Source organism: Anopheles coluzzii, chromosome X, assembly GCF_943734685.1.
Source record: "Anopheles coluzzii chromosome X, AcolN3, whole genome shotgun sequence".
Taxonomy (NCBI): domain Eukaryota; kingdom Metazoa; phylum Arthropoda; class Insecta; order Diptera; family Culicidae; genus Anopheles; species Anopheles coluzzii.
In genome coordinates, this window is record NC_064669.1 from 1,738,279 (window position 1) to 1,866,533 (window position 128,255).

General features: G+C 49.2%; 11 protein-coding genes and 1 long non-coding RNA gene across 25 annotated transcripts in view; 5 read left to right on the forward strand and 7 right to left on the reverse strand.

Moving 5' to 3' along the window:
* The first annotated feature begins 14,924 nt into the window (after window positions 1–14,924).
* On the forward strand, window positions 14,925–18,581 carry LOC120949342 (probable Dol-P-Man:Man(7)GlcNAc(2)-PP-Dol alpha-1,6-mannosyltransferase). Of its 4 annotated transcripts, XM_040366591.2 has the most exons (8): window positions 14,925–15,126; window positions 15,233–15,565; window positions 15,686–16,068; window positions 16,162–16,294; window positions 16,374–17,073; window positions 17,146–17,286; window positions 17,373–17,477; window positions 17,558–18,581. In XM_040366591.2, the coding sequence occupies exons 3-8, from the start codon at window positions 15,943–15,945 to the stop codon at window positions 18,513–18,515; spliced, it is 2,163 nt and encodes a 720-aa protein (XP_040222525.2). In that variant the 5' UTR covers window positions 14,925–15,126; window positions 15,233–15,565; window positions 15,686–15,942; the 3' UTR covers window positions 18,516–18,581. The 4 variants fall into 4 exon arrangements, with proteins under 4 accessions (XP_040222525.2, XP_040222535.2, XP_049461044.1 ...); XM_040366601.2 differs by having other exon boundaries at window positions 15,191–16,068; XM_049605087.1 differs by having other exon boundaries at window positions 15,233–16,068.
* LOC120949356 (uncharacterized) lies at window positions 18,537–27,368 on the reverse strand. 4 transcript variants are annotated; one of them, XM_040366628.2, is made up of 3 exons: window positions 26,723–27,368; window positions 20,372–20,659; window positions 18,537–20,270 (listed from the first exon to the last, which is right to left on the reverse strand). In XM_040366628.2, the coding sequence occupies exons 2-3, from the start codon at window positions 20,583–20,585 to the stop codon at window positions 19,846–19,848; spliced, it is 639 nt and encodes a 212-aa protein (XP_040222562.1). In that variant the 5' UTR covers window positions 20,586–20,659; window positions 26,723–27,368; the 3' UTR covers window positions 18,537–19,845. The 4 variants fall into 4 exon arrangements, with proteins under 4 accessions (XP_040222562.1, XP_040222569.1, XP_040222555.1 ...); XM_040366635.2 differs by lacking the exon at window positions 26,723–27,368 and adding an exon at window positions 24,290–25,137; XM_040366621.2 differs by lacking the exon at window positions 26,723–27,368 and adding an exon at window positions 23,804–24,279.
* A 1,889-nt stretch (window positions 27,369–29,257) lies between these two features.
* On the reverse strand, window positions 29,258–32,087 carry LOC120955680 (uncharacterized). Its single transcript, XM_040376764.2, has 4 exons — window positions 31,597–32,087; window positions 31,104–31,524; window positions 30,714–31,015; window positions 29,258–30,630 (listed from the first exon to the last, which is right to left on the reverse strand). The coding sequence occupies exons 1-4, from the start codon at window positions 31,874–31,876 to the stop codon at window positions 29,420–29,422; spliced, it is 2,214 nt and encodes a 737-aa protein (XP_040232698.2). The 5' UTR covers window positions 31,877–32,087; the 3' UTR covers window positions 29,258–29,419.
* Window positions 32,088–33,126: 1,039 nt separating this feature from the next.
* LOC120952377 (ubiquinone biosynthesis monooxygenase COQ6, mitochondrial) lies at window positions 33,127–44,950 on the forward strand. Its single transcript, XM_040371682.2, has 6 exons — window positions 33,127–33,392; window positions 33,477–33,907; window positions 43,764–44,045; window positions 44,119–44,312; window positions 44,386–44,668; window positions 44,749–44,950. The coding sequence occupies exons 1-6, from the start codon at window positions 33,185–33,187 to the stop codon at window positions 44,776–44,778; spliced, it is 1,428 nt and encodes a 475-aa protein (XP_040227616.2). The 5' UTR covers window positions 33,127–33,184; the 3' UTR covers window positions 44,779–44,950.
* On the reverse strand, window positions 34,708–43,683 carry LOC120952368 (transient receptor potential channel pyrexia). The gene is made up of 7 exons (XM_040371663.2): window positions 42,092–43,683; window positions 39,202–39,327; window positions 38,569–39,122; window positions 37,290–38,496; window positions 35,770–35,914; window positions 35,196–35,689; window positions 34,708–35,115 (listed from the first exon to the last, which is right to left on the reverse strand). The coding sequence occupies exons 2-7, from the start codon at window positions 39,226–39,228 to the stop codon at window positions 34,735–34,737; spliced, it is 2,808 nt and encodes a 935-aa protein (XP_040227597.1). The 5' UTR covers window positions 39,229–39,327; window positions 42,092–43,683; the 3' UTR covers window positions 34,708–34,734.
* A 2,316-nt stretch (window positions 44,951–47,266) lies between the features above and the next one.
* On the forward strand, window positions 47,267–62,052 carry LOC120960944 (uncharacterized). Of its 2 annotated transcripts, none has more exons than XR_005752666.2 (2): window positions 47,267–47,683; window positions 51,680–62,052. It is a non-coding gene; the product is annotated as an uncharacterized LOC120960944 (long non-coding RNA). The 2 variants fall into 2 exon arrangements; XR_005752665.2 differs by lacking the exon at window positions 47,267–47,683 and adding an exon at window positions 47,690–49,097.
* Window positions 62,053–71,179: 9,127 nt separating this feature from the next.
* On the reverse strand, window positions 71,180–73,313 carry LOC120952033 (uncharacterized). The gene is made up of 3 exons (XM_040371124.2): window positions 72,481–73,313; window positions 72,263–72,368; window positions 71,180–72,187 (listed from the first exon to the last, which is right to left on the reverse strand). The coding sequence occupies exons 1-3, from the start codon at window positions 72,549–72,551 to the stop codon at window positions 71,954–71,956; spliced, it is 411 nt and encodes a 136-aa protein (XP_040227058.2). The 5' UTR covers window positions 72,552–73,313; the 3' UTR covers window positions 71,180–71,953.
* A 2,676-nt stretch (window positions 73,314–75,989) lies between these two features.
* LOC120952041 (cytochrome c oxidase subunit 7A, mitochondrial-like) lies at window positions 75,990–77,141 on the reverse strand. The gene is made up of 3 exons (XM_040371136.2): window positions 76,998–77,141; window positions 76,701–76,817; window positions 75,990–76,612 (listed from the first exon to the last, which is right to left on the reverse strand). Exons 1-3 carry the CDS (start codon window positions 77,007–77,009, stop codon window positions 76,469–76,471), a joined length of 273 nt encoding a protein of 90 aa, XP_040227070.1. The 5' UTR covers window positions 77,010–77,141; the 3' UTR covers window positions 75,990–76,468.
* Window positions 77,142–77,505: 364 nt separating this feature from the next.
* LOC120952032 (39S ribosomal protein L40, mitochondrial) lies at window positions 77,506–78,562 on the forward strand. The gene is made up of 3 exons (XM_040371109.2): window positions 77,506–77,627; window positions 77,703–77,957; window positions 78,057–78,562. Exons 1-3 carry the CDS (start codon window positions 77,602–77,604, stop codon window positions 78,367–78,369), a joined length of 594 nt encoding a protein of 197 aa, XP_040227043.1. The 5' UTR covers window positions 77,506–77,601; the 3' UTR covers window positions 78,370–78,562.
* Window positions 78,563–81,987: 3,425 nt separating this feature from the next.
* LOC120959055 (glutamine-dependent NAD(+) synthetase) lies at window positions 81,988–121,524 on the forward strand. 4 transcript variants are annotated; one of them, XM_049605643.1, is made up of 4 exons: window positions 81,988–82,183; window positions 101,378–101,415; window positions 116,398–116,567; window positions 116,647–121,524. In XM_049605643.1, exons 1-4 carry the CDS (start codon window positions 81,997–81,999, stop codon window positions 118,982–118,984), a joined length of 2,733 nt encoding a protein of 910 aa, XP_049461600.1. In that variant the 5' UTR covers window positions 81,988–81,996; the 3' UTR covers window positions 118,985–121,524. The 4 variants fall into 4 exon arrangements, with proteins under 4 accessions (XP_049461600.1, XP_040238151.2, XP_040238143.2 ...); XM_040382217.2 differs by having other exon boundaries at window positions 82,069–82,551; window positions 101,378–101,419; XM_040382209.2 differs by having other exon boundaries at window positions 82,069–82,551.
* Window positions 82,560–115,362, reverse strand: LOC120959045 (cytosolic carboxypeptidase Nna1-like). Of its 2 annotated transcripts, none has more exons than XM_049605638.1 (16): window positions 113,845–115,362; window positions 99,587–99,768; window positions 94,803–94,955; window positions 93,137–93,369; window positions 91,131–91,280; window positions 90,678–90,984; window positions 90,501–90,605; window positions 90,266–90,441; window positions 90,034–90,196; window positions 89,808–89,966; window positions 89,669–89,737; window positions 85,914–86,147; window positions 85,316–85,734; window positions 84,051–84,239; window positions 83,636–83,959; window positions 82,560–83,480 (listed from the first exon to the last, which is right to left on the reverse strand). In XM_049605638.1, the coding sequence occupies exons 1-16, from the start codon at window positions 113,873–113,875 to the stop codon at window positions 82,985–82,987; spliced, it is 3,390 nt and encodes a 1,129-aa protein (XP_049461595.1). In that variant the 5' UTR covers window positions 113,876–115,362; the 3' UTR covers window positions 82,560–82,984. The 2 variants fall into 2 exon arrangements, with proteins under 2 accessions (XP_049461595.1, XP_049461593.1); XM_049605636.1 differs by having other exon boundaries at window positions 93,137–93,963.
* Window positions 121,525–124,245: 2,721 nt separating the features above from the next.
* The window catches only part of LOC120959026 (transcriptional regulator ovo-like), a 32,915-nt gene continuing 28,905 nt past the window's right edge, over window positions 124,246–128,255 (reverse strand). For all 3 annotated transcript variants that reach the window (XM_040382157.2, XM_040382167.2, XM_040382151.2), the window contains exon 5: window positions 124,246–128,255. This exon is cut by the window's right edge and continues 1,226 nt beyond it. The gene's annotated coding sequence lies outside the window, so the exon portion shown is untranslated.

A 128,255-nucleotide genomic window follows, 5' to 3' on the forward strand; every position in this document is an offset into this window, starting at 1 on the left:
GTATTTGAAGTGTCCTAGAATATTGGTTTGGGAATTTTGATTCGAAAACGTAAGTTAATTGACGGCATCGTGACTGAGTGTTAGTGTGAACATGGAGAAGACACAACGGATGAACTCTGATGCAATGTGCTACATTACCGATGGATCCTTACCGATGTATTTGGTACTATTCAGTAAGGGTTTTCTGTAATGCAGTACGTTTCATTGATGCGCCAACCGTGTAGTAAGACATTGCAGTGTCTCAGTATTCGAAGTGTCCTAGAATATTGGTTTGGGAATGGTGATCGTGACGGAGTGTTAGTGTGAACTTGAAGAAGACACGGCGGATCAACTCTGATGGCATGTGCCACATCATAGAAAGTTTTAATACGATTTATGTATTTCAACTCGTAAAGAGCTTTCTATGATGTAGTACCGTTCAGTAAGGCATCGCAGTGTCTCAGTATTTGAAGTGTCCTACAATATTGGTTTTGAAATGTTGCTGTGGAAATAAAACTGAATTTTTTGTGTTATTGTAGCTCAGTGCTAAAGTGAGCTTTACGAAGAAACAATGAATACAATGTACCACATTGTAGAAAGGGTCAAAATGATATAATTTCTGCATTTCATTGGGCGCTATCTACAATGTAGTATCTTGCATTGATGCGCCAACTGCCTACTAGAAGCTTCCAGCATTGAAGTTGGCCGAGATGTGTGTATTGCTGAAATATGTTTGTTTAGTTCATTGGTGATAGACACGACGTACACAAAAGTGACTAAATCTGTTGAATTGAACACGATAAGAGGAAAGTTTACGTTTCAATCGGATGTTCGTAAATGGTCTTTTTATCGTGTACAATCGATCAGTAAGGCATCGAAGTGTCTCAGTATTTGTAGTGTCGTAGATTTTTGGTTTGGGGATTCTGATTCGATTGATGCGCCAACCGTGTAGTAAGACATTGCAATGTCTCAGTATTGGAAGTGTCCTAGAATATTGGTTTGGGAATTTTGATTCGAAAACGTAAGTTAATTGACGGCATCGTGACTGAGTGTTCGTGTGAACTTGGAGAAGACACGACGGATGAACTCTGATGCAATGTGCTACATTACCGATGGATCCTTACCGATGTATTTGGTACTATTCAGTAAGGGTTTTCTGTAATGCAGTACGTTTCATTGATGCGCCAACCGTGTAGTAAGACATTGCAGTGTCTCAGTATTTGAAGTGTCCTAGAATATTAGTTTGGGAATGGTGATCGTGACGGAGTGTTAGTGTGAACTTGAAGAAGACACGGCGGATCCACTCTGAAGGCATGTGCCACATCATAGAAAGTTTTAATACGATTTATGTATTTCAACTCGTACTGAGCTTTCTATGATGCAGTACCGTTCAGTAAAACATCAAAGTGTCTCAGTATTTGAAGTGTCCTAGAATATTGGTTTGGGAATTTTGATTCGAAAACGTAAGTTAATTGACGGCATCGTGACTGAGTGTTAGTGTGAACATGGAGAAGACACGACGGATGAACTCTGATGCAATGTGCTACATTACCGATGGATCCTTACCGATGTATTTGGTACTATTCAGTAAGGGTTTTCTGTAATGCAGTACGTTTCATTGATGCGCCAACCGTGTAGTAAGACATTGCAGTGTCTCAGTATTCGAAGTGTCCTAGAATATTGGTTTGGGAATGGTGATCGTGACGGAGTGTTAGTGTGAACTTGAAGAAGACACGGCGGATCAACTCTGATGGCATGTGCCACATCATAGAAAGGGTTAATGCAATTTATATGTTTCTGCTCGTAAAGCGCTTTCTATGATGCAGTACCGTTCAGTAAAACATCAAAGTGTCTCAGTATTTGAAGTGTCCTAGAATATTGGTTTGGGAATTTTGATTCGAAAACGTAAGTTAATTGACGGCATCGTGACTGAGTGTTAGTGTGAACTTGAAGAAGACACGGCGGATCAACTCTGATGGCATGTGCCACATCATAGAAAGGGTTAATACGATTTATGTATTTCAACTCGTAAATCGCTTTCTATGATGCAGTACCGTTCAGTAAAACATCAAAGTGTCTCAGTATTTGAAGTGTCCTAGAATATTGGTTTGGGAATTTTGATTCGAAAACGTAAGTTAATTGACGGCATCGTGACTGAGTGTTAGTGTGAACATGGAGAAGACACGACGGATGAACTCTGATGCAATGTGCTACATTACCGATGGATCCTTACCGATGTATTTGGTACTATTCAGTAAGGGTTTTCTGTAATGCAGCACGTTTCATTGATGCGCCAACCGTGTAGTAAGACATTGCAGTGTCTCAGTATTTGAAGTGTCCTAGAATATTGGTTTGGGAATGGTGATCGTGACGGAGTGTTAGTGTGAACTTGAAGAAGACACGGCGGATCAACTCTGATGGCATGTGCCACATCATAGAAAGTTTTAATACGATTTATGTATTTCAACTCGTACTGAGCTTTCTATGATGCAGTACCGTTCAGTAAAACATCAAAGTGTCTCAGTATTTGAAGTGTCCTAGAATATTGGTTTGGGAATTTTGATTCGAAAACGTAAGTTAATTGACGGCATCGTGACTGAGTGTTAGTGTGAACTTGAAGAAGACACGGCGGATCAACTCTGATGGCATGTGCCACATCATAGAAAGGGTTAATACGATTTATGTATTTCAACTCGTACCGCGCTTTCTATGATGCAGTACCGTTCAGTAAAACATCAAAGTGTCTCAGTATTTGAAGTGTCCTAGAATATTGGTTTGGGAATTTTGATTCGAAAACGTAAGTTAATTGACGGCATCGTGACTGAGTGTTAGTGTGAACATGGAGAAGACACGACGGATGAACTCTGATGCAATGTGCTACATTACCGATGGATCCTTACCGATGTATTTGGTACTATTCAGTAAGGGTTTTCTGTAATGCAGTACGTTTCATTGATGCGCCAACCGTGTAGTAAGACATTGCAGTGTCTCAGTATTCGAAGTGTCCTAGAATATTGGTTTGGGAATGGTGATCGTGACGGAGTGTTAGTGTGAACTTGAAGAAGACACGGCGGATCAACTCTGATGGCATGTGCCACATCATAGAAAGGGTTAATACGATTTATATGTTTCTGCTCGTAAATCGCTTTCTATGATGTAGTACCGTTCAGTTAAACATCAAAGTGTCTCAGTATTTGAAGTGTCCTAGAATATTGGTTTGGGAATTTTGATTCGAAAACGTAAGTTAATTGACGGCATCGTGACTGAGTGTTAGTGTGAACTTGGAGAAGACACGACGGATGAACTCTGATGCAATGTGCTACATTACCGATGGATCCTTACCGATGTATTTGGTACTATTCAGTAAGGGTTTTCTGTAATGCAGCACGTTTCATTGATGCGCCAACCGTGTAGTAAGACATTGCAGTGTCTCAGTATTTGAAGTGTCCTAGAATATTGGTTTGGGAATGGTGATCGTGACGGAGTGTTAGTGTGAACTTGAAGAAGACACGGCGGATCAACTCTGATGGCATGTGCCACATCATAGAAAGGGTTAATACGATTTATATGTTTCTGCTCGTAAATCGCTTTCTATGATGTAGTACCGTTCAGTTAAACATCAAAGTGTCTCAGTATTTGAAGTGTCCTAGAATATTGGTTTGGGAATTTTGATTCGAAAACGTAAGTTAATTGACGGCATCGTGACTGAGTGTTAGTGTGAACTTGGAGAAGACACGACGGATGAACTCTGATGCAATGTGCTACATTACCGATGGATCCTTACCGATGTATTTGGTACTATTCAGTAAGGGTTTTCTGTAATGCAGCACGTTTCATTGATGCGCCAACCGTGTAGTAAGACATTGCAGTGTCTCAGTATTTGAAGTGTCCTAGAATATTGGTTTGGGAATGGTGATCGTGACGGAGTGTTAGTGTGAACTTGAAGAAGACACGGCGGATCAACTCTGATGGCATGTGCCACATCATAGAAAGGGTTAATACGATTTATATGTTTCTGCTCGTAAATCGCTTTCTATGATGTAGTACCGTTCAGTTAAACATCAAAGTGTCTCAGTATTTGAAGTGTCCTAGAATATTGGTTTGGGAAATTTGATTCGAAAACGTAAGTTAATTGACGGCATCGTGACTGAGTGTTAGTGTGAACATGGAGAAGACACGACGGATGAACTCTGATGCAATGTGCTACATTACCGATGGATCCTTACCGATGTATTTGGTACTATTCAGTAAGGGTTTTCTGTAATGCAGCACGTTTCATTGATGCGCCAACCGTGTAGTAAGACATTGCAGTGTCTCAGTATTTGAAGTGTCCTAGAATATTGGTTTGGGAATGGTGATCGTGACGGAGTGTTAGTGTGAACTTGAAGAAGACACGGCGGATCAACTCTGATGGCATGTGCCACATCATAGAAAGGGTTAATACGATTTATATGTTTCTGCTCGTAATGCGCTTTCTATGATGTAGTACCGTTCAGTAAGGCATCGCAGTGTCTCAGTATTTGAAGTGTCCTACAATATTGGTTTTGAAATGTTGCTATGGAAATAAAACTGAATTCATGTTATTGTAGCTCAGTGCTAAAGTGAGCTTTACGAAGAAACAATGAATACAATGTACCACATTGTAGAAAGGGTCAAAATGATATAATTTCTGCATTTCATTGGGCGCTTTCTACAATGTAGTATCTTGCATTGATGCACCAACTGCCTACTAGAAGCTTCCAGCATTGAAGTTGGCCGAGATGTGTGTATTGCTGAAATATGTTTGTTTAGTTCATTGGTGATAGACACGACGTACACAAAAGTGACTAAATCTGTTGAATTGAACACGATAAGAGGAAAGTTTACGTTTCAATCGGATGTTCGTAAATGATCCTTTTATCGTGTACAATCGATCAGTAAGGCATCGAAGTGTCACAGTATTTGTAGTGTCGTAGATTTTTGGTTTGGGGATTTTGATTCGATTGATGCGCCAACCGTGTAGTAAGACATTGCAGTGTCTCAGTATTGGAAGTGTCCTAGAATATTGGTTTGGGAAATTTGATTCGAAAACGTAAGTTAATTGACGGCATCGTGACTGAGTGTTAGTGTGAACTTGGAGAAGACACGACGGATGAACTCTGATGCAATGTGCTACATTACCGATGGATCCTTACCGATGTATTTGGTACTATTCAGTAAGGGTTTTCTGTAATGCAGTACGTTTCATTGATGCGCCAACCGTGTAGTAAGACATTGCAGTGTCTCAGTATTTGAAGCGTCCTAGAATATTGGTTTGGGAATGATGATCGTGACGGAGTGTTAGTGTGAACTTGGTAAAGACACAACGGATGAACTCTAATTAAATGTGCTACAGTACAGATAGATCCTTAACGATGTAATTGGCACTATTCATTAAGGACTTTCTGTAATGTAGTACCCTTCAATGATTCACCTTAGATCAGAACTAGTTGATGTAACATTACGGTATGCGTAGAAGAGTATTTTCATAAGATTTTGTTTATAACAGGTTTGGAAATGGAAACCTCTTTAGGGTGCTGTAAAAATTTTCAGGTTGGTACAATTGAATGTTGGTTACTTGCATAATATTTTATTTAGTATAATATTTGTTCTAATATGTTTGATTACCATACAACCCCCGACGCAGACAGTGCTCCCACAGCTCTGTCTGATCTTGTTTGGTTTATGGGTTCAGATTGTTGTAACACAGGGTAACAAGTTCGCCGGTTATCCAGCTCTTGTTTTGTCTTCCGATTCTTCCGCTTGCCACCTTCATTCGAAGCAGGCGTCAGGCGTGCCGGCATGATGTTTACAAAGGTGGCGGATGTTGCAAACTGATTCGGGTCGGTACACCACCAGCTACCGTTGACGGCTACAAATCATTAAGTAATTAATTTGCCTCACTTTTAGAGTCACCTTGGTGTGGCTTGATTTCTGTGTCTACTTTGTTTTATCGCTTTTAGGGTTTCGTTGCGGTCACGAGATTGTTATTCTTAAACAGTTTGCGATGAGTTCTTCATCTAAACAAACTGTTGAATTAAAGTAAATGTTTAGAAAATGATCTTTTTCCTATGTTCTTTAATACTTTCCAATCCCTTACTGCTTAACTGTAAGATAGAAGCATGTGCACCTACTGTAAGAGCAGTCGTTTAATCAATCTTGAATCCGCAACCTGTCAGATCTCTTTGATACGTTTAATCTGTAACAACTTAACCATATTTTGAGCCATCGTGCTTGCATAGCTCCCTCAACATGGCACCTTGTTATCATCCGTCAATATATCTGCACGGAAGATAAGGATGCTCTCAGAACCGGCAAGTAGCAACACAGCCAAAACGCGCTCGTTTGCGATTGTTCTTGAAGGAAACTGGCTGCTTGGCAAACTTCCCCTGGCGACGAAGACGTTGACGACGTGGGCGATTTGTCACAAGCGCTCTTCCTGTGCACCGAAATCCTTTCGGGCTAGTCCTCCGCCACGGCTCTCGGCCAACCGTACAGACTGGGGCGCCCATTTTCAGCGCAGATCAAACGGAAAATTACATTCCACCACGCTTTTCTCGCTGCTCCACCACCACGATGATGTGGTTTTGTTTTTCCTGTACGCTCCCCATTGCGGTGCTTAAAAGCGGTGCGCAACCGAAGGAGCTCGCTCTACTCGATTAGCTCGACCCTCTCGCGTTGGCCACCCGCCCCCGGAGATGAGTGTGGTGTTGTGTGTGTGTGTCGTGCCCATTAAAAACCCCCGAGTGGAAAGCCGTTTCGCCGTTCGAGCGGAAAACGCGAATGAAGACGTTATTCGCGGTTCGACGATCGATTTGCGAGGTTTCTCCCCGCCGTTCCGCACACACGTGACCGCCGCCCGAACCGTTCTCCGTCAATGGGTTGCTGCAGCGCAGCAGTGTCTCCGGGCCGGGCTCGGGACGATTTTCCAACCGTGCCGGGAAAACGCTGCCGGTGGCCAAACCCGGACCCCGAGCGCTTGCCGTTGTTGCGCTTCGGCTCGCCCGACTGCTCGCCCTCGCTACGGGTACGCGTGCGACGTTGGGCTAAGACAAGGGCAAACGATTTAGCAGGTTTGAGGGGATGCGGGAGAGAGAAGCAAGAGAGTAACCACCAAACAAAAAAAAAAAAAAAAAAAGAACAAGTAGAAAGGGTTTCGCGTTGGAGTTGGGGGGGCCTTTTTTGTTCTTGTTTTTGGTCGCAACTGGTGCAGCACTCGAGCGGGCGCAATTGGGATGTGTGTAACGCGTCCGTGCTCGCCTTAGCTCTTGCGGCTCATTAACTTCGGATTTTCCACCGCCGAAACAAAACGCCCCGCCCGGTGCCCCCCGCCCCCATCCCGATCCCACCGCGTACGCGTGAGCCCGTGAGTGACTTCCAGCGGGGTGCGCTACTGTGTAGCCGTCGGTCTGTCAGGTTGCCGAACCCGCAACAGTGTGTGTGCTTCTGCGGCGGATGCCAAAATATCTTTTTTACTCGCAAGAGGTACGGTGCGCTTAGGGCAGTGTGGCAGAGTTGCATTGCCCCTCGGTACGGGCTAAGTGCAGGGGTTTTAGACAGACAAGTAAAGCGGGGTTTGCGTAACGTTTTAAATCCAGAGCCTAAGCTACCTTTATTATTTTTAATGTTGCCTTCTTTGGAGGAATTCCTGGAACTAGGCTGAAGCAGTTTGATGATATCTAGAGCTGACAACTAGCTCAAAACTCTATAGTTTGAATGAATCCATCTTTCGTCTGATTCTTCAAGGCAAAATCAAGCAGGTTAGATGCACCTTTATTGCTGAGATATAGTTTATATCGGTTCAGGCCTGGAGTGTTGAAGGGGTATGAGTGAAAAACATGCTATCACGAAGACACTCCTACTAGTTCCAGTAGGCATGGCCAGTGCTGCAAAATGTCATGAGCATCACGAGATTTTCACCAACGAGCATAATGAACATATCCGTGGTAGCTTGATGGTCATTGATGATACTCAATGAAAGTGCGTCATGACTAGCCGACCGCGACGTACGGGTGCTTTGATTCAAACCCGATACTCTGTCACCAACGTCACCCAGTCATATAAATGACATACTGACTGACCAAGCGATGATCGCAAAAATGTCATGAAGCCTGTATTGGTCACACCAACCGTTTTGAGCATCACCTCTGATTATCACAATAGAGTACGTGACGCTGATATGGATTTTGTTTCAGTCAGATTTTTTTATGACATTGACAGTGACATTTGTCAGCACTGGACATGGCTCTGATTCGACCGAACTACAAACAATACTCTCTAACGTTGTACGAAATGTTAGACGATATCGTGCTCTAGGAACAAGAAGACATCAGACATATCAACGTGCGTTTGGCACTGGTAGGACACACGATACGAGAGGATCGATTGGATTCCAGAATTGAAGTCACTTGTCTGAAACGCTTAAAAAACCATTAAAAGTAACTTTGAATCCCCAATTGCGTTAGTCGGCCTATAGCAGGTGACTTGCAAAACATTTGAAGTTTCTGTGACAGTTAAGGTCTACATTCTACATTAAAGAGGCACAATCGGCACATCTCAATGTAGGTTTAGCACTGCAACGTGGGATTTGAATATCTTGGTGTGACTTTCAGCTCCAGAAATTGACAACTTCCAAAAACATCACCACTGACATCTCGCCAATTCCTGACGCCACATTTAGCAAAGTAACGAAGGACTCTATCAACAGCAGGAGCGTAGTATCTGACAGTATTAAAACCAAACCCCGAAGGAAAACCCTGCAACGGCCATTTAACCGTAGCTTTAGCAACAAGCAAGACCTGAGCGTACCGGACGGACGAAGTTCCCACCGCCAACTAGTTCGCTATTAAGATCCTTTTCCCATACCCTCTTTCTCTCTCACGCTCTCTCTCTCTCCAAGTCGCCAAGCGCGCACGTTCGGGACGTTTGCCTGCGTCCGCGAATGTTTGCACCGCATGCCATTACGGTTATTTTAATCTCGTCTCGACCTCAACGGCTAGATATCCTGCCCGCGGCCACGTCGCCGGACCCGCCGCTTGTCCAGCTAGTCCAACCAACCATAGATCATGGTGCGTGCCTGCCCCGATGCGCCCCGAACGTTTCATCCATCCATCGCGGGCTGGCGGGGTGGAAGACCGGCGGCAACGGGGCGCGGACGCTGCAGCGTTACGGTAGTTTGGCGCAACACAACGATCCTGATGACAGTTGATGGTACGCTGTCAACTTGTTGCAAAAGATAAATATAATATGCCCCATTAGTAGCACCGTTCGAGCGGTCGTGATGGTTTCGATTTCTCCCATTTTCACGCCGTTCCTCACTCTCTCTCTCTCTCTCTCGCCTGCTTTCTCGCTGCTGTTGGAGTAGTAGCAAGGTAAGACAAACAAAAAAAAGGTAACGCAAATGCTCATCCGCTGAAATTGAGCGGAAACGCCACACACACACACGGCACGAGCGCACGGGGCAGCTCGAAATGGTGCTCTGCCCGCAAAACTTATCAATCCGCCGAATAAAAGTCCTTCACACCGGGCGGGCCCCACCCGGCAGCCGGCCAAGGAGATAATTAATTCGAGTGCGACACCCAGTGCCCAGCGGGGTTGCAGTGGCTGTTGGGCCATCAAGTCATGGGTGCATAATAATCAAATCATTTCATCCTCGGTGCATCGCACCGGGGACGGAGCGACAGGACGGCGCAAATGGCCGGCCAAATTGGAAGCACACACACGCACACGCGTACGTGTAGGAGCAAGGGTGACGGAGCAAAAGATTGGATGGACCACCCAATCGTTGGAGTATGGCCGCCGTACCACCCGCTAATAGCAGCATCAAGAGCGCATCAAAGGGAAAGTTCTAACACAAAAACGCGCGCGCGCGCACAACCAAAGGGTGAGGGAGCAAAGGGAGGTAAAGAAAATGTTGGCCCCCGAAATGCTGCAATGATGATGCCTGCGACGCCTCTAGATGATATGCGTGCGTGATGCTGCTGTGAAGTGTGTACGAATGCGCTGCCCGTTTGTACTTTTGTGTCGTTCGTTTTTTTCTTGTTTTTTTTTTTTTCGTTCGAACCCACCCATCCATGTTGGGGTTCGGTCCAAGCCACCCGGCAGGTCCAGCCAACGCTCGGGGAGCGAAGCGGGAAGGTCCCGAAACGGCCCTCTGCAACGTTTCGCTGCAAACGTGGTTACGGTTGGTTTTTTGCGTCTCTGAAGAGTGAAACACTTTACGCTTCCCTACATAATTTAGCATGAAAATTGTGTCCCCAGCAGCATCCGCCTTCACTTCTTCTCGGCGCGGATGAAGGGGTTGCGCTTTCGACCCCCTTTTGAAGTGGACACACACACACACACACACACATCGAAAACAAGGTAGAAAAGAAGGGAGAATAATAAAGGATGTTATTAGTGACTGTGTGCACCAAGCCAAAAACCCGACAGCACACACTCACAAGCGATGAAACGAAACAATGGCGCGTTGCGTGCTGCGTTTGAAGCGATGCCGAGGTGGAGAGCGGCAGAGGTGACAAAAAACGAGGCGGAAAGGAGAGAGGCGGGAGGACAGGATAAAAAGATAAAAGGGCCGAGGGTCGTGGAGGTGTTTTAAAGGCAAACGTTCCTATCGCCACAACGCGACGCTCGAGTTAAAAAGGTACGTCATTGTCATGCAAAGAGCAAACATTTAGGCGCACTTTTTGAAGCAATTTGCACACGTTGGGGCAAATTTGTTGCAAGCGGTGGAGGTGCTTGTATGTGTCGTTTTTGCGGCAAAGGTGAATAAAATATTTCGAGAAAAAGTACACGAACAATGTAACTGTTGGCTAAATGGGAACTACTGCATCGCCCATTGGACGCGAGTTTTAGAGGACGGATTACGTCATTTTTCGGACGCCTTCTGTGTACCTCTATGTTTAGGGCAGCTATTGCTTGACAGGAACAAAATAAAAACCCTTTCAGCGGCTTTTGGCGCCTAAACTTATGCAACCTACTTAGCAAAAACTCCTTCCAACGGCATAATTGGTAGCTTGTTAAACACAAGCTTTAATCCCGAATTGTTGGAACGTGTTTGAGCGCTGGAAGTAAAATGACGCTTTATTCTCGCTTTTTTCTTAGACTTGTACCTTCAAGATGGAACGCTGCCTCAAATCATAAGCATAACCGGAAGTTCAAATAAAGCGACATAGCCCTGCACACTCGTATCTGGAGATCTTAAAGAATCCTTCCACACAGCCTTCTAGTGTGCTGGCGGTAGTGCTGCTGCGAAACACACACACACACACACACACACACACACACACACACACACACACACACACACACACACACACACACACACACAAAATCCCCTAGCATCTAGTAGCTGCCGGCGTGCGTTCCTACCTTCACTAGGAGTGGACTAACGAGCGGCACGGCAAAAAAAGGGGTTAAAAAAGAAGAAGGCACAAATTTTGGTGAGCAATACCAAACAAAAAAAGGACCATCCATGTAAGGAAACGGCAATATGTGGGGGGGGGGCGAGGGGGGGTTGGGAGGGAAACAAATCAAAGGCAATTTCTCACCATACCGAGCTCGGTAAAAAACATTGGAAGAAAATATTTAAACGAACGCACACACACACACACACACACACACACACACACACACACACACACACACACAACCAACCGAACTGAGGGGAAGGGGGGAGTGCTACACGCACGCACGCACGCACGCACGTGTCAATTTGCAGGCATGAAAGGATGCATTGCCTGCCGCCCCCTCCTTCCCCCCTCCGAGCAAGTCGTTGCCTCAGCCCACCGCTTGTCGGCCATCAAACGTGCGGGAAAAACGGAAAGCGAAAGCGTTTTGTAGCGCAGCTGAAAGAGATTATGTCCTCTCCAGTGATCATTACGCTTCACTGCCTTCCTACATGTGTGTGTGTGTGTGCATCCTTAAACAGGCAGTCAGGATATACACTTCGCAAAGGGGGTTGTGAAAGGGAGGGGGGGGAGACCATGGAGGGCAGGGGGAAGGCTCGGAAAAATGAAATATCCTTACCTTTCCTTCCTGGTTCCTGGGGGTGGGGGGGGGGGGAGAACGCCACGAAACCACTGGGATAGCCGATGATGACGACGTAAGCAGGACGTAAGGAGAGAGTAAAGCGAGGAAGATTTTATAACCACACACACACACAAACACACACATACGTAGCTACCCTAAAGGAAATGGGAAAAATCGTAACCGTCTTCTGGGCTGATAAAAAATGAGTTACAACGAGGGTGACATTTTCTCCGGCCGGTTGAGCGAGGCCCCGGGAATGGTAAATTTTATTACACACCATCTCTCACCCTCTCACCACCCACCCCCAACACCAGCCTCATGGCCCCCTGTATCAGCTCTGGCAGGCAGGCTCATTTTAGTAGTGCAAACGCTGAGCCGCTACGATATGATTGCCGCAGCGATTGGATTGCCAGGCATGGTTGAAAGGCAAATTTTTGAAAAAAAAAACGAAAACGACTTTTCCTTTGGTGGGGAAGCAGCGATTCGTTCTTTTTTTTTCGTTTGCTATGTGTTCTTGCACTCTTTGGGTCGCTGCTGTTAATTAGACGGAATGTTTCAAACCTTACACGGGTTTTCCAGGGGTTCTCGTAGTTGTGGGACACTTCCTAATCTCTTTCCTATTGGAAGTTTTGGACAGGCTCCTTAGAAATTCCTATTGGATTTGTCCAACAAGGGTGCTATAGAGTCCAATTCCCATTACAATAAGTTCATTTCACGTAAGAAAGAGTCAGTAAAGTTTCCCACAGCTACGAGAACTCCTGGAAAACCCTGTAAGATTGTGCCTTGAGTTTGCATGCCAATGCTGACTACAAAAGATACGTTTTCCTCCCGGCCGAACTTCCAGCGCACCCACGTGTGGGCAGGTGTGGATGGCGCGAAGCGTACCACCAGCCAGCAGAGCAGGAAATTACAATTCCCTTCCCGCCACCACTGTGCTCTGCTGACCGTTTTTTTTTTTTTTTTGTTCGGCCTCCTTCCCTCCCTCTCCCTATTTCCGGTGTCAACTCCGAAACACACACGCGCGCGCGCACGCCGGAAGTATTAGAAAATTTGAATTTTTCAATTACCGCTCCCGATGCGCTTTTTATCCGGCGTGTGATTGAGTGACCAGCGTCACCAGCGAACGGGCGACGGGTGGGCGCGTGTGTCATGAGGCTGTGGAGGTGAGGGGAAGGGAAGGTGAGTTGTTTCCGGGAGCTGCTGCTGCTGCAAGAAACACACCAAGCCCGCGGCACGGATGCGATTCCAAATTCGCTCAACGGCAATAATTCATTCTGCACCACGGCCGCCTCCACCGTCATCGTCACTGGTGCATTCAGATAAATGCATCGGTTTGAAAATTACATTCCTTGCCGTTCCTGTTCGGGTCCGGTACTGGTTCTGGAGGCCGTCCGGGAGCTGAGGGAGGAAGTCCCGTGGACATGAGTTATTATCTTACGTGCCGAACAGTGTAAATCGACTGGTTTGGGGTGTGAAATTGCGATGGAATGAGTGTGTCCCCGGCGGTTGAAACTCTACCTCCATGTCCCAGTTCATCTAATCCATTGCGGGCTTATGATGTATTTACTGAAATGAGCTTTTTTTTATTTGATGTCGGTTATTGATTCATTAGATTGGATATTTTATTGCATCATTTTATTAGAAAAATATAAAATTATAGATATATTTTATGGCAAACTAATCTAAAATGCTTTAGACTATATTGTACACAGCATTGCATGCAAATCTGCATAGGAACCGACGTAACCGTAGGCAGTGTTGTTAACTGTTGACATTTTTCATGACAGTCACCGTAAACAGCCGGTCAAAATAATTTTTGGCTGATGACATTCAATGCTTCCACGACACGACTGTCATTAAACGAAATTCATTCGTGTCGCTACCGTCAGGGCTGATGCAATGACATGAAATGTAAACAATGTAGTCTGAATGTCATTTGACATTTTTTGAACAACACAAATCGATACGATCGGAGGATTATGAAGTGTATCGTCGCTGAATTCTAGTGAAATAGCAAAAACTAGTGAAATGAAAGCCTTTGCACCGCACGCTCTGTTGTAGTTTGACATGAATACGGCCGTTTGCAATACGACACAGTTCACGATTCATACAGGTTGGCGAATGTCAAATGAATGTATCTTGAAAATGTCTTCATGTCAAATGACATTTTTTGACGGGAATGTCAAATGACAGAGAGAGATGGGAATGGGAAGCTTCAAATCGAATGAATGTTTACAATTTTATGTCGATGAACGTCACCGTTCGCAACACTGACCGTAGGTCGACATAACATTTGCACGTTTGGAAGAGTTGATGGTAAAAACATAAAATTTGATAGCAGCTTGAAGGTTCCATCTAGTGTTATGCTACATGAATATTTCGTCGAGATTCATTCACATCTCGAATCGAATCTGCAAAAATTTACGAATCTTGCATGCATTGATCTTCAAAAATTCATGAATCCAGAGTAGTGGTGGGAGCACAGAATCGGACCTACTCGAAGCAGGACATCGGCAATGGTGAATGTATACGTTTACCGTTTTTTTAAGTGGGTCAATACATTTGGGACCCTGAAAAAATTAATAACTTGCTAAGATTAATAAAACAGTTCAATATATCCTGCAGGCGTTACGGAACTAATGAATAATGCCGTCTGAACTGTAAACACCATCGCTGCTTGACAAATTGCAGACATTTAGGCGCTCCCAAGAAACGCTGCCTGAGAAATGTTTTTATTTTATTTCCTAATCACAATAGTAAGGCATTTCACAAGCTAATGGAAAGTTCCAAGCCAAACCAACAGTTTGTTGGCTGACTTTTACTCCGCATACCTAAATCGAGCCGATTTTGGGGGACGCCCGGTCGGGCCCACTGTGCTGGTCGATTTCAAAACAAACCAAAGGAAGCGAAAACGTCATCTTTGTCGATGCCAACAGCGCGCTGTTGGTGGGAAGCGGCCACCACTGACGTTAGCAGCAGTTGACAGCGGGCGCACGATCCGCGGACGAGGATCAGCCGGTCCCGGTGGACGTTTGTTGTGATATTTATTTTGAGCTTTGCCCTCGCCCTAGAGAAGCTGTGGAGCTGCCCGCCGGCCAGGTGAGTCGTTTGGCCCCGGTTGCCTCGCAAGTGCTTTCGATGCGTTGCTGTCGCCATCCCCCAGGCGACACAATGCCCGTTTGAACGTGTCGTTCTGTTGTTTCAGCTCTGCAAACACTGCAAACACACAACACAACCGCACGGTGACTGAAAATACGGGGCCGTCCTGTTGTTTCAGCTCTGCAAACACTGCAAAAACACAACACAACCGTCCGGTGACTGAAAATACGGGGCGAGTCCAGAGTCGTCGCTACGATCCTGCCTTTTCTTCGTGCCGGGAGCGGTGAGAGAGCCGCTTTGCAAGTTGGCCTAATACGAAAACAATCGCTGCCGCTGCTGCTGCTGCTGCTGCTGCTACAACGATTGAAGCTGTGCCAAAAACCTTTTGCCCGAACCGCCAACCAATAAGCGATGACGTGAATTTTTTTGCATAGATGATGTGAGTTATGCCTCTCTTGCCCCCTGTCCGGCCGATACCGATCTGGTCCGTCCGTCCGGCCCTGCCCACAGACCACAGCCGGCCCGTTGCGTTGATGCGCCTGTTGCGGTTTTATTTTAGATCTACTCGACGCTAGTAAAAATAGCCGACCGACACAATTCGCTGTACGCGCGACGTACGTGGGAGCGCACACACACATACACAGTGCCAACAAAGTGTCAGCCGCAAAGCGACTGGCCAGCAGAAGCCATTCAAGCAGCAGCCGTTCGAAAGGACCCCTTTTTCCGGCGAAACGACGTGGCCACGGATTAGTGCGCTCTATGTTTGGGGCTCGGTAGCAGCAGTAACACACACATACACACTGTGGGGAGGACGCGATGTCGGTGCTGGTGTTCCTGATTGCAGCCGCCCACTGCGTGTACACGCCGTTCACCAAGGTGGAGGAAAGCTTCAACCTGCAGGCGATCCACGATCTGCTCTACCACCGGACGAACCTTACCGAGGTGAGTGGACTGGGAGGGTGGAGCGCCATTTTACGCCAACTGTTGCAAAATTTCTCTCTCCTTTTTTTTTTTTTTGGTTTACTCTGCTTGCAGTACGATCACCATGAGTTCCCGGGCGTGGTGCCACGCACCTTTCTGGCCCCGCTGTTCATCACGCTGCTGGTGACGCCAATCGCGACGCTGCTCGAGCTGTTCGAGATCAACAAGTTTTGGATGCAGTATGCAGGTAGGAGATGGTGTGCGCCATGCTGCGCCAGGCTTACCCCCCACCAGACCTTGACGGTTCTGTCTGTCCTTCCCCACAGTTCGGTTTGCGCTCGCCGGCACGGTCGTGTTCGCCTGGAGCCGGCTGAAGAAAACGATCCTGCACCGGTTCGGCGTGACGGTCGGCGTCTGGTTCATGCTGATCACCGCCACCCAGTTCCACTTTATGTTCTACATGAGCCGCCCGCTGCCGAACATTATGGCGCTGCCGCTCGTGCTGCTCGCGATCGACTACTGGCTGAACCGGTGCGTCAAGCGGTTCGTCGTCTGCTCCGGCGCGGCCATCATCATCTTCCGGGCGGAGCTGGCCATGCTGCTCGGCCTGTACCTGCTGTACGATCTGTACTACCAGCGCATCTCGCTGCCCGCCCTGCTGCGCATCGCCATCCCGGCAGGTGTGCTGCTGGTCGCGCTCACCGTCACCGTGGACAGCTACTTCTGGCGCCGCCTCCTGTGGCCGGAGGCGGAGGTGTTCTGGTTCAACACGGTGCAGAACAAGAGCTCCGAGTGGGGCACCTCGCCGTTCCTGTGGTACGTCTACTCCGCGCTGCCGCGCGCGATGGGCCTCTCGATCGTGTTCGTACCGCTCGGCCTCTACCTGGAGACGCGCATCCGGTCGCTGGTGGTGCCGGCGGTCGTGTTCGTGCTGCTGTTCTCCTTCCTGCCCCACAAGGAGCTGCGCTTCATCATCTACGTCTTTCCGCTGTTTAACGTGGCGGCAGCCTGCGCGTGCAATCGACTGTGAGTCGCCGGGGGTGGGTGTGTGTGACTGAGCACGTGTTTGAGTACCGGTTTCCCCCTCTGTTTTTTCAGATGGTTAAACAGACAGAAAAGTCTGTGGAACAAGTTTCTTTCGTTCGTGTGCATCGGCCATCTGTTCGGGAACACGCTGCTGACAATGTTTCTGCTGCTGGTCGCTGGCACCAACTATCCCGGCGGAGTGGCCATCTCTCGGTAAGTCGGTCACAGCCCATAAGCTGCCTCAGAATGTTAGGCAACACTACACCGTATAATACGCGCGCGCTTTTCCCACTTCTCAGCTTCCATCGACTTGCGGCGGGAGAAATGAACGTGTCCGTCCACATCGACAACCTGTCTGCGCAGAGCGGCGTTTCGCGGTTCGCTCAGATCAACTCCGACTGGACGTAAGCACAAATCCCTTGGCCCGCTCGAATCTCGACTAACACAAACCATTCCTCTCTGTTTTTCCTTTTCTTTTTTGCAGCTACAGCAAGCTCGAGAACCTGCGGCCGGACGATGAGATGCTGCACCGGTTCGACTATCTGCTGACCGAGGCGCAGGACAAATACTCGGACAAGATGCGGCTGCTGTCGCAGACGCACGAGATCGTCGAGTTTGTCGAGTGCTTCAGCAGCATCGGGCTGCAGTACCGGTCGGTGCTGCCGGTGAAGATCAAAACCAGACCGTGCATCTTCATCATGCGCCGCCGGTACGATCTGGCCGGTGACCGGCTGCGGTGGTCGGCGGTGCTGGACGGTAGCGGCGCGGGTACGGCGATCGAGCCCGAGCCAACCGGTTCCGTGTCGCTACACAGCGAAGAGGAAGAGGAAGAAGAGGAGGAGGAAGAGGAGGAGGAAAACGATGCAGCTGAAACGATCGAGAAGGAGCCGCCCGGGCGAGGCAGCAACGGGCAAGACGACGACCCCGATGCTGCCGAAGTGGAAAGTGCGCAGGAAGAAAAGCGACCGGAAAGGCGGAAGCGAAGCCTGTTCACCAAAGTGCCGCACCGGACGCATTCGAGAAAGGCGGCCGGCACCGTCCCCCCGCTGCCCAAGCTGCGGCGGGTGGGCGGAAGGTTGCAGCCCTCGCTGCAGGACGCTGACGACGACGATGACGACGACCGTAGCACCACCAATCAACCAAGCACAGTAAAAGACGCCGAAACGGAGGAGGTGGAGGAGCAGCAGGACGATGGTGGCGCGGGAGCCTCCCGACCGGCAGGCGGCAAGCACACCGGCAAGCAGAAGCTGGAGGCGCGCAAGCTGATCAAGGAGGAGAAGATGCGCCGGATGGCGAGCAAGCTTACCCGGGCGAGCTTCAGCGAGGTGTGCAACCTCGACCGGATGTCGATGAAGGAGTGCCTCAAGAAGCTGATCGACGACAGCGGCACGCTGGCGGACGAGCTGGACGACGAGCAAGGGGAAGGCGACGGCGGGCGCTAGCGCTCAGCTGCTACTGTGTGGTGCAGAGTAAAACGAAAAACTCTTTATTGTTTCATACAAGTCAAATGTTGAGTACGGTTTTTGTTCGGTTTCATTGTTGGGTTTCATGCTGCTGTTGCTGGGTTGTGATACCTATGGGTATGTGTGTGTGTGTGTCTGTGGGTGTGTGTGTGTATAGGCTAAATAGAAATACAATCATGCCGAAGTGCTGTTGCTGCTGCTGATGTCGAACGAGCTCCTCAATCAATCAAGTGTGCCTCCATTGGTAAATGTGTGCTACCTTCAACAAAGCTCCCTAAAGCATTCTTCTTTGGTGTAATGGTCTGCTGCTGCTGGTGCTGCAATCGCTCTACGCTCGAACCGGATGACAGGCAGCGGATGCAGAAAAGACCTGTTGTTCCGGTGGTGTCTACTATCTAACCACGTGCTCCTAGAGGGCTCTACAATCAAACAGGAGAACAACTATACTCTCTCTCTCTCCACACACACACACACCCTCTCTCTTTCTCTCTCTCGCTCGCTATAAACTTGCCAGCTCGTCCAAAAGGTACTAAAACGCTATCCGTTAATATAGTTAAATATCTTCACGTTTAAAACATTCGCGGGAGAGCAAAACGCCCAAAGGGCGCGGAGGGGGGGGGGAAGGTACAACCGATAGCTGCTGTCTTTGTAATGGTGCCCCCTTCCCTACCTGCCCCGTACATCCTGGGTGTGCAGTTTATTGCAAGAGTTGCCCGCCCAACTCATCTTCCGCCGCGCGGCCTTGGCACGGTCCGCTCGGATGGGTTGGGAAAGTGTGTCTGTTTTGGAGATTTGATTTTTGTTTTGCGTTCCCCACATTTGGTTGGGCTAGTGACACACACACGCACGCACGTTAATTCGGTTTTAGGCCACAAAGTTACACTCTACTCCACTGGTAGCACGCGTTTTCCTTCCTCCCCAGGCGTGCGCAACAAACCTTGCGCCGGATACGCGCCCGCGCTAGTCTGTCCCTCATGCCACCTCTCGCAGCGCATACCTTCCCTGTACTGCTGTCGGTGCCGTGTATATATGTATATATTTATATAGGTATATAATAATTGTTTCCTCTTCCTCAGTTTGTAGCAGTTACGTGCGGGGGGCGTGTGGTGTTTGGTGCATTAAAATCGTACGAAAACGTGTGCGCGCAATTCCTGTATGTATAGTTCCGCACCGAGATGCGTGTGTGTGTGTGAGAGAGATAGTCGTGACTAATCCTGTACTGTAATCCGCTGTGTGTGTGTGTGTGTGTGCAGCACACTAAGCCGGGGGTGCGTCTGCGGGCTCCAAGCAATGCAGCGAGAATGACCTCTCATTGCGGCCCGGTTTCATCGGCATCGAGCTGGATGGTGGTGTGGTTGGAGTACAGCTCGTAGTTGCCGCTCTGCTCGTAATCGTCGCTACCGTCGTCCTCGTCCGTGTGCAGCCTGGGCCCATCGCTAGCGGCCGAGCCTGGCTGCTGTTCCGCCTGCACCTGGTAGGAGAGTGGACCGTCGGGCGGCGACTGCTTGCCCGGACGGTGCTGCTGCTGCTGCTGCTGCTGCTGCTGCTGCTGCTGATGGTACAGCTCGATCAGTTTGGTGAGATTGGTCGACTCCGAGATCTGCACCTCCTTCCGGATCTTGACGACGCGATCCTGCACCAGGTGCTGGTAGAAGGTGTGGAAAAAGCGGCTCGCCGGCACCTCGCTGCGGTTCGCCAGCCGGATCGCCAGATGGTCCGGTATGATAAGGGTATCTGGAGGGTGCAAAGGGGCGATAGAAAAAGAGGGAAGCACAAATTAGAGATACACTCCGGTGAAAATCGCCGGCGGCTGTCGCAAGCGCCCCGAAACCGACCGATCGTTTGCGTTTTCTGCTGCATCGGGTTCGTGCTCGGATCCCAGAAGAAGATGTAGTAGAGCGACAGCATGATGGCGACCAGCGACACGCACAGCACGTACGCCGCCACCGTCAGGATGCGTATCGCCTTCTGGTTCTGTTTCGCCTCGTACAGCCGGTCCTTCGAGTCTTCGCCCGCGAGCTTTATCTTCTCCTCGGCCGTGTAGCTCATGCTGCTGCTGCTGTGCCGTTCCCCCGTTGGCCGCCTATCGCATCGGAACCCCCGCTCGGTGTGTCAGTGTGTCTCTGCATGTATTGGGAGGGGGGGGGGGGGGGGTGAATGGGTGAAATTAGACAACTGTTACATTTTTGTTTACTGTTCAGCTGCTCAACACGGCTCGCTGAGGCGACGGGCGTGCTAATATGTGTTCAAGTGTACAGAATCGTTCTGTAGCGCAGGTTTTCGAGCAAAAGGGTACATTTTTTGTTATTGGATACATTACTTCATGTTTGATATGGTTACTTCTTTGTGGAAGATGGTTTTGTGCAACGAAAGCTTTTAGCGCCAATTGGCTGAGATGGCAAACTTGAAGATCTAAAAGAATAAGTCTGGTGGTAATGGGAAACGGCCAAACGAAAGACTTGGCAACAAAACATGCAATATCAATTTTTGAATTTTCGATTGCAAGTTTTATTTATGAACCAAACGATTGAAAAATGTCACAAATGTATTATGACATCGGCTTATTTTATCATCGTAATCGAGATACCTCGAATTCCAGTTGAAAAAGCGAAGGAAAAAATGATTATATCCTGGCAGTCAACCTTTTTTTTTTGTTTTGCTAAGTGACTTCAAGGTTTCCACAACATTTTGTCAAACAGTCTTCTTTTCTCTGCCGTTATCGGACAAATAACAAGAAGCGAATCATCAGCATTAGTGCTCGGTATCAGAACCCTGGCGGGAAAAGAAATCATGAGCGATGTTTTGCCTGTGTTGAAGTGGAATTTGGAATTCAAACTCCTAGATCAAATACAAAAACGACAGCAAACAGACAAAAAGCATGATAGAAAAAAGGACAAAAATTAGCAGGAGATGCATTTTAAATAATTCCTTTCAGACAGTTTAGCCTAATCTCACTGGAAGTGTTTGTCCAACAAATGACATAAAATGGTAGCTTTCTTTCTTGCTTTCAAATGAAAACTATTGGTTGGAAAGTCGACCACTGTTCAGATCTTCACTATACGGCAGATCTTGGAGAAGGTGGCTGAATACATACCCGACACGTACCATCTCTTCATTGACTTCAAAGCTGCAGATGATAGCATAGCCAGAGTAAAACTGTACGACGCTACGAGCTCTTTTGGAATACCGGCCAAACTTACAAGGCTAGTTAGAATGACTATGGCCAACGTCACCTGCCATGGGTTTCTTGGTGCTAGAGAGAGCCATCCGCGACTCGAGGGTGGAGACTTCGGGAACCATCTTCTATAAGTCAACCCAGACCCTGGCATGCGCTGATGATATAGACATCATTGGTCTGCGGCTCTCCTATGTAGCAGAAGCACATAAAGGGATCGAGCAGGCGGCAGAGAACCTCGGATTGCAGATACACGAGGCAAAGACCAAACTGATAGTGGCAACATCAGCGACCCTAACAACAACAAATCTAAACTTACGTAAGCGTGACGTACGGATATTAAAGATCATCTCGGGTCAAAGGTCAGCAACGACAATAGCATTGTAGTTGAGTTGCGCACAAGGACGCTGGCTGTCAACCGGTCTTTCTACAGCCTGCAAAATCAGTTCACCTCAAGGAACCTGTCGCGACGGACGAAGCTGGGACTATATAGTACCGGTACTCACATACGCCTCTGAGACATGGACGTCTGACGAAACCCTCTAAGCCGCGTTCGAGAGCAAGATGCTCAGACGGATTGTTGGCCCCGTATGTGTGGAAGGACAATGGAGGAGCCGCTATAATGACGAGCTATACGAGATGTACGGCGACCTCACTGACGACCCAGCTCGCACAGTCATTTTAGGCCGTCCACAAGGATAGAGGCCCAAGTTCAGGTGGCAAGGACTGGCAGTTGAACGGCGCGAGACCGTGAGCGGTTTCGGACACTCCTGAGACAGACTAGAACCTAAACGAGTCTAGTGCAGAACAGCTGATAGCGCTTTTTTTTTTTCAAGAAATGTTGGGCATCTGGCAACATATCCTTGGAGCCAAAAATGCTTCCCACCGCCACAATAACAACGCAATTTTGCTAGTCTACCATCAGCCACTTGTGTTTTAAGTGCGATAAACTCCGAATTCGGTTGCTTGCGATTGCCCCGGCCACTGCTGCCCTGCCGGGACAAAACACGCCGTTCGTGTCGGCTAAATGTAAACACACGCGTGCGGGCGTGCGAGCGCTCGGGCAAACGCAGAGCTGAGCACAAACATCTCTGTGTGTGCTATTTTCCCTCCAAACGGCAGCATGAGGGCGCACAGGACGGGCGGCTAATTACGTACGCGTGGAAACAAATATTGATTTTTCCCAAACAACCGCTCGCTGAGCGCGGGATGGTAGCGCAAAGCTGGATAAAGGCAATACATGTGGCCTGCAGTGGGTTTCGTGCGCTTCATTCCTTCGGATCGTGTGTTTTTCTTTTTTTCTTTTTCATCCTGCCTGTCTCTTGATTCAAGATAAGCAGCCACCAAACATAGCTTATCTCTCTCGCCATGCTTTTGCTTCATTTATTTCCTTTTTCTTCCTTCCTTTTGTATGTCGCAATAACGCAAATTGATAGATAGCGTTGATTCGATTTGTCGCTCCCTAAATGGATTACGGCAATTAAACGGCGCACAAATACAAGTAGATACACACACACACACACACACACACTGGCACCCAGTCCTTCCCATATGCCGTAGGTCAGTGTGCTGCCTGGTGGTGGGGGGGGGGGCAACAAAATTAGGTTAAGCATTTCCCGCGGCATCCAGCGCGATGAAAGCAAGTTAATTATTTTCCAACCAGCCTTTCAACACACACACACACACACACACACACACACGGGGCCACACTGCTCCATTTGCCAGAAATGGATTTTATTACCACTCACTCATAAATACCTGACGGGATGAGGGTCGTGGTTTGTGGGTGAGGAAAAACACAAACACAGAGCGACGGGAAACACGGGGGGGGGGGGGGGGGAAACATACACAAATTTATAGTCTCGGAATGTCTGTCATGACCTGAGACGGCTCTGATGCACGCTTTGATCGGAAAATGCATTTGCCTGCCCCGCCACATACACACGGCGGACTGGATTTACGAGCTCGCTTTTATTGAGGAAACCGAAGCAAACACCCTCAGAATACACACACACACACACACAAACACACACACGCCCTCTCATCACGCGCTATCTGTTTTATGTTTTGCGCCTAATGGTAATAAATTTACATTTTACGTTTTGTGCGCGCTTTGAACAAAGGGCATACGGGGGTTGGTGCCGTTTTTTCCCTTCGGCAGGTCTTGTACTGCCCCTTTTCCAGCGTGTCACCGATGGAGAAGCACAAGTGGTTGATGGTGCCGAGTTTTCCGAGGTCGCTTTCCACCGCACCGTGGCGTGTTACATTACTTTGCCGGGATGGCCGCCGCCGCCGCCTGGCACGAATTGCCGCTTTTGCCGCAGCGATGGATTTTTGTTTTGTTTTGCAAGCGATTTCAGTGTGGAAAATAAAACACACACACACACACGCGCGGTCACACGCGCACGAAACCCAGCGTCAGCGTGCGCTCGATTTGCACCTTTTGCTGTTTTCTGCTAGTCCACTGCTGTGCGGGTAAACAAAAAGCAAAACGCCACTCGCTCGGGCACGTCCATCGGAACTAAACGGTGGCCAATGGTGGAAATCATGGCTAGGATATGCCAGTTGTTTGCCCTACCTTCCATCCACGCACTTTTAGCGAACGTCCGCTCCATTGCTCGGGTACGTGCGCGCTCTCGCTCTTGGGGCCCGAGCCTGCACGAGCGCGCGGGAGCGATTTGAGCATTGGCGTCGGGAAAATCTCCCTCCCAATCAATGCAGCACGTACACACACACACACACACACACACACGCACAGAGCACTACAATGTTGGCTCCTTCCTTTGTTGGGGCGGATGGAGAGTGTCCCGAGATTGGAGTCACGGCGCGTTCACGGGACAACAACAAAACTGGAGCGGAAAATCAAGGCACACGCGGTAGCGGTTTCTTTCCCCCGTTTTTGGCTCATGGGGATTAATGCTACCTGTAACGACCTAACCGAATCGGGTATGTGTGTGTGTATGGTACTGTTTTAAATGAAATTATAAAACTATTATAGGAAGACATGCACAAAAGGTCAAAAAGGTCGTTAAAAGAGCGGATACGACGGAGAGTCGATGGCGCGCTCCAAAAGACAGGGTTAGTGGGTTTCTGTTTAGCGACAGATTTCCCATTGGGTTGTCGATATTGATTGGTTATGATGCTGTTGTTTGCCGAGTTGTTTTTCCCGAGCATCTTGTTCCCAGAAACTCCCAAATGCACATTGAAACTATGCATTTGTGTGCATTGATCGCAACTACAGGGTCTATTCGTATCTGGTGTACCAGACTATTCGGCTGCGTGACACTGATACAGGGGCGAACCCAAAAAGATATGGGAAGAATAAAAAAAAGGAAAATAACTAAAACAGCATTAAAAAAAAAGTCTCGGAAGTCTATATAGGCCGCGCATTACCGCGTAAGTTGGTAAGCCAGGAAGAAGAAGAAGAACAAGAAGAAGAAGAACAAGAAGAAGAAGAAGAAGCTTTTATATTTCCAGGGTTTTCCGCGTAAGTTGGTAAGCCAGGAAGAAGAAGAAGAAAAAGAAGAAGAAGAAGAACAAGAAGAAGAAGCTTTTATATTTCCAGGGTTTTCCGCGTAAGTTGGTAAGCCAGGAAGAAGAAGAAGAAGAAGAAGAAGAAGAAAAAGAACAAGAAGAAGAAGAAGAAGAAGAAGAAGAAGAAGAAGAAGAAGAAGAAAAAGAACAAGAAGAGCAAGAAGAAGAAGAAGAACAAGAAGAAGAAGAAGAAGAAGAAGAAGAAGAAGAAGAAGAAGCTTTTATATTTCCAGGGTTTTCCTTACCTGGATTTCGAATGCTTCTCAACATTCTGTTGAACTCGTGCCTCGATTTATTGAGCGTTTTCCATAAATGTTTTGTTTCAATTTGTTTGTCAAATTTGTTTCAAAAATGCCTGAACAATGCAACTAAATTGTAAGTGCGGTGAAACAAAATATGTAGAAAATGACGAAAAAATCATGGGACGAAAGAAAAAAATACAATCCAGAAGAAATAAAAAACGTGTAAATACTGTCAGAACCGACCGAGCTGTTAGTTCTCAAACATCTTAAGGATGGTTCCTAGTATCCTAGTACTGAAGCTTTTTCCTCATACTCATTTTTTCCTCAATAAACAAACCTACTTGAGTAGTATTTCCCTTCCTAGAAATTTATCAGTATCAACCGAAAATAAAAACAAAACTATGTATGTTCAAAATACGAACATCGAACCATACACTTGCACGAACCAAATTATTCCAAAAATAGAAAAAAAGAACAATTGTTGAAATACATAAGGTTTAAAAAAAAATAAAATTAATCCACAAAACCCCTGCAGCGTAGTTGTCAGTGCAAACGCAAGCAAACGCATTTAGCGCTGCTCCGATATCCATTGTTCGCCTGGCACTTAATCCCGACCGTTAAATGGGCTGCGATTTTCCTTGATGCCATTAAACCTAGCCTTACCCCCATGCCGCCCGAACCCCGCTCCTCCCGTTGGACATTCAAAGTAAGCAATGATTAATAATCTAAATAAATGTCTGCGCCATCATGTGACTTTTGCATGGGAGGTTTAGCCAATTGGGACGGTTTCCAATCCCATTGGAAAACATCTCCATATTTGTTTTCGAATGTGAAAAGCTACTTCAGAGAGAGAGAGAGAGGAATAAAAACACTCCGCATCGTACGCAAACCATTCAAAAGAAAGCACTGGACCGTAATGAACCGTGATCGGCTCGACGTTTGGAATGTTGTTTGCAAAGCAATTTTTCAATAATCCACTGCATTGATGGACTGCCGACCTCGGTAATGTGTCCTTTGCCGGTCCACTACTTAGCCACTACCGAGGGGCCGGGGAGGACTGGTGTTTTATGTAACGTTGTGCCGCCGTTAATCCTATTACGGGCCATGGATTCTTCAAATTCTACCAAACAAGCACACACACGCTGCATAGAATTGCATAATTCCCACTTCTTACTTGTTACTTAAACAACCTAAAAAGAGCTTTGAAGTAGTCCCCCTCCAACCAGCCAGCTTACCTTAAAGCTAGGTAACTGCTCTGCTGCATCCGCAACCGGGAAAGGATTGATTGGTGGGGAGTGTGACTGCGCCGACTCCCGCGCTAATCGTCCTGATCGCACCCCGTTAACCGCTCGGGGCTGTCGTCCTCGTACGGCTCAATCTTCGGCGTCCAGAAGAAGATGTAGTAGAGCGAGAGGAGCAGCGCGGCAAACGACACCGTAAACAGATAGATGCACACCACGATCACGCGGACCCACTTGGGTTCCTCCTTTTTCTTCGCGAACATGCCACCGTCGGCCGTCTCGGCATCGCGGGCGTACAGCGGCTCGGCCGCCTTCTGGTCACCACCACCGTCCATCTTTGGAGAACTGCTGCTGCTGCTGCTACTTGCTGCTACTACTGGCCTAGACTAGTCTAGATGGTTGTGTTGCGTCCTGCTGGACGGTTTGCACTGCACTAAGCCTGTGAGCTGTGGTTGGCCGTGTGGATCGTCCGCCTGCGTGAAACTCGCCGACGCCAACGACTGCCTGCGTATATGTGTGTGTGTGTGGGGGGGGTGTATTTTCCGGACGACCAACGACCGGACACGTTTGCCAAACGCGCCCCAAGTGAAAGTGATGCGACTGAGCGTCTCAATGTGCGACCTGTTACGCCACCGTGTGTCGTAATGCTCCCGACTTCAACCTGCTGGTGTGTGCGCAGATATTTCCCACGGGAGGCGGGTTTTTCGTCCTGCACTGCTTCGCAATCAATTAGGGAGAACTGTGGGTAGACAGGAAGATCTGAGGGAAGTGGGTAGAAGACCTTCACTGTCCAGGCTTCCTCACACAACACCGGAAGAATCCGGCGTTCCTGTGGTTATGGGTTTAATCGGCTTTGCGACACGTTATGGCATCGGGCTCTCGAGTTCGCTTGCTGGACCGGAGACGGCAACGAAGCTTTAAACGTGCGTCATATGGCTCCCCGCCATATGTATGTGTGTTGTGTGTGTCTTTCATTCTATGGCGCATGGTCGAAGTTTTCCTCCTTATTGGTTTATATCTCTCTCCGGTGGCATTACGGTAGGCTTTTCCCCGCGCACACCCTTCAGAAGGTATTAGATGGTGGCCTTCCGTCTGCCTGTCGAGTGTGTGGAGTTGTTTAAAATTGTGTAACGGTCAGAAGACGATTGGATGTTTTTTTGAGAACAAGAGAGAGAGAGAGATACAGTAACAGAGAGAAGTCAACGATGTGCGCCGAGAGAGATCGAATTTTGAGAATTACGTTTTCTGCGCAGTATAGAGAGCAACGTAGATCAAGCATCGGGGTCCAACATCCAACCCAGACTGGAAGTAATTGCGCATCTTGAAGGCTCCAAACACGTGGATGGTAATTTTGAAAAGAAGTTTGAGCGTATTCAGACAATAAATATAGAATACATGTATTACTTTCTCAAATAATACTAAAAAAGGAATAAATTCAGGACACATATAAGCTTGGGATCAGTTTCAGGAATGGCATGGGATCGGTATTAGTTTCAAGAATGGTGTGGGTTCAGAATATGTTTCAGGAATGCTCTGGATTTAGAATAAATTCGTGGATTTAGACAGAATAAATTTAGAATGATCAGTTCCAGTACCACGCTATCGATTAAGTATTAATTCCAGAAGAGTATGGGTTTCTGAAAGTTTCCAGCTACGTTATGTACTAGAACCAATTGAAGGAAGGCTACGGGTTAAGCATCAGTTTAAGGCCCCGTATGGGTTTGGGATTAGTTCCAACGGTAGAAAACCGGGATCAATTTCAGGACCGGTATAAGTTAAGGATCAGTTACAGGCCTGGAATGGTTCTGAGATATGCTCCAGAATCGGAATGGGTTGAAGATCCGTTTTAGGAATGGCATTGGTTCCTAAAACACAACTAGTTTCAGACCAGGTACGGGTTCAATATCAATTCCAACTCTGGAATGGACCATGGAAACATGGACAGGATTCAGGATCAGCTCTAGGACCAAGTTGACCAAGTGGTATGAGGTAAGAATAAGTTCCAGGATTGATCGATCGAGGAATCTGGATCATCTTAGGTCCAGTAGCGCAGTGGTCTCAGAAATGTTGAAAGGTATGGGTTTCGGATCAGTTTTAGTTCCAAAAACAAATGTGGGTGTATTCTACTCGGATCATCTCCGAATGCTGTCAATCGTCATAACTGCTCTGTCCACGCTAGCAAGCTTCAACAGGTTCATCTGGAAACCAGCAATTAAATGGATGCGAGGGTTGATCGAAGATTTGATGCGACTGAGGACGATTTCTACGAGCCTGGATAGCATGCGCTGAAGCTATAAAAAATCGGCTATAAAAAATAGGACTTCATACTGAAGTAGAGCCATATAGACTCAAGGTTTTCTACATAACTGACCTTTGGAGTATTCAATGAAGATCTTCACGTGATTAGTTTCGATCGATTCCGGTTTCCATCAAACGGAGGATGTTGAGAATGTCCTTGTTCAAATGCCAATGCATTTTGCCTTTTTTCATCGTTTTTTTGCGAACGACAAATAACTGTTCCCTAGCGAGTTGCAGTTGAAAAAAGTTTAAAATAGTTTTATTATATTGGAATCCGTTCCAAGTGTGAAATAATGCACGAATGATATATAATACGTAAAATCTTAAATCAAATATCTCATGTTCTGCATAACGCAAATAAGTAATGCTTGAAATTCGTACGAACGCCTTCTACTAAACCGCTTCATTGCACGCCAGGTAGGTACCGGGCACAGGCACAAATATGTATTCATTGCTGAATTCGGTTTGCACCGCCGCAACCTTGCACAACAGCATGCTGGTGGGAAAAGCGCGCAGCACATGCTGCTCCAAGCTGCTCATGACGGCAGAGTAAATGTGCACTTCGGTCGAACAAAACGGATCGGCGAACGCCGGCACCTGTCTGGTGAAGGTGTACCCATGGACAACCAGACCAAAGTCCTCGAAGTTGGTGGCCCCTTCGTACATCACCACCGCGCCAGTGTTGGTCAAGGCAAACTGGTCGCGGAAGTTCCGACGCAGCTGGAACCCGCGCCGAATGGTCGCGATCGTGTCGAGGCCGACCGTCCGCACCGACGGCACATCCTCGTCGGTCGTATCCCAGCGCCGGTTCAGCTCGACCTGCTGCAGCTCCAGCAGCCGTTGGACCGTCTGCGACAGACTGTACCCGGCGGAGTGCATCAACCGTCTAGCGTCGCGCTGTCGGGGCACGAACGGGTAGGCCGAGATGGAGTGCAGCTCGCCGAACCGGCACGTCTCCTCGTACATGTGCAGCAGATGGTGCACGTTCAGGTTGACCAGCCGCGGGCTGTACACGGTCGCGTAGTCGGCCACGAAGTTGTCCAGCAGTGCGGCCGCCATCTGCCACCTCGCTTTGTAGTACGAGGTCGACAGCATCGTTACCGCCACAAACAGCAGCATAAAATGGCTGTACACTGCATCGGGCATGCGGCCGCGCAGCACGGCAAACCCGGCAAACTGCAGAAACGCCAGATGCTCCTCTGCCGTCCACACCGCCACGCAGCGCAGGTCGCGCAGCGTTCGTTCGTACCCGGTGGGCAGCTGCAGCCGCTCGAGATGGCCCGAGATTGCCCGCTTTTGCGACGGCAGCAGCTTACAGTCGATGTCTTGGTAACCGTTGACCCACAACTGCAATAGTTGGGCCAGCACGCCCAGCTCCGTCAGCTGCCGGCGTTCGGTCACCACGATGTCCAGGACGAGGTCGCAGTTTTTCAGATCGCGCAGCGGCGTCCACTTGCTCACATGCCCCGGGTAGTGCTTGCCACGAAACAGCTTGTCCGTGCGTGGTTCGCACGCCGTCTCTTGCGTGTAGTACACCAGCTTACCGTCCGTTTCCGGCACGATGGTGCACTTGTGGCAGCAGTCGATCTCGTTGTCACCGACACCTGAAAAGAGCAAAAGAAGCACAGTGCACCATTAGGTACGTGCTTGCGCATTGTACCTCCAAACGCCAGTTGCTCCAACCTACCCTTGATAAAGGCACGGGCCGGTGGGTTAGCAATAATTGCCCGCAGATATACCCAGTACGTCTGGCCGCCTATGGTAAGGCCCTGCCTCTGCAGCTTGTTCAGCTCGTCCACGAACTGGTGCAGATATTCCTTGGCGCTGCCCGGCGCGGTGGCGCCACTGTAAAGCGAAACCGTCATCACGGGCGTGCCGGGCACGTTGTGCACCTTCATGTGCATCGTCCAGAAGTGGGTGCCATCGCGCAGTCGCTGACCGTTTACGCAAAAGTCCAGGATGAGACCATCTTCGTTCGGCTGGACCAAGCTGCAACAGGCAAACAAACGACGTGTACGCAGTGCAGGAGGGGCCAACAAACTGTGGCGCTCGGTGTGCCAGTTGCCAGTATGCTTACCAATAGTGCGCTTGCAGGCTTTTGCCGATGCTCTGGTACCACATGCGGCCTCCACTGATGGACACGATCTTGGACCGGACGAAAGGCGACACCATCGTGGCACCGAACGACCGTGCATTGCGCGGCAATGCGAGCTGCGGAGCACACTGCCGTAAGTGACCCAGCAGCCGGTCTACCGTGCGATCGGGCACGCCATTTTCCACCACCCACAGCCGTAAGCCATCCTCGAGCGAAGCGTCACCGTACGGGCGATCGGTCTCGGACGCCTCGGACGGCCCCGCATCATCATCCGGCTCGCTGTCCCGCTCCACACTGCTGTACGGTGCGACCCACTCCTCTTCCTCCTCTTCCACCGCTTCTGCTGCTGCTTCCTGCTGCTCTTCCATCGCATCCTCGTTCTCAGCCGGCTGGAGAAGGTTGGCTACAAAATGAAAACAGCATGCTTTACGGAACGGCGCATTGGCGGCGTTATCCCCCCCACTAAACCCATTACCTGCCGCTTCCATTTGCTCCGGTTCTGGAGCGATCTCGGGTGGGAAGGGGCGGCGCGGTGCTCGTACCCTGCCACGGTGGGGTGTACAATTATACAATTTACGAATACGCCGCTCGTAAGCTTGCGATCCACGGATATACACCAGTCCATTTCGCTTGACGGGTTCTTTCATCTGTCGAATATATGCCTCCAAACGTTCCCTCACTCTCGCTACCGATCTCGCTAACGCACTGGCTTGATCTGGCCTTAGCATCCCCAGGAACGTTTCGTTGTCGCCCATTTTCGAATGTTTACAGTTTTATGATGCACTTTCAACTGCTCGCACAGCATCGACGGGCGAGTATGGGCACACGAAACGGCAGGTGACACCGGATGCATCCGTCTGACAGATTGGGCTACCAGAAGAGCCAGCAAATATGGAGGCTTTTAAATTTTGAACGCGTAGTCCGCTATCAACGCAATATTCTGATTAAAAAAAAATGACGCCTTTTCGTTTGCTAGCGGTAAATATGTTTCCTTTATTTTTAGTTTTTTTTTCTATGTTTGTGCGTTCAAGCTGATGCCATTTCTTAAATGAAAAAAAAAACCGCAAACACTTTCTATGTTTTGCGCATTGTTTACACCGAAATGCATCTTATGACAGTGACAGCTTGTTTACACCTGCAAAACCTGCAAAATTGTATGGAGTTATTAGTTCGATCGAAACTATTTTGCTGATTTGATGTTGCCGCTTGTGATTTTATTTGAATCGTCGTACGATTAACATCAAATAAGTCAAACGATTACCCTTATCTAGAAACAACAACATCACATAAAAATACCTCAAAAAGGTAGAAAATTAAGAAAACTCATTTCTTGCCGCATGCGGCGAATCACTCACCGAGTCCACTCCGATCCGACTCTGATAATTTTGGAACCGACTCCGGAAGGTAGGTCCGCCCAGCAATATCCGGAGTCGTCCGGAGTCGTTCGAAGTCGTTGGGAGTCGGAGTCATCCCGAGTCGTTCGTAATCGTTCGGAGTCGTCTGGGATCGGTCGAAGGCCTGTAGATGCAGTGCATGCGCAAAGTAAAAGTCAAAAACACAACGAAATGAAATGCCTGATCACAAGCACATTGCACCGCACGGCTCCTGTTGACTCCGACCGGCTCCGATTCTGCTCTACCCTGGACGACTTCGAATACCTCTGATTCCGGTCGACTCTGGACGACTCCGATCGGCTCTGGACGACTCCGAATAACTCTGATTCCAGTTGACTCTGCTCTACTCCGGACGACTCCGCTCTACTCTGGACGACATCGAATACCTCTGATTCCGGTCGACTCTGGACGACTCTGGACGACTCTGGACGACTCCGGAGTCGGAATCGGACTAGTAATGGCCGGAGTTGGATCGGAGTCGTGTGTGCGCTCCAAAGAGCACATCACTAGTACAGACTGTAAATTCGGTGTTATGTGCACGCTACACTGCCGATCTGGCTTATCGTGCTGTCAGTTGGTGCTATAAAACCCCCGAGAGCTGTCAAACGCCTCCCGATCTGTCAGCGCGCTGCAGCCTTTTGTTTTGTTATTGTGCAGTTCGAAACGAAAATGAACCGGCTGTTCTGTACAACTCTGGTGAAATACTCTCCCCGCAATGCGATTCTACCGAGCCGGGCCGTCCAGTGGCCTCGCACCCTGGCGACAACGGCCAGCAACCGGCATGCAAATACGGAATCGACCACCTCGGACGCCCAGCACTACGACATCATCATCGTCGGCGGTGGGATGGTCGGCACTGCATTAGCCTGTGCATTGGGTAAGCTAGGCAAAACGGGCGGAAAAGAACCATCAAAACCACGCTAACCACCCATTCGATGGGGGGGATGGATGTCTCCCGCAGGCAAAAACTCCCGGCTGCAGAACAAAAACATCCTGCTGCTGGAGGCAGCGGCCGGGTTTAAGCAACCCTCCACCGAGCAGTACAGCAACCGGGTGTCGGCGATCAGCAAGGGCACCTACCGGCTGATGCGGACGATTGGCGCGTGGGAGGAGATCGAGCGCACCCGGGTCAAGCCGGTGCTGAAGATGCAGGTGTGGGACGCCTGCTCGGACGCGCTGATCACGTTCAACTATGACGACTTTGCCGAAAACATCTCCTGGATCGTGGAGAACGATATGCTGCTGGCCAGCATCTACCGCCAGCTGGAGGGCGTCCCGAACGTGCGCGTGCGCTACTCCTCGAAGCTTGCCAGCTGCGAGCTGATACGGGACGGAGCGGACCGCAGCACCGTACGGCTGGCCGACGGCGAAACGCTCAAATGCGACCTGCTGGTAAGTGACATACCACTTACACACTCATGTATTTGTGCATTTGTTATCCCGCTTATCCCTTTATAAAATGAAAAAGACATCGCAAGACCGGAGGTTCCAGAGAAGCCCACAAAAAAATCTGACAAGCAGGACGATCTTCCGCACAGATAGGACTTAAACCATGACAGTAACCGACCTCCGATGCCGAGTCTTTCGAGTTTGGCAATCAGAAGGTCAAGCGGTAAACTGTCGAAGGCAGCCTTAAAGTCCGTGTTCACGACATCAGTTTGGCGTCCATATATCGTATTTGAGAGAACAGAGGAACCAAGACAAAAATATTGATGTATATTGATGTCATCCCACGTCCGTCAGGACAAAAACTGCGGGGTTTTTGTAGACGACGGGTTGAAGTTTCAGGCTCACATAAACTGGCTCACTAAAGTGCCAAAAAAGTGTGGGTCTGCGGTTATTCTTCATTTGCTATTCAGTAGAGCAGCGGATTGTGTGACAAATCATGATGTTTCTATTTTTAAACTGTTTAAAGCCCTGTTGCCATGATATCCGGACGAAGGCAGAAGTCATCATGATCATAATGTTGATGATAAGCTTTTCGTTAGCTTTTTTAGTTCAACCTGGGAGTTCACAGCGAGATCATTGGTGATTATCATTGGCCATTTCCAGATACATTGAATTCTCCTGCTTTGGAAGATAGCACCCTGGAACCACCCGGAGGTACCAATGGCCTGACCAGTGGTGCTTGGCCCCACCAGCATCCAGTTATAACTCTTACCTAAACCCTTATCTTACAGAGCAACACACGCTTATTTCGCACTGTATGCTGTAGTGCCCTAAGGCTTTTTTATTCTACCCTTAAGAATGTCCAGGTCCTTGCCCAGCTCGTCTAACCGCTTCAGGATGGCTTTCTGGTTGTCCTCGAGCGTTTTGAGCGCCCCGGCGTTAGTGTTAGAAATGCGCGCCCCCGGCATGACCGGCGGCATCGTGTCGGGCCGCATCCCACCGTGCGGGTGCTCCGAGATGGTGCGCTTTTTGTTGACCGTTTTGAAGTGCTTCCGGCGCAGCGTGACGGCCCCATCGTCGTCCGCATCGTCCAGCAGGAAGCGGTTAAAAGTCTGCATGTTTCGGTAGGTGCGCCTGCGCTTGATCGATTGGTTGCGTTCGCGCCGCTCCGCCACCAGCTTGTAGATCGAGGTGATGAGCTCCCGCGGAATCTGAGTGCGGAATGGGGGAGAGAAGAGAGAGGGGTTAAATTTGTTCCGCGCTACATTCGCACTGCCAGCACTATTCGTACCCGCTTCTCGCGCGGATCGTTCGGCTTGACGCGAAAGTGTAACCGGCAGCGGGACGTCTTCAGCAGCGCGATCTTCTGAAAGATGGCCCAGATGCGGATCGGCGCTTTGCGCAGCAGGCGCGAAAACATGAGACTCTCCAGCCGGGAAATCAGCTCCGCCTGGCGGGACAGCCGGTCGAGCCCGGCCGACTGCTGCAGCCCCTGGATGTCGCTGACGGCCAGACCGACCAGCAGATTGGTCAGGATGACCGTCACCAGCAGGACGAACGCGAGAAACATGCCGTGCGCGGTGGCAGGGTACTCGATCTTCAGATTCTCGCCGTAGAAGATGTCCTCGAACTCGAGCTCGCCCGCCATCATGACGATCGTTTTCAGCAGCGAGCGCGGTATCTCCTTGAACGCGATGTAGTTCGGGAACAGCACGCAGAAGCTGAGCCCGAACGCGACCAGCAGGCAGCAGTAGGCCATCAGAAATTTGGAAAAGTTTACCGCCACTGCAAAAAAAGAGACACGTTTATAAGACGGTAGTTCGATTCTTGGGCGCTCGAAGCTCGAACGGCGACCGCACGCTTACCGGTGGTAAACATCTGCACGTACAGGCCGAATATGGGAAACCGGCCCACCAACATCATCAGCTCGAGCCAGGCCAGAAAGATGACGACGGCCGCCACATGGTGCTGCCAGTTCATGATGGCGTTCGATTCGTTCAGTGTGTTGTGCTAGGAGGATGCGTAAGGTAAAGAGAAACAATTGTATTAAAGGTACTTGAAGACGGTTAAACAACTTTTAAACAGATACTTTAGTCAGAAGGATAATGAAAAATGTCAGTAAAGGCTGCCCCACAGGCAAAACTCAGAGCAAAGTCAAGGATTCAATGACACAGATTAGTGAAGAATCAATACAAGAGCTCAACACCAATTAACAAACGTTTATGCAAATGTGGAAGATTGCCATCGCCATACTCAGTGCTGCAAAATGTCACGAGCGTCACGAGATATTCACCAACGAAAACAATGAACATATCCGTGCTAGCTTGATGCTCATTGCTGATACTCAATGAAAGTGCGTTATCACATGCCAAACACGACATGCGAGTGATTAAGTCAACCGCGATACTAAGCTAAATGCCGTCACAAGCATGATCATGACTTTTTTGTCACCAACACTCATGACTGAAACGAAGCTCAAATCCGCCCACGTACACAACTGAGATGATCAGAAGTGAGACTCAAACAGTTGATGGATCAATCACATGCTTGGTGACAATGTGTTAAGCATCCAACTCTTGGTCACTCACTTGGTCAAGCTTGGGACCACACGTCAAGTATTATTCCAAGAATGTCGTGATGATCATTGACAGAAAATGTCACGACCAAGTGACTGACAAAGAGTTGCTTGCACACAATGTCACCAATCACGTGATGATCGCACCAATTGAGTCTCACCTCTGATCATCACAGTAGAGCTCGCAACGCTGACATGATTTTTTATCAGCCGGAATTTGTCATGACTATGTCAGTGACATTTTGCAGAACTGATCACAGTAAAGAAAAAAGTCATGACATAATGACTGCCCAAGCGTTGATCGCAGAAATGTCACGAAGCATGGGTTGATCACACCAATAGTTTTGAGTATCACCTTTGATTATCACAGTTGAGTACGTGACGCTGACATGGATTTTGTTTTAGATTTTTTTTACAACATTGTCAGTGACATTTTGCAGTACTGGTCAGGAGTAGTTTAGAGTCATCCGGGGTCGTTTGAAGTCGTTAGGATACCGTAATAGGCCTCCAAAACAAAGGCCTGTATCCAAAGTGCACTCGCAAAGTGAAAGCAAAACAAAACACAATCAAATGCCTGATCACAAGCATATTGCACCGGGTGACTCCGATTCCGGTCGACTCTTTTCGACTCTGGACGTGTCCTCGGATAGCTCCATATGACTCCGGGCGGAACTAGTGCTTCGGATTTTGCCGGAGTAGGAATCGGACTAACAACAGCCACTTCTTGGAGTCAAACTCGACACTAAGTTGAGATTTGAGCGACAAATGAAAGAGATGATGTAATCATCATGACCATTCACCAGTACTCACCGTGCAGAGAAAAATGCCGATCACGATGCTCCACTGCAGCCAGTTCTCCCAGTACCGGACGTAGCTGACGAAGCCGTGCATCATCTGGAAGATCTCCTTCGTCAGCAGCACCAGGTTGAACAGGATGATGACGTACCCGACCGCCGGTATGTAGGCGGGCAGCGGGCACGGCTCCGCCCGGCAGTCGCGCACGTACACCCCGAGCACGTACGCGGTAAACAGCAGCACAAACAGCCCGTGGTAGAACAGGCTGAAGATGAAAAACTTCCGTATCCGGCGCCACTTGAGCAGCAGGAACGTTTCGCAGAGCGGATGCTTCAGGATGCGCTTCTGGCCCACCTCGATGAACGCGAGCAGCAGCTCCGTCTCGCCGCGGTCGTTGTTCGGCACCAGCAGCCGAAAGTCCAGCCGTATCTCGCAGTCCACGTCGCCGATCTCGTGTATGCTGTTCACGCTGATGGCCGCATCGAGCTTGTCCACGTAGCGCGGTATTATCTCCGGCGTGCGGCGTATGATGAACGACAGCGCCGATACGCCGCCGTTCGTGCGTGCCGTTATGTCCGCACCGTACTCGATCAGCATGTACACGCACGTGCTGAACTCGTTCAGTGCGGCAATGTGCAGCGGCGTGTAGCCGAAGTTGTCCGCCCGGTTCACGTCCACCTTCGCCTTCAGCAGGCTGAGCGTGCAGTCCCAAAACCGGGACTCCTTCACGATCGAGGCGTGCAGGGCGGTGCGCCCGTCCCGGTAGACCGCGTGCACGTCGGCCCGCTGGGCGATCAGGTACGTGACGGTTTCGTGGCACTGGGACAGGCAGGCCAGGTGCAGGGGCGTCTGCTGGTCCCGGTTGCGGGCGTCGATGTTGGCGCCCGCCGCCACCAGCAGCCGCACGCAGTCGAGATAGTTCTCCGAGGCGGCCAGATGCAGGGCGGTGATCTTCTTCTGCCCGTACTGGGAGCGGGCGTCGGCCCCGTGCGCCAGCAGCAGCTCCATACACTCGCCGTACCCGAGGGCGGCGGCCACGTGCAGCGGCGTCTGCGTGTAGACCTGCGGCGTGTTCGGGTTGGCACCGTGCGCGAGCAGATACTCGACGCAGCGCTTGCTGTTGCGCATGACCGCGTAGTGCAGCGCGGAGTGCTTCTCGATGCCGGCGTTGATGTCCACGCTCTGGGCGAGCAGGAGCGTTACGCACTCGAGGCTGCCGCAGCTGTCAAACAACAGCAAAAGAAGCGATAAACAATTCATGCGAAAATGCACCCACACACACGCACACATTTACCTGGCCGCACAGTGCAGCGGTGTGGCGGTTTTCTCCCGATCCCAGCACTGTGCCTTGGCGCCGTGCTGCAGCAGCACCTCCGTCGCCTTGTAGTCGCCGATGTAGCAGGCCAGATGGAGCGCGGTCCGGCCGGCCGCATCGCACACGCCCGCACTGACGCCGTCGAGCGCCAGCAGCTTGCGCAGCAGGTCGTGCTTGCTGTACCACACCGCCAGCAGTACGACCGTGTCGCGCTGGTCGGGGCCCGTGTCCTGCAGAATGTCGCCGGCCGGTACCACACTGCAGCCGAGCAGCTCGGCCACCCGATCACCGCCGGGCAGCTCCTTCAGGCCCGCCTCGATGTCGGCGTACGCCCAGATCTCTTCCTGCCCTTCGCGCCCGCTGCCAAAATCGTGCGGCTGGTTCGGGGACGAAATCTCGACGCCACCGACGTCGCTCTCGCTCGAGATGCTCAGCCGGAAGCGGCCGGCACTGTCCGTCGGCTCGCTGCCCTCGTCCGCCTGCTCCTCCTGGTAGTACATCCGGTACTCATCCTCCCAGCGCATCTCATTTTCCTGCGGCAAACACAACAAAAAAAAAAAGCAGCCGGATGTGAGCCAAATCAACCAGGCGTAGAACGGTCAGGCGACGTACTATGATTGAAAAGCGCACCGTATCCATGCCGTGTGCCCCGGCGGGCACATTGACCAGCGCAGCGTCCGTGTGGAGTGCTCTCTGGTTCGGTGTGCCGCGCGTACCATCCGCAAACGCTTTGCCGGGCTAGAACGAGCAGCAAAAGAACGCGTGAAAGATACAATGTAGCGAAGAGCGCTCGGCTCGCCGGGGAAGATGGGAATGCTATCAAGGTTAATTAAGCCAAGTCAGTATCGATAAAAGACGATGCGAAGGGTCCGTCGTGTCCGGCGTGCCTGGAAGGTGTGCTTAGGTAGCATCACGAACAACGTTCGAAGGTGTTTTCGGTGTTAATCCTGTTGGCCGCCACACCACACGCCGGCATTAAGTAAACAACTCCCGGCCGGCAACCCCCGGGGTGGAATGGAAAGCATAAAAATAAGTGAGCGGAAATGGGCTGCCAAAGCGCGGGCACGCGTGTGGAGCGTGCGCGGTGAGTAGGACCGGATGGGGGTACGGTATTGAAGCAAACGTGGCCCCAAAATTAAGCAAAACACACACACACAAAAAAAACAGGCAGCAACATCGTTTCGAAGGCGAGTGGTTTTTCTTGCCCATGTCTTCCCGCCACTCCAAACCGTGCTCGAAAAGGCAGGGGGTTTTCGGTTGAAATCGTTGAAATTGGGTTATACTTTGTTTGAATTTTCGCAAATTTTGCACATATTTTCGTCGATCCTGTTTGGGATGTATAAATTTTTTAGAGCAGATCTGAAATCAAGATCTCGATCGGGTTAAATTGAGCATTTCTTTAATTTTGATTATCGCTCAGGTAAATGAGAAAAAGCTTCTTGATCTAGTAGGAATGTTAGTAGATGAGTCTAGTAGGAAATGTTTAACAGTAGAACAACAAACTTTTCCTAGTGAGAAAACGATAATAGATCATGTTGAAAACGATCTAATGGGGAAATATTAAAGAAAACACTAAATCAATCGATCAGTTTTTTTAAGAAAATTTACCAATTATTTCACTTTTCATACTTTATAGGGAAAAGTCTCCCCCGTAGAACGAGTTTTTCGTACTGCAACGAATAAAACTCGTTATGCGGGGCTCCATTTCGGTGAGATTTTGCATCAAGGGTGTGGTCTGTTATTTACTTTAGCCACTTAATCAATTGTTTAACAGTATTCATGCAAAATATTTTTTATTCCAAAGCTGTGGGAAAACCCTGCAACCGGACTGGCGCAGGAGCTGATCGTCAGGCCACGCGTCAGCTTGCACGCATTCGCCGGCGCAACCGGCACAACGCTTCGGTGGAAATCCATGGGCCCCGCTGGTCCCTTGCTTTGGGACCGTTTCAGTGGCCTGGGACCACTTCCCTCTCGGGGGCGAGAGGAATTGTTTCGCGCGCGAATGTTTATGTAAACGCTGCCACCAAACATCAACGACGCAGCACTCCCGCCCCCCTTACATGGTCTGGCGGTGGATGCGGATTTTGGAGTGGGCCTATCCCCACACTTTGACCACTGGCCCACTAGAACAACAAAAAAAGCGCAGCACACAGCCACGCTGCAATGCAGCCGAAACGCACAAAAAATCGATCTAATGGGACCCCGCGCTGGCAGTGGCTGCATGTTGATCCCGCGTGTAACAGTGTGTTAGGTTCCTTGAAACACAATATATGGTCACTCCTCCCCTTCTTGCCGGGGGAGGGAGAGCGGCAAGATCGTTGCGACCGGAGACCGGGGGGGGCGAACTATATCCATTCAACACGGCCCCACAAGGGAGCCGAGATTAGCGTGGGTAGAGCGTTATTTAAGCAGGCAACGAATGATTTGTTTAGTGTATCACACGCTCCTAGCCAATTTCACCGCAGGTTCGCCGACACTTGGAGTTTGGCCATAATCTTGGATCCACTGCCAAGGTACTCGAGCGACCTGGATGATGGACCCGGGGATGGGACACGGGCAACGAGAGCAGATACCTACTCAATCTAAAATGGGTTTAATTTGCAAGAAAACGAACAACAACATCATCCAACGCCAACTGATGTCTTGCTGACGATCTCATTACCGTCTGGATCTAATCAATGCTTCCCCATCGGATACGCCCAAGTACGTCGAACAACAACAACAAAAAAACACACAAAAATCCACATAAGAAAAAAAAATCACTACTCTCTTGAGTGGCGTATTCTACCAGGCGGCACACTTGCCCTACACGGCAACCCACCAGGCAAGAACCCGAGCGGGGGGGAAGACAAGATCTACTGGCTGCGGTGGTTGGAATTTGTAAACAAAATATTCAGCTTTTCGGCATCCGGCTAAATGAGGTTTTGAGTGCGTGTGCCGCGCCCCTCCGTTCGCAGGGACGTGTGCTACCGGGCGTATGGGCGCGAGGTGCTGAATTCTGATGCAATTTTAATTAGCAATATTTATGGTGTCCGATAATGGTCCCGCGGTATTCATAAATCTTGTAACCGATACCGTTCGTTCGTGATGGTTGTTGCAAAACGGTTGTTTTAAGAGAAGAAATGTGTAAACCTCTTTTTTTTCTGGAGCGAGTGTCTGGAAAGAGATCCTCAATCTACCCCGTCGGAACGTTGTGTGAATCACGATTGCAAGTGTGCGGCTTTTTTTTCCCAATTTTTGAATATCTTTTACCATCATCTCTCAAGCGTTTGATGGCGCACTGTTCTGGAATTCATTGGGACCTTGTCACTTGTCGTGGCAGATGTCAGTGGCAGGTTTTTGCTGGTTTGAATTGTTTGAGCGTTTGATGACGTGCGTCGTCGGGATTTGCGCTCTTTCGGGTAGCGGGAAGATATTTCCTGGAGCTCCACAAAAAACAAAACTGAGGTTGATTGAAGCGAACCCGTGCCAGAAATGTTTGAAGCTTATGTTGAAGCCTCACCTGATGTACACGCTGTCAACGTCGCAAAGTGTTGTGTCTGTTAGCTGCGCGGGATTGATCTGGCTGATTAACCCGGCGCACAGCGGTTCACAAAGCGGCTGCCACACGGTTAACCTATATATGCACGACACGATGTTGCCTGTGTAGCCGCTCCAGGTGCACTGTTAATACAATTGCAACAACAACAACAACAACAAAAACAATAACAACACAAACTACAACAAAAAGATTGGAAAGCTGATGCCTCTCTTCTGAACCGTTGGAACACCACGCGCCGACTGAACGTCAACTTGGACGCCGGTGAAACCCAACCGACACCCAAGGACGACCGCCGATCCTACCTTCCCTTCTACCCAGCATTGCCGGCGCTTTCCTTCGCCCCCTCCCCCCTGGCGTCTCCGGGTTTCTCCACCTTCCGAGAACAGCGACGATCGAGCGTTTTCCCCGCGCCGGTTTTCTAAGCCCCGGTGGGATTGAAATGGTGAGAAAAATCCATGTTGTACGAACCACGGAGAACAGCACGGTGCGAGAGATGCAGAGAGATAAAGAGAGAGAGACTGAAAGAGAGCAGCAAACGTAAGATCACAGCCGCGCGAACCGGATGGGCGGAAAACTGCGTGTTGCATTCGATCGCGGGATAAAGGGGAGGGCGGGCGCCGGCTGACTGCGCAAAACACACATCTCATTTCTTCGGCGCGAATCTCAGCAAGGTGCGAACAAGCATGCCAGGGACAGGCGTGTGTGTGTGTGTGTGTGTTTGTGCACAGGCGGCATGTTCTTTTTTTGTGTTGTTGCGTCCACCCTCACGAACAACCCCTAGAGTGGTTTGAGGGGGGAAGTGATGGGTCGGAAAATAAGCACCAAATGGAGTGTGTACCCTTGTCCAATTAGAGTGGGAAAGAGCAAGCAAGAGCAACCCCCTCCCCTCACCTCCGAAATCGTGGTGGAACACACTGAGAGGGAAAATCCAATTCGAAACGGAAAATCTCTGACACCATCGCCGAAGAACATGGCGGAATGGTGAAATTGAGATGGAAACTCGTCGCCCGCCATTAAGGCACAGAGGGGGAGCGTGGTACGAAAGGCCGTTTGCGGCCTAGAGGAAGGATATGATCCTCCACTTGCTTAGAGAGTGAGCGATAGAAAGGTTACGAATGGGGCGCAACATTTGAGCGTGGAGCGTATTCTTCTGCCTCGTGGGGAACGTACTCCAAAACACCAAATGGGAGGAATGGCGGATGAAGAGCGAGATGTGTGTGTGTATGTGTTAGGCAGTGTTGCTAATTAGCACTCGTCATTTCTTCGCCTCGCCTCGCGAGGATGAGTGATTCGCCGCGAATCCCGGGAACTTAGCGACACCCAGCGGATTCTAACGAGCCTGTGTTGATTGGTTTCGTCGCTGCAGAGTGCCGCGCGCGCGAGAGACAACAAGCGTACATCCGGTACACCTCCCTGGCTTTGGGAGATCTTGTCTGTGGGGGAAGGCAGTGTGCTAGCTGGGGCAAGCGGCAAGAAACATCACATTTGTCAAGCTGTTATAATTAAGACACGTTCCATTCCTCTGTCCACCGTCGATGACACCGTCGAGATGAGTAATGGTCTCGTTCTCTGTCACATCTGTCTCTTACTCACTCTATCAATCTCTCTCTCTCTCTCTCTCCGTATATTTCAGGTCGGTGCTGACGGTTACAACTCCCTGGTGCGCCGGCAGATGGGCGTCCAAAACTTTGCCCTCGCCTACAACCAGATGGGTGTGGTGGCAACGCTTCGACTGGCCAACGCGCCAAGCGACAACGTGACCGCCTGGCAGCGCTTCCTGCCGACCGGCCCGATCGCTCTACTGCCCCTCAGCGACGACACCAGCTCGCTCGTGTGGTCCACCGGTGTGGCGGAGGCGAAGCGACTGCTTCAGCTGGACGGCGACTCCTTCATTGCGGCCGTCAATGCCGCCTTCGTAAGTCCTGTCGCACCCGGCACAGATCTGTCAACGCGTTTTCACACACACTCCTCTCTCCTCTTCCGTACAGCACAAACCGATGCCACGGAACACGCTGGTCGACGATGTGATGAAGGGTGTCCACTCGCTGATCAAACAAACGACCGGACAGCGCCTGGAGGCGGCACCAGTTGTCGAGGCGGAAGTGGCCAGTTCGCGGGCCGCCTTCCCGCTCGGACTCGGCCACACGAGCACCTACGTTGGGCAGGGCGTCTGTCTGATTGGGTAACTGCAGCGAATGCGTCGCACCGGAGCGACAACGAGTAACTGACGACCGTTTTACCCTTCTCATTTGTAGTGACGCAGCGCACCGGGTCCATCCACTGGCCGGGCAGGGCGTTAATCTGGGCTTCGGCGACGTGCAGACGCTGGTGGACGTGCTGGCCGACGCTAACTATGCCGGGCTCGGCATCAGCAACGTCAGCGAGCTGCTCAAGTACGAGCAGCAGCGGCTGAAGCACAACGTGCCCGTCCTGCTCACCACGCACAGCCTGCAGCGGCTTTACACCACCGACTTCGTGCCGACCGTCGCCCTGCGCAGCATCGGGCTAACGCTAACCAACGCGTTGCCACCGGTCAAGGTATTGATTCTGGGTTCAAATATCTTTCCAAAAAGTGGTGCTCATTTTTTCAACTAAATGGGTTTGGTTTTATTTTGCAGAAATTCTTGATGAACTACGCCATGTCCTAGAAGCTGCGCAACTCTGGAAGCGACGGTACCAAAGAGGCAGCTGGAGGATTGTGTAGCTGTGTTTTTTTTTTTCTTCTATGTATGCGTTACACGTATGATCGAAACAAATCGAAATTTATATTGTAGTACTGATTATGAACTGAAATGAACACGAGAGACGTTGATAAGAGCGTTTATTAGCGTTTGTATTACTTTATGAAGCTGATAACGTTGTACCGTAGAGTTGTTTGGGTGTGAAGGTTGTTTTACTTACCTAACTTCATAGCGTAACTGATAGAACGAATCGCTTTTATTCGTGCAGTTATGCATTAACGAGGTTTCATAAATATAGTCATGTTCGTAAATCAACTTATTCATGGCATTTTTATCTGACATTTGAAAATATTCTTTGAATGTTTGTTTGTGGAAATTTAAAGCGTTATTGGAGAGTAATTTCTGTATGCAATGTTGATCTCCTGCTCCATCGTTATTTAGTCGTTAATCACAGAAAATCATTTGTTATTAATAGCATTCGAGTCTAAACATTTGACAAAAAAAACTCACTCAGCGTTTGCTCTAAAATTTCAAACATTTATAATACTAAGGTTTAGTTTTCTTCCTAGATGTTGGTTGACTCCAACCCTAAACGTCTCATCACTGCCCAGGACTCTAATCATGGACATTAATCTGAACAGCTAAAAAATGATGCTACCAACAATGCCGGTTTCTCAGTCCAAGGTCAGGGCAATCACTCGTATTTGGTCATAAACTAACCAGAACAGGACAGTAAAAGAGTAGATGAAAAGTGATTTCCATTAGAACCGGGATCACATCAAAATGGGATGGGTAGGACTCTAAAACACACACAAACACACACAAATACCCATACCAGTACTCCGAACAGTGCAAAGGATCAAGGGATAAGAGAAAACTACCCTTGCAATCAATAGAAACCAGCAGTAGGTAATAAAAATGCATCCCAACCAGGATAGTGCGCATCAACGACGAACTTTGAGCGCTCTTGATGTGCGCTTTGGATTTTACGAGCTCTTTCCAGCAGGAGTGTGCAAACTTTTCAAGAAGATGGCCAAGGAACTCGTGAGTCGATGGGACAACGCTGTAACAAAAGCTTTTTATATTCTTTTCTTTTACTCGTAAATGTCATGTTTTACTTCTTAATGTCTATGGATGGAGCATGTGCAACGAAAACTCGCTAAAAAAAAAAGAACTTAAATCCATAAGTGTATGAACATCTAAATCCTAGCCAGATGCAATTTCTGATCTTTCTTCAAACAATTGTTCAAAAATTGTGCCAATAACTGGAAAACGACCATATTATTAGTGAAGGTCGTTTATTATTAGTTTACAGACGTTATGATTGTTCTGTACGTACATGAATGACCTAAGGCTACTCAGAAAGATACAGTTTCTGCTATGGTGATACCTAGTACAAGAGAGCATGTTATCTATTGTGTGAATTTGGACGTTGAGTTGGAGCGATTCCTGAACTGGATCAGGTACACATTAGCAATGTGCCGTAGTATTCAGTAGTTCCTATTTTTCAACTTCAGCTTGCAGAGAGCATTTGATAGGGACCTTTTCCAATTTTGTGGATGAGAATAAGCAGGAATACGTCAATGGAAAATCATGAAAAGGTAACAGCGTCAAGATCTGAGTTGCCGTAAGAATTGGAAGTATCCTCTTCAAGCATTGGGAAGTATCTTCTTCAAGCATTGGAAGGGGTAATAGATAATCAACAACTCGCCTTGCACGCTGTGATTTTAACTCTTAATCAGCTATAGAAAAAAAGACAAATGTTGCACGACTTCAAAGCATTGATGCGTACGTGGAGCAGAATTTGTTGGAAGTCACCATCAGTTAAGGTTTTGCCCTGGCTAGTCTGCCAACTGAGCTTGGCAGTTGCCGCCGCGCGTACGAGCCCAGTACGTGATCGCTGACAACTCCATTTCTTGGAACCAAAATAGGAAGACACCGCCATTCCGCATTGCAAAGCCTGCCAATTGTGTGGTCTCAAAACAGTCTCAAGCGTAAACACAACTTTTCAGCAACGCACGTGAACCTGGACTGGACAGAACCCATTCCACTTGATCTTTACCGTCCAAGACCGTTGGCAAACTTGACCCCACCAAAGTGGTGTTGTAGTGCCACCTTCTAGATGATGTGCCATGGCGGAAAATGGATAAAATAAACATCTTTGTCCTAAACAAAGCGAACAGCCGCCAGAATGATGGTACGTGCGCAGACGACGGAATGCATGGAAGTTGAACGAAAAATATTTTTCAAAAAAAAATAATATCAACACACAAAATAAGTAAAACATGTTATCGAAGTCTTCCTCTACCCCCCCCCCCCCCCCCCCCCCCCAGAAGTTGAATAAAACATATTTTTCAAAAAATAATAATATCAACATACAAAATAAGTAAAACATGTTATCGAAGTCTTCCTCTACCTCTCTCACTCCCCCCCCCGAATAGAAGCTGGAATAGAAAACCCCTGCCAAGCCCCAGGGTTGCTTCGGTTGCACGGGAAACCGATCGCGACCGATGCATTTTCGGCTTGCCACGTTTGGCCTCCCGCCGTGTGGCACACGCACACACATGCACATCGGGGCAGTATGCACTATTGTTAGTGCGTGCACATACACACAGACGCTGCGCCCGCGCACTGAATAACGGTGGGGCCGGGATGGGGGGAGCTAGACTCTGCTAGAAGACGGCCCATCGAACGGAGTTCAGCGTCAGAAAGGTGCCAGCCGTCGACCGAGACTGGTGCTGCTTTGCCATCGCTCCAACACGCCATTACTTGTTGTATCTGTATGAGTGTGTGTGTGTGTTTGTGAGTGAGTGTGAGTGAGTTGAGGTGTTGAGGTGAAAGTGTCTAACTACGAAGATGCACGGAAAAGCAGGTACGTGTATGGGTATACATTTATATACAAATATTAGTTCCTTTGCCAAACAAAAGGTCTCTAGAAAGACCCATTTCATTGAAAAGGTACACACACACACACACACGTACACGTTTTAATTATGCCAAATTGTTGCCCAAAATTCGATCGTCGATGACTTCCTGCTTCAATCAAACCACCCAGTTAACCCCCGTGGCGTTTCGTTTCCCAGACCCCCAACTCTGGCCACTGTGTGACGTTGTAAATCACAGTGGACAAAGACGCAATACATAATGTCCATCGCTCAAAAAAAAAGGATGTGCGACGTGCGCAGCAATTAAATATCGACTTCAGCAATCTCGCACGGAGACGAATAATAAGGTACTCGGTCCTGTGAGACGTACGAGGAAATCAATTTAATATATTTAGAAAAAAAAACACAAAAAGCACACACATAGAGCTGCTACCTTGTCGAGACATGTTTCGAAACGTTTGCTCAGTGTGTGTGTGTGTGTGCGTTTGTTGGTGGTAGAGTTGCTCTGGTATTTCGCTTTGTGGTGTGCGTCTGTACGGCCGTTGAAGGCCAGCTGATGATAAACCAACACCAATCCCAGCTCCGTTTCCACATGGCCTTGCTGCGCTTCGTTTGTGTTGCAATCAACCCGTTTTTTTTTTAAATGTGTCACACCGAAAATGTGTTGAGCGAAAAAATGAACCTAGCACGGGGGAATGAGCAAGTTGAGCTCTTTTAAAAATGTATGATTAAATGTACAATTTAAGCAGTTTTTATTGATTGCACTGCAAATGTAATGCCCGTTTGCTCCTCACACAGTATCCGTGTAAAAACGTGCGAAGCGAAGCGTTTGCTCTGTATGGGAAAATAGCCATCCATCCATCCATTCTCACACGCTCGCTGTAGTGGTGTAAGCGCTGTGAGCAAAATCAAAGGTCTCTTTTTTTTTTGTACCATTACCTCCAACCTCGAGCAACCGTTTTTTTTTCTGTTGCATTACCATCTACTATTCCCGTTTCCCCAATCACCACCATACATTTACATTCATTTGACCGTTGCAGTGCATCCGCATGCACCCTACCAACGCATACACACGCGCTCGCTCGCTCGTACGCACACACATACCCGTAGCGTGTATCGTCGTCGCTGGCGCAAGGGGTTAGTTCGTCGAAAGCGACGACCGTTACGTTCAGAAAGGTGCGAGCCGTCGGCCGAGACTGGTGCTGTTTTTTTTTGTGCCTTGTGCTTCCTCTGTCTGCTGAGCGCCGTGGCGTACGTGACGTGTCGTTGTATTTGAAAGCGAGACAGCAAGCTAGTCGAGCAATAGTGCTTGTGTGTGCGTTTGTGTGAATGCAGAATGAACGAGATTTTGTTTCCTTTTTCATTGTGAAAGTAGCAGCTTCACGATGCACGGAAAACCAGGTGCGTTGGCGTTTCTATATGAGTGTGCGTTTGTGTGTGTGTATGTAGTAGGCATTGTGATATAATGGAAATGTATTTAGCTTAAAATCATTGCATTTTATAAAGGAAAGGGATAGCAAAGGCAAAAAAAAAACCTAGTTACAAAGGCAACAGACGCGCGGTTGAGGTTAGAAAACTAAAACAAAGACGCAATAGGAAATGGCGTCGCAAAACTGTAGGCTTGTAGGCTGTCGTGCAGCGTATTAGAAAGAGGCTATAGGTAGGGGTGAGGGAATAAGGTCAGCCCAAAGCCTCGTCGTGGCCTGATTGTGGCCTGACTTGACTGCCTGACGCTCAAAATGCAGGAAACAATTGACTTCTGTCGCCATGATGGAAAGGGCAAAACGGCCCAGAAAACGAGTCGGGCGACTGGGCACGGGATTGCTTTACAGATGTTGGTAGGAAAGAGATATCGAAAAAGAGTGAGAACAAGTGAGAAAGAGAGAGAGGCTATGCGATGATGAATCCGTTGTCTTGATCAAACCGCCGTTGTTGTTTTAATCGTCTATCTCGCTACCAACCGCATGTTGCTTATCGTTAAGGTTTGGGGATAACTAAAAATAGCCTTTTCAGAAAAATAGACACAGACCAACGCTGTTTGGCTTCCGCGACTCCAACCGCCTGGTAGATCGTAACGTCTAGAAGGATTGAGGTTTTTCTCCAACGGTTTTCGTGTTGCGCTGTCACGTTCGCTGCTCCCCCTTACCAGCACCGCTTACGGTACAATCCGTTTTTCCATTCGTCGGGGTCGAACATTCAGCAGATGCAGACGTGTATGACGCGTCGCTGGAGAGAAGAAAAAAAACAATGAAAAGACAAATGACCATGAAGCTGCGACGCAACACGTCACAAAATGGTTGCTACGCCGTTTGCGAGAACAGTCGACGGGCGTCTAATGGCGACGACCGATACCTGTTGGTTCGTACGGCGCCATTGTGACCGCGTCGTGTGTGCAGCGCTATTCTTCTACCGTATTGCGTCATTGCACAGCTTGCTTTTGGGTACGGGTACCCTCACTGCTATTCGCCTACTAAGGCAAAGACACGATACGACGTGTACTGGTGATGATCAAATCCACACCCCCCCCCCCCCCTCCCTCTCACCTCCTGATGTGCTCATTATGGTGGAGAAATGAAGGAAACGAAGAGGGGGAAAAGGGAGTGAGCTGAAATATTAGCTGGTCGCTCACCACCGCCTTCAAGCGATGAGCTGTTCCAATTTCAAATTTCAATGTCTGAGATGACATCTGCGGGAGTGATCGTGCGATGACAAGGTCCCAATTATAATCTGGAGTAGAGATATACATGGCATACGAAAACCAGGAATGCAGGCTACTTCAAGCAATATAGCTAGGGAACTTATTACCCATTCAGGCAATGTAATGCCCCTAAGCCTCGAAGCAATGGGAGTGTTTTGCAATTGTTCAAACAAAATTATCTGTTTTGTGTGGTAAACACACCACGAAAGACCTCCCACCACTAACTGCATAGGTATTGGAACGGCCAATAACCTCGTCTCCCTTTCCCCGAAGCGATTGGAAACCTTACCGTTCCCTCCCACCAGGGTGCCGACTTACTGATCGACAGTTTCTGCCATCTTGCCGAGTGGCTTGCCTTGCCACTGCTTCCGTGGTACTGGTGGTGACGGTCCTCTACCCCTAGAGTAGGAGCGATCGTGGCGCATAAAGTGAAAGTGGGCGGTTTTATTTTTAGAGCTCATGCGTTCCAGACTGCGGAATAGCAAACTGCTTTGAAACGAGGCAAAAGGAAAATGAAGGGGAAAATAAACTCTGCAAGGGAGCAACCAATTTTCCATCGATTTCCAGAGTCACGACTGGCGTGTCACGTCTGCTCTGCGCTTAGACGTATGTCGCATTGCTTTGCTCCGGTTGCTACTTCATTTCTTCGCCATACCACAAGCAGTTTTGCTGATGCTTCAGCAAAGCAAAGCCGTAAGGTTTTCCTTTTTTTAGTTGGTTAGGTTTCTCTGCAGCAACAAAAACATTTTTGAAAACTTAGCTCATACTATAAGTATTTGAAATCATATCGGATAGAGACGGGTAGCTGTTATGGCTTGAACGGAATTATACATGATTTATACATATTTGCGTGTAATTTCTAGTGTTGAGTGTGTGTAGCTCGTATGAGTCACCGGATCTCCATCTTATAATCAAATTTATTTGTTTGCGCCGTAACAAAAAAATGTTTGTTACTCACCCATGATTCGATGACTCATAGGTAGTGTTCATCGGAAGTGAGAGCAATGTTATATTTCGATCAATTAGCTTTATTCTTTCTTTTCATACAGGTTTTATGAGGAAGGTTTATAATCGCTCCTCTTTGTCAATAACTAGCAACCAAAAGAGACCCTACCATACATTATATACCTTCTTTTTGTCCTCGATTGTAAGCTTTGACCTTCTCTACTGACTGTTATCTTTTGTTCGATATCATTGTTAGATTATCTAGATTCGATTTTCCCATTCCAACCCTGTCTTCTGTATGTTGTATGTAATTTCGTTGCATTTTCTCTTCTACTTTCAGCACCGGTCGAGACAGCTACGCATCTTTCTCCTATCCTAACTCTGCTTTTCCTTGCCAGAATTTTTTATGGGACCTGACTTGCATTACTATAGAGTGTGGCCAATTGATGTACATCCTTCACTAAAGGGCGAAAGAAGCCTACGGTACTGGAGATCACTTTTCTATTTGACGGTTCTGGCGGCGGCGTTTTGCATTCCTGCTTCGAGCAAAAGCAAAGGAGGCGAACGAAAAAAAAAAACAGAGAGTGAGAGAGACATACGAGGAAAGCGAATGGCACTGATGGAAAATCTTTCAAGGAAGGCCACATCTTCTACCCAAGCTTCCAGGCGGGTATAAAATGGGTGTACTTTTGTTTTTTTTTTCTCTCTCTATCATATGGAAAGTATTTTCGTGGCAAAATCGGGCAAATTTTAGCTTTCTTTGACAGCCGTACCTCCTCTCGACTGCCCCCATCCGTCTTTCGACCATTATGAGAACCGCCGGCACTACCACTGTATACACTTAAGGGCCAGCAGCTGCGCTTTCACGGCAACGGGCAACCCCTTTTGTGCACCCAGATCTGACGAATATTTAGCCCACGCGCTGCCCACGTGTGACATTCGTGGCTTTGGGACCAATTTCCACCTTTCTACACTAAGTATCAAATGTAAATGGGTTTGAGTGTTGGGCCAATCCTCGGTGAGAAGTGAGTTACTTGTTTTGTGACAGGAAAAAAAAGATGTCGTATTACACCTCACCTCGGTGGGGAGGAAAAACAGTGGGGAACAGGCCCGTCATACCGTGTCCCAATGATGGAGAAGCTTCCGGCTAGCCGGCGTGCCAGAGCAGTCTTCCGAAGAAGAAAGGTATCTTTTGTAATCGTACTTAATTTCAACGACATTTTTTTGTTTTTCCTCTTAGCAAAACCTGCCATGTGGTGCAGCAATAGAGCGCATACAAAAATACGTAACACTTTTTCCTTCACTTACGTTTCTCACATCTCACCGAGTGATGCCTCATGGCGTTTTAGTAAACGGCCAGAAGAGTAGATTTGCGAAACCATTTCGAGTCGTGCTGACTCGCTTAATGCACACCGAGCTGTTTAGCTTCGCCCCCTTTTTTTAGGATGCAGCGTCGTATTGAGATGGGATACAATCGTAGAATTATAAGGACGCACAATCACATGTGTAAGAGACATGTAAGAGAGAGCGAGAGAGAGAGAGAGCTCGGCGAAACCTCAAGGGACGTCCGTTCGGCTAAAAAGCGGTGGCGACCCGCTGTGAAGACGACTTGATCCCGACCAAAGACAGCGAGCAGGTGCAACTGGTAGTGTGGTGTAGATTTGCTTATCACCTCCCTATTCTCAGGTTGCGCTCCTCCATTGCCTGGACTACCACTGCCTTCACACTTCAGAATACGCGCAGTTGCGAAGGATGGGGAACGAATTGGGCTCACACTGTACTGGAATTGCTACGTCTGTAGGAAAAGGGATTGCTCCAGCTCATTCCAATCGGTTCATTATGACATCCAATACCCGGGCCCCTCATCATAAAATTGTATCTCCTCATCATAGAATTGTGCAACGCGCCGAAGACATCTCCTGGCTCGCGCTTAGGCGTACCTGCGCACGGGAATGATATGGAAGCTGTTTCCAGTTTTGCAAGTTACTAGCGACCGTTTTCAAAGATGCCTATCGTCTTCGTACCATTGCGTCCAGACGATTGGTCAGTTTCATCCAGCTGCACTACTACCCCAACTGGGCCACTGGTTGGCAATAAGTGGCTGTGGATTAAAGTATCTGATGGCGGAGAATGGAGTTGGTCTACAACCGCGCGAGTGTGTCTACTGCATTCTTCTAAGGCGTGTGGTCGCTGCGTGATGGCGGGTTTTGGAGACGTCAGCGATGGTGCAACCTGCCCATCGCTTCGTTGCAGCTTGCTGTCTGGCCAATTTTTCTCTTCACTCATTTTTTTTTGTCTCCTCGGAAGACGGGCATCAGACATGCAATAGAAGCTACGACGTGTATAGAAGAACGTCTTCACGCTGTTCCAGTTGGAAGAAGCTGGTGGAGACCTAACTCGACGAGCGCCCAGCTTTTGTGTCTACTTCATCCCTCCTGGCAACGTTTAGAATGTTGCTATGTTTCACCGAAGGAGATGTCTCGTCGATGTGCCATGGCATGTGTGCCATAGGAGTTTGCGCGGTCCATCCAGAGACCTGTGGATGCGCACTTGGGCGCTAGTTCCCCTCACGTTGGCTCTGACTGTAGCTTGGACCAGCGTTTCGCAAAAAGTTTCTCTCGAAAGCCCAGGCAAGCGTGAAGAGGAAGCAGACAGTCGCGAGAAGATGGGCCCATCATCGGTTAGGGTTTTCGGTTCCGGAGCGGCGGGATGGCGGGTTCCTGTGGTGGTGGTTGCGGCGGCGGCTTCCGGGTTCCGGAGGAGACGGTTTTGCTCGGCAAGCGCGAAGAGCCCCTGGACACGGACAGTGTGCCAGCAGGTGGCCAGCGAGAAGAGAGCAAAATCCAACGACGGCTTTTATTCTAGAAGATGGCAGACTACGGCAGAATCTCTTGAAAGGTGACGTCATTTTTGCGTGACTGCCCTTTTGATGCAAGTGCGCGGTCCAATGTCACCGAATGGTCGCCAATGATTTGAATGGGATATTTCTGAGCACTATCCTATGGCTATGGCGTAGAGCGTACGGAGCGCAAAGAAATTGAACATTAGATCCAGCGTCGGATGGAAGAGATTTAACCAGTGACATATCAAGATTTAAGGAACTAATTGGATAAAGCTTTAATGTAAAGATGGATCATCTACAAAGAAGTGCTTTCTGACACATGCGAATGTTTCCTGTTTCGCTTGTGTCAACACGACACCAGCGTTTGGTTGATGTGTACCCCAGCACACTAGACGAACACAATTGCAGAGATACAAGCTAGCTTCAGCTACGATACACATTCTAGCAACCACATTTCCAAGCGTTGCAAAATGTTGCACCATCTTCAAACGCTTCCCTGATGATGTTGATGATCCTAGTTTGTTGCGATGTTACGACACCGAAGATGTACTGCGATGCACACATTGCCCCTGATATTCGACTGGAATGTATTCTCTACCCCTGATATGACATCACACATATAGACGACCAAGTTGGTTACCTGCACAATCGTGTCTGCAGTACATGCGAGTGCTCCAAACCTGTAGGAAGAATTCTGCGAATGCGGCCTACAGATTGGGGCAGCTCTGATGCCACACGACGTTACGTTTTCTAAACTCTCCGAGGCTTTCATTTCTGCTCATCGAAGTTCCAAACCTTATCAGCATATGCTTCTCACAAGTTTCGTGCAAACATACACCTTGAAGATCGGAAGCTCTGGAAGAGCAAATCAGTTACTAGCTGCTGGAAACACGCAAGAGTACTGGAGAGAGGCTAATAATACACTCAGGTGTACAGAATGGGTTCCACATTCCTCTGAGATTCACGTACGTGAGGGAGATCTTCTACAACAACTTCAGAACACGGTTCCACGCGCGCTTAGGTGTTTCTGCATCTGCGTAAGTGGATACTTGATCATACATTTATAGGACAGGCGATATCGTTCACCAAGAAGTTCGAAACATTGTGCTGCCAAATATCATCCAGCAATCAAGAATCAATTGGATACAAGATTGACGTCGGCTTCTCAACCTGACTAGTGACCGTCCGCTGCTATGCAGATGGTGTAGTTTTGTTTTGTTGCAAGGCGCTTCAAGTTCAATCAACCCGTGTGCTCAAAAGTAGTTGTCCTAGCTCGATCGTTTCGTGCTAGACAACAGGACCGTGTGTGTGCGTATGCGTGTGGGCTTTTTTCCTCCTTGGAAGATCTCGCAAGTGATCGGATGTTCCCGCCCAAGGGCTCACAGAATGGAGATCGGATCATAACGAGTTCAAAGCTGCTGGTACGCTTGCCACACTTTGGTCGTCCTCGTTGGAAGGAGAAGTCACATCAGCATCTTTGATGTCCATGTGGTACCCTTCAACCCACCACGGCCGCACACAGATGATGCTTTGTTCCCGAGTTTGTACGGTCGATTGCGCAGAGCCTTGCGATGCACTTCGGTCTTGTTTCCATGTGCATCTGGATGCTGTTGATATGGAGGCGGCAGAAAGGCAGTATTTGTTCTCGAAAGCCCAGGCAAGCGTGAAGAGGATGCAGAAAGTCGCGAGAAGATGGGCTCATCGGTTAGGGTTTTCGGTTCCAGAGCGACGGGATGGCGGGTTCCTGTGGTGGTGACGGCGGCGGCGGCGGCGGCGGCGGAGGCGGAGGCGGAGGCTCCAGGGTTCCAGCGGCGACGGTTTTGCTCGGCAAGCGCGAAGAACCCCTGGACACGGACCGTGTGCCAGCTGGTGGCAAAGCGAGAAGAGAGCAAAATCCAACGATGGCTTTGATTCCAGACGGCGCGGAGTACGTTTCGAACCGTTTTGACGAGAGTGTTCGAACGCGAATGGTGACGTCATTTTTGTGCGAATGCGTTTTAAGACATAAGCGCGCCACTAGTGTCACCGGAATGGGTTGGAAATGATTTGAATGCGGCATTTCTGGGCATTATCTTTGAAATGGTTGACAGTATCATTGCTACGATCTAGAAAGTATAGCGAAAGCGAGGAAGTTGAACATTACTCCAATTCATTCTTGAAAGGCGTACCACGGCTTATCACAACTTTGAACTGATTGTTACGACCCATATCGAATATCTTGCGAACCTTGTACTGTTGTTTACGTTGCAATAATTTCAACCGAAGCACTTTAGAGATGGATAGAGATGTTTCGATTGTCGGCTTTTGTATTATCTTATCGATACATGACTATTCTTTCCTGACATAATCAAAATCAAACATGCGAGAGGAAGATGCGTATTATTATTTTATGTATATCTACTCACACAAAACCAAACCATAAGATAGAGTTGCCATCATGTAGATGTTCCCAAAGTCTCCGAAGGCTATAAACAAAAACACGATCCTATACTGTAATCTAGACATGGACACGTGCAAGATTGATAGTGCAATGCCTAAGCATACGCATCTCGTTGCTGCAAATTCTTTGAAGAATCGTGCACTATAACAGAAAACATTGATTGCAAAGTGATTACGATGATGAAGCAATTAGTAACCTTTTCCGCGATTAGGTGCCGCCTCAGGGTGACCTAGAAAAACCAGTCTACCTCTAGAAATGCTTTCAAACTTGAAGAGGAATTTATTCCCATGGCAAAACAAAAACAAAAAAAGACTACATTGAAGGTTGCCGAGACGACTAGAAAAATGCTTTGTTGTACTGTGTTAGCAGGCATTGAGTAAAGCAGGACGGTTGGAGGTATAGATCGAATGTTGAACTATCTATACGAACTCTACCAAAACCGCGAGGCAAGATATGTGAACACAAAAATAAGCAATTCTGAAGCTCTCGTACCAAACTGAAGCAAAAACGTGAAGTGAACACAGTGGAATCAAAACACAATCAAACAAACAAGGACAGGACCTGTGGGAATGCGGGCGGGCAAACGAAAAAAAAAGCGGATTGAGTTTTTATTTTATTTTAAGAAAACGTACTTACCAAAGATTCAGTGAAAATAAGGATAAAAGAACGCCATTACGATTCAACTGGTGACAGATGCATTATCTCTGACGTGTGCGAGAATCAAACATTCTGGGAGCTTAAGCTCAAAACGATCGTTTTTTATGTACGAAAACACCCCCTACGGACACATTGTTTATCGACGGCAAAGAATAAATTGCAATCGCTTTGCAGGATCTCCGCACCCCCCCTCTCCCGGGGTCGTGGAGATTTTGGGCAATGCTGAGCCTAGTTGAGTTGTTGTAAAAAAGAAGGACAGAATCAAGAAAAGAGGAAAAGATTATTTAAAAAAGCAGCCGTTTTTGTGTGTTAAACATTTTCTGCTTTAACTTGTTTGTGCAAACTGTTTGATGGTGCCCCGTATCCTCCCGTTCATATCCGTCACGGAAAACACCCCCGTGCCCCAACACACCCGGGCCATGGGGGTGGTGCAAACCAGAACCAATTACTCTACCGGGCGGTGGGAGGATCTCAACCGAAGGGGCAGAACTGAAACAAACCAATTACTAAAGAAAAAAAAAAAAGGACTCGAATAAAACTACAAATTCCATTTTCAAACGAAACCGATTCTTTTTTGTTGAAGAAATTTTTTGCCCAACACAATTGGACAGTAGTGTGTCGTGTATTTGCCGTGTATTGCGTTTGGTAAAATCTTTTCGTTTGCTTTCGTTTTTTGTTTTGTTTTTCATTTATTCGCAAAAAATTGTTCGTTTTTTTTAAACTGATTTTTAACCCTATACCAAAAACAAGTGCACGCGGCGCTCTAGCATTGACATTTCGATGTGTACTATTCACCAACCCACCAACACGCTGGTTGTATTGGCGGCGCCTTTTCCATCATTTTTCTCTCTGGCTCGCGGGCACCGCCCAAGGTATGGCCTTTCGATCGCTCGAGACGGCTTGATGCGTGTGTGTGTGTTGCATGTGCTCGCTAAGGAGAGAGGTGATAGGCAACGATCGTGTAGTCGCCCCACTAACTCTTAAAGAAAGAAGAAAAGAGGAAAAGTTTGCTGTCCAAAACTGGCTAAATCACGGTTCCGAAACGCAATGTGTGAGTGCGTGTGCGAACAGACCCGGTCCCAAGCGGAACAGGAAGAGAGAGAGAGAGAGAAAGAGAGAGAGAGGAAACAGGCAAACACTAGTTTTGCACGAAATGCTCGAAAAGTAAACCGCCCGCAGTTTTGACGCAAGGGTGTGTCCTGTGTGACTGCTGCACGAACGAAGCGCAGGTAACGTGTCCCATTAGTGGGCGCACAAAACCCTCGAAAAAGACCGCACCGAATGGTAAACTTACACTCTGTTACCAATTTTGTTTCGATTTTAGTATCTGGCGCTTAATTATAATGCGTAGTGCGTGCGCACGTTTGCCCCACGTTTGGTCAATTAGTGTTGATTATTGTGAAGATCACACGTTTGCGGACAGGAACAGCGAACAGCACAGATGCTATACACCGTCAGGGAGTTCGTTACATGCGTGTGAAAAGTAGTCCGAGCGAAGCGCGATTTCGAATCCGCCAACAACTTAAAGACGTACGAAGAAATGAAGGAGAAAACGACGGTGTAGAAGGAACAGAAACTAGACCAAGCGTGCGCACGAATGCGTAAGCAGGAAGGAGTTGCGCGGAGTGAGACTGTAAGTGGAAGATACAGGATGTAAGATGAAGGATGAAGATTACTCCACTAGATGTGTCGATGATCGATACAATCGAGAAGGAATCGAGCTGTTTATATGCAGCTATTGCGCGTTATAGTTCCGAGTGCTCCGTAGTCTGTTCTCTAGACGCGTCGGCTTCTACAAGGCCGGATGGGATAGATTCCCTCTCGAACTGTGGCCGGAAAAGGACCTTTTTTTTATCTTCTTTATCCACCTGCGTGGAACTTTTACCAAGTGTAGGAGGGCCTTATCTCTAGAATGGCCCGGATGTACTTTTGTGGTTCCAAATAATGAATAATGGTTTCCAAAAAAACAAAACCCCCCACAAAGGTCACATGCTCCACCGCGCATGATATAAGGGTCACGTGAACCACCAAATGCGTCTCTTTCTCTCTTCATAGTCACTCCCACACCAATTGTCAAATATCCTGTGCTGTCGTCTCCCCCCTCCCTCCCCCCTCTAACGAAGCGGGCCCTAGGAAAGTGTGTGCATGTGTATAATAAGTGTTGTACTCCTTGAAACGCTCAATCGCGTTCGCGCGGGCATACATTCACTTTCTTTTCGATTTTCCTGCCCCGTATCGTCAGAACCTTCGCGATCCGTGTGGCAATGAGTGTGTGTGTGCTGCCGTGTGTGTCGAGGCGTTGGAGAGACCATCACCACCATCCTTGCGCGGGTATGCCGTCACACGGCGGCCGCCAGTAACTTCAAACACATCTTTTCTGTACTTTGCTCTTCCTTTTTTTTTTCTTTTTTCCCTCTCTTTCTCTCTCTCTCTCTCTCTCTCTTTCTCTTTTTCTCTCTATCCAAACGTTGCAGCTTGTGTCTGGCCCGGATGGTTCCGGCAGCAACAGCAACATCAGCAGCACAACTGCCAGCTTCCCACGCCGCCACCCCAACAACCGAGTGTGCGCCAAGTTTGTGGAGCTTTGTGTGTGTGTGTGTGTGTGTGTGAGTGTGCAAGTATGCGCGTGATCCTTCATGCGAATATCAATATCTACATGTATGTAAGAAATTAGCAAAAACATCAGCAACAACTACTCTTGCAAATCATCATGCCGTCATGGTTCAGTGACACACCCGCTCGGGGAGGGGCTGGAGAAGCTGGGGGCTTTCGGTTGGGAGTGGCCCCTCGGGGCGGAAGACGTCGCCGGGTAGTTCCGTCCTATCCTTGTGTGGTGGTGGTGGTGGTGGTGTGTGACCGAGTGGTTGTGAGCGTTCCAAACGCTCCCGTCGCCTCGCCCGTGGTAGTGTCCAGACGTGTCCCGTGTCGTGTGTACGTGCCTTCTGCACCCCCCCGCCATGCGTCCCATAGCGCCGACTCGCACGCGTTACGCCGCGCCCTCGAATCTCCGGCAACGAGAAGCGTCCTCCGCTGGCCCTGCCGTCCCTTTTCCGCGGTGGGTGCTGGTGTGCGGGCGCGTACATTTAGCTTACATAGACTAAGTTTCTTACTCTTCCTTTTCGCGGCTAGATCCGTGTCTGTCGCCTGCGGGCGAGAGACGGGGCGCTTCCACGAGTGGCTGTGCGGTGCTGGCGCGGCCGGCCCATGTCCGCGACGATCCCTCCGGCGGCGCTGTCCTGCGCCTGGGGTGTGCTCTGGCCTGCCGGCCTGGCCTGTAAGTGCGCCTGTCGCTATGTGCGTGTGAGTGTGTCCATGTGTGCGTGCCCCCCTTAGTGTTGTGAGTGTGCGTGTGTGCGCGTGTTCCACGATCGCCACATTTCGACCGACGCCAGCCGGTCCGCAGTGCCGGAGCATAGTGTGTCCCCCCCCCCCCCCTGGCGGGAAGCACCGCCGCGAGACCGCCCGGCCGTGGGTCTCCGGGCAGGCCGGGTAATCTCGCACAGTCGCGGCGCCCCTTTCCGCAATGGATCTAACAACCTTCCAGTGTGCAGTTAAATAGCGTATAATGTTACGAGACCCCCACAGCCACAGAGAACAGTACGAAACGAAACCACAATTTGCACGCGCTCGCCGAACGCCCGCTCCAAAAAACGGCGATCAACCGAGATCACGAGTCGACGTTAGCTGCGCGTTCACGAGAGCGGACACTTTGGAGCGGGCCAGGGGGGGCGCCCTAACACCTACGATAGATATATATAAATTAAAAAAAAAACAAACGCCCCAACCCAGCGCGCGTTCTCTCAGCGACTCAGAAGCGAGCGATCAAACGGTTAAACGGTTTCTTTTTTTCTTTTCGCTCACTTTTCTACGATCCGGTCCGTGCCGCTGCTGCATTCGGGCGCGGCCGCTGCGAGCTGGCTCGCGCGGCAGCAAACGGTAGTGTGTTTGCGCGTGCGTGTACGTGTGTGTCGGTGTGTTTAGGTGCGCGTACGCAACACGCGGACCGTTACGATCCTGGTCACGGCACCAGTTAAAAACTAAAAGAAAACAGGTGTGACTTAACAAACGGGTGCACTACCACGGTCAAGCATGGGGCACGGTTGAGCGCCGACGGGTATTTGGTCGGTGGTCGATGATTACGCTGACCTTGTTACTTTAAACGTTACGATGATGGTCCTTTGCCAAGAAGGTTTATCATTTCTCCTGGACTGTTTCTCCCTTTTCCACGAGGATTTTTCTCCTTTTCTCATAATTTCTTTTTTTTTTGCCATATTACAACACGTTACGTTACGTTACAATGCGTTACGTAGCGTTACGTTACCATGCGTTACTATGCGTTACATTGCGTTATGTTGATAAAAATCGTTTCCCCCTTTTCTCTTTCCCCTCCTTCCCCCTCCCCTCCCTCTCGTCTCAACAGTGGCTAGATGCGCACGTGCGTTCTTCTGATCGACAGAATTTCAACGGCTCGGCAAGATGGCGGTACCATTTCGCCCGGTGGGCTGCGTCTGCGATCTACCATCGCGCTAATGACGTGTACGTGCGCTACGCGAGTGTGTGTATGTGTGTGTGTGGGAAGCAAAGGATCTCCCTCTGAAACAGCGAGGAGACGGATCGAGCCCAGGTTCGGGACGGTACTGTTCGCCCGGGGAGCGGCAAGCGTTACCCATGCTTGCTCTCGCTGGTTTGTTTTTTTTTGCAACGGTCCGCGCCCCCACCTAGTCCCGACCCGTTCCAGGATCCGTAGTGCAAATGAAAATGCAAAAAAAAACAAAACAATTAAAAAAACATAACTCTACTCTATGCTCCACAATGTGTGCCGTGACGGTATCTTTCGCTACTTTACGCAACAAGAACGAACCACGCATACCGGACTCTCTTTACTCACCTCCTATCTTTAAGCTCTAATCCTACTGTCGGCGCAACTATAGCGTATATACATTAAGCTGCCTGCTGCAAACCGCCATATTCTTCGCCAGCGTCGTAACCTTCCTACCGCTAGAACGTAAGACCGTGCCAGCCAGCCAACAAAACAACGACAAAAAACAACAACAACAACAAACAACTTTCGGTTTCATTTTTCCTAGTGCATATTCTTATTTCCGTTTTTTTTTTTAAATTTGGCAATGCGATCGGTACGGCCGGCAGCCCAGCCCGGTGTGTCTGGTTTTGCCCGGGTGGAGCCTTTTGCGGGTGGGCACACGTACGTGACCCACCTCTCCACTTCTCGCCAGCCTTCTGCGCGCGAGCATCGGCCGTTGTTCCCGCGCGAATTCTGTCGATCCCTCGGAAGGGGGCACCTTGTCCGCTTGCGGGCTGCACTCTAAGCAAGGTTAGACGTGTGGAGGACTCCCAAATCCCGTTCAAAACTATCCCAAACTCCCTCCCCCGACACTCCCATTCATTCCAATTCCCGGGACGCTTCCGGGCGCCTAGCTCGAACGTAAACTCGCCGCCAAAAGCATCCAACCGCCCAGTTGTTGAACGCTCCGGAGCACTTTCCAACCGCGAACCAGCACCGGTCGCCGCCTGTCGTCCCGTCCCGGTGCCCTAACCGCACTCCTACCATTTGGGGTCAAACCACCTTCTTTTTTTTTGTTCGATTTTACCAATTTTTTTCGATCGTTTTTTTTTTCTATTTTCCAAAACATTGAAAACCTTTCACTTCTGCACGGAATGCGCTCTCTCGCTGTGCGCGTGCGTGTACTCTCCTCCGAGTGCGAGTTCCTGTTTTCCTCCTCTGTCGGTGTGTGCCTCCTGCAGCAGCAGCTTCCGGTTCCGTTTTGCCGTGCCGCGCGCGCGTGGGCAGGGTGACGACGGTCGACACGGGGGCATGGTGTACATTGCACGGCCAACGGCCACAGGTACACCGAGCGTTACGTTAACAAAAAAAAACGAACAACAAACAATCCGCAACATAATTTTGCACGAGACTGCGACCCGCTTTCTGCTGCTCCTTCCCCTCCTCCCTGCCCACGGCCTTCAATCACGTCGCGTACTATCCGCCACGACCGGGTTCGGGAGGCGGTACGGGTGCACCGCGGGACGGCGTACGGTCACGCCGGCCGGTTGTTGGGCAGCACCGGTCAACGCTCGGTGGCTTCGGGAAGCTTTTTGGACATTGAGAAATTCGTTCGAGCATGGTTGCCCTCACCCACACCACACGTTTTTCTATTCTCGACCCGATTGTTTTGGAAGCTTTCTGTTTACCCTTTTCCCGGTTTTTGGCTTGTGGAGCACCAACGGACCTCTCCTCCCGCTCTTGGTCTCTGCCCTCCCTTACATTTCTCTCACCTCCGATCGCTCCCCATTCCTGTGTGGCTCCGTGAGGCACTACGCGGGTCCGATCGTTATTCGCAAAGCGAACAGTAAACGAAACGCGTGCTGACGATGATACACAAAACCGCATTCGAAACACGCGCTCGTGGTTCCACCTCGAACCCCCGGGTAAAGATGAAAACAAAGTCTGCGGATGTTGCGTAAAGCAAGCGGGGTAACACCAGCGAAAACGCATAAAATCGCGCTGACACGCAGTGCGAGTAAGACGTCTAATACATTGCGATCCGTACGAAGTAGAAGCGAGTATTCTAGCGAACAAGGAAAGCGAAACAGAAGAGGAAAAGAAATGCGTACATATACATTTAAAAAAGAATAAAACGAAAAAAACAAAACACAACTGCCAACTTAAAACAATCCACCCGATAAAGCTAAACCCGATAAAAGAAAACACAAAAAAAAACCACTCGGAAAGGGCGACAGCACTCTTGCTAGCCGCTCGGACAAAAAATAAAACAAAACAAAACCCGATAAAAGGACAAGTGGGAAGAGGGCGGGTAAATAAAAAAATAATAATCTCTAAATCATATATCGGCCTATTCTGCCATTATTTACCTTCGATCGTCGGGCTTAAAGGTTAAATAAAGGATTTTGTTTACGTTCTAAGCAAAACTCAAACGGGCAAGCACAGTTATGGTTGTGTTGTTTATTTTTGGCCGATGACAACCCACCAGGGATAGGTTGGCTTCTATGCGGTAACGTAAGGTAAGTTATCGGACGTTGTTGAACATTGATGCCACGCTTAGTGTTTTCCTTCTGGAGCTTAGTTTTTTTGGATCTTTTATGAATGTAGATCCATACCTTTTCTGGCATTCTGGCCACCTACAATGATAATACGCTTTATCAACTACGCCTTATAACACCTTCTGGGTGGGGCATGCGTGCGGCATCCTCATGACATACCCCAGCCTTCGTCACCGGAAGGATGTCCGGTTCGCCGTACAGCTCGACAAGCTCGTGGTTTATCCTTCTCCTCCACGCTCCATGCTCGAACACACCAAAGGACCATCTTTGGAGGATGCGTCGCTCAAACACGCCTAGAGCGTTTGCATCCTCCGCTGGAATGGTCCAAGAATCGTGTCCATATAGGACCACTGATATCGCTGTCCAAAGTAACGACCGTCCCAAGATATCCACAAGATAGAACTCAAGATAGCAGAAGAACAGGTGATGCGTAGCCTCCAACAAATCCAGCAGCAAGTCTGCAGAGCAAGATCTGGAACAGGATCTTGTAGGAGGCATTGAGGACTGTGATGGCTCCGACCCCATCTTGAAGAGCTTGGCACATTGCGGTTTTAGGAGCAAACCCGTTCCGTGGCTCCTTCAATTTCCTGTAAAACAAGTGAGTTTCCCCTACTGGGCTAGCTGCTCCAACAGCTGCTCATCGAACTCTTCAAAACGGCACTACCTGTTCTGGAAGAGCAGGGCTTGCTGATTCCTCAGTCGTCTGTAGCTCTCGACGTTCCGACTGGCGTCATGCAGTAGCATGCGGGCAAGCGCTGCATTCTTCTCGCATAGTGCGCGTCTGCACTCTGCCTCGAGCCATTCCTTCTCTCTACAGTGCTAATGGCTCGTTCCACCCTACGCCAGTGGTCTGTGAGGGGCATCGCGTACCCCTCCGCCACATCAGCACACTTCAACCGGTCCAGATTGAGGCTTGGGGCGGGCAGACTTCGTTGGTTGTTAATCACGGAGAGTTTCTAGCGTTGCTTTACCATAACCAGGAAATGGTCCGAGTCGACGTTTGCGCCTCTATAGGCGTTGACGTCGATAATATCCAAGAAGTGCCTTCCGTCAATCAGAATGTGGACGATTTGGGACATTGAACCACCACTAGGGTTTCTCCAGGTACAACTAAGGCGGCGTGCAAGCTGGAAGAAGGTACTATGGATGTTCACGTGCTTGAAGGAGGCAAAGTTGATCAACATGAGGCCGTTGTCGTTTGTGTCAGCTGGTGGACGCTGAAACTTCCGATCGTTGGTTTATACATCTCCTCCTGTCCGATCTGAGCATTAAGGTCTCCCACATTATGCTTTGGGCAGCGGTCGTACTCCTTCTCCAGCTGCGTATAGACCAAATTAAAAGGCTTCCGAGTGGACCGTGTGTTTGACAAGCCTGTCTCAAAAAAAGCACATAAAGTACTGGGCGTCTCCATGTTTCTTTTTGAAATGGTTTTTTTTTTTTAGTTCTAGCAGCTTGTAGCGGTCAATCATGTTCAACGTGCTTAAATCATTACCAATAAAAGCACAGATAAGATATAGGGTAAAAGTAAGGCTCAGCCCTCTACGTTACATTGGAGAAGCGTTACATCCGTTAAAATATTCCCAAGCAGCATTTTTAAAACTGTTTAAAACTGATCCACGTGACTGACCAGTGCATATTATTTGAATGAATTGAAATTGCAATGACAAACTTTTTAAAGGGACTTTATTAAACTTTTTAAAGGGATTTTTAAACTTCAAGTAAATAACAGGTTTAATATTTTTCATTGCTGCTCTATGGTTTATGAAAAATAGTCTAAAGGAGGATGTTCATAAACACCCTAAAAGCTTTCAATTGGAGTAACATTTCCTATGAGTAGAAAATATAAAATATTTAAAATATTTATAAATGAGTTTATTAAATATAACAAATATAATTATTACCTTTTCAATCTATATTTCCAATCCATTTTGAATAAATATTTATTTAGGTGCGAGGGCTCTTTTTTTAAGTGAGGTTAGTGTGGTTAATAAACACTTGTATGTATTACATTATCCTGATTTATCAATAGCTGGGTGAATAAATAAATAATCATTTTTATTATTAATTATTTTTATGTATTAATAAATAGTTAACTCTGATTGCTGTTAAAATGATAGCTTAATAGTAATATTATAGTTTATTTATAACGCCATTTACACTCATTAGAGAGAGAGTTGGCCACTGAAGCGTTTGGACGTGTTTCTGCGTTGCTCCTGTGTACTGTCTGTTTTTGGTGTGATTTTGGTTTGAAATCGTTCGTTTTTGAGTTTGTGAAGCTGTTCCTATCGCAAGTTTTGCTGTGTTGCTGTGTTGAAGCATTTTGTTCCTGCATCGTACGAGAGTTTCTACGAGAACGCGTGCCTGAATTAGTATTTTCTGCGTGATTTGTGTTTCATCGGCGACAGCGGTTCAGTGTTATTGACCCTGCTTAATACACTCAGAGAGTAATTCGCACCAGCTCATCAATAAGTGTCCTCTCCGTTCACTCTCACTGCTCACCTAAGTGATCGATACTATCTCTCATAATGGACTGTGCAATCTGCTCTACTACTATCAACAAAGATCCGGTTGTTTGTATTGGCAATCTTCCTTTTTCGGAGTGCAATTCTGCCTTTCATCCGGAATGCATTAAACTTGCCGCCACTTGTGTTAAGGAGGTGGCACGCAATCGTGGTCTCTGCTGGATGTGCGAGAAATGCCGTGACTCGAGATCAGATTTATTCTCATCAATTTCGTGCTTGATGAATACACTGAAAGATGAGTTGAAAAATGCAATACGGAGTGAGCTTGATCAAAGGTTATCTCAGCTGGATCCAAATAGAGTGATGCCGCAAGAGCGTGAGAAAATCGCTCCGACTGTGAGTACTATCTCTCTCACCGATAAAACATCCCACACATCCACCGATACTCCTATGTCACCAACACCAACTCCCGTCAAACAGAACTCACTACCACACTCTCAATCGCGTATGCTCTCTGATAATGAACACATAAATCCAACACAAGCAATTCTTCACACCGGCACTGCCAATGATCACATCAACACAGACACCATACAATTCATTCCTGCACCTGAGCCAAAAGTTTGGATGTTTGTAACTAGGATTGCACCCACTGTAACTGAGGAGAATATGAAAATGTTCATTCTAGGAAGGTTAAAATGCACTGACTGTTCGGTGAAGTGTGTCATACCAAGAGGTCGCGTTACAAGCTCACTAAAGTATGTGTCCTTTAAGATCGGCATTCCATCGGAGTTTGGCGAGCTCGCTTTCTCTCCTTCAACTTGGCCATGCGGATTTGTTTACCGCCAGTTTGAATTTCACCAACGTACACAGAAACAATTCACACCAACACTCCCGGTATCTTGCTTTCCTGCTTCAAACAATTCAACTGCCAGAAGTTTCTCAACTACTAATTTTATGCATAATGATGTCAACTGCATAAATGTGATCCCACCAACACACACAACACAACATAGTCCATCACCGAGCCATCATCTTAAAAATGCAAACTCACCTGAAACTCACCTGACTCAAAACAATTCCTCCGGTTCGACTTTTTTAAGCCAACATTAAGTCATTCAACTGTACCTATGGAGCCAGTTCTAAACACATTCAATATATTTTATCAAAACGTGAGAGGCTTACGTACTAAAACCTCTGAATGTTTTGCTAATACTGCAATCGCCGACTGGGATGTTATCGTTCTTACGGAAACGTGGCTAGATGACAGCTTTCCATCTGAGCTTTTGTTTGATAACAACCGCTTTAATACATTCCGTACGGATCGTTCTGCAGCAAACAGTAACAAATGTAGAGGTGGTGGTGTCCTCGTTGCGATCAATCCAAATTATGCTTCCTCTCTGTGCTCGACAAACACATCTACAATTGAATGCCTTTGGGTTCGAGTAAAAGTTCTTAATGTTTCGCTAATCATCGGATCATTTTATTTGCCTCCTGATCAATCAGCCAACATGGACACCATAAATGCATTCTGTAATTCATTGCACTTAACGAGAGAGAAATATAAGAATGACTTTTTTATTCTGTTCGGGGACTTCAATCAACCTAATCTTAAGTGGGATATCAACGGCAAATTTCCGACACTGAATCTTATGCTTACCCGACTATCCCCTACCAGTCAAGCTCTACTCGATGAACTAAGCTTTGAAGGTCTTCGCCAACTTAACACTGTTCTAAACCACAATAACAACATGTTAGATCTAGTGTTTGCGAACGACAAAGTTACTGATTACATGAGGCCAATCGAATTATGCATCGAAAGTATTGTTGAACCTGATGGACATCATCCAGCTTTACTTACATACTTCACGCTCCCGCAATACAGTGTGCCGTCATCTCAACCCCCACGTCAAGCAGATTTCAATTTTAGACGAACTAATTTCACTGATCTCGTTTCTGCACTTAACCAAATCAACTGGGACTCTATCGCTGACTATGACGACATCAACGACAGTGTGGCTGAATTTTCTTCTCAAATGAATGAACTGTATGAACAATTCATCCCACGGTTTAATGTTCGTGCTCATCCACCATGGACCAATTCTGCACTACGTTTGGCTAAACGTCGAAGATCACGGGCCCTTAAAAAACTGCATCGACTAAAAAACAGCACTAATCAAATACATTTTGCTCGCGCCTCAAAAATATATAAGCAGCTGAACCGAACCGCCTACGCCAACTACGTCAGGAAAATTGAAATCAATATCAAAAGACATCCCACATCATTCTGGAAATTTGCTAAAGATAAGGAATCCTGTGGACGACTTCCTTCCTCGATGCAGTTTGAGGGAAACACCATTACCGGAGATGAAGAGTTTTGCAATGCATTTGCCTCATATTTCTCTTCTGTGTACACCAACAATTCCTCGGTTCCGTCTAACTCAACATCGGCTTTATCCTTCATAAATGATGAGGTTAATTTATGCACACCACTAATCAACGATGATGAGGTGGAATCTGCTATTTCGTTGTTGAAGCTTTCTTACGCACCTGGGCCTGACAATATTCCCAGCGCAATTCTCATTAATTGCAAGGCTGCTCTCATTCCCATACTGACCAAACTATTCAACAAATCCTTGCAATCGAAATGCTTCCCGCGTCTTTGGAAATCATCGTGGATGTTTCCTGTTTATAAAAAATCTGACAAAAGTAATGTGTGCAATTATAGAGGAATTTCTATGTTATGTGCGTGCAGTAAACTGTTTGAAAAGATAATGTCTCGTCATATGCTCCAAGCCTTTTAACCATTAATTTCTAATGTTCAACATGGCTTTATGCCGAAACGATCGATTGAGACCAATCTAATATACTTACTTAACTTTTGCCACTCCTATATTGACAAGGGCTTACAGGTTGACGTCATTTATACTGACTTCTGCGCTGCTTTTGACAAGGTCAACCACTTTCTATTGCTATCTAAATTATCAAAGTATGGTGTTCACACAAATGTTGTTGAGTGGTTAAGAAGTTATTTAACTGATCGTTGCATTAACGTTAAGATAGGAACTAGTTTTTCTGCCACATTCCATAATTTATCTGGTGTTCCTCAAGGGAGTATATTAGGACCTTTACTATTTATTATATTTATTAACGATGTCGTGTTTGCTATTCCTCATGTTAAATTGTTATTATATGCTGACGATCTAAAAATGTTCCTACCTGTTAAATATTCTGACGACTGTGAAATGTTACAAGACTCGTTAAACTATTTTTCTGCATGGTGTTTTAATAATGAAATGTTACTTAATGTTAGCAAATGTAGTTGTATAACATTCTCAAAGAAAAAAAATCCTATTATTTATAACTACAAAATCAATGAAGACAGCGTTCCACGTTTTTCTCAGGTTCGGGACTTAGGAGTTATTTTAGACAGTAAGCTTAGTTTATCTAGCCATTATCAAACTATCGTCACTAAAGCTCTTAAACTGTTAGGATTTGTCTTACGTGTCTCGGCCGACTTTAAAGATCCTTTCAGTTTAAAAACATTATACTGTTCTCTAGTCCGTCCCATCCTGGAATTTGCCAGTGTAGTTTGGTGTCCCCATCAAATCACATACATAGATAAAATTGAAAAAATTCAGAAAAAAATCACACGTGTTATGTTTCATCGTCTTCCCTGGTCAAACCAAATTCCACGTCCTTCGTATAATGTTCGGTGTTTACTATTTGGCTTAGAGACTTTACAGCATAGGAGAACTACGGCTCAGATAACTTTCATGCATAAATTATTAATTGGAGATTTTGATGCACCTGACATTTTAAATTTTATTTGCTTTTCTACTCCCTCTAGAGGTCTTAGAAGTAGAGAGCTACTAAGAAGCCCTTTTAGATCGACTGGTTTTGGTGCCAATGATCCACTGCTCAAAATGATTGATGTGTATAATAGGTTAGGGTTATCAGCAGATTTCAATCAATCCGTTAGTCAGCTGTGTCAGCATATTCAAGTTAGTTCTAGAGCCATAATTTAAACTTGTACACTGTAAGCATTAAGTTATTTAGGCATACTGCCCGATAACTTTGATTTAAATAAATAAATAAATAAATAAATAAATAAATAAATTAATTATCAATGAATTTTATCCTTAGTAGCGATTACTTTACTTTATATTTGTTCAAAAATTGTTGCTTTTTTAAATTATCATATAAAAATAATCAATATTAAGACATGATTAGCTATTAATTTGCTCATCCACGGCAGTTAAAACATGCGTTCAAAAATGCTGCTTGGGTTTGCGATAAACAGGCGTTACGCGTAACGGGCTGAGCCTTACTTTTACCCGTTCTGGAAAGATCTGGCATTGGCCTGACTCACTTATCGAGTGATAATTGATTTACCGATAACAGGATAGTTCGTGTTACTTATTAGCAGCTCAGTCGATGACGGGCATGTGCACTAGACGATTCTTGTTTGTGAAGAGTCCACTCATAGTGGTTGCTGAAACGGATAAAGTGCCCATACTGGTACAGAAACAGATACTAAACCATTACACCATTATTCCGGACCTGGAACCATTATAGTTCCTAGTACCTCCCGCTGGTCAACAAACAATACTCGGCAGGATCTGTGCAGTATAGGAAATAGTGTAGGAGTGTATTTAATTGGTATTCCAGGTTGTGGTTTTGTTTGAACCCCCAATAGAAGTTTAAACCCAAAAGAGCTGTCCATCAATTCTAGATGTTTCGGATGACGTCAACACTCTCATCGAAACGTTCAGCGTGCTTTCACTGGGTTCATGTAGATGTTACATTACTTTTTTTTCTGCTTTATTGAAGGGCTATACGTGTTCTTATCTAAGTAGAAGCAAACTGTCTAGAGGGGCTGCGGATGGTGGAATGTTCCCAGGATCTCCGGACAGCGGACAGGAGAGCGGAGATCGTTGCGCGGAATGGCAAAGCTCACTGGCATCGTTTGAAGTGGCTACCATTGCGACACGTTGTGTTGCGAAGCGTTTATTTATCTTTTTTTCTTCTTCTTCTTCTTCTTTTGCTCGATCGGCGTAAGTATCGGGGTAGTGCGGGTGACTGTGTGACTGTGGTGATCGGGTTGATCGGCGGAGTGTGACTGCAGCCGCCTTACTCGTTGCTGTAGTAGTCGAAGAACCGGTAGAGCGGGCTCAGGTGGCGCTCCTCCACCATGTACGGATCGGAGCGATGCTGGAAGCTGTGCAGCTTGGACGGGTGGCAGGAGTCGCTGCACACCCCGTTCAGGCAGCCGGTGCACCGGCCGTTGCAGCACCGCAGCCCGGACTTGCACTTGCCGTACAGCATGTTGTTGCTCAGCTCGCCGCCGCACGGTTCGTTCGGGCCCTAAAGGGGGGGGAGGAAGAGGCGATTCGGAACGGTGAACGATTGTACGAGAGCGCACTGAAATCGAGGACCTACCTTCCAACAGGCAAACGTTTTGCAGGTGGTCATGTAGAAGCCGTATTTACACGTGCTGATGTCTTCGTCGCGCTGCATCTTGCACCGGATCTCGATCAGGTTCGTTCTGCAGTATCGAGCGGGGGAGAAAAATTTTAGCAGGCACAGAGTTAGCAGAGTTTGCGATAGGAAAAGGGGACAAAAGCCAGACAGTGCAGGTAGGTGCCCGAAATACTAACGGTTGGGCTAAGCTCCAGTAGGAATATCCCACGAGCAGTGCGGTTAGCAGCAGAACGTTTCCGCACGACATTGCAATTTTTGTTAGAACTATCTTACTACACACAGAGACACTCAAAAGAACACTTAATCACAGCAGGACCGTGGACAAGCAACTGGCTCCAAGGACGCGCACACGGTAAAACGAACGCAGGCACACAGGTACGATCCTGGCGAAAGGTTACTGATACATTCAGGTTGATGGTGATGGTGAAAACGGCCCACTTCCTATCTACACACTAATTACACTAAGGAGCGGTCCCGGGATGCCGGAATCGTACTGCTCGAGGCGGTTTGCAGGCTGTGTCTGGATGCCTTGACCGACCCGGCCGAAGCTTTTTATAGTGCCTTGGGAACGTCCCTTTTTTGCCTGGCACCGCCTCGGTGTGCGAGGGCGTCCCAGACTAGACCTGCCGTCCATTGGCCCGCGCCTTCGCCCTCGTCCTGGCTGCGTCCTGGGGCCGAGTGACCCAAACGGTTCATTAACATCATCTCGCATGCATGCAATCGTTCGAGGCCACGCGCGATTCCTCGGACATCCTTGGCTGGCCGGCTAGCGAGTCTCGGATGGCACTCATTAGCATCTTTTGGTGCCATCCAGCGCTAGAACGGGCCGCGTGGATCTCGCGTCTCACCGTCGATGCGCACGAATCAAAGTGACAGCTCGCTCTGGTCTGGTGGACGTCTTCTTTCTTCTCCAACCCTGGCAGAGCAGGGAGCGAGAATGGCATAAATATGTTATTTTAATCAGCAGTTTATCATCAATAGCTTGCATTAATTATTCACTTCGCTTTTCTTTTTTTTGCTGGTGCGCGTGGACATTGAAAAATAGACGACCGACCGGAAGCAGCGTTGGTTTGGCTAGTTAGGATCGGGCCCTACGTTGGGGTTAGGTTTTGCAGAAGTCGTTAGGTGCGTGCGGTTTATTCTGGGTGCTTACACTCGCGCAGCCGAACGCGCTGAATCTAATAGCTACTGACGTATTCGATGAGAAATTTCCTAATAACTGGAGACGGACCGTCAAATTCGGGTCAAGCAGACGCGTTAAACGGGTAATGCTCCTGATGCATTAGTGCTCAGTTATCCAGTCGAACCTTAAACCAATTTTTGAGAATGATTCGAAAGAGAGTTGCGATACGTGGTACAGCAATCAAATTCTTTTCGTCGTGTCAAACTACACCATCAGCAAACAAAGCATCGTCGTGTCAAATCGTTCAGCGAATCAGTGTTAAAGTGATGTTCCTAGCAGAGCTCTGTGCAAGCTCTTGCACTGTCCTGTTGCTGACGTTAGCATTGGAGCGTTGACAAACCGCAGTTTTCCAGAAAGCATGTTAATTTCCCACAGTCCATGAATTCTTGGGACCTCATTTTGCATTCAGTATGATATTCATATTGGAAATTGGTAAAGTGTCTTAGATTTTTTTTTGTGTTTGGGTACATTCCTGCAAAGTTTGAATTTTTGGCATAATACATAAGTTCACGTGGTTTACTAGCAAAAATAGCTGCATTGCTTAGACAATTTGCTAAAATATTTAATGGTCAACGTAATTTTCGTCTTAAGTTATTTCTTTTGCCCACCTTTTTGGCAATCTACGGATTCCAATCGTAAATCGAAACGTTCTGACCAGCCAGATCATGCTCCATCGACTGGAGCAAACATTAAATACATGCCTAGGCTGAACAGTGGGTGGGACAAACTTCTAATTTCAGTACTTTGTTATAGATGTCGCATTGTGCAGGGGAATCGTGCATACTATGGGCTTCACCGACTGCTGAGATCCAGAGGACTTCGAGACCGCACGAAATGTGAGATCTTCTTCTTCTATTTGGCGTCCTACGCGGACGTGCCGGCCTATACAGGCTTTCGAGACTTAATTCATTACCACGCAGCCGGATAGTCAATCCTTGCCACGGGGGGACGGTCCATACTAGGCTTGAACCCATGACGAGCTTGAACCCATTGTGAGATATATCGCACATTGATTTGCTCAGTGGTCCTCTATGGACACGAGTCCTGGACCATCCGAGCGAAGGATGCAACGCTCTGGGCGTGTATGAGCGACGCATCCTCCCGACCATCTTTGGCGTTGTGTGACCACGAGCTTGTCGAGCTGTACGGCGAACCGTACATCCTTCCGGTGACGAAGGCTGACAGGATATGATGGCTGGGGCATGTTATGAGGATGCCGGATGACTCAAGCTCCACCAAGAAGATGTTCGACAGCGATCCCCAGTTCGGCATAAGGCGTAGGGGAGCACTGCGAACTCGATGTCTGTATCAGGGGAAGCGAAACCTGTCGGAGATCGGGTATCTACATGGATGGGAGGCTACAGCCAGGGACCGAGCATCCTGGAGAATTGTTGTTGACCGAGCCATGTCACTTCGACGTGCTCTATCGAGTGCAGGCCAACAAGAGAGAGAGAGAGAGAGAGAGAGAGAGAGAGAGAGAGAGAGAGAGAGAGAGAGAGAGAGAGAGAGAGAGAGAGACAAACGGTGTTTGTCGTCTCGTACAGCTTCAGTTGAAATGGGACTCAATACCCCGTCATACGGATCATTGCCATTGCTTTTCGCAGATGACTGAGGTATCTGCAGAAATCCTTGATTTTTTTTTGTCCAGGATCCTGGAATATCGCTCGAGTATTGCTTCCAGTTCTTTACCTTAAGAGTTAAAATCAAATTTTAGGGACCCTCTGGCACTATCTTCGCCTTCGTCTTGCCAGATTCCTGCAGAAGTAGCATCCATTATTGATGACCCTTGTACTGATCTCGCAATAACTTCTATTAACATAATATTCTTCTGCTTGGTTTTCGAGACTCATTAAATGCACGCAGTCGAACAGTCAATCCTTGCTACGGGGGGACGATCCGTGTGCGGCTTGAACCTACGACGGGCATGATGTTAAGTTGTGCGAGTTGACGATGTTTTTGCTACAACGTCAGTGATTGAAGGTAACTCAACACCAATGATAAGTCTTTTTTCCCACTCCAATTAAATGACGTCATTGCCATTGCCAGCGTGATTTTTGTGCATTTGTTTATTCGGCACTACAGCCGCTTTACGGTCTCGGCCTATTGCAGGAGTGTTCGAGTCCGCTCAGTTGCTCAATAGGCCACCGAGCCCACTTTCCGTTAAATCCGAAACAACACTGTCGGGTGTTGGGCAGAATTTCCCAGAACTATATGTCTCCCAACTAGGTTGCGCTCGTTCAACTGACCTCTTCCTATCCCAAAAAAGGCCCGCCATCAATGTGACACAAAGCATGCCAGCTGGTCCCATTTCATGCTCAGAACCTCCCGCAAGCAGATATCGCTCAGAGTCCAGCAATATCTTAATCAAAGTTTCGTATTCCTGTCAGTCGTCTCAGTTGTCTCCTTCCCAGCAAGGAGCTACAAGCAAAATCCACCACATTTCCACCGCTGGATGCTTTTCGGACATCGGATAACTCCTCACGCTGCCCAAATTCTCTCGCCTACTGCTCAAAACACATATTTATTTGCTGATAAATGCAAGAGAGTAAATGTGTAACGTCGGGATCCGGGTTAATGGAATCGTTTCGTTCAGTTTCCGCACAATTTGGAGCATCCCGTATATCGAACCATAGGAGACACACGCATGAAAAACAGGGTTAATCACAAATACACACTTTCGGGGAGGAGGGAAGTTAGTTTTTTTTTTTTAATGGGTGGGGGTTTCTACACGCTACGCAGCAAACCACCACCACCACCACCGCCGCCACCGACTGCTACTCCCTTATCCATTTGCCGCGCAGATAAATATTGGTTTCGAGGCCAGAAAAGTTTGAACTACGGCTGCCGCTGCTTGCTCGTTGGTGTCACACGGGTTGTTTTTGGTGTGGCGGGAGATGTTATGACACGGGGTGTGTAATGGGCACACGGCAACTCTGGTCACTTTAGTTTTCGTTTTTGGGGGGTAAAGACCTTTATCCTATCTAGTCGTCCTTCTTCGGGTAGCTCAGCTCGTAGAACAGCTTGCCGATACCGGCCAGCCCGGCCACACTGAGCACCATCGTCAGCGAGAAGAGCACGTTGTCCATCGGGCCACCCTTCAGGAACACGGGCTTGCCATCCGGTTTCTAAGACAGAAAGAGAACCAGTGCAGTGTAGACGATGCTGACCGCGTACGGGAGGTCTACGTGCGGGTTAAGACCACCTTCCACCTACCTGGAACTTTTCCTGGATGTGCTTCAGCTGCTTGTAGCCCTCGGCGACCTCACTGGACGAGGCGGGCGCAGTGCGGGAGAACTGGCGGTTCTGCTGCAGCACCAGCCGGGCGACGTTCTGCCAAATCGAGAGTTGAACGAAAATTGAGCATTGCGATGAACTTACGTAATTGTGATTGCCACCGAACGCGCACCACACCACACCAAACAGTCAGCGGGGCTCAGCGGGTTTTCCCCGTTTCCCCGTCGGTAGGTTTGTGCCCTGGATTCGATCGTTTTTCTCCCTTGCTTTGCTTACCTTGTAGCTCATGGTTGATGGGTGAGATCTGCTGGGATTCTCGAGCTGCGAAAAGGTGAAGTTATTTGCGTAACCTGCGTCCGAGTTTGCCTCGCAGAACAGAATGGCGTTTTGCAGTGCAAGTGGGGGTTTTGGAGAGCAAAAAAAAAAAATAATAAGAAAATATGACGGCCCCGAAAAGGTGACAGCTGACCTGTTGTGTTGCGCTAGCCGCACATGGAAAGCCGCGGCTGTCAAGCGTTTATAGCACGCCGCATTGCTGCGGCATTTTTATGGAAAAATTAATAACCGCATTCGCATATTCGAATCCCACCCGCCATGTTTATGCCACTGTGAAGTGAAAAATAACTATTCTTCTACAGCGGGCGCCGGTCCAAAGCACGTGAAAAAATTGTTGTGCTTGGATTTTCTTCTCAATAAATTTATTAATAATCGTGCCATATGCACATTCCATCAGGGTTACATAAACCGATTCGAGCACCGTTTGACAGCCAGCGCGAGCCAGCAGCTGTCAGTTGCGTCTGTTATGAAACAGCTGTCATTGTGGTGCCGCTCTGTTTATGTAAAATTTAGTCCCGCAAATTAAGTTTTCCCGTGCGAAAGAATGTCGCTGCTTCCCGTGCTGAGCCGGTAAGGCGTTTAGCCCGATCATGGCTGTCCCGTCCCATGCCGCCCCCCCGGTACCTAACCTCTCTGCGCTTTTAGGTTGCTCCCGCTCGTGGGCCAATCGGCGGCGAGATCCGTCCACAGCGGGACCGGCCTGCTGTTCCGCAGCACACCGGTGCTGTGTGCCGAACCGCTCAAGAAGAAGAAAAAGCTCGACCCACAGATCGTGAAGCAGCGGGAGGAGCGCAAACGGAAGCGGCTGGAGAAGCAAATTCGCCGGCTGGAGAAGAACGCCCGCCAGCTCAAACCGATCGAAGAGCTCGAGGTGCCGATGGAGCTGATCGACGAGCAAAGGTAGCGTCCTGGACAGTTCCCACTGCCCCCGCCCCCACACATACACACATTCTAAAGTGTTTGTTTTTCCTTCCTTTTCTTGTACTGTCTTACCACCAGCAAACGGAAGCGAAACGTGCCGAAACCGACGGCCGAGCTGCTCGAAAGCCGCGCCCTGCTCGAGAAGCAGTGGGCCAAGTACCGCATGCAGGAGAAGCTGGCCGACTACCAGCTGTTCGATCGGATCGTGGCGGCCCAGGCGAAAGCGCTGGGCGAGCTGCAGCTCGCGTCGGACGAGCTGTACCAGCGGGCGATACAGCCCGACCCGGCCCTGCTACCGTTCGTGGCGCAGGGTCCCGTCTCTACCCCGCCGATCAAAGACTACGAGCAACCGGACGGCGAGTACATCGACGTGTCGCGGAAGTGGGAATAGTGTGGCCTGGGGTTTGGGTTTTTGGGAGTGTTGCGTGTCTAGCTACGAAACTGTCGCGGCGATTATTATTTTACCTTACCACTAGTGTGCGAACTTTCTATTAGGGGCCGGCGAGGGTGAACGTTCGTTTGCATCTCGCAATAAACGGAACAAACAAATGTGCGTCTATTACCAAAAAAAGGATTTAAATCAATCGTTTGCATGAGGTCATTCCTTGGTCATTGAGAATTTGGAGCAATATTCCATTCTTGGGGTAGGTTTAACGACTTTGTGTGAGATTGTATGTCCCCTTTAACTTGATTTAAAACATTTCTATCGATTTGAAGGTCGTATTAAGTTAAAATTTGTTATAGAGAACGGGTGAAACTTTATAAACCCCATAACTGTTAAACATGTAACAATTTAAATGTTAACTTAAAGACTTTAAGAGACATCGAGCTTTGAATGTTTGTGTCTTGAAGATACATATGAATGAATCTTCGTTACAAGATTCATCATCGCTTGACAATCTTACATATTTCAACTCGAAAAAAAAACAAATGGTACGTTAGAAAGCGATTTAAAAACGTTTTACGTCCCTGAGGTTTCCATGGTTATCGAGAAGTATGCTTTAATTATTTTTATTTTCGGTATAAATGTACAAGCTCCATTGAAATGTTCTTTAAAGATACCGTTAAAGGTTTTTTTTAAAATTAACATTATGCTCAACATAATACAAAATCATCCATGTGTACTTTGAAACTATGTAGTTACAAAATGCACTTTGCTTCGCTCCATCCCGCCCATCTCGGTTAGCAGCGTGCGTGTCGTACTGCATTGTACACTAATGATGGGTAAAGCTCGCGAAAATCCGCTGTCGACTACGATCCAACTCCGAAATTTTCGGATCCGATTCCGGAAGATAGGTCCATCCAGCATTGTTCGGAGCTATTGGGAATCGTCTGGAGCCGTCCGGAGTCATCCGGAGTTGGCCGGAGTGATCCAGAGTCGTCTGGAGTGGGCCGGAGTTTGAGTCGTCTGAAGTCATCAGGATCAGGGTCGTTCGTAGGTGGGCTATGTTTTTGTGGTCAGGCATTTCATCTCCAACTCCGTCTCCTTTCTGCTGACTTCGATCAACTCAAAGCCACTAGTCTTAGAGAAAATAGATCATATTTAAAACTCAGAACAACGGCGACTTCAGCCAACTCCGGACGATTCCGATTACAGCCGACACCTCCAAATGATGACCTCTCCGGATGACTCCGAATAATTCCGGACAACTCCGATTCTGGGTTTCTGAAGCTCCGTACCTCCGCCCGTTCGACGATGAGCAGCTCGATGCTCTGCAAGAGTCTCCTCAGCTACGACTCCTGCAAGAGGGTCTTCCTTCTCCAGCTACTCCTCGTGCACGCTTCCGACCTCAATATCATCACGTCCGCACTGTCAACGACGGTCCGGCCCAGCTGGGCGTTAAACTCTACCGCCAGATCCTCGAGTGCGGTTCCATCCTCACCGTCTGCTCGCCCCTCCTCCTCTGAGTCGCTCGAGCTGCTCCATCTTCAGCCACTTTTTCATGTCCTTGCTCATGTAATCCTGCTGCTGCTAGCCATCCTTGCCCAGCGGTTTCTTGAATATCGAGCGACACGGACCAATGGTGCCATGGTTGCTTACTTTTTTGGCTAAAACACTTGGCTACTGACTTCGCTAGAGGGAAGAGAAACATAGCTGCACCTTGCACACCGTAAGCGGCATTGGTTTGTTGACAAATTTCTGCTCGATTGGGGTCAGACGGAGTGCTCGAATGCGGGACCGAATGGGGTTTTAAACTCAAACTGGCCGTTGGGAGTATGCTTACCTAAGCTTGTGGTAAAGAATATATTATATATTATATTAAGAATATAATATATACAATTTGTACAGCCATTTATTTATGTAACGTGTTCGAAGTTTATTAAAATGGAAAATCTGTTAAAATCTACACCCACGTCGTTCTACAATGTTGGGTTAAGGCACGCTGGTAACGCAGCATAACAAAGTTATGAACGAGTTAGAATAATGAATAAGATAATGCTCTATATAATATGTAACAAGTAACGACCTTCGCCTACGCAGTGGTGCCCTGGTGCATGTGCTGTTCCTCCATCTTCATCCGTTTTGCAACACTTTGTTGGATCGTTTTCCTCGCCACTTTGCGCGAAGTTGGACTAGACGAAAAGGAGAAGGGCGAGAAATGGGGCGTACCCTTTCCCGTCTCCATTAACGCCAGCAAATTTGTCAAATAGTGCACATCCTGCGCGAGCGACGTTATCTTCAGATTCAGCGAAAGGAGCCAAATTCTATGGAAATGAAACGAGACGAAACAAAAACAAACATCTGATCATGCTGGAGCCAAACCAAACGCTCAGCACTTACCGTGTCTTCCCTTTGACGGTCGAATGGACATTCCCGGCGGGCTGCGCGGCCTGCCCCACCGCTGCCCCGCCATCGCCGGCATCATCCGAATCGTCGTCGGTGGATGCCGGGTCGTTGTTCATCACATTGTATAGCTCTATCATATCGTAGCGCAGCTGCTCGAATAGCTGCCGACGGTAGCAAACTTCCCGCAGCACGCGGGCCACTCGCACAAACTGGCCCCGCTTGATGCCCTGCAGCAGTTCCGGCCGCTCGCCGGCCCGCTGGATCGTCGGCCTTAGGTCGTACTCCATTGCGTCGAAGTCGTTCATAACGGCGTGCGCCCTTTCGCACAGTACAAACACCTCCAGGAAGTCCGACGGCACCTTCGTGTTGTGCAGCGCTGCCAGAAAATCGGCGAACGAGTCGAACACTTCCGGCTGCACTGCATCATCAGCACCGATTTCGTACGGCACATCCACCGGCCAGTGGTCGTCCGATCCGTGCCACAGGTAGTCGCCGCAAACTGCCAGAAATGCAAGGTTCGCTTTGCGAGATGCGCGCAACCGGTTGCCCACCCGCTTTAAGGCCGCCTTTTGGTCCATCGCTACGTATTATCGGCACAAACGACACAAAATCACCATCAAATCACGAGCAAAACTGTACTTGGCAGTAGTCCTAACAGTGAACTAACACCTCCGGTTGGTCGTTGGAAAATGCAAGTGTTGCGAGTGTATGACAGCATGGTTGGCGAAAAGAACGCAAGTGGCTACTATGATCGCAGCATTGTCCCGCCGCTGTCGTCATGGGTAACCCTTCGATAGTGATGGGCGTTTCGGAGCGCACCAACGGCTCCGGAGCCGGCTCTGCTCCGACGGCTCCGGAGCCGACTCCGCACCCACGGCTCCGCACCAACGGCTCCGGAGCCGGTTTTAATACAAAGGACCAAAAGAACTTTTTCAATGAAGTTTCAATCGAGAAAATCCGTAAATAACGGAGTAGGTCATGTTTAAAAGAATTTATCAAAAAAATATCGATTTATCAAAGAATATCGGAATGTCCCTCCCCCCCCCCCTCCCCCCCCCCCACCTGCCCACCCACTTTGTATGTATGTACCCATCACTAAAGCGTTGCATTCGATTTGAAACCGCCCCATCAACCCTGATTTCACGATACGCACACACTGCTCGAACTGTTGCTCGAACTGCTGCTCGAACATCTGTTGCCAGCGACGTACGTTTGACGTTTTGCCCTCCCATGCGCTGTGTGTATGTGCGTGTGTGTTTTTTTGTTGTTGTGGCCGCGCTTGCTCGGTTTCCGTTGTTGTTGTTCTTGTTGCTGCCCGTACCGCCCGCCCGCAAATCGTTATCCGCTTTGGCTCGCTCTCGGCGGCGAAGGGAGAAGCGCCAGCCAGCAATTACCCACCCCCCATCCGAAAACAATTGTAAAAACCAGTTTTGTTTGTCCAGAAAGTGTAGTGTATTGTTTTTCGCCAGCCGTTTCTTCTCTTTTTTTTCATTCCCATTTTCTTGCCCCTCAATGTATGATGCTTGATGTAACCGAACGGTAAGGCACACGGCCGTGTTGTTCCGTTGGGTTGCGCGCGTAGCAAGTCGCTGTGTGTGTTGTGTGTGCGTTTGCGTGTGTGCGTGTGTGTGTGCTTTTGGCAGGAAAACCGAAAGAAAATCCGGAGCCCCCCTCCGCCACGGGTAGCCACAATCAATCGCCCGCACCGTCCTCAAGCCGCTCCTGTTGCTCGTCCGGACCGCCACCTGCCCCATCCGCCTGCCAGCGGCCTTTCCTGACGCGTGGGTAAGTTTTACGTAATGTAAACCATCCAACACAACCACCAAGAGAGCGAGAAAGAGAGAGAGAGAGAAGTGGAGAAGCTGTGTCGCGAAAAAAGTACCCCCTTGCCTCCCCCTAATGCTTTCCCCATCATTGCTGTATGTTTGTTTTATTTCAGCTTTATTTCATCACTACGTGTGTCGTTCTTGAGAATGGTTTATAAATCATTTCGCTTATCTTGGTACGGCTTGCGTGTGCCCTCCACCTTCCCCACCACCCGGCTGCTGCTTAGCTTACAAAACTGAACTTCCGTTCGCGCTCCGGGCAAAGGGAACGGAGCACGCCTGAACGCGTCAAAGAAACGCTTGAAATACAACGCTATGTACACACACACGCACGCATACTCACACACAAACACACACACACACTTGAGGGGGGGAGTGCAATGAACCAGCCCCTAGCAGGGCAGCTTATCCTTTTTCTCCTTGGCGGTGCGCTTCTTCTTGTGCTTCTTGCCCGTAATCACCTTCACGTTCCGCTCGGACTCCGTCTCGGAGCAGAGGGTGGTCAGCTGGATGTCGATGCTGGTCGTCGGCAGCTTGATCGGCGAGGCCGTACTTTTGCCCCGCGGGCCGGCGTACGCTTTGCGCATCTTGGGCAGTGGCTGGGCGGCGGTGACAACGATCCCGCCCGTCCGGAACTTGCTGCCCGGCTTGACGCCAGGGGACGGGACGCCATTGGGGCGGTCCGGGGCGCCCCCGTTCCCGGTGCCGTTGGGCCCGGCGGACAGCGGGCCGGCCGTCGACGGGACGCTCAGCAGCGCCTTGCGGGGCGAGCCGGCCGTCGAGAGGGAGCTGCTGGTGGTGAGCAGCCGGCGCGACTGCCCGACCCGGGCCGACCGCGACAGGTGCGTGATGATTTCCGCCTTCTCCACAATCTTGCTCAGCGTCGAGCTGGTGTCGGTGTCCGCGCGGAAATGAGAGAGAGAGAGAGAGAGAGAGAGAGAGAGAGAGAGAGAGAAAAAAGGGAGAAGAGCAGACGGAAATGGAAATGAAACAAAAGCGCCCTTGCGGGGGAAATCCTTTCCGGGTGGAAAGGCCAATCGTACCGCGTTTTTCGCTTGACGCGCGATATGCTGCTGCCTCCTCCGCCACCGCCCGCCGGCCCACCGTCCGGCGTTTGGTCGGGTGCTTTCTTGTCGCCGGGCAGCTTGTGTTTGCCGCCGGGGGTGCCATTAGCGGCGGCCGCCGCCGCCGCCGCCGCCGTCGCGTACTGCTCCGACCCGACCGTGATCTTCACCCGGACGCTCCGGTTTTCCTTGTCCTTGTGCGCGCCCAGCACGTGCGAGTGGTGCTTCAGCAGGCTCTTGTGGTGCTTCTCCTTCATGCTGCGCTTTTCGTCCTTCCAGGCGGCCAGCTTCTGCGAGCAGGCGCTGCGAAAATGTTGCGAAACGATTAGGCAGACCGGTGGGGATGCGAGGTGGAGAAGCAAACAAAGGGGAAGAACGGGCGATCGCGACTTACGTGAGGAGCGCCTCATTGTCGTAGTGGGTCGATTTGACGAGGGTGGGCGGTGCGCCCCACGAGATCGGGCGCGGGTTGTAGCAATCGTTCACGTACCCGTCCGAGTGCGTGCCGGTCCAGATGGAGCGCTTGAGCGAGAACCGCACCTGGCAGTGGTCCGGGCTAGCCGATTTCATCACCTCCACCGTTCTGTGCGGCGAAAATTGTTAAAAAAGTTAATGGTTGGATCAGCAAGTTTGCCGCTCAGCTATGGAAAATCAATACTAAAATCACAATTATTCCATCCATCAACAACGCAACGCTCGTAGAGGGAATTAGCAAATCCTGGTAGCGTTACGCTGTGTTACAATAAACAAAAAAAGCGGATTTGTTTGTAAAATATCGCTGCATGCTTCTAATAAGAGTTCTATGTGTAAGAAGTTGTTTAGCAAAAGCACTATATGAGGTTATAATTTGTTTCGAATTTGATTGTTTGATTGCGAATCACTCTGCAAGGTCTGAGGTAACACTAAGAGTGTATTTAAGATTCCCGCCTTCTCCCTACGAGCATTACGTACTTTATGGATGGCTCCGAACTGACATATCACATATCACAAGGGACTGTGGAGTGTTGGGCTTGATGAATCTTTCGTTGATTTTCATTCATATGAATCTTCAACGATGAATGATTCGAATCTCGAATCGAATCATTAAAGATTCATGAATCTCTTAAGAATAATGAATCTCCAAGGATGCACGAATCTTCAAAGATTCATGAATCTTCAAAGATTAGTTAATGTCAAAACATTTCAGGGATTCATAAATCTTTAAAGTGTATGATTTTCTAAAAATATTTAATTTGCTCGATCCCATGGTACAGTCATTAACACGCACGACTTAACCGTCTTCCCGTAAAATAACCTCTCCGGCTGCATAGGCTGCCATGACCACGTAGGTTGTGACACCAAGAAGAGTAATAATAAGAGGCTCAAGGTCTGTGAATCTTGGGAGAGTTATGAATCCCTTCAGATAACCCCTCCCTAGATATTCGTGAATCTTTCGAGAATCATGAATCTTTGCAAATAAGATTCAGATTCAGATTCATTAATTCATTTCACTAAGACAGTATACTATTTTAATAGGCAACGAACTCGGCTACTAATAGTGATACGATACGGCTAACAGAAAAACAAGACATTTTCGAGCTAGTTCTGCGGTACTGCCTTGTTCCTCAACACTAAAAATGGTCCCTGGGAATGAATGAACAAAATGAAGAGTTCGCTTACCGTTCGCTGCCGCTCGATCGCTGCCAGACCCGCTCCTTCCCGAGCACCGGCGGAAACTCCTTGATGATGCTCATCACCATCTTGCTCTGCTCGTCCTCGTCCTCCGACTGGTACCGGTTCGCCGCCGACCGCACGATCAGCTCCGGCGGCATGAGGTATTGCGTTTCGCAGCCGAGCAGCGTCAGCTTGCGTATGTTGTCGGTCCGGCGGGGCCGGTTGCGCCGCCGGAACGTGCGCTTGACCGTGTTCTCGGTGTCGGAGGCGGCCGCCGGCGGCAGCAGCAGCTCGTCCTCGGACGTGTACTCGAAGAAGTCGCTCGCCGGCTCGGTGGTGGGGATGTCCAGCACGATCCGCTGCACGCTGTGCGATTTGCGCCGGTAGGTCGGCGGTCGGGCCAGCGGGACGGACTGTTTCTTGCTCTGCAAACCGACGGGTAGGTAGGTTAGAACATGGCAACATAGACTAGGACCACAGGCAAACACAAAGCACTACTGTACAAAGGTTTCTGTACATAGACATAGATCCACGAGGGGGGAGAAAAACAAAGACTCCTAGACTAGTCTGTACAGCTCAAAAGTGCCGTCCGTCCGGCTATTACCTTCTTGTTGCCCTTAAGCTTCTGCGGCAGCACCGGCGAGGACGGGGGCACCTTCAGCGTGGAACAGCACGGACCCTCCAGCTCGGCCATGCTGTCCTTCCCTTCGTCCTCCGAGCTGCTGCTGCTCGTGTCGCCCTCGTCGCTCGAGTAGTCCGACAGCGGTATGTTGAGCGGCTCCTCCGCGCTCGAGCCTTCCTTCGACAGGCGAGTGAGAATTTTCATGCGCAGCTTTTCCTGTATGTGTTTGATTATGGGGGGGGGGGGGGGGTTTGTTTGGGATGTTATCGTCACGAATTGTTTGAACTGGTGAACCGGGAAATACACGTTCCGTACGCTACAGGTGCAAACCTATGTTCAAACTAAGTTTGGATCCGATCGTATGAAATGCAACGTTGGTACATTGAAGCAGTCGCATTGAAGTACTCGACGTGTAGTGCATTGGTGGATCAAAGTGGAACCAACTTTAACGAACATATTGATGGATGTATCGGTACACCTGAAGAACAGCCGTTACTTTAGCCGTAACGTTACTTTTGAGAAGCGTTACGTAGCAAAATCAATTACCAAGTCGTGTTCTGACTTCACTTTTGTCATCGAATCGTCTACTCACAAAAAGTTAAATCAATGGGAATTAAAGCAACCAATAGAAAGTATAAAGGAGTTTCAGCACAACAGGCGTTACGCGTTACAGCAACGCAACGTTCTTCAGATCTACCGATGTATCCGACACCTTTGCATGTATCGACCCAGGGATCGAACCTCGAGCTACTTTGCATCCAAGCACACTTAATCTACTTACTCTAGCTACTAAACCACACATCTACATCAAAAATAGTGCTAATTACAAGCGCACAAACGGAACAAAATCAAAACACAAAATCATAAAAATACTTTCTACCCGAGTGTTGGCACCGGAGGGAGCGAGACGTTATTATTAAAAGACGCGTTGGGGTTTTTAAACATTCCGCACAAAGGAGCCGTAACAGTAAAACAAATCTAGTTAAATCGCCCGTTCCTCCTCCTTTCCGGACGGAAGCGCTGGAAGCTGTATGCTGGACCGGCGCCGCTTCACCACCACCACCTTGCGCTTGACGGGTTTCGGTTTGCCCGCTGCCGCCTTCCGGTCCGCCTTGCGCTGTGCCTCCAGCTCCTCGGGCGTCCGGGGCACCGGTATGGAGCGGAAGTGCTGGAACCGGCGCTCGATCGCCTCATCGCACGGGGGCGGCAGGTCCGGCCGGTAGAGGTTCAGCACGAACCACAGACACTGGCGCACCTTGCGCCGGTATGTGCGCTAACGGGTGTTGAAGGTGAGCACCCGAAAACGGTGCGTGGTGTACGTGTGTGTGGTTGTAAGCGTGTATGTTTTGGACACGACATTAAGAGAACGTTAGTATCACGAACCATCAAGTAAGGGCGGCAAAAGTATGGAGGGAAAGAAGAAGAGAAAAGGCTAGTCACGGTGTCGAAGTGTTTCCGTGAGGAGGCGTTGCAGTAGGAATTTTTGGGTTGCTGTTCGTGGCCTGTGCGTGTTTCTTCTGGAATTTTATCGTCCTGCTTGCCCTCTGGTGACACCTTCTAGTAACTATTGTTAACATACTAAGAACGTTCTGCCCTGAGTCAACTAACCCTTATCCTAAGGTGTTCGTGAAACGTAACGTATTGTAACATAGCGTAACGCAACGTATCGTAACGCAGCGCAACGTAACGAAAAGTAACGCCACAAACGCAAAGTAACGTAACGTAACGTAACGTAACGCAAAGTAACGTAACGCTTGCTGTGTCACGGCCAGAACCAATTGCGCCAGTTGAACAGGAACGGCTTTTCGGGCTTCTCGCGCAACGGATAGTAGCTGCAGGGGCGGGTGACGCTCAGCTTCCGCCGTTTCTCTAGCCGTTCCAGATCCTCCTGCTTTCGCTCTTCCCGCTGGGCCTCCATCTCGTCGGCGGTGCGCGGCACGGGAATGCGCGTGAACTGTCGCAGCTTCATGTTGATCGCGCCCTCGGACGGCGGCGATCCGTCCGGATTGTGGAGGTGCAGTATGTACCAGAGATACTTCCGAACCAGTTGCCGATAGCCACGCTGTTGTCGTCGGGCAGGGGGGGGGGGGGGGGGGGGGGGTACACGTCGGCGTGTGTTGTGGGTGTTGGAGTGTGTCAGCACGCAGGGATTGTTGTTTTTTTTTTTATTTGGTTGGTTGGTTGGGTTTTGTTGGAGAGTAAAGAGTAGGTTTTCGTTGATAGGTATGTGTTCTGAGGGGTGGTGTTTATGTGAGACATCGACATAAAACAGTATGAACACAGATACATTCCACATACAGCTTTGTTACGCAGACAGGAGTCGGGCCATCGGGACCCAAGTATAACAGTAAAAACAGCAAAATGAAAAAAGAAACAATTCTTGGAATGGTTCGCAACAATCTGCAACAAAAGCACACATCTCAGCTGAGCCCAAACTACGACTACTAAACTCTTTACCTCTAGTACAGAATGCAACAGTGTGAGTGGGTGTTTTTGCTGTTGTTGCGATAAACACTTTAAACAATAGTGCACAACGCTAGTACAGTTGTCAAACGCTGTGGTTGTATTTTACGATTGTTCTTGGTTTGCTTTTTTTAAGGTGTGCCTAACGTGGCCTGCCACGCACACTCACAACTACATACAACACGCATATACACACAATGATACTTAACTACGCGAATAATTGCAATGGCGATAACGTGAGATATGGGGGATGGGATTACGAGTGCACAACATGTTGGATTTCTAAAAGACTACAGAGAGGGAAAAACGCAAATGTGTCGTGCTGTATGAGTCATTTGAATCTTCAATGAAATCGGGAATCAAACATTCAAATCTGAATCTCGGGAGCTATGCAGCTTCCAGGATTTTGAATCTCAGAAAGAATCATGAACCAATCCGATACATAAACACCTATTCCATTTGGACAACTAGACTTCAAGTTATTTGTTTGAAAGAATTCGTTTCAATAGAATATGCTTGAAAAGTTCATAATTATTAAGAACATCAGATCCTGAGGAGTTACTTCAGGAGTCATGGCATGAAAAGGAAAAATAAAGCCTGAGGTGAAGCCTTAATCAACGCGTAGGTCTTAACACCTTGAACATAGTTCAAGAGTGGTCAAGGACTCGTTAGTTCTTGGAGGACCATGAATCTTTGAACAAATAAGAAATTTTGGAAATTCATGATTCTTTGGAGATAGCTGAACCATCGTGTTAGAACATCAGATTCATTTGAATTAATTGAATGATTCATCCAATTCCGTTTTGACTGTGGATGTCAGATACAACACTTTTGCGTTCGAAGTTACCACTAAGGTGTACTACTTACTACTTGGAGGATTGGGGATAGGTATACTAAACAGGACAGATTAAACAGAGTGCGCTTCTGTGCGTGTGTGAGTGTCTACAAGATGGTGGGCAACTAGCGAAGATAATACGTAGGTGTGTGAGGGAAATAAAACAGAGCGGAGAGAAAGCTTGGGAAGAGCGCGACGCCACCCTGAGCACCGCATGCCAACCAATGGGATGGGAGGTCCCGGCCTTGTGTGCGTGACGTGGTGTTTGGTGCGTTCGGTTGGCGTCGTCGTTGGCAGGGGCGCTAACGAGGGCGTTTGCGAACTGGCTTCAGCTTTCATTGAGCCACCAGAAGCTTTCCTGCTGCTCTGTGCGCTGCGCCTTCCGCAGCCTTTTCTCCCTCTTGCGTATCTTCTTAATGCGTCTTAGGTAATAATTTACTTTGATTGGATTATCGTCGTAATAGTCCATCAGCGTCTCGCAGTACGCCCGTCCGATGTGCTCGTAATCCTGCGGGTGGAGATTATGGGATGAGCGTTAGGCCAAATGGGAGCTACGTACGTAACTTTGATCTGCTTACCGCAGTGGAAAAGTGGGTACCGGCGCGGCCTCCCATCGTGCTGCCACCGAAGGACGCTTCAAGCGTGTAGCTATTGGTGACGCCCAGCACCCACACGACGATCCGGCCGGTGCCTTCCTTGTTCTTCTGCACCTTAAACTTGCAGTTCTCGAACGAAAACTAGAAGCAGGAGAAGTGTGCGCGTGAAAAAAAAAACGGCCAAATCCTTTGCCAATTCCCCCTGTACCTTGTCTGCCACATTCTTGTGCAGCATCAGCGGGAAGACTTGCTCCAGCAGGCGTCGGTCCGGGTGCCGCTTGAGGTTCTCGCACCCATAAATGAACACGTTGTGTTTGCGCGAGTGCGCATGCATATCGCAGTACATCGCGACTCCGCAATCCTCCATCAGTCTGTAACGCACAGGGTAGGGTGAGCGTTAGAAGCGTACAGCAAGTGAACAGAGTCTACGCGCTACCTACCTTCTTATCATTGCCTTCGTGTTCCAGATCGAGGGATAGGTTTCGCGTATCACCGTGCGATACTGGCGATTGAGATCGCGCCCCGTCAGCGAGCTGCGGGTGTTGCCCACGATGACGCCGTCCGGGTTGAGCATCGGCACCAGCTTGAAGATGAACTTGTGCCGTAGCTTCTTTGCCTGCGATAGAAGTGAATGGCTGTTGGGACCGTATCGCTATGAGCCTGACCCATACTTACCACGTACGAATCGCCGGTAATGAAGTCCATCAGACCCTTCATCATCCAGGAGGACGGGCTCTCACCCGGATGAACACGTGCGGTGATAATGACTGCTTTCTTTTTCTGCGTGCGAGAAACAAGACGTTCGAGATGTTAGGATCTTCCGCGCGGTATCTTCCCAGGTCTGGTCGCTACCTTTTGATTGTCGTCTTCGTGCGTGGTCGGCGCGGTGACGGTGAGATAGTAGACGTTGTTGCCGGCGAGCGACCGGCAGAGCAGCCGCAGCTTGCAGAACTTCGATTTGACCGGGTTGCGCTGGATGCACATCAGATAGTCCTGCAGGTCGGAGTAGGTGTACGGGTAGCTGTGGGCGAAGTAGACCGTATCGCCGTCGTACTTGAACTCGATGTTGAACGACAGCGTGAACGAACTGGTGCCGATGTACTCGTCCTCGTCGTCATCGGCCGGCCGGTGATGGTAGTGGCTGTAATTGTATCCATTGCTGCAGGGGTAGGGGAAGAGATAGCAAAAGGAAGACATTCCGCCGCGCAGCGTGACGTGAGACTAGGACGTACTTCTTATACGACTACTACTACTACTACTACTACTACTACGTGGGCCCAAATAGCCGCGTGACAATTGTCATACCTGTTGTCCTCGTTTCGGAAGTAGGCAATGTTGTCGCCGCACCGTCTCCAGCCGACCTGATTGCATTCCGCATCCATCGTCGAGTACATCAGCGGCCGCATGCCCTCCTTGTAGAGGCTGTCCGGTTTCGTTAGATTGATGATGGAGAATCTGTGAAAGGAGAAGCAAACGTTACTCCAACTACAACTACGAAACAAACACACACAGACAGCAAAGAGAGAGAGAGAGAGACACACACACACACAAACAAGGTTCTTTGACCTCACTGATGATGCTCCAAGAAAATCTTAGCTTGCAGGATGGTGCAAGAAGCTGTTGACCGAAGCTGTTGAAGTTGTTGCAACATACACGACCGAGTCGTGACAACATTGTCCCAAACCCGCGCACACCCTTCCGGCCTTGTGACCGCCTGTTTCGAATTATTTTCGTATCGCGTTCCGGATCCCGGAATAAACGCCGAGAAAGAGGTTCCGTCGGGTTGGGGACCACCGGAGCGCAACAACCAACAGCTGTGCCGTCTTAATTGGTTAACCCAGGCCCCGGGACCTGTATTTCATTTTTTTTTTACTGCCAGTCTAAAACTGTCCCATTTGGCGAGCGTAGTGCACCAACCGACGAGCGAACCGACCACCTTGAGCGGGGAGAGAGAAAAAATAGTTTGGTGTTTCCTCGGAAGCATCAACACTGTGTCGACAGCTGGAAGAAGCGCTCCTACCGGGGGGATGGTCGTTGTGCATCGGACGTGTTGTGGTTGTTCTTTTTTTTTATTGCTTCCTCGAACACGTTCGACACGGTGCTTTGTGTTCATTCGGATGACATGGGTTGTTGGATAAATAATGACCCGCACTGTAGTTGTCTCGCCAACTTCCAGTTGTTGTGGAAGATCTTTGGCTCTGGGAGCTTGAGTTTGAGTTTAGGTCATCTAGATATTTATAAAATCAAAGGTCGTCATTGTTCGAGTGGACCTTCCCGAAGAGAATGTATGATTCTTTAAAGTATGATGGAGAGATTTTTGGGTCCTCCTGGTCGTTCCAAAATGTCTCCCATGCAACCCTGTAATATCTTAGCAGCATCCAAGATGTGCTGCGCGCTATTTCTAGCGCATGCTGCAACCGTTCCAACACCTTCCTCAGAACTACAGCCAAACCGTTTGATTCCGTTTCGGAAACATTCAAATCGGCCGCTATGCGCGAAATAGTAAACCGCTATTCTTGGCCAAAGGTTTCCCCCGCGTGTGCATCCAAAGTAAGCAGGGCCATTAATTGGTTTGCGTGGACTTGCAAGGTCCACGCGTTGGAGATCGCGTCGGTTGTTTGTAATCCCTGCTGTTGTGTTTACTGGCGCCGTTGCTTCCCGTTCGGAAGAGTCGGAAAAGGTCGTGGAGCAGCCGGAGCAGTACCCGCGCGCGTGGAGCAACGCCCGGTCGTTAAGCATAATAATCGGCTCATTTCGCACGCCCCGCCCGTCCTGCCTCAAGCCAGCTGGGCCCACAAGCGCGAACGCAGTTTGATCATTCGCGTTCACTGTGTGTGTGTGTGTCACGACGGGCCCGGTAAAGGCGTTGGAAATTTCGGTGTATATTTATACACCGAACAAAGGGGGGATGGGAGAGAAAATATCACCCAAAAACCCAAGGTTCAGTAATTAATGGCGAGATTTTGGGACCATTTAGTGCTCTGTCTGTGTGTGTGTGTGCGCGCGCGCGAGTGTGTGAAAGATGGATGGAAACGGCGAAATCGAAAATATCGTCCAAACGGTGGTGTCTTTTTGGTTTGCTGGTTCGTTGCAGATCTGGTTGGATCTTGCGCGTGGGTCGTCAAAATGATGAGCGCGCGTGCTCGTAAACCCGAAACCCGGATCGGACATCGACACCATATGCTCTGGCCGACGTCGTGTTGCGCACGGCACAGCTACTGTATGCATAGGTCTCTCACCCTCCCTGCACTATGTCTGTGGTTCGGAGTTGCTAGGAGCGTTAGCTAGGACGAAAAGCAGCGGTCACTCACCTGTACACTACCTTCGCCTTGGTGTTCTTCACCTGAAAGTAGAACCACTGCGTGTGCCGGTTGGTGTACATGTCCGGCCGCAGGTAGAGCTCGTAGTAGGTCGGCGTGATCTTGATCGCGCGCCCGAGGTTGCCGCTCTCGAACCGGGACTCGAACACGAGATCGTCCGGATCGAGCGGCGTCGGATGGGCGGCCGGCTGGGCCTTCGAGCCGCCGACCGTCGAGCGGCTAAACTGCGGACAGAGATCGGGTGTACGATTAGTGGTGGTCTTGGTCATGCTAGCCGGTACCGCAGGCGACGACCCCGTCTGTTCGCCGTCGGAGTCATCCGACTCGTCACTGTTGTTGTTGTTGTTGTTGTTGTTGTTGTTGTTGTTGTTGTTGTTGTTGTTGTTGTTGTCGTTGTTGGTGCTGCTGGTACTGTCCACGTGTCTGAGTGGTTGGCAACCGTCACGATCACTGTCGGGACTGCTGCTCACTGCCTCCCTGTCGACCTGCTTCTGGACATTCCCTTCGCTCGATGCGCCGCCAGCCGACGCCCGTTTGCGCAAATGCATGGCGACAAGCTCCCGATCGGGTGTCGGTGACTCCTCCACCACCTGATGGACGATCTGGTTCTCCTCGTCGTACGGCAGAATCTCGCCCGCATCGTTCATCTCCTCGTACGAGTAGTCCCGGTCGACGTACTCGCTCGCCTCCCACTGCAGCAGGGTGCGCTGGAGCCGCCGGCGAAGCTGCCGAAGCTGCCGAAGCACCGACCCGCCACCCTTCCCCGGGCACGGTACGGGTTCGGGCTCGGGCTGCGTTACCTCGTCATCCACCGGCAACTGTGTGGCGCCACACACGGCAAAGGAACGAACCCGGAACCGGGATAGGAAGGGGAAAAACAATGAATGGGAGGAGAGGATGAAGGTACATGAAAGTAACACAGACCATAGAAAGAAGAAAAAAAAAACATGAGCATGGAAGAAACAGTAGAAGCGCGCCACAGAAATCCAGTTAATGAGCTACCAGTCCGCGCTCGCTCCAAACTGCTCGGAAAGGGACTCAAAGCTGTAGCTGATGAGTGGGCAGATGGGACGGGCCGGTAGAGGGGTTAGCAAGGAGGTGGGGGAGGGGACCCACTTTGCTCTGCAGTATTAGAGATGTGCGTCGTCGTGTTCTTTTGCAGCCGCAGTAAAGGGTTTGGACGGGACAACAATGGTGTGCATTGGGGTGTTTGGCGTTGCTTTGCTTGGTGTAGTACACGCACTGAGATGAGATGAGTGCCCCAGGCGGGCAGTACGAGAGCATCCGCTTTGCATCGGATGGTGAAAGAGCATGCGTATGCACGACTTCATCCCATTGCCAGCTGTACGAGTTATGGCGACGAGATTACTCGACTCCTTGCCTGGAGTTTGCTCTTGCATGTCCTTTTGTCCTTGTACATGGGACTCGTTTTTTTTGTTACAGTCGCCTGCGGGGAAAAGCGAAGCTCGATGGTCGATGGCGAGATGAGGCAGCCACACAACACCAACAACAACAACAACAACAACTGCGACAACACAAACAAACACGCACAAGCGACACAGCATGTGTTAAGTTATCTAGATCCGCGCACGGTGGTGGAATTGGTCGGGCAGGTGCCCGAGGCGGGTTAGCGCGAGCCAGGAGCGGAAGTACTTACGTAGTGCACGGCACTAGTCGGGTTGTAGTTGTACACGATGATGCCATTCTCTTCGCCTACCGGGCGCGGTTGCAGCTCCTTGCCGGTCGGCTGGTAGTACGGTTCCGGCGTTTCCGGTGCGTCGTCCAGGTGATACACGCGCTCCTCAAGCACCTGAGCGGGAGAAAGGCATAGAGAGTGCAATAATGAGTGATGCTTTCGCGGAAGCGGCTGGAATGGTTCTTCCAAATGAAATGAAGTTAAAATTACTCTGCTTTATGGCCTCCTTAGATTGTGCACTTGCGTTGGAAGTGGCAGGCAAATAGCAGGAATAAAACATTACTACTCCAGTTTTTGGATCATTACAACAAACGTTAACACAACCTTCTGTATGTATGTATCACTTAATGCTTGGCGTTTTATAACTTTGCTTACTCATTGTGACATACAGGTGAGCTAAGTAATGATTGGGAGATATTCTGGAATTGAAATTTGTTGCATAGGACACTCTCTAGGATCTAGGCTCTAGATTTAGGCCTCTGCAGACAAGGAACTTTAAATGACTATTTCTGCTTTTCCACATCTACTTTATTCCCTGAGACCTTTGATTATTCCATTTCAAAAAGCGAAGACCAAATCACTTCCTCGTCGGCTCCACACATCCCAAGTAGATCCTCACTTGAAACTTCAACACTTGGAGACTAAATTTCGCCAAGAATTGGATTGGATTTGTACCCGGGGGATATCATGCACGGTTAAGATGTTAAGAAGATGTTAAAAACCAAGATGACAACTAGATGTTAAGGTTCCTGGCGTAGCTGGATGCAATTGTTTGTCAGATCCCAACATAACTAGATGTCGAACTAAGAATTAACGCCGCAACGTTTAAATCCTCTTCCACTTCGGTATGTTTGTGATCGTTGTTTGTTTGTGTTTGTGACAAAAACGTCACCAGAAATTCGATGAAAGCTAACCGGGACAAAATGGACGGCTACATCCTTTGGAAAAACGTAAAAGTAGGATTGGAACTTACGTAATAAAATTTAAGATTTATCACTGAGCACCCGATGTGGCGATTGAACGCAATAAAGCTTACACCACGTCGTGCGTAGGCGTTACTGTAGACGCGTAAATTAGTCTCCAAAACGCAAAAAAACCTCGTTTTTGACGCCTCACTTTGGAATTACTTGACCTTTTCGCTGGCGTCCAACAGTCGATAGCGTCGCATCAAGCATGGAGTCGGTCGGTGCTCTGCTACGTACCCATTACTCCTTGTTAGCGTGCCCCCGCACAGCAAGACGTTAATTACAATGTATGTGACATTTTCTAGCTCGTATCGACTGCTGGTAACCGCCACCGTCCCGCATCGAGCAAGCAATTAAAAGCTTCTCCGCACAAAACCACCAGAGCTTATAGCAACAGCCGCCCGGGGGACGCACATAAATTTAATGGCGCTGCTCGGGCTCGGTTGACCGCCGAGAGAGGATAAAAGGTTAATCAATGCCGGCGACCGGGAGCGCCCACCGCTTGCGTGGCACTTAGCAAAAAGGGATATTTATTCATCATAAAAGCAAAGCAAAGGGGGAAAGAAAATCTAATCGATCCCCTCACCAACCTCAAATTGGGACGAAAGCCCCCCCGGTAAGGGAAGGGGGCGGGAATGGGTGTCTAAATTTAGCAGCACCGGTGTGGCTCCTGTGCCGGTGGGCGAGGATTCGAATAACAAACAGGAGTCATTGTACCTTTGGTTTCGAAGCACAGCAACAAAAAACAAAGTGAAAAGCCATCCTAGATTGGCAACATACTCTGACAGTAAGAGTGAGGACAGGGGAAGGGGGGGGGGGGTGGGGGGGTGTGGTGGATTGGAGAGAACAAAGCCCGTTTTTTTTGTGCTCCTGTTATTCGACTTTCTTTCGCCGACTAACCAACTAAGCAGCGAAAGCAGCGGTGGCGACGAAATGGGGTTCCGTCCTGCCCGGGCCGCGCCAGGGTGTGCTGAAAATTCATTGCACGAACGCGGCTCGCACGCGGTGGTACCTCCGGAATGACTTCATCAGGACGCGCCTGAAACACCGGGGGTGGTGGAGGCGAAGTATCGATGGCGGAATTTCGGTACCATTCCACTTGCGTGCTTCCGCTTGATTGGTGAACCCCCCCTTCCCCTCACTCGGGTGACGTAACACTGGGGGGGGGGGCGAGTTGGTTTTGGGGGCTTTTGGAAATGGGCAGGAGGGAGGGGATTCCCCAATTGAAAGAGTACGGTGGTAAAATGCCGGCTTCATCGATCTGTGATGGGTTCGTTTGATTGGCTGCTTTGCGAGGGAAGAAAATTTTCGCTAGTGAGGTGAAAAAAAACACACACACACACACACACACTCAAAAAAAAAAAACAAACGAAGCAAACGATATATTAGCAAGCAAGGAAAAACAATGCAACAACAACAAAAAATAAACATATACACACGCGAGAATTTGCGTTATTTTGGAGCTGCTTTCATAAAAAAAAAAAACAATGTGAAAAAAAAAACAAACTTCCCACATACCAAAACAGCAAAAAAAAAACCGCAAACAACCAGAGGGTTGGGTAAAGAAATTAATTTCCCTTCACTGCCAGACGAACAAGCCCAAACACCACACGGGCTCTCGTACCCTCGGTACCTCCCCCGGGGCTGGCACACGTCATCGCCATCGGACTTGCTTTGCGTCCTGCAGAGAACATGTTTTTTGTGTGTGTGTGTGTGTGTGTGTGTGTGTTTGTTCTTCGCAACAACTGCCTTTGATCCTCACAATTCCGCCTAACACTGAAGTCACTTCACCGCGTAGTGTCCACCCCAAACACACACCACATACGAAACTACCCACTGAAAGCAAATGGTAGCACACATTCAGTACACCGTATGTCACCCGCACCTTTCGCCGGATGCGCGGGACAGCCAACACGGGCAAGGACGGTAAACAAAACTAAAAACAAAAAAAAATAAAATAAACGGAAAGAAAGAAAAGCAAAGTTTCAAGGCTTCTCGGTGCTTCAAAATTTCGTTCCGAACTCGCCCCCCCCCCCCCCCTCCCCCGAAATATCCGGCACCACACACACACACACACACACACACACACACACACACACACACACACACACACACACACACACACACACACACACACACACACACACACACACACACATGAACCAATTAACATCATCTACACACCCGTGCGCCCGGTGCCGTGACCAGGAGCCACTTGTGAAGCGCGGGCAACTTTCGGGAGCGGCAGGCTTTTCTCCCTGCAATCAACGCGCGCAAACACACTTGTCAAAACGCACCCAGAGTGGGGGGAAGCAATCCAATACGTAAGCAACAACAACAACAACAACAAAAAACCTTGAAAACTTTTTTCTTCGGTTTGGAGGTGTGTGAAGGAAGCGGTGGAATAATAAAAAAAGGACTGCTAAATTTAGTGTCTAGCCAGCTGTCCCTCTGATTGTGTGTGTGTGTGTTTGTGTGTGTGTGCTTTTCAGGGTAGGGAGGTGGAAAGGGTGGAGCGAGCGATTGGAAATGGAAGCTAATTGCCATACCGCACATCACCCCCCCCCGCGCCGCGCACCGGCACCACCGTCGCCCTTAATTTTGAATCTTGATTGGGCGCCAGCTTTTTCGTTCGCAACTTTTCGTTGAGTAATATTTTTCGATTAATGGTAATTAAAACAGTCCAACAAAAAAAGAAAAGCGAAATACAAAGAACGACCGAACGAACGCAAACGCCATCACTTCAACACCTGGTGCCTTTAATTTGTGATTCGTAAAAAGGTTGGGTTCGGGGATTGGGAGGACGGCCGGCCGGTTGCCAAATGGAATTCATTAATCGAGTGTACCAATCTTTGAAACATGGTATTGCTGGATCGTTTTGTGTGTGTGTGTGTGTGTTGATTTTGTCCTTATTTTCGGGTTTACTTTCTTCCAGTTTGTGGAAAAATCTAGTCTCAGACAGTGTTCGGGGACAGGGATTTTTCACTGGAAGACGCCTCACACACATACACTCCGCGCCCTTTGCTTTCCAGCATTTGATTTCATCGATGCCGTTGAAGCACGTACTCTTTCAGACCCCCCCCCCCCACCGCTCTTCCCCTTCACCCCAACCGTGGCGCAAACGCATAAACAACCGGGCGCCTCCATCGGGTGCTGAACATTTCCACTCGAACAGCCGTTTTGGGCCTCGCTGTTTGATGTTGATTCCGGTGAATGTTTGCGTTCTGTTGGTGTTTCTTTTTTTTTCGTTTTCGCGTTGCAGAAACATATTCGAACCCATACTGGGGGAAGAGGGGAGAACGCCGTCCCATCACTCCCGCCGTCCGTCGTTGGAAGGGTAAAAAGTTCAAACACACGGACTGGGGGATGTACGGGAAAGGGTCAATGTTCTACATTAGCAGCGGGCTGTAGGCGTCGGTGTGTTCGTGCGAGTGGAATGGGAACAGAGCGCTAGCTTTTCATCGCCCGAAAATTGATTCCGATTTGGGGGTTGCAGGGTTGTCTACATGTTTCTAGCAAATTATTATGGTGAATGGAGCTGACATTTGCAAAATAATGCACCAATAATCTACAATAGCTAATATCAGCTCTACTATTTAAGCTGCACGTAGATAACTAAACCGTGTGTTATATAAATTGCCTCAAAATTACTTTCTATCACCGCTAGTGAGGTTTAGTTTGACACTCCCGATAATAATAAGCCCGGTCGTTTGCTTCTTTCCATGTTAATTTCATTTTGTTCGTTTTTTTTTTGTTGCTGTTAATGTTTTGTTCACCCACCTGACACTCGATGGGCCATCGGGGGGCCTGCTGGGGGCAATCATAGTCTCGTTCCTTCGGCAGTGCGAACAGTTCCCGCGGCTCCTTCAGGCGTGCGATCGGGCGTAGCGTTTTCGAGTCGGTGTTCACCTCGAGCTGATGCGTTTTGAGGCTGTTCGACAGAAAGCTGCCCAAGTAGCCGGCTGCATGCGCATTCCCCGGGCCGGGACGGTTGTGGAAAGATGTGGAAAGCGAGAAACAGAACGGGACACAAGCGCAGCAAGTGAAAGAAGAAGAGAGAGAGAGAGAGAGGAAATGCAAAAAAGAAAGAAAAAAAAGGATACAAGAATTAGAGTGAGTTGCTTTTTATTTTGGTTTGTTTGAGCGCAAATAGCTTTATTTGTGAGTTATTGCACCGAACGAAGGGAGGAGGGTTTATTGCGGGAATAAAAGATGTGGGGCCGAGAGGGACAACGAGTAGCGCGGTTGAATGGAGATAATCATGAAGAAGAAGAAGAAGAAGAAGAAGGATAAGAAACGAGCGGGCGAAATAAAAACCTCTTTGTGGGTAAAAATAAATCTTCCCACTCGCGATGCGATTCTTTCATAAGCTTTTCTGTGTACTTCTATGTGTGTGTGCATGAGTAAGCCACTCGCGTTAAGCAACGATACACCGCCGAAAGGACTCTGCTGGGTCGGTACGAAACCAGCTGCCAGGGAGAGAAGGTTGGTGGTATGAAATGAGCCAAAGTACGCTACGTACAGGCAAAAGTGCAAAAGACATGGGCGCTGATGATGGTGGGCTCCTCCTCCTGCGCTTCCGTGTCCTTGATGAAATGAACGCGAAATCTCATCGATAGGAAAAAGGACCACACACACACACACACATACACACACAGCCAGAGACACGGTGAGGGCGAAACGTGCCATCGGAACGAGGCCAACAAGGCACTTGTGTGCAGAAGCCGGGCGAAAGGTTGATGAGGTTACCTTCTCCAACCGCCCGCTTAACCCCCCCCCCCCGCCCACTCGCAGTCTGATTAAACATTCATAAGGCCCTAATGAGCTTGCGATTTTTTTGTGTTGCTGCTGCCGCTGTACTGTACTTATTATTATTATTATTATTACTATTATTTCGTTACGAGCACACAAACCCCCATCCACCGGATTTCGCGAGGTAAGAACTGATGCGCTGGTTCTGGGCGCAAACAGCCGGCTTTGTCGAATGAAAACGGAACGGAAAGCTCATTTTCTTGAGATGTGCGGTGCTTGTACGCTTTCGCTTGTCCGCCTTTTGCCACACGCGCCACGCCATTCTACCTTCTCGGTAAGAAGCAGATGAGATTTTCCGCTTTTTTTTGTGTGTGCGTGCAATGTGACTCAGTGGTTATTGGGAGTATATTAATCATAAGAGGATGGGTTGGAGTTTTTTTTTTGTTCGTGGGGGAACGACATTCATTTCATTGCACAAATCTGCCCAAAATCATGTCTCATTCCTAGCTGCTTGCATTCTACCGATAAATGAATGTTCTTTTCCGATTGGATGGATCGTGTTTGTTCGCCATTGGCAGGAGGGATCTATCTCCGGCACGGTGACATTCGTTCTCGAAATAGTGCCGCTTGGATGATAATGCTAAAACGTGCTGCAACGCAACCACTCTTGCTTCGTTGATTAATGATGATGCTGCCTTTTGACTCATCAATCTGATTTTCTGACAGTTAAATAGTTCAAGTTAGCCGGTTAATTATTTCTACCGTGATATTCGAATTCTAACTAATTCAAGTTTTTTTTTTGTATTTATTTTATTCTAGATATTGGACGCTTCGGCAGCAGACCAAGAGATAAGGGAGTAAGTATGTTTTTTTTGGGTGTTTTTTATACAATTATTTTAGCGTCAGCCTCTTTTGCATTTGATTGTTTGCTCTCCTTGCGATTCTCGACCGAAAGGGCTCTTGCCTAAAAGGATGCTTGCACAGGCAGTAACTCATTTAAAAGTTCGTCCTACCGCACGCGCCGAAGTAACACAGGTGTCACGGTGGTGGCTTTGATTTTTCCTCCTTTAAATCAGCCATGCACAGTGAAGTGGCCCTTGAAAGGGTCTCCGGCACACTTCAACGCAAACGTGATGGGTTTGGTGGTGCAAAAGATTCAAGAAATGTTCTTTTTATACGCATTTTTGTTTTAGTCCTTCGAGCCGGATTTTTCGCCGTTTTGCACTTTCTTGTCGCTTCATCGCTTCATTGATTCATCGTTCGACACAGTTTGAGCAGTGCTTCCCATTCCAGGGCATGTACAAAACTGCTCACCGCTAAAGAGCAGCATCATTAATTTTCACCACAATCCCATGCTTTCCCATTGGGGTGTTGAGGAGAAGGGCGGTAGATGGAAAGAGAAAACAAACATGGTGCACCTGATGCGTGCAAATATCAAAAACGCCCCCCCCCCCACACACACACACATTGGTACACAACAACAACACATTATGCTATGTGTGTGTGTGTGTGTGCGTGATCTTACAGCGTCGCCAGGCGGACGTTCGGTAAAGACAACGTAAACATACCGCACCGCGCACCGTGTCGTCGCCACCGCATCAGCGCGCGACACACTATCGCGATTGGCACGGGTTTTTGCGTTTGGTGCACGATCCACCCCGGCACCCCCTCACCACCGCACCCCCCCCCCCCCCCATGTTAGCTGCCAAGCGAAACAACTGCGAACGATCAGCTGTTTGGGTCGCTGGCAATGATGATGATGGCATCAGAGCAGCCGCAATCGCCACGGGTACGATCCTCGCAGGTTTTTGGTGTCGTTGTTGTTTTTGCAAGATGCACTTGTGTTTGTTTTTTTTTTGTCGCTATTCTGCCCCACTGTTTACGTGCGTGTGTTTGTGCTGGCGGCATTTATTTTGTAAATACAAAACAAACAAGCGGTGCGAGTTTTTTTGCCTCCCCCTTTTGTCGGAAGCAGCATTTAATTTGATCTTTGGTGCTGAACTTAGGGCGAATTGGGCCGCGGGAACATGAAGGGTTTTTTTTTTGTCTGTTTCTACGATTCGAAAGCTACCCGCTCCTTACTGCCCCTTACCGGTGCTGCTGGTAGCGTACGGAATGATTGTTGTGATCGTGGTGGTCGGCTTGGCGAGGTTTCGCGAAGTTGATTGTTGACACTAATTAACTAATTAGCCAGGAATGTGCCCAACATTCGGGACACACTGGCTTGCACGCACCCACACACACACACATACACACTCACACACACACCCTTCACGCATACACACGCACACTCACTCACAGTTCCGAAATGATCGACGGAAAGGCAGGCGACACTAGACAACAAACCCGAAGCACGGGAAGACTTCTGTCCAATAAGGGGGTGGGGGGTGGGCTGGCCCGCGAAAAAAGCGCGTTCTGCGTTCGTACGTCCACTGACGAGCGTCTTCACCGTGCGACTAAATGTGCCAAGCGAACGGCTGGCCGGTCTGGCTGGCTGGCTGGCTGGTTGGTTGGTTGTCTGCCTTCGGACTGTATGGGAATGTGCACGCGGTTCCCCCAATCTCCAACAGGACCTCGCTGCACCTGTCTTTCGCTCTCTCTCTCTCTCTCTCTATCTCTCTCTTTCTGTCGCAAAAATACACCCCCAACCCCTCCCAGTAGGCAGATGCGCTTTTCTATGTGTCTGCTCACTCACTCACTCTCTCTCTGTCGTTCGCTTCTTCTCAGACTCGGGGGGGAAAAGTCTTCCAATGTATGTCATCGTATGAGGCGCGCGCACAAAGGAGCAGCGGGAAAGTGTTTGCGAAAGCGTGAGAGAGAGAGAGATAGAGCGATAGAGGGAGATGCAAAGCATGGTGAACGCGCTCGCTTTTTGGCGCTTCGTGCTGCTCACAGTCCGTACGCGCTTCACGCAAAGCAGCAGCAGCAGCAGCACGCGCGGCTGCCCGAAGCGAGGAAGCGGTTCGTGTCTTGTGTCGTGCACCATGGGCTCGCCGGTGGACAGGAGTTAATTTTGCAATCGTTTGCGGGACGGGTTTACCGTGTGCGCTGTGTGGTTGGTGTTCGGTGGTTTGCCTCGCTCGTGCGCTAGTGTGTCGGTTCGTAAAAGTGGTTTTCGATTCGTGAACAAATTTCCGAACGGCGTTTGTTTTTTTGTGAATTTTGTAAAATTTCCTCTCCCTACATATTCTGCGATCTTACATCATCTTTATCCTTCGTATCTAGAACCAAAACTACACCTTTACTTATATTACCACCTACTCGGGTTGGCCATACATTGTATACGGGAATTTACATTTTTCTATTCGAAAAACCCCAATTTTACTTCATTTTTGTTTTTATGATAATAATAATTGTTATCTATATATATATATATAAATCTCGTGTCACGGTTTTTGTTGCGAGCAAACTCCGAAACGGCTGGATCATTTTCAACGAAACTTTGCACACACCTTATGGTGGTATGAGAATAGGTTTTAAGACTTAAAAATCGTTCAGATGTTACACTAAACTTAATTTAATAATGATTTTCTAACTCCCATACAAAGAGCAGGATTGTTATTGTTACAGCACTTTGACACTTGGTGTATGGTGCCTGGCGGTTTACACTCGATGATCGGATCCTGAGGGGATACGGGCACGATATAACTATCCCAAGTAAAAAAGCAATAATGGAATATTTTAGTTTTTTTCGTAATAACTCAGTTTCTCGGGCCAGCTAGTGACTTATAACTTTTTGTTACGTACAATTTAACGTATGTAAAATTTTAAAGAAACATTTAACCATGGAATCTAAGAGACATATTATGCGGGTTGTACTGTTATACGTAGACACGAATATTTAAAGAGTCTTCGCATGATTTTACGGTTGCTTTCAACATTATCTCTCTGAATTATAGACTCTGTAATATCTATAATATCTAATATCGAGGAGTATATAATATATCTCACACCCATGAATTATGTGTTGTATTGCCACAGTTCAAGTGTCTAGCACAATATTTAGCGCAAAACCAAGATAAGCCCGTAATTGAACTTGACGCTTGACGAGCACATGGTCGCATTGAACCTTCGGCTTATCTGCATCCCACTGTTGTTATCAGCTTTGGCTTGGGAAGTTCAATCTTACTATCTGTACTGTACTTCCTGCAGTCAATAAGAATGATGTTGTGTTGGTCCCAGGGGGTTCTCCCCACATTTCCCTTCGCGGGCCGCATTGCTTCGCAAATAACGTTGCTGAGGACCAGTTTGGAGTTACCCGCAGCTAATGCGTGAACGTTATATCACGCTTGTTAAAGAAAATACCAACAAATGTATATTAGTTAACCTAGATTTTTGTGTTAAAAACTTAAAATATTGAATATTGATAGAAATATGTTTTATAATAAACAATTTATTTTACCTTTTACGAAGCCATCACGGGCATTAGTTTGGAGAACCCTGGGATAGTCAGTGAATGAAATAAATTAAATTAAATTAAAAAAAAAACACTATTTTTGAACGCATCTGCACCCACTGTGCAGATCGTTTTCTCTCTTTCTCCCACTTGCGCTGATCCAATTTGAAGCAAATAAACCACCAAGCAGAAGCGCAGCAGTATAGCTCCTCGATGAGACAAGCAATTGGCGCATGATATACGATACACACTCCACGAGTCCCCCAAAACGAGGTGGGCGTGGGAAACAACAAGCCGCGGGAAGCGGGCAGATTTATGTGTGTGTGTGTGTGTGTGTGTGTGTAGGTGGGTACGCACGTACGTCGGATCGTATGGCACCGACCCGAGTGTGTGAGGGCAACGCATCATCTCGCGTCCATCATCCCCGGGGGCAAGCCAAACGCCCGTGTAAAAAGCGGACCGAAAAAATGGGCGATGGAAAACAAATGTCACTTGGCAGCTGGTGCAGGCCGCTTATGTTTGCCCCTTTCCATGCGCCGCCACCCCTCGTTTTGGTCCAGTTGAAACAGGTTGTTTGCGACGGAAGAGTTTTGGCAAGCACAAAACTCGGATGATGCGCTCTGGAGCGAAGACACCGAACACCCGCAGCAAAGTACCGTCCTCCAGGGGGGTTGTTTTTCCTTTTGCTTTGTTGTTTTTTTTTTTTAACCTACGCATCATTTGATTTCCTCAAACCGGGCCTTGGTAGGGGCAGTGACAGGTTTTGTGTTTTGGTGCTTCCGTATAATATCTGGTGATGTCGTCAGATCTCGCAGCGCATAAAAAAAGGAAAGCTCTTCAACAAGATCAAACAGATCCAATGTTGATTTGGCCTCCCTTGAAACTGGAGCTGGATGGAAATAGCTGTTCTGTTGTCGTATCGTTCTCTCCTGCCTTTCTCTCCCATAAAAGCAGGTGCACAACCAAACTCATCTCATGCTGTCACATGCAGCGCGAAACAAACAGGTCGTCCATCCGTGGAAGCACTGAAGAACTGTTATCGTGTAAACTTATTTAATTACTGACTTGCTCGCCTTATCTTATTGGAGCAAACATCAAAGGGGTTGCAGTATGAAGCATTCCAGAGGAGTAAATAATCTCTCCATAGCAGCAAAAAAAAGTCTAATGTCACCACAAAGTTCGCTTCTTGTCATTCTTCTGGGTAGAAAATCCCCCTCCAAAAAAAAAGAAGATACGCGTTTTTTTAAATATATCTGCTCATTGCTGGTCGCCCGGTTTCTTCGTACGGAAAAATGGAAAACAATCTTCGAGCTATCCTGCCACTCTATCCCCCCTCTCCCTTCTCTCTCTCTCTCTCTCTCTCTCTCTCTCTCTCTCTCTGTCCTTAACCGTAAGATTTTCGCCAAAGGTACGCCAAATTTCTGTTTATTTTTCGGCTCCTCAGAAACGAACGAGAAAAACAAAACACAGCGGTGGTCGGGCGTGTGTGTCTTACTGAATGTTCCCCGCGCAGCGTCGCCGCAGCCGGGCTTGTTTATATGTCACACACATGTCACCGACACGGTTTCCAATCTTGGAACGTCCCATATCGATTGATTTTCATACATTGGCAGTTGGCGTAATTTCCTGGTGTTCAAAAAAAAAAAACCGTTCCTCCAAACGCCGTGTGTGCGTTGGGCGTGTGGTAAATAAGGCGACCCAGGTGGTGCTAGCAAGATGTTTTTTGGGTCGAGCGCGCGCTCTAATTGATCTGGCACACCCGGGAAGACAACTATCCGCACGGGCGCGAAAGCGAAAGCCCGTTAGCAGAATGTCATTGAAGGGCTGCCCCAAGTATTAATAGCTCACACGCCGTTACGTTACGTGCTTTGTCTCTTTATCGGCGGGTGAATGATAGCACCCCAAGCGCTCGCTTTGCGCTTCCTGCACGTGATTGGCGGCCAGCGATCGATGATTGGGGCTGCCTTTCGATCGCGCAATCCACTGTCGCCGACCGCGGCCGTCGTCGATGCACAGCGCTTCTTTGCCGGGGTACAGGAATGTGACATCGCAGCATCACGCAACACCATTACGTGGGCGGAACGGTTTCGGTGAGGTGTGTTACGGGTAGCTTCAGTCTCGGGATGACGTATGCACATATGAGGAGGAGGAGAAGGGGGGGGCAAGTGGCAGGTGTAGTAGTGATGCTTGGCTAGTACGCAAGTGTTGACTGCAAACTGTCACTGAACGCTCTTTTGAAGGTCGATCATCGTTCGGCCGTGTGCAAGAGAAAGTGGGGAGTGTGTGTGGGTGTGTGTTTGTACTATTACTAAGGCAAACGATCAGCTGGTGGTCGGGTCGATGTCGCCGTTGCTCAGCTGATCGGCATTCAGCCACGCGGATGTATCGAGCGGTTCTGCGTCGTGTAACCAGCAATGATTCTTAGGAGCTCAAAATACGTTCTACCTTAAAAGCTTTCCATCGGGTGAGCTATACGAAGAAGACAGTAAGCTTGGATCTTGTTAGAACCTTAGATTGAGTACCTGTTTGATCAGAGCTTGAAGCATAGCAGATGACATCAGACCTGTTCGTGCCACGAACATTGGTTTGGATTGGATTGGATATACTTTGACCATCTGCAGTGAGATGCTGTCCAATTATTTCCAATCATTTGGTGTATCAATCCCCTTTACTTGCAACATATACTACTTCGAGTAGACTACCTCAACTAGGGAAATAGCAGGAATTCTGGCTAAGAAGCGTAAAACAATATCCCGTCAAGGTAATGATAGACTCTTTGATGCCGGTTACTGGTGACAAGGGGCAGCTGCGTGGTCATATATTCATTATTATCTTCAAACTTGAACGAGATAATACTGCAAGAGAAATACAGAATCTTCATGGTGTGTAAGATGATCCAGAATACTTTGAGACAGCATTTCTTATCTAACAATATGAAAGAGTTTGACACATAGGCGAATGAACAGTAACATATCACCTATGAACCTATCGGTCCCGTTGGAACGTTGGGATAGAAACCTTTAGCTAATCAAATCAAGAATATTGATTGATTGTGCACCTTGGGTTTTGCCGAGAAGATATCAATTGTATTCCAAAACTTTTGAAATCTAACCGTTGTGTCCTCAAAAAACGTTAAGAAGTTCAAAACACCAAAACCATAACAATAAGATATATCCTTGAGTGTCCTTAGCAGGTGATGACTCAATCTAAGAACATCACAGATACTAATAAATCCTTGACTGGGACTTTGGGATGCTAGTGTATGAGTATCATGGATATTGATAAGTTTTGTGGCTATTTTTGAAACCCTCAGTGTTTTTGAAGATATTACGTAAAATCTTGGAGCAGTGGACCAACCGAGCGCCTACACAACGCACCCGAAATGTGCAACAATGCAATTCGTAATTGAAGCACTAATGATCCAGGAACAGTGGGCATGATGCCGTAATAGCGGACCCGCTACGACGCCCCTGCACAACATTCCACCATCTTGTGTTTGCTCAATTGCTAAACAACGGGCGCGTTTGGTCGTGTCATTCCTTCAACCCGCACCCGCGGTGGTGACGGGCATCGCAGGCAACAGCACAGACAAAACGCCAACGCCGCTACTCTCTCCACCTTGATTTGTTTTGGGTTTTTGTTGGCCTTCCGGTGGTGTATATGTGGTTATTTACCGGGGTGCCGAGGGTTCCGTTTGTTGACTCATTTTCGGACAGGTTTTTTTTCAGTTTTTGGTTACCCGTTTGTGTGTGTATCGTCGTATTCCACCACACGGACTTCAACAATTTCAGCGAAAAAGAAAAGAACATCCTGCAATAGATGAATCAGGCATGGGGGAAATATATATATATAAACACACACAGACACAACTGGCCGCCTTCTCGAGGTTGGTTGTTGGGAACGAAGCCCCGCGGGTGGTGGTGGTTAGGTGGCGAACTTTCCTTTTGCTAGACACATCCCTATTTGTTCCCCCGCACGAGGATCCGGGTTGGCACCCTGTTGTCTGCTGTGGAATGTTGAGTGACGGGCGAAAATTATTTTCACAGCCCACAACCCCCTCCCACCCAGCCCAGTAGTGGGCTGTACATGTCGTACGTGTTTGCTTGTATTGATGGCTAGTAGACGTGTGTGAGTCACGCGTCTATTTGGAGCCTTTTCGGGAAGAAACCCGTCTCGTTTTACTGTTACTATTGAAGAATTGTAAAGATTCTGGAACTCATTTCAGGATCTTTTAATGCACTGCACCTCTCCAATACAACTCTCTCTCTCTCTGTCACACACACACACACACACACACTGTGGTTGCTCACTCTAACCTTTTGCTGCGAGTGTGGCACAGACGGGAAATAGCTGCGTCTGCAGACAGCGAACCCGATCGCCTGCCGCCAGGCTCCAGTTCATGATGGCGCTCGCTGGTCCCGGTCGTCCTCCTCCTCTTCCTCTTCCTCCTCCTCCCCGTCGTCGTCGTCTTGGTTCGTCTCTACCCGCCCGGTGCACATGTCCTTACGCACTCGCGCGTGAAACGAAACCGCCGCAAGGGCCGCCGCGCTAAAGGGGACACACGCGGAGGCGCACCAATCACACACACACACACACACACACACACACGAAACGCACACACTACGCGAATGCACCCTGGAGCAGCAGCAGCAGCACGTGTAGCACAGGACAGCACGGGACAATGGTCGGCTTGGCTCTGGCATTGCAGCTGCACCCCGGGCTGTGTGGTACGGCCGAGCGGTTCTGGGGTTCGTTTCCGCTTGCGCGTCTCCGGCCGCTTCCCTTCCCATTCGCCCGTCCGTCTCATCGCCCCTGCCTTCGCTACGGCAGTGCAGGACACATCAAATTCAGTCCAAGGTTCCAACCCCAGTTCTACCTTTTTTTTTTTTTTTTTTAACCCAAGCTCCATTCGCGTTTTAGAGCGGGTGGGGACGTGTGTATGAGACGTCCGCGACCGCCGCCACCACCGTTCGCTTTCTCTTTCATCTACAAACCACACCCGGGTCCTCTCCACGAGTACATTAACTATACTCCTTATGCCCCGTGTCTGCCTCCAGTTCGCTCATCGGGCTCGCTGCTCAACCGCACGCGGGTTGTACGCAGGCTCGGGAACACCCCGGGGGAGATGGGCGAAGGGCACGGCGGGATCCCCGATCCGTCTGATGTCGACCCCAACCTCATAATGGTGCCCGCCGGGCGGCAACAACCAACCGGCGGCGACGGAGTCAAGCTCAAAAAATCAGGTAACCAGGGCAGCAAAACATCAAAGGCTCGGTTGCGCTTGGTGCCCGCCGCGTGGGTATGAGGAGAGAGCGGGACACGCAGAAAGAGACAGAGAATTCCGCTTTTCAATCTACCCGTGAAAACGGGGGCCGTCTTGGTGGTGTTGCCAGAGTTGAGGCATCGCCCCGGAGCGTCTGCGAGGTATCGGGTGGGCCGCCACGACGTATGCGCAGTTTGCTGTGCGTGAGTGAGTCTTCAGCATTGCATCGCCGACCAAGCGACCAAGCTGGACAGCGCGTAACGTCCTCTGCCCGGTCTGGGACCGGCGGCTGTTTTCCCACCAACGCACACGGTGCGGCTATGTGCTTGCTTTTCATTTCGTGTGCCCCCTGGAGCAGTCGTTGGGAAGACCCCGATCCAGACAACAGGGGGCAGGGACGTGCTGGGCCGGGCTTCTTCTCAAAGCCATCGATTTCCCGTCACCGGACGGCGCGATGTGTTTTCTTAGGCGCGGTGTGTATGTGTGTGCCGTCGCTGGAAAATCAAGCGCCAAGCGACGAACACGTTCGGAGAAGCGTTCGAGTGGTGCAAGCCATTGATTGGTTGTTGTTGGCTGTGTGCTTTCTAGCCCAGACCGTGACCTAATGAGGCACTCATCTTGTCGGCACTGCCTGGTGTGTGTGTGTGTGTGCTGCCGTTCAGTCCTGCCTTTCCTTTGTCTTGGACTCGGACTCGCTGCTAAACCAGCTGCACAGAGGGAGCCGCTTTGTACTCCGAAATAGACGTTTGCGTAGCGCGCGATGGCTTTCGTTTCTATTACGAGCTGCATTAAAACTGTTCCGAGCTGTGTCAGGTAAAGTTCGACAAAGTGCACAGGGGAAGCGATGAAAAAGCAGGCGGGAAAACTTGAATCGCTTCCCTCGGCTTGGATCGTTTCTGTCCTTGCGCTGAATATTCTGTCGCGCTTTGTTGCAACTCAACTGAAACATTCGTTTGCCACTTGAAATTGAGGTGTGGGGGGAATGACTACGGTTGAGGGGCACCGGGGCAAGGTAGGACGGTGCGAGCGCCGTTTGCAGCGAAAGTTAGTCGGCAGTCTTTCCTTTTTTTTCATATTTCCTTTCATTCTTCAACGTCATCTTCCAACTCCAACCCCTCCATCCCATCGTATGACCAAACAAACCCTCCTCCCCTCTCCACTGCCACGATTTAACCCCCCCTCCTCTTCCTCCTCCTCCTCCTCTTGAGAGTAGGGGGGAATATTGCACGCGATCCGGCACAAAGGACCAAGCGAATGTTTCCCGGGGTTTACTGTAAAAAGATTTCTTCTCTGCACATTCCGGTACCGCGCGCGCCTCTCACACTTTTCCAACCCACCCATTCCATAGGGAACTTCTGCACTCCCATACACGCTCCCCTCCCATTCGCTGCTCGCCATCAACGAGGGGGAGCGTTACCCTTTGCTACGCTTGCTGTGCTGCATAGAATATTGAACAAACAACATTCCGGCGCGTGTGCGAGGAGCGGTCGGTGTCGTCGTCTCCTGCGGGTGAAACACCAGGGGAACACACACACACACACATACCCCTTTGGTGGTGGTTTACCCCTTTCGCGTTCGTGAAGATTAGGACATGAACATGGACGGATTGGACGTGGAGATATAATAATGTAGTGCCATTCACCGGAATCGGCTCGTAATCCGATCGAGACACGAGAGCGTGAGAACCTGGGCCAATCGTGCCGCGAACAACTCTTGGGTGTGTTGGGTTGGGAGGGTAAAGGTGTTGTGCAGCAGAGGGTGAATATGAAGTAAAGTAGTGAAAAGTGCGCCGAGCGTTGTTTGACACCGTTGGGGATGGGAAACGGTTCACGGCCGGGCTTGTAGGAGCCGGCTCGTCTACCCATTCGACCACTAGACTGCCCCGCTAGTGGGGCGTTAACTCTTGATGCTATTCAGCCAGTCGAACAGAAAGATACAATTTTATGTGCGTGACAGATTGTCGCAGCTGTATTTTAGTAAAGCTACGCAGCTTGTTACTTGGACTTTGATTGTGGACTTTGATTGTGGCCCTCGAGGGGCATCAATTTTACTTTTTTTTAACTTTAGTTTTCAGGCGCTAATCTTCGTGTAAGTGGAAATATAAATCGGCATTAGCTTCAGTCGTTTACAGACATTGACAAACAGCGAAAGACTACTCAAAGTCTCGTACACACCTAACCCTCCTAATACTCATTTGCTATTTCCTCCTTCTCTTTATGCCTTTCGATCGCCGTCATACTAAAGTATTCAATTATTCTATGCTACATTTACACACACAGATACACACACACACACACACATCCAATCCAGAAAAGGCCTTTTTCGCAGTTTATGAAAGCTCCGAGCGAGTTTCGACGTCGTTGGAAGGTAAATGAACCTGATCACGTCCCTCTTGGCTCTCTGTCTCGCTTTGCCCTTTCCAAAACCTCAACGCTGGTAGGAGTAATAACTTCGCCATCCTGCTTCCTCTCATGCAGTCCATCCACGTGTGTGTGTGTGTGAGCTAAGGTTTCCGTGTTACGTGGCGTACCCCGTCGTGGTCTAATTTACATGGCGAGTTGTAAGCCCGCGAGGATGAGCAACCCCACGAACGAGCTACCCAGCCCTGCGCCCTGGAATTCCTCGTGTCACGGCAGCAATGCGGGCAAGGGGTTGCTATTCGCACTGCTGCCATTTCCCACGGATTGATAGGTCGCGTTGCGAGGCAGGATGTGCCGGACTGTCTTAAAATAGCTCCTGGGCATTGTTGCCCATTCCGAGCGAGCGAACCGTTTGCTTTCAAAAAGAGCGCGCCAGAAAGTTTGACAGCTGTCAAGCGTACTTGTTGCAAAGCGTTGCATCGCGTTCCCTCGCAGGAACTTGTCAATCCATGGACCAGAAGTTCCCTCCCAGCAACCGCGTGACAGTTTTTTTTTTTTGGTTTTCGTGTGGTTTCGTGCCTCTCCGGGAGCGGGGAAAGGAAAGGGCGTTGGTGGCTTTGATTTATATTGTTTCTATTTGTTACTACAAATAAATAAATACATCACGCGAAACACACGAACTCGTTACGTTTGCTGCTCCTCCCATCGCTCCCCAGGCGCATGGCGCTAGCGGGACACTGCTTTGGATAACACGAACCTCCCGCCACGCTTCTTTGTGTTTGTGTGTGTGTGTGTGTGTGTGTGTGTGGATTGTACACCCCACGTGGCAGTTACAAATGTCATCCGCAGGATCGAAGGAGGTCACACAATAATCGGAACAAGCAAAAGGACCTGGTACAAAGAAAAACGAAAAACGGGAAATCCATTAACCCCAGCGCGCATCCTTTTTGAGGCTATGGCATACGCTAAGGCTCGCCTAGACAAGGGGGTGGGGGGAGTTGCTCGCTTTGGATCCTGATTTATGGACGACTCGTGTGCCGCCATCCCCTTCAACTGCTGCTGCCCTACTAACACAAAAAGACGCCCCATTTTATGTTTCGAAAGCGCTCGTTCGTTGCGGTTTTGTGGCCAACCTAGTTTGAAGCGCATTGACAGGGAATTTGGAGGGGGGGGGGGGGGGAGGGAAGGCATGGTTGGGACATTCGTTTCGGGAGATTTTAATTGAGTGATAGCCTAGTATCACAGCCGGGAGTCGGTGGTCGCTTACCTTCGTTGAGGTTCAAGGGTGCGTCCATCATCGTGCTTCTCGGGAGAGGTGTTGCAGCTAAACGGCAGGATGTTGCAGGATGGTTGGGATGTTCGGGAGATCTCTTTATCTGGCCGGCATTCTACCTACGGCCGGCTGGAGACACTGCAGTCCACGCGGTGGCACCTCTTAGCCATCTCTGGTGCGCCCGGGCACATCAATATCGCTTCGTTTGACTCGCTGATCCGACCGTGAGGTTGCTGTGGTTGATCGGAGACCTGGACACGAGGACACTACTGGACACACCAGACACTCTCTCACTCACACACTCACGCGTTCTGAAGATGTTAGTCGCACCGCTATCACAGTGTGACAACCCACGTGCGGTGAAGGGAAGTACGCACACGCACCAGCACCGAGAGCACCGATCCAGATGCAAACGCTGCGGACCGTTGTGACGTCTCCGCACGCTGGGATGGCTACCGTGGTACTGCCAGCGTGCCAGAGCAGTGCCTGGTCCCTGGTGCTGTGTCCTGCTGCGGTAACGCGGTGTGTTGCTTTGCCACTGGATGCCACTGACTGACGAAGACCCGCCGCCAACCGTTACCATCCCACCGCTTGCGCGCATCTCTCCTGTGCGGTTCCTGCCACTGAGAGTGTGGTGAGCTTTCGAGCAGAGTGGCAACTTGCGTGGCAACCACCACCACGACCCACACTGCGCACTGTTCTCGCTCGCGCAACGCACGCGCTGCTGTCTCTATCTTGCTTTCGTTCCGGCGTACCCAGGCCAGACCTCAGCTACTGCCTCGTGTTGGACAAACTTCCTTCTTTTTTTTGTCGCTCGGCTCTCTCTCCGGGGGTCCACCACCTGGTGTGGTCTGGGCCACCGCAACCACCTGCAGGGCAAATGGGGCTGGAGCAGCTTACGCGCGTGTGTGTGTGTGTGTCCCGGAGGTGGGGAAAGGATGGGACGAAGACACGACCGCCAGTGTCGACACGCGCTCGTCCGTGTCGTGCAAAAGACCTCGCGTATGCTTTGTGTCTCGCGTCGCATTTTGGAAGAAGCTTTGTCCGGAAGGAGCAACCAAGCAGGAAGAAGAACAAGAAACAGGCTGACACAGGACACAAAGAACGCTGCCGGGGTGTGGGTGTGTGTGTGTGAATGTCGAGGGCTTTTGCATGTGGCATGTTGCCGAGACACTGTTGACGTGTCGTGTCGGCATCTGGGGCCGTACGCGAAGATGACGTATGGGGTATTTCCAACCAGCGACGACCAGTCATCGCGGGCGCAGTGCACGCGATCGGGAGATGCGGGTGACCTGCGAGGACTTTGTTCATTAGCTTCCCCGCAGGGTTAATGGAAGATACTGGCACGCAAACCAGATTTTTGGGGTTCCGAAATCCTTGATCCCGTGGCCGGCATCGTACATCTTCGCCAAGATATTGGGGTCTGAAGTTTGAAGATCTTCGTGCGAACCTTGGATATCCTTGGGCTCTAAGTGTACCGTAAAGGTAGGTCACGATAGCAGCAACTACAGCGCTTTTTTATCTTCTACTCTTCCCTCTCTGGATGTCTCTCGCTGGATGCGCCTGCCCTCAGGTAAGGTGAACGAACCCAACCGGACCGCCCCGAGAATGCTCCTTCAGGGGCGAAGTCATCCGGTCTAGATTTATTGGTGGAGCTATAAATATTGCTGGAATGTACCATTGTACGTCCAACATCGGGCACTAATCGGTGGAGTACCTCCACGCTTCCCGTATTTCTCTCGCTTGTTCGTACTCTCTTTCTCTCTCTCTCTCTCTTTCTCTCTGCTCGGAGAACCCTTTCTTTGGGCGCAAAATGGACCCAGAGCAATGCAAAACTTCTCCCCTAAACTAGCACAAAGTCTTCGCTTGATCAATAATATCTGCGCCACCTCTCTCCCCCGTTTCAAGCAGGAGTTTGGGCTCTACTCGGAAATAAAAAAGCTCTCGCATCGAAACACGCCTTCACCCCACACACACACACACACACACTTTTTTGTGTTACGAAGTGAGCCCTGCCTGCGTTGTTGATGCGGACGAGCGACGATTGTGGGCGCAAACCATTCCCAGAGTCCTTCGAGTGAGGTCCCCAAAAAATTGTGAGAGCGTTTTTTTTACTTTTTCGCTACTGCGGGAGGCATTTCCGAATTTCCTTGCGCGCGCGTGTGTGTGTGTGTGTGTGCGTGTCGGCAGAACGGCAAACGGTGGCAACGACAAAACCGCGTTAGAAGTAAATAGAGACCACCCCGAAAAATCGCGGTCCGTGTGTGTGTGTTTGTGTGTGTGTCGTTTACATAATAAATCTCGGTCGCCCCAAGGTCTCACTCAGGTCCGTGTGGCGCGTCCGAAATGGAGCACCAGGGAGACAGCAGCAGCAGTCGCGCCAACGCGCAGGTAACGTGTAGGTGGTTACGTAGCGTTACGAAGGGTTTCCAAAAGCGTTAGCGTTGTTTTTTTTGGCACTTCTGGAGGCTGTTTCTAATTTTCTAATTTCATTTTTTTTTTGTTTCTCTCTCTCTCTCTCTCTCTCTCTATTCCCTTTGTTGGCAGCACTCCAAGAAGGCACGCCGCACGATGGGACACACGGTGCAGGTGGCAGTCGCCACCCTCAACCAGTGGGCGATGGACTTTGAGGGGAACGTCGAGCGCATCCTGCTATCGATCAGGCTGGCCGCCGCGAATGGCGCCACCTACCGTACGGGGCCGGAACTGGAGGTTAGGTAAGTATCGGTGGTGCACCCACCCGGTGGTGCGACCTTAGTCACTTTCTGTAACGGCTGCCGACGCTCGTATTTGCAGCGGGTACAGCTGCGAGGACCACTTCCACGAGCCGGACACGTACCTGCACTGCTGGGAGGCGCTGGTCGAGATCATACAGTCGCCCTGCTGCCCGCCCGGCATGCTGATCGACGTGGGCATGCCGGTGCAGCACCGGAACGTTGCGTACAACTGTCGCGTCGCGTTCCACAACGGGCGCGTCGTGCTGATCCGGCCGAAGATGACGATGTGCGACGATGGCAACTATCGCGAGACGCGCTGGTTCTCGCCGTGGACGAAGGAGCGCCAGACGGAGGAGTACCAGCTGCCGCGGTTCGCCGCGCAGGCGCTGGGACAGGAGACGGTACCGATCGGCGATGCGGTGATCGCGACGCTCGACACCTGCCTCGGGTACGAGATCTGCGAGGAGCTGTGGAACCCGCGCAGCAAGCACATCGACATGTCGCTCGCCGGCGTCGAGATCATCGTGAACGGCTCGGGCAGCTACATGCAGCTGCGGAAGGCGCACATCACGGCGGATCTGATACGGAACGCGAGCTACAAGGCGGGCGGCGCCTACCTGTTCAGCAACATGCGCGGCTGCGACGGGCAGCGGGTGTACTTTAACGGCTGCTCGGCGATCGCGCTGAACGGGTCGATCATTGCCCGCGGCCGGCAGTTCGCGCTGAGCGAGGTGGAGGTGACGGTGGGCTCGTTCGATCTGCACGACATCCGGGCGTACCGCGGGGCGCTGCGCTCCCGCAGCTCGGTCGCCGCCTCGGCCCCGGCCTACCCGCGCATCCAGCTGCCGCTCGAGCTGGCCGCCTCGGACCGGGACCATCCGGGGACGCCGGCGAGCAGCCCGCTCGGCGAGTGGGTGTACCACCGGCCGGAGGAGGAGATTGCGCTCGGGCCGGCCTGCTGGCTGTGGGACTATCTGCGCCGGTCCGGGCAGGGCGGCTTCTTTCTGCCGCTCAGCGGCGGCGTCGACTCGAGCAGCACCGCCATCATCGTGCACTCGATGTGCCGGCTGGTGGTGGAAGCGATCGGGCAGGGCGACCGGCAGGTGCGGGACGACTGCCGCAAGATACTGGCCGATCCGGAGTACGTGCCGGCGAGCGCGGCCGAGCTGTGCGGCCGGCTGCTCTTCACCTGCTACATGGGCACGGAGAACTCGAGCCGCGAGACGCGCCAGCGGGCGGCCGCGCTGGCGGCGCAGATCGGCAGCTCCCACCAGGACATTGGCATCGACGGGGCGGTCAGCGCGCTGCTCGGCATCTTCCAGCTGGCGACGGGCATGCGGCCCCGCTTCCGGGCGGCCGGCGGCTGCCCCCGCCAGAACCTGGCCCTGCAGAACATCCAGGCCCGGACGCGCATGGTGCTGGCGTACCTGTTCGCGCAGCTGATGCTGTGGGTGAGACAGCGGCCGGGCGGTCTGCTCGTGCTCGGGTCGGCCAACGTGGACGAGGCGCTGCGGGGGTACATGACCAAGTACGATTGCTCGTCGGCGGACGTCAACCCGATCGGCGGCATCTCCAAGATGGATCTGCGCCGCTTCCTCGCCTACGCGCAGGTCGAGTACGGGCTGCCGATCGTGGCGGAGATAGTGGCGGCCCCGCCGACCGCCGAGCTGGAGCCGCTGGTCGACGGTGCGATCGCCCAGACGGACGAGGAGGACATGGGGCTGACCTACCAGGAGCTGAGCGAGTTCGGCCGGCTGCGCAAGCAAGCGTTCTGCGGCCCGTTCAGCATGTTCTGCAAGCTGGCGGCGGCGGCCGTTGCCGACGGCAACCGCAACCCGCGGGAGGTGGCCGACCGGGTGAAGCACTTCTTCCGCTGCTACGCGATCAACCGGCACAAGATGACGGTGCTGACGCCGTCGTACCACGCGGAGTCGTACAGCCCGGACGACAACCGGTTCGATCACCGGCCGTTCCTGTACCGGGCGAACTGGACCTGGCAGTTCCGGGCGATCGATGCCGAACTGGAGCTGCTCGCCAAGCACCAGGCCCGGCTGGAGGAGGAGCGGGCGAAGGACGGCGCGGCGGCGGGCGGAGCAGTGGCGCCCAACGGGGCAGGGAGCAGCAGCAGCGAGCCAGCGTTCTTCTCCGCCGGTGGCAATGGGGGGAACAATGGTGGCGGTGGCCACATGACCACGGCGACGAGCGCGTACCAGCTCGTGCGGCAATCCAGTGGCCTCTATCTGGCCGGTGTTGGTGGTGGTGGTGGTGGTGGTGGCGGTGGGGTCGGCACGGGCGGTGCCGACGGTCCCGGCCAGCTCACCGTCGGTCTGACCAAGTCGCACAGCAGCGGCGGCTACAGCCGGATGCATTCCAGCGTGCTGGGCAAGATCAAGGACCGTACCGGTGTGCCTGTGTAAAAAGGGAAGGGAGGCGAGAAGGAGGAGGAAATGCTGCTACACCCACGCCAAATCACATCCAACCGACAGAACAAACGCCGCCCCCTTCCATCTCTTACCAAGGGTGCCTCTCCAGTGTAACAATAATGACGACGAGCGCGGGTGTGCGATGGGGCGAGGGGCGCTATTTTATTCTGCATTAGATGCTAACGCGTGTAGTTCCTATTGGTGGATTGAGGTAATAGAACATAATACATTTAAAAAACATACACACACACAGTGTGGTCAAAGTAGAGAAGCGCGCGCGCACCTTCTTAGCTGTAGTGTGGAGTTGTCTCGTCCGGGTTGCCTTCAAGTCCGGTGCTAGTGAGATAGAGAAAGAGCGAGAGAAAGCAAGAAAAAGAGAGAGAGAGAGAGAGAGAGAGAGAGATCTCACGGGGACACTAAGAGAGAACGAGTGAAAACGAGTGAGATAGGAGAACGCACACATATCCTTAAGGAGGTTATGTGGAAAGCAGGAAAGGAAGAAGAAACACACACACACACACACACACACACACACACACACACACACACACACACACACACACACACACACACACACACACACACACACACACACAGATGAAGTCCATCCGGAGCGCTCTACTACTAAGCAAACCAGTTTTCCAGAGCACTGGCGTAGTTTGCGCTTTTCGAGACGGAAAGATTCTTATCGAACAGTAACCCAATACACACACACATGCAGAAAAGGAAAGCATAATAACGGCATTAGTTTGGTGTGCGGTAGAGCATTAGCCACCACTTCCAGCCGCCCTGAAAAGGGAACGGACGTGTTCGTCACAGTAGCTCGTCGCCACATTCGCGTTGTTTCGTCGAAACCTCACCGCGCCTAGCTCTTACGCAGTAGGTGCCAAAGCAGCAATTTGCCTGGCAGATAGTACACAGCTAGCTTACTTTTAAATAACGCGTGCTCAACACTAAACCCAAAACCAAAACAAACATTCACCTTACGCATTAGCGCTAGATCGGCACCTCCTGTGCGCCTGTTCGTAGGCAATCCGCGCTGTGTGCGCTTGCCGCACGGCAGGCGTTTGCAAGCACCGGCCCGAAGCAAACACGGAGCGCGGAGTGCGCGTTGCATACGCTGCAGGCGCTCCCAGCAAAGCGGGACCTAGTGGCACGTGTTGCTGTTGTTTTTATCTTTTTTTTTTTGTTTATAATTTTTATATCGAGACGATAGGTTAAGTACGCACGCACGGGAATTGTCGGGAGCTGTTTATTCGAAAACCGGCGCTGTGGTGTAGTAGCTCAGGTAGTGGTACCGTGCAACCGCGAACCAAGCGTTCCGAGACAGAGAGGGAAAGCACGACAAAAAAAATAAAAAAATAAATAAAAATAAAACCTCATACTCCTCAAGTACGGCAAGTTACACGTAGCGTCTTCTGGTTTAGCGATAGGTAGTAGTAGTAGTGATAGTAGCAGTGTGGTAGTGTGCAGTTGGTCCCGAAATCGCTCACGAGAGCGCACACCGACACACACACCCACACGGGCCAGGCTCGCTGCCATTCCCTCTCCGCACACCCGAACGCGACCCGGGCATGGTGCGTGAGGTTGGTGGGCGGTCGTTGCGTTTTTGTTTCCCCCCCCCCCCCCCCCCATCCCATCGTTCCGCTTTTTCGCGGATGGGGGGAACACGGCGGGTTTTTTTTTGTGTTGTTCTATCGTGTTAGATAATGGTCTTTTTAAAACGGAAAACGAGGGATGAAAAACTAGGGAATTGAAGGGGAGGGGGCGGGAGGAGATTTAAAGTTACTAACACACTAACCGCGCACCGTTTGCATACAAAAAGAAAACTTCTTATTCAAACCGTTAGAACGGCGGGTGGCGGGGAAGAACGCGACAAATAAATAATACGAGAAGAAAAAGAGAGAGAGAGAGAGAGAGGAGGAGAGTGAAAAAAAAAATCGAACGAGAAAGTAAATACATCTTCACAACTTACGGGAACAAATCATAATTCTAAGGTCGTTTGAAGAAAACAATCGGAAAAGGCGTAGCGGTAATTTTACTGTATGAACCAACAAAAAAAATTAAATAGATAAACCACGCGAAACACTTTAAACGGAACGTTAGTGCGTTTACGAAATGCACTTAAAACAAAGCGCACGCAACCACCTGTCACAGCTCTCACACACACACTCGGCATTAGAGAGACGTTTAAAATGAACGCTGTTGTAGAATAAGCGAACGTAAATGAACAGTAAAAAAAAAAAAGTTCTAGATACACAAAAACCGCGCTAAGCACATCCCACACACACACACACACTCTCTTTTTGGCTTTATATATAATTCTACTAATAGTTACGGTGTGTGTGTGTCTTGTTGTTACGGATGCGACGTTTCGCTCCCTGGCCCAGTACAACACGCGAACCCTCACACACACACTCTATCACACGAAGTCAGTCATCAAATCGTAGTAGTTTAAAATGCAATTTTACTAACGAAGACAAAAATAAAGAAACAAAACGAAACACACGGAAACACTCCCCCTGCAAACCGTAGCCGATGCTTTGTGTCGATGCGTTTTTTTTTAATTCATTTTTCTGTTAAATTTTGTTTTAATATCACTCAGTGTTCAGGGCGGGGGGGGGGGTCGCAAATTTGCAATTTTTGCGTTACGTAATTGATGGATGACGCCTTACGATACTTTCAACTTTAGTCCACGGGGAGGTCCGATGTAGTGATGGGTAAAGTTGGCAAAAATCCGGAGTTGACTCCGATCCGACTCCGATAAATTCGGAATCGACTCCGGAAGGTAGGTCCGCGCTGCAATATCCGGAGTCGTTCGGAATCGTCCGGAGCCGTACGGAGTCGCCCGGAGTCGCCCAGAGTCGGAGTCATCCGGAGTCATCCGGAATCGTTCGGAGTCGTTCGGAGTCGTCCGGAGTCGCCCGGAGTCCGAGTCGTCCGGAGTCGTTCGGAGTCTTTCGGAGTCGTTCGGAGTTGTTCGGAGTCGTTCGGAGTCGTTCGGAGTCGTCGGAGTCGCTCGGAGTCGCCCGGAATCGGAGTCGTCCGGAGTCGTTCGGAGTCATTCGGAGTCATCCGGAGTCGTTCGGAGTCGTTCGGAGTCGTCGACTCCGGACGACTCCGAACGACTCCGACTCCGGGCGGATCTAGTGGTTCTATTTTGCCGGAGTCGGAATCGAACTAACAATAGTCGGAGTCGGATCGGAGTCGTGGGTGCGCTCCATACAGCACATCACTAGGTCACGGGAGCGTAGGTCCAGTCACCCAGTCTTACGGAATCAATGACTACGGAAAGTAACAGGAATTTTCGAAACGGACCCAACGATACCGACCCCACGCAGTGCCCCAGGACAACGATCAAAATGGGCTCATGGAGCGTACGTACTCTTAGCAAAGCCGGACCGAAGTGACCGAACGTAAGCATAATGCATACCGAGCAATGCAACAACGGCATGAAACGCGGGCACGCGCAGAGGAATGGCTCAGACGCGAAGAGAAAAGAGGCGTACGGACCAACACGACAGTTTTACCAAGCGATGGCAGATCACCGAAACAACGTTGTACCTAAGGTAACCTGCTGTCGCAACAAGGATGGAGATCTGGTTAGTAACCAGCCAGAGGTACTTTCGCGGTGGGCTCAGCACTTTTAATGAATCACTCAACGACCGGGTTAATGAACAGCTAGAGGCTTCACTAGCAGATAGTGTCATGCTACTGCCACCTAGCATAGGAGAAACACGAAAGGATAACCGTCGGCTGAAAAATAACAAGGCACCCGGAACCGACGGAATTGCAGCTGATCTGGTCAAGAATGGAGGCGCACGACTAGAAAACGAGATTCATCAAACGGTTACTGAGGTGTGGGATAGCGAATCGATGCCTTGGGATTGGAATCTCGGCATCATGTACCCCATGTACAGGACAGACCCCATGTAGACAGAATGGGCTGGAACTGCAGGGGTATTACGGTGTTGAATATAAATCTAAAGTCTATAAAATATTCTCCCTGATCCTTCAGATTCGCCTTGTCCCGCACGTTGAAGAGATAGTCGGAAACTATCAAAGAGGATTCCGAAACGGAAAATCAACCACTTTACCATGCGGCAGATCTTGGAGAAGATGGCTGAATACAGGAATCTCGGCCAAACCGATAAGGCTAGTTAGAATGACTATGGCCAACGTCACTTGCCAGTGGGAAGGTGGATGGAAACACTCAGGGCTTAGAGAGGGCCATCCGCGACTCGAGGGTGGAGACTTCGGGAATCATCTTCTATAAGTCAACCCAGACCCTGGTATACGCTGATGATATAGACATCATTGGTCTGCGGCTCTCCTATGTATGCAGAAGCATATCAAGGGATCGAGCAGGCGGCAGAGAACCTCGGATTGCAGATACACGAGGCAAAGACCAAACTGATGGTGGCAGCATCAGCTACCCTACCAACAACAAATCTAAACTTACGTAACCGTGACGTACAGATATCGAAGGTCAGCAATAGCAATAGCATTGTAGTTGACGCTGGCTGCCAACCGGTCTTTCATCTGATTTCTGAGAAATCAGTTCGCCTTAAAGAACCTGTCGCGACGGACGAAGCCTATATACTACCGGTACTCACATACGCATCTGTGACATGGACACTGTCCATATCTGACGAAACCCTGTTAGTCGCGTTGGAGAGGAAGATGCTCAGAAGGATACTTGGCCCCGTATGTGTGGAAGGACAATGGTGGAGCCGTTATAATGACGAGCTATACGAAATGTACGGCGACCTCACTGTCGTGCAGCATATCAAGCTGCAGCATATCGCCATGCTCCGGTGGGCTGGCTATGTTGCAAGCATGATAACGGACGACCCAGCCCGTAAAGTCTTTTTAGGCTGTCGACAAGGATAGAGGAGGCGTAATAGGAAATGAAAAGATGGCGTGGAGGCGTCCGCCATTAAGGCCGGGATAATGGACTGGGGGGATCGCAAAGCAGTTGTAGCGCCGGATGTAAAAAAGTAAGTGGTAACATGGCAAGATCGCTAGAAATTAGAATTTTGCGAGGTTAGTGCGATAATCCAATCTTTCTAGATGACCAATCTATCTGCTATCCAGCGCGCTGCATCTACGTCTTTCAGCATATTGTAATGCATAGTTTGTAAATTCTTTTCCTGTTTACCAGCTTACCAGCATACACTGCTGACTCTCAACGAAAAATTTTCGGAAGACTAGAAAAAAATAGAGGTGAACCTCCTCATCAACACAAACTGGAGTAAGATTTTTAACACATATAATTGATTGTTTATTTCCACATTGTTCCATATCTATTTCGCTGCTAACCGAAGTGGGAAGTGGGTCGGGTCGGGGTGTAGTAGTGTGTACTACCTCATGGTTTGGAAGCCACTCACACACATACTCTCGAATCGCTCTTTTTGTTTTTGTTTCCTGTTTTTGTGAGGCATTTCTATTTATTCTCGTTCGCCCGACACACACACACACACACACATACACACACTACACTATCGCCGCCTTCTTGCACAATTTCCATCCATCGCTCATCTTTGTTTTTTTTCTTCTTCCTCTTCTTCACATTTTTACCTTTCTACATAAATGCAACATGAATTGGCAATGCCTGCACAAACAAACAAACAACGACAAAAAGAGAGACTGCTTGCACAGCGAAGAGGAATGGAGACATTTCATGGTGCAATTGTTGGGAAGTTTATAATAAATTATAGAAAGAAAAAAAGTTGTTGCAAGCATTTTTTTTTAACGAACGAAGGATAGTTTCTTGCCCTCGGAAGCTCTCGGAAAGCGGAGTTGTGTCCATCTCGTTCCACTGTTTTGCATCTTCAGTTTCCCTCTCTTCGATGGGGCGCGCCTATGTGTGTGAGCCTTTCCCTGTTCTTTTACTCCCACCACCCCCTCGCCTGTTTTGATAGTTGTTGTTTCATTGCTATTAGTTTTTAATATTCGGTTTAAGTGTGTGTGTGTGTGTGTTTTTTTTTTTATTTTTGTTTTTATTTTTGCATTTCGCGGCTGGTACTGGTGGTGGTATGTTTTTATGTTTTTTGTTTGTTTTTGCTTTTTTGTTTTTATCAATCTGTGTCGGTGTGTTTGTTTCTTGTTATTTTGTTTTTTTTTGCTTGCCATAGTTATAATATTCGTGTTTTCCTAGCAAATAGTATCGTTCGCTTTGTCTTACAAAACTAGATAAAAAGGTACTCCATCATATAGTTTACTTCTTAAAAGATAGGATATTCGTCGTGTTCGTCGTTCAGTCACACACACGCACACACACACACACATATACACGCACGCACACACGGACACAAACAGAGCCATATACAGCTACGCATGTTTTATGCTGCCTCCTCCTTCTCTCTCTCTCTCTCTCTCTGCTTCTCTCTCTGTTTCTCTCCCCCCTCCGTTCCTGAGCGTTTGTGCATGTGTGTATGTGTTAAGAGTATGTGTGTGTGTGTGTGTGTGTGTGTATGTGTGGGAGGATACACGTGCGTGCGCCCCGCACTTCCTGCAACAGCATCCTTTTTCCGACAGCAAAAGAGAGCGAGAGAGCGAGAAAGAGATAAATGCATTTACGTGTATGTGTGTGTGTGTGTTTAATTGCGCTTTGAGGTACTCTTTCTCTCTCTCGCTCCTCTCCCTCCTGTTCATGCAAAGGATGTGTGCTACTCAATCATAGTGGGGGGGGGGGAGGGTCCGGCGGGTCCAACTCCCAACCACCCCCACTCTTTGGACCTGCACCTCCCTCTCTCCTGCTAACACATTGGTTTTGCACCGCGCGCAATCCTCCTCCCACCACCCACACCCACCCACACATTACTCCTTCCCCTATGTGTGTGTGTGCGTGTGTGCGTATGTGTCGTTTTTACTTAATAAATCGGCTTAATTAGTAAATGATTAACACAGCGGCGCTGTTCCGGTTTTCTGTTTTTTGCCTTTTTTTTTTGCTCTTTTTTTATGCTGTTGTCGCTGCGCTGTCGCCGCCGCTGCCTACTGTCAAACTATACACTAAATTAATCCAACACCGACGAAAAATAATGTTGATTGCACGAAAAACCCCGATTATACTCATGTTTTCCTAGTGGTTGTTGTTGTTTTTTTTTTTGTTCACTTCCTGCCTCTCTTTCTCTCCTACTACTACTACTCTCTCGCTCTCTTCTCTCTCTCCCCCTTTATCTCTCTTAGCCTTTCGCCATCAATTGACTGATCTGTACCGTGGTGTTAACTGGGATGCAATCCCGATACAGCTGCAGTCCGAGCCTGTAACATGTGGCTCTGTGTTTGTGTACACCAAAAAAAAAACTCAACCATTTTGCGAAAAAAAAAGTATACACACAACGCACACCAACCCCCCCCCTTCTTGCATGCGCTTTGTAATCGAAGGCGTGTGTGTGTGTGTGTGTGGTCGAGATGGTTATACATCTTTGTTTCGCTCACCTTCGCAGCCGCTTCATTACTTTCATTACTGAAGCAGGACGCCCCCCACACAGCTACACCTCCGCTCACTGAATCCGCGCCCGCATCAGCATCCCCAGGCTGGTCTCCTTACAGCTAACCTCTCCTCTTCCCCGCCGCCTCCGATCGCTCGCGATTTGCGCATCTTATCTCCCAACTTACACGCTATGAGTTTAACTTAATCGTAGTAACCCCCTCTTGGGCAGCCCGCCACCCTTTTCGCCCACTGCTGCCCGGGATGGAGGGTGGGTGAGAAAGCCCAACAGGGGAGCAAACAAGGCAAACGTACGTTTCGAGCCTGTGTGTCTGCTATTATTGCCGCTTCCTTTTTTCCGTCTACCGGATCAGGTTTGTTGTCTACTTCCGCCTCTCTACCGCCTGCATTTCCCTATAAACCCTCTCTCTTTCTCTCTCACTCTCTCTCTCTCTCTCTCTCTGTCTATCTCTCTCAAACTGTTCTGTGCGTTTTGCATCGCCCTTCACCGCTGGTGGTTGGCCGTGTGCAACGCAATGTAACGATTGTGTAGGTGAGTTTCAATACCACATTCACACCGACCCCTTGCATCCATCGCTTTAATCAGATACTTATTCACACGCACACACACACACACACTCTCTCATCCCTCGTTACATTGCGTTGTGGTTCCTCTGTGGCCTCAACCACCTTTTCCTCTTCGCTTTTTCTTTTTACTACACTAACGAGAATATGTTTAATCATTACAGTAAGTTTTGCACAGAACAAACAAACAAACAAACAAACATAAAAAAACGAATTCACATCCATATTTCCAGTTGCGCTGCTGCTGCTGCTGCTGCATACTTGAGTTTGCGTGTATTGGAATTGAAATTACACATGCCTTTTTCGAGTTACATTATATGCTAAAGTTGAGCGAAGCAGAAAGGGTCGGCAGAAAGCTTACGCGCCCCCGTGTAAGTAGCGCGCGCACATTCTTCGACCTTCTTTAATCTCTCTCTCTCTCTCTCTCTCACACACACACTCTCACTCTCGCTTTCGCGGCGAGTGGCGCCTTACAGTCTAACCAGACTTTTCCTTGGTTCTGCGAACCCAAGTTCAAATCCCACCTCGCTACACCGCCTCAATCATCCTCGCCGCCTGTCTTTATCGGCGCTCTCGCATAATCGAAAAAAAATAATAATAATAATAATCATCAAAATCAAATAAATGCATCTCTTTCCACGGATTGTTACCTTAAACAGCTAAGCTTTTCTACTCCTTGCTAAGATGTGTTTGTGTACGCGTGTCTGTGTCTGTGTGTAAATGTATTGTGTGTTTGCTTTGTTTTGTAAATGTATAGTTTCTATGTTGTTTTCGTTTATATATTCAAGACTTTTGTTCTCTCCTCTCCTTAGTTAATTCCGCCCGTTCGCTCTCTCACTCTTTCTCTAGCGTCACTTTACACTGGGCGACGCGGCTTCGGCCACTTCGACTGCGCGCGTGTGCGTGTATATCTTCATTTTTTGTGTGTGTGTGTGTGTGTTTTTTTTTAATTTGCGTATAGATATTTTGTGTAAATGCATATACTCTCATCTGTTTCTGCCCCCCCCCCCTCCCCCCTTGGTAATAAGGTAAATGTGTATAGCATTTTTGTTGCATGTTTCTTTTAAAGTAAGTACAAATCCATTCCCCATTCCGAGGTCGGGTTTTTGGGCGCAGTGTAAAAAACAAAACAAAAGCTCCCAAAGGCGGATGTACCGTTACCGAGTAAGAAATCTGTTTTCATCCTTTTAGCATCATCGAGGTTCGCTTCCGCGCCGGTTTAATTCAGCAAATTTTACGATTGTT

Coding starts and splice junctions, on each gene's coding strand:
- LOC120955680 (XM_040376764.2), bottom strand. CDS start 31,876: ATGGGCGACAACGAAACGTTCCTGGGGATGCTAAGGCCAGATCAAGCC. Junction 31,525..31,596: donor GGAGCAAATGGAAGCGGCAG/GTAATGGGTTTA, acceptor TTCATTTTGTAG/CCAACCTTCTCCAGCCGGCT. Junction 30,631..30,713: donor GGCCCGTGCCTTTATCAAGG/GTAGGTTGGAGC, acceptor TGCTCTTTTCAG/GTGTCGGTGACAACGAGATC.
- LOC120959045 (XM_049605636.1), bottom strand. CDS start 113,875: ATGATGGACGCACCCTTGAACCTCAACGAAG. Junction 90,985..91,130: donor TTCCGAAACGAGGACAACAG/GTATGACAATTG, acceptor CTACCCCTGCAG/CAATGGATACAATTACAGCC. Junction 89,967..90,033: donor ACAAGAATGTGGCAGACAAG/GTACAGGGGGAA, acceptor TCCTGCTTCTAG/TTTTCGTTCGAGAACTGCAA.
- LOC120952033 (XM_040371124.2), bottom strand. CDS start 72,551: ATGTCGTGCGGAAACGTTCTGCTGCTAACCGCACTGCTCGTGGGATAT. Junction 72,369..72,480: donor TACTGGAGCTTAGCCCAACC/GTTAGTATTTCG, acceptor TCGATACTGCAG/AACGAACCTGATCGAGATCC. Junction 72,188..72,262: donor AAACGTTTGCCTGTTGGAAG/GTAGGTCCTCGA, acceptor CCCCCCCTTTAG/GGCCCGAACGAACCGTGCGG.
- LOC120949342 (XM_040366601.2), top strand. CDS start 15,943: ATGTCGGTGCTGGTGTTCCTGATTGCAGCCGCCCACTGCGTGTACACG. Junction 16,069..16,161: donor ACCGGACGAACCTTACCGAG/GTGAGTGGACTG, acceptor CTCTGCTTGCAG/TACGATCACCATGAGTTCCC. Junction 17,074..17,145: donor GCCTGCGCGTGCAATCGACT/GTGAGTCGCCGG, acceptor CTGTTTTTTCAG/ATGGTTAAACAGACAGAAAA.
- LOC120952368 (XM_040371663.2), bottom strand. CDS start 39,228: ATGGATACGGTGCGCTTTTCAATCATA. Junction 39,123..39,201: donor CGGTGCGCTTTTCAATCATA/GTACGTCGCCTG, acceptor TGTTTGCCGCAG/GAAAATGAGATGCGCTGGGA. Junction 35,690..35,769: donor CGTGCAGATGTTTACCACCG/GTAAGCGTGCGG, acceptor CTTTTTTTGCAG/TGGCGGTAAACTTTTCCAAA.
- LOC120952032 (XM_040371109.2), top strand. CDS start 77,602: ATGTCGCTGCTTCCCGTGCTGAGCCG. Junction 77,628..77,702: donor CTGCTTCCCGTGCTGAGCCG/GTAAGGCGTTTA, acceptor CTGCGCTTTTAG/GTTGCTCCCGCTCGTGGGCC. Junction 77,958..78,056: donor GAGCTGATCGACGAGCAAAG/GTAGCGTCCTGG, acceptor TCTTACCACCAG/CAAACGGAAGCGAAACGTGC.
- LOC120949356 (XM_040366628.2), bottom strand. CDS start 20,585: ATGAGCTACACGGCCGAGGAGAAGATAAAGCTCGCGGGCGAAGACTCG. Junction 20,271..20,371: donor GCAGAAAACGCAAACGATCG/GTCGGTTTCGGG, acceptor TGCACCCTCCAG/ATACCCTTATCATACCGGAC.
- LOC120952041 (XM_040371136.2), bottom strand. Junction 76,613..76,700: donor ACATCCAGGAAAAGTTCCAG/GTAGGTGGAAGG, acceptor TTTCTGTCTTAG/AAACCGGATGGCAAGCCCGT.
- LOC120952377 (XM_040371682.2), top strand. CDS start 33,185: ATGAACCGGCTGTTCTGTACAACTCTGGTGAAATACTCTCCCCGCAAT. Junction 33,393..33,476: donor TGCATTAGCCTGTGCATTGG/GTAAGCTAGGCA, acceptor TGTCTCCCGCAG/GCAAAAACTCCCGGCTGCAG. Junction 44,669..44,748: donor ACGCGTTGCCACCGGTCAAG/GTATTGATTCTG, acceptor TTTATTTTGCAG/AAATTCTTGATGAACTACGC.
- LOC120959055 (XM_049605643.1), top strand. CDS start 81,997: ATGCGCTGTGTGTATGTGCGTGTGTGTTTTTTTGTTGTTGTGGCCGCG. Junction 82,184..101,377: donor CCCCCCATCCGAAAACAATT/GTAAAAACCAGT, acceptor ATTTTATTCTAG/ATATTGGACGCTTCGGCAGC. Junction 116,568..116,646: donor GGGCCGGAACTGGAGGTTAG/GTAAGTATCGGT, acceptor TCGTATTTGCAG/CGGGTACAGCTGCGAGGACC.